Raw genomic sequence first — 144,179 nt, 5'->3', positions numbered from 1 at the left:
ATCTGGTTTTGGTATCTAATAAACTGGCTCCATAAACTGAGTTTTTTATGCCGTTCCCTTTCTATTTAATCCAATAATGTGAGGAGCACTGATATTATTTCTTTAAAGATCTGTTAGATTTCAAGAGGGAATTACTGCGGGCCCTGGATTTTTAGTTGGGAGAATTTTTTCCCCCTGCTTTGTAAACCCGGCTGGCCTGATACTCACTATTGTAGACCCAGGCTGCCTTCGAACTCACCAAAATCTTCTGCCTCTGCTTCCAGAGGTCTGAGTTTAAAGGTATGCACCACCATAACTGGTTAGTTATAGATCTGTTTAAGTTATTTATGACCTCTTTTTAAAACCTTTTTCTTTTTTCATTAGCTTCATTTACATCCCCTTAATTTAATTTTGCTAATTCACATGGGTCTGGAAATGTATCCATTTCTTTGATGATTTACAATTTTTTGAAATAATAGATTTTCAAAGTACACTTTCTAATTTCATTAGTTTCTGCTGTAATATTTCTAATTTTATTAATTTGGGTCTTCACTTTCTCTTTTCATTAGTTTGACCAATGTCATATCAGTTTTTTAAAACTTTTCAAAACCAACTGTTTGTTCCAATGATTTATTTTGTATTCCTTCTCATGTTCTATTGCATTGATTTCTTTCCATCTTCTAATTTGGGTTTATCTTATTATATTTAAGACCCCTTCAGGGGATTTATTAGTTATTTATTTAATTTCCATTACTTTAAGATTTTTATAGCTATACAGCTGCTTTTTAGGACTGCTTTCCTTGTACAGGTTTCCTTGTCCAGGTTCTAATAGGCTGCATTTTCATTATCATTCATTTCTAAGAATTTTTGAATTTTTCTCCCTATTTTTTTCAGGAGCCTATTCATTATTCAATTGTGTATTACTCTGCCTCCATGGGTTTTTACATCTTCTGTCATATTTCTTGCTGATGATTTCTAGTTTTACTCCATTGGGATCAGACTGAATATAAAAAATTCAATTTTCTAGTGTCTTTCAAGACGTGCTTTGTGACCTAAAATATTGTCTAATTTATAAAGCATTACTTGAGCTTCTGAGAACAATCAGTATTCTAGAGTCTTCGGGTAGAATATTCTGTAGATCTAATATACTATAATCTCATTTAAGCATGATGTTCTTTGATGTTTGATAGATGTCAGCCTTCTACTGATGAAACTGGAGTACTGTCATCATCCACTGTGATCTGTGATTTGACTTTCTGGCAGTGTGTGCCCTATGAAACTGAGCATGCTGATGTTTAGCACAAATAAATTTAGAATTGTAGTATTTCCTTCATGTGTTGTTTCTTTCATCGGCATAAAGCGGCCTTCTCTACTACTTTTTATATTTAGAAGAATCACTGATATGTCCTAGTGACCTGCAAATTTTCTTTTCTGCATTTCTGTTTGTAGATTTAACTTGGAGGCTTGGATGTGGTTGGAGTTTTTTTGCCCAAAGATTGTGTATTAGAGGTTTGATGACAAGAGTGGTGGGGATCCATTAAGCATGGCACAGCCCTCAACCGACTAAGTTTGTCACAGTCTACTTGTCAAATGTTAGTATAGCTTTCAGATGTTAGTATAGGTAGTTATATAATTTTACCTGCTACTTGTGTGGTTTTGTTTTTTGTTTGTTTGTTTTTTTTGTTTTGTTTTTTTTTTGTAAATTTCTAGGCACTTTATGAACTTCAGATAGGGTGCAGCTTAATTTTTTTTTTACATTGCTAATTAACTAGTTACTGCCTCTCAGCCTTGTGTGAATTGCAACTGTGTAGTCGGTCAGGAATGGTTTTGCTTGTCAGGAGCCACTAACAGTATCTAAAGACACTTAGAGTGGCTTATAACTGGAGGATATTACCATGTGGAATTTGAGGATTCCACTCAAACTTTTGACATAATAATGCACAGACCCCCACACACACAAAAAAAAATGACATGAAAACTTAAAAATACCTCAGTTAACAAAGTTGTTGCAACTTCCCCTGTAAAATAGGTAATAACTAAGTACCGCCTTCACACTCACATTGCTGTACATACATATTATCATGACCCTATCTATCGATTGCTTATGAGAGGTGTAAAATGATACAAACTTTATTCTAGGGTTACCCAATTTCACTGAGTTGTCATTTTGTCTTTGCATATTATATGTTATAAAAATGCTTTCACTTCTGGTTAAGATAATGTAATTATTTCTCTTTTTTAAGTACAAAAATATAAAACCAACCCTGTGATTAAGAAAACTATTGTCTTATGTACTTCTGGACTATTGTTCACCATAACTGTCATTGTTGGAGCCATGCTTTTTATCCCAGGTAAGACACGCAGGTACCGGGCTGTGGTGTGTGGCTGATGTGAGGGGCATCCCAAAGGATGGCTACTAGAGCTGTTGGGACAGGAAAATGATGGTAGCCTCAAGGAACAGAAAATTCCTCAAGGATCTGGACCGCCTACACCTGAAATAGTGGTGTACTCAGCTTGGGTGAGGAAGGTATTCCATTTCCTGCCCCTCCTTCCTTCCAGTGTTTGCAGGCAGTGCCTGGCTTCCTTGGCTTGTGGTGGAGTAGCTCCCATCTCTGCTGTTGCATCATCTGACTCGTCCCATTCTCCATGTTCTGTTTGTGTATTGGTGTGGGGTCTCCCTCTTCCTCCTTCACAAGGGCAATGCCATTGAAATTAAAGGCACCATTTAACTCAGTTTAAGATCTTCACTCTAAATCCTTAACTTAATTGTATCTTTTGTCATAGGTTTGGGTGACAGAAAGGTGGAAAGATAACCAGAGCCTCCATTCATTCAACCTGTTATGGAGGCCAAGGTCACTAGCTAAAAGGTGGAAATGGGCATGAACACAGAAGCCACTTCTGTCTGAGTTGGTCACTGCAGCTTAGAGGTGGAAGTATGGATGGGGAAAACAGCAGGGAGAAGATAGGAAAAAAGCAAAGACAGGACTCAATGGCAGACCATAGAATGCCACCTCTGTGGCACAGGCCAATCATTAGCACACAGATTTAGTAGCCGTGTTTGCATCAAAGGCTGATGATGGCCTGAAGAGATGTTGAAATCAGGAGACAACGGAGAAACAGCAGAGGGTTTGGCCCAAGGACAGGCTGAACGCTAAGAACAAATGGATGGTGAGAAATGAGGGCAAGTTTATCATCTGGAATTATTTAAGGGAGTTAAGAAGTTAACACCAAATAAAGGTTTCCATGTGAGGAAACTCTGACAAAAAGATTTAGGCTATTCAGTTTCATGTGAAGCAATTGAAAAGTACTGAGTCACTGTAAATTTGGAAGAAAATATTTTCAACATTTCCTACTTTATGAGTGCAGGGCAATGCATTTAATAAATTCAGTACATTAGCTTTCCAAACAGTAGAAACCCAGAAAAAATAAATTTCTGTTTGTTAACAGGTAATTATTCAGTAAAGAAAAGCTATGGGCTTGTTTTTCTCGTTAGTCCTTTAGTGATTCCTGTATTTCTTCACTACTATAAATTCAAGCCAGGTAAGCATTTGATGTTCTAACATGATTTTAAATACTTTTCATTTAAAAGACAGTATTTTGTGAAATGTCCTCTATTTTTTAATAAGTTTTTTTTCTTTAGTCTTGAGAACTTCATCAACAAAGGCAATGAAGTATGATCACAATCTCTCCACCAGTTCCTCCTTTTCCTGCCTCCATATACCCCAAGCTTGTCCCTTTCTCAACATCATGTCTTCTTAGTATTGAATTTTGATAGTCTACTAAGTCCAATTAGTGCTAGCCATGTGTGAAGCCAGCCACTGTAGCATGGGAAACGCACCGGTAGGTACATTTTTGCCAGGCAAGGCTGGTGTTGTACATGCAGAGCCTATACTGTGTAAAATCATTGATGACTTGTGTACCCCGGAAAGCTCCATAGCACCTTCTGTCACTATGAAAATTAGCCAGCAGAAGAGAAGCTTATGACTTATCTTAATACTGATTTTCATAAAAGTCAGTGTATTGAAAATATTTTCCATGCTCTTCTTAATAATATTTTCCCATAAAGATTCATTCCAATGTCATCTTAGATCTTCAATGTATTTTTACTTTGTAAAAATCAGTTCTATGCAGCTTAAGTACCTCTCCTCTCATATACTTGAGACCAGAAGTATTTTCAATTTCAGTTTTTCAGACTTTGAGATATTTGCATAAACTGTACTGTTCAAACAGCCCTACTTAGAAGATCCAACATGCTCCAAAATGGAGATTTTTCAGATTTCAAGTTTTTGTATTAAGAATGTATGACCTGCAATACATCAAGATTATCTTTACATTCTGAATTTCAGATTTTCAAGTATGCCATTTTTCCTACCATGCCTCTGCATTAAGAAGACTGTTTTTATAAGATGAGATTACAGATCAAGAACCCTGAACCGTCCTTTATTTGGTCACTTGCATGTGTTTGCTCTTGCTGTTGTTGCTTTTGTTGTTATTGGCAAACCTTACCCCAAGTCTTAAGAGGGAAGTATGCATATCCAAAATATAATCGGATTTTTTTTTTTTACACTTTAAGAGTAAACCACTACCATATTTTTCTTGTTGTTACTAAAAAGTCACATTTGGGCCAATGAGATGGCTCAGCAGGTAAAAGTGTGTGCCACCATGTCTGACAACCTGAATTCAATTCCAGAACTTACATAGTAGAAAGAGAGCAACAATGACCACAAATTACCTCTCACCTCCACACACATGCTGGCTTCCCCCAAGACAAAATACGTATGTAATTGTTCTAAAAGTCACTTTTGTGGGTCTTAGGATCTCTCTTAGAACCATTGGGATGGTTCTACTTTATTTTTTCTCATTTCTTTATTGTTTTTTATTTAATCACTTTACAGCCTGTTTTCAGCCCCTTCCCCCCTCCACACAGTCTCGCCCTCATGTCCCCTTCTTCTGATTTCTCCCTCAACTTCTTCTCAGAGAAGTGGAGGTGGGGGCTAAGGAGTACAAACCCACCCTAGCACCTCAAGTCACAGCAAGATTAAGCACATCCTCTCCCACTGAGCCCAGACAAGAAGAAAGGGAATAGAGGGAACAGAGTAGAGACAGCCCCTACTCCATTATTGAGAGACCCACATGATGACAGTGCTGCACATTTGCTACATATGTGTGGGGGGGGAGGTCTAGGTCCAGCCCATCAAGCTCTTTGGTTGGTGGTTCAGTCTCTCTGAGCCCCCAAGGGCCCAGGTTAGTTGACTCTACAGGCCCTCTTGTGGTCTCCTTGACGCCCCCAAATCCCTCAATCTCTCCATTCACTCTTACACAAGTCTCCCCGAGCTCGGCCTATTGTTTGGCTGTGGGACTTTGCATCAGCTGCTGTAGGAAGCCTCTCAGAAGACACTTATGCTAGGCTCTTTTCTGCAAGCATAGCAGAGTTAAGGTTGGCTCTCTCCTTTGGGGTGGGTCTCAAGTTGGACCAGTCATTGATTTGCCATTCTCTAAGGTTCCACTTTAAAAGCACAGGTCCTTGAAATGCACAGTAGAGGCAAACAAGTCTGTAAGCACCAAAGCAATTCTGTATGCTGGAAAAAAGGTCATGCATACTAACCATTCATGATATAAGATACACACATACAGTCAAAGAAACACTGTTTTCAGATTTGGAGTTAAAAGTTTCAGTCCTGTTCAGAAGACAATGGCAGTAAATGTCTGCTGGGTGGGTAATCTGGAGCCAAACTTGCTGAGAGGGGTGAGATCACTGGAAAGGTATTTATCATTTGAAAACTTACTGCGGCCAGTCTTTGGTCATAGCACCTTGTTCTTGACTATATCAAATGCAAGCAGAAGTTACTGCTTCGTTCTCATTCTCAGCATGCTTCTGCTTTGTCCTTTTATTTCTCTTAGCTATTGGAAGGACCCACCAAACCATGATCACATTAACAATCACTCAGGCACTGAGCTTTGTACTCACTATGACAGGACTATATCTTACTGTAACTGGTGAGAGACTTTTGTTTCTGGAATCTTGATTTATATTTCTCTTAGAGCTCTTAATTTTCTCTTTCTTTATACATAAATATTATCTTTATAAAAATGTTTTGGATTCACAACAAAATGCAACGGGCATTACAGAGTTTCTATGAATTGCATCCCTTTCATGATACTCTTTGTGGCCACATCTTCCTCACTAGCCCCAACCAGACAACACATTTTTTTTTAAGTTGATGAACCATTATTAAAATTCCACGATCCACAGATTGTGTTTTTTTTTTTTTTTTATCTGTGGTGAATGCATATGAGATGAAAGAAAGGCATTCAAGAAGACAGGGATCCAAAGCCAGGGAACATAGTAGAGATAGCCACTACTCCCATAATTAAGAGACCCTCAAATGATGACCATGCTGCAATCTGTTACATATGTGTAGAGGATCCAGTAGATATCTGTATACTATACATCACACTTATCATGTAGACTTTTACCCTCACTGGTAAAAATTCCCTGGTTTACTACTTGTTTATTTCTCTATCCACACACATCTCTGGCAACACTGATATTTTTAGTATCCCTATAGATTTCCATTTTAAGAGTGTTTTTATTTGGAAATATATGTAACCTTTTTATATAGACTTCTTTCACTTAGAAATGGAGATCTATGTTTTCCCCTCTTTAAGGTTTCATACTCACTACTTTTGGGTGCAGAATATGTGTGAGGACACACATTTTTTTTTTTATGCATTCACCTAGTGAAGGATATCCTGGTTGCTTTGAGATTTATTGTAACTATAAGTAGAATTTCTATAAGCATACATGTGTTTTTTTATGGATGTACATTATCAGTTTGTTTGAGAAAACACTGGGTTGTGCACTAAAGGTATATTTAGTTTTGTAATTGTCTGTATGAAAATAGCTGAAGCAGTTTACATCACCAGCGACAGTGAATGACATTTCTTCACATGCGTAGCACTTGCTAGTTTAAGATTTCTTTCTTTGATGTCAGATTTCCTCAAGTGGGGATTAGGCTTTCAATGCCAGTACAGGAATATGGTTTGTATATTCCTCATGGGTATCTTCCATCTATCCAAATTATTATGGCTAGATTCAGAGAAGAACTTTAAAAGTAACCAGACTCAAATTGCTTGGAGACATCATCTTCCATTAGTCCCAATATGTATTGTATGCAAATGTGAGTTTTATTAAAAAAAAACAATTTAAAATCAGTTTATTGACTGACTTAATGATAATCAGCATATATAATTAATTTTATCTCTTAAACAATAATTACTCTGCTTAAAACTTGAAATTATTTTTTTATTTAAGTAGTTTGCCTGCATTTATAACATATAATTTCTTTGTTTTTACAGTGTGTGAACCAAAATATGGTTCCCTTCTAATTTTAGGTTTGGTCATAATAACTCTAGTAGAATTAACTGGACTAATTTACATGAAATGGTTAGGTAAGTCAGACTTGTTTTTGTATCCTGCCAAGAATTTTAGATATGTGACTTGTAACATGCTTAGCCATTTCTCCCAAATTTAGAGACATCGAAATGTATTATATGTAAAGTGAATAAATTATAAAAAATAAATTTAAATAAAAAAGAAATATAAACACCATGATGATGTTGCAATGAATATGTGACTACAGATGTGTTAACAGCATGGCTGTCACAACTTCAGATTCTTCAGTAGTCAGATTGCTGGGTCAAAGGTTATGCCAGATTTCTTTATTAACTTGTTGAGGCACCTATGTCTACTATCAAGCAGACAGAAGTTATATGGTGTTATGACATATTTTGGCATGAGTCATTCTGTGGTTCAGTGTGGATTTTGGTGACATACTTTTCTATATCTATGAAGATACTATGGAATTTTATGAGAAAGTATTAAATATATATCATTTTTATAATATAGACATTTGATTATTTAATTTAATGATCATGGAATATTTTCCCATTTGTGTGGGGGGCCTTCATTGTTTTTAGTTAGTGCATTATAATTTTCATTGAAGAGGTCTTTCCCTTTCTAATTTACATTTATTTCTAGACATTTTAGTCTAGAGATACTTTCACTGGCATAACTTAATGTTTTTGTTTGGTTTTTGTTTGTTTTGTTTTCCGAGCAATGCTATTTCTGCATAAAATGGTTAATGGGTTTCATATGTATATTTTACATCCTGTAACATTACTGAATTTGTTTATTTTAACAAATTTTAGTGGTATTTGGGTGTATATATACGTAAGTGTGCTGTTCCTGCTTTTGGAAATGATTTGGTAGTGAGAGAGTGAACATGATAAGGCTATAAAAAAAGGAATATGGCTGTGAAGACATAGTCCTTGAATTAGAAAGGTGTGTGGATGCATGCAGAAAGCTTTGAATAGGAGCAGTAGAAGAAAGAGTACACACATCTATTAGTGAGTTGGAGGAATTGGGGCTCAAAGAATTATGAATTATTAACCATTAATCATAACCACAAGTGAAATAACCTCAGCTCAACTGTATATTAGGAAGAGGGATACTGGAACTTTAAACAGAGGGTATCAAATGTTGGAATTAATATGAGAGTGGAAAGTTGGTAATGATGTGCCCCAGGATAGCACAATCAAAATAGGATGTCATGATATTACAGTTAAACCTCCTGAATCTTTTAACTTTTTCCTCATGATGCTAAAATTTTAAGAATTGTTTAATGGCCTATGAAAAAAGGTGTTTTATATATTGACCTACTATTAGAGTAAAAACAGATTTGGAATTCATCTGTAGTCTTCAGAAATAACCAATGTGGCATCTCTACTTACATTTTACCAATAATACATGCATAAATACATATAAAGAGCTTATTTTGAAAGTGAATACTGTTTTATAAATTTTTTTCCATTTATCAAAAATGTTAGTGATTTATCTTGGAAAAAGGAAAGTTATTAGGACAATAACTTTGTCAAACAGCACACATTTTATCTATTATATTTTAATATTTGGGGCTTCATTTTTTTATTATTTAACTATATGTATAATAGAAAATGCCTCATCATGATGAAAAGATTCTCTTCTGAGGTTGTATATTCAATCATTTCAATCATTTTTCCTAATATTTAAGCTGTAAAAATTAAACAATAAAAGATTAACCCACTAAGTTTTATTTTTAAAAAACAAAATAAAAATCTGATATTGCTTTTGAGGATAGTGTTAATCAATCTAAACTCTCCTATCCCACCATAAACTTAGAGTATATTTTAGTAACAGCAGGTCTCCTAACTGTTTCCCCTTAAGTTTTCTTTTAGAGGATTTAAACCAATGATAAGTATTCCTTTAAAGGAGCTATTTCCTAAAGAGTAAAAATTATAATCTCAGAATAATGAAAAAATGGGTATAGCTTATGTATGTTAACTATATTGTGTGTGCACAAATTTTGCCAACGATGTTTATTACTTTCCTGAGTATTGAAAAGATCTTTGAAAACTGTGAGCTTGCATCTGGTTTGTACTATATTGGACACTTTTATTTTATGAGTAGTGACTATAATTAAAGCCGTAATTAATATCATCTGCCCATGAATTAACTTTAGTGTATTTTACTACAAAAGCAATATGTGTCATGTGTTGCAAGCTTTATAAGTGAGAAAACTATTATCTGGAGGAGCATTATGAAATCAATGCCAAATATGAATCCATTAGCAGCATTTCTAGCAGCAGTCATACAGTGTGCAATGATCCAAATGTGGGAGCCACCCACAAAGTTGACGTTCCAGTGTGTAACATAGTGATCAACCTGTCAAGGGCTTCATGTGCAAAAGTGTGTGTGCTTTAAAAGAGAGACTATATTTTAAAGATTGGAATAATCTAATTCATATTTTAAAGATTGGAATAATCTAATTTTTCTTCCATGACATATTAAGACCTTCCATGCTGCTGGGCTTTGATAATATCAGGTTTAATGTTTATAAGAGAAATGATTTGTACAAAAGTATGATAATTTAACCTCCTGGGGTCAGAGGCTGTAATAACTTTTAATTTCTTCGTGCATTTAAAGTTCACAGCATGCCTCCTCTGCTTCTCTTTGACAGACCCACTGATCGGGTTTCTCTAACTCGTGAAGCACAGGCAGGTGCTGTCTCCCCTTCCTCATTTTCACACTTTGTCTCCGTGACTCTTGAGGTAATTCCAGGGCTTGCTACTTTCCAAATGAAACAGAAAAGATTCTCTTGTGCGTGTGTGTATGCTTATGTGTCTGCATATGAAAAGCTGTGTGCGCGCGTCCATGTGTCCCTAAGAGTGTGTCAGCACCCCTTGGAGCTGGAGTTACAGGTGGCCCGTCTGATGTGGGTGCTGCATTCTGAACTCTTGGATCTTCACAAGAACACATTTCTGAGCTATCTTCCTAACCCTGACATCCTGTTTTAAACACAAAAATCAGGATGGGGCTGGAGAGGTGGCTCAGCAGTCAAGAGTACCTGCCTTCTGCACTTCCAAAGGACCCGGGTTCAATCCCCAGCATCCACATGGTGGCTCACAGCCATCTGTAACTCTAGTCCCAGGGGTGGGGGTAAGGCTGTCTGACATCCTCTTCTGTCCTCCATGGGCACTGCACAAATGTGGTACATATGCACACTTATTCAGGAAAACACTCGTATACATGAAAATAAGTAAAGTGTCAAAAATAATCAGGGGAAAGCATGGAGGCAGCTTCCACTCCCATGAACTATAGCATAGAGGAATATGCCCAGGGTTTACCGGAGAAGGCAGAAGAGGATGATATTAAAAGCGAATGCTAACATGAAGGTGTATGTAAGGGAGGGGTTGCAGGAAAGAAACTGCTGGTAGGACCACTCTGTGATACAGTTAAGGGAAAAGTTTTACTGTAAATACCAGAGAGAGAGAGAGAGAGAGAGAGAGAGAGAGAGAAAATGAGCACTGCCAGAGGCTTCTGGAAGAGTCCAGAACAAAGAAAGAGAAATAAACAGAACATAGCCAGAAGAATGGACAATCAACCTAGCCAAGGCTATCTGTGAGAGAAAGGGGATAGCAAAGGATAGAGAATGAGAAAAGCAGAGTCAGAGTGGCAATGGCAGGGGGAAACTCTAGCTTTTATGCAATGAACAAAGGGGTACCTGGGAGGAGGGAAGCCTGGCGAAGTGAGATGCCATCAAGGTAGGGTGGAGACGTAGAAGTATTTGTGACACTCGGGAAGTCTGGAGGGGGGCATGGGCTTTGATATTCAACCACAGGTATATGTCAATGGAGAGCCATATGTCTGTCCCCTTTTGCCAGAGGCAAGGGAAATGGCTCCTGTGGGCAGATTGGAGCCAGCCTCACAAATTCCTGAGGCAGCTGGCTTTTATCGAACTACCAGAAGTCCCCCTACAGTCCAGGTTGAGCTCATTTTTGGGTCTTTGGACAGCCTTTTGCAGCTGGTGGAGATAGGCCTGAAAGGAGGAAGCTAATATCAGAAAGGATCCCACATCTTCCTAAACCAGCTAAGCCAAGATAAATGACCTGAGGCCGACCACAGAGTTTAGTCCACAGAACTCAAAGGGCAGAAGAAGCTGTAGAGCTGAATGAAATAATAATTAAAAAAAAAAAAAAAGCTTATTGTAGATATGAGGCAGGGCACAGCAAGAAAAGACTATTTGTCTAAGTAGATGGACAAGTAGAATCCACACAAGAAAGAGATCCCTTGGGAGTAGGCAGAATAACAAGAAGAGGATCCCTGAGGAACACCCCCTTTTGAGGTCAGCTAAAGACTGCTGGGCCAAGCACAGTGTGCGTTCCTTTAGTTACAGCGCTTGGAAGGCAGTGGGAAGTGAATCTCTGTGAGTTTGAGACCAGCCAGACCTAGGGATGAGTTCCAGAACAGCCATAGCTACAGTGAGACCCTGTGTCAAGCAGACACACGCACAAACGCACAAACGCTTCTGAGACAGAATAAGGAAAAGCCATTGCTACCAAACCTGAGGACCCGAGTTCAATTCTCAAGCTCCACATGGTGGCAGAAGAGACCAACTTCCACGAACTGTACTCTGCTGTCCACACCCATTCTAGGGTATCTCTATACATGCAAGAGTTGTCATGCACATATAAGAGATAAGTGTAAATTTTAAAACTAAGAAGAGTTTGTAACAGGGGCAACGTCTTGAATGGAATCAAAACATGTAATCAGGCGTGTAATAGCCACTGCTCTAAGGTGGAAAGTAGCCTAGGGGAGACGCTGGATCAGATCCAGCGGTTTTCTTGTGTGAAATCACAGGACCAATCCCCCATCACTTGGCAGAAAGCTGCTCTCAAAGGCATCAATTCTAGCAATCCGCATTTCGTTCTACATGCAACTTAGAAAAATCATCTAGCACATTTGCCCTTGTCCACGTTTCCTCTCCTACTCTGTTATCGGGTGGACTGCTAGAAAACACAAAGTGAAAACATTTTGCTCTCATATCAAGTTATCAGCGGCTTTCCTATGCTCAGTCGAGACTTCAAAGTTACTGGGGCCGGAATGAAAACTGGCTGTCCCTTGTGCGTGACAAAGCTCCTCACAATCATTAATAGACATCAAGGAGAGGGACTTCGCTGTGACTGTGACAAATCACAACTCCTCAGACCTTGGGGTTCTTTGTTGGATTTCTTCACAGCATGTGTCTGTGGGTGAGCCACAAGGAGTGGGGATTTGGGTTAGAGCTCCACAGATTTGATAAAAGGAAGTTAGGTTAGCTCTCGGAAAAAAAATACTTTATTACTTACTGCGACTCCCCAGAAAGTAGTGTCAACCCAAATGCGTTTAGCCTCCATGGCCAACAACCCTTTCTTCTTTTGAGCACTCAAGCTTTGTGTCCAAAAAACAAACAAAAAAATTTCCTTCCACTGAATTACCTTTTTAGAATTTAAAAAACAAAAAGAAGCATATGTTTCAGTGAGTGTGTGAGCCAAACGCCTTCACCAGCTGTGTGTTCTGTGGGTAATTGGTGCTGCGGAGCCCAGGGTGGGAGTTGAAGCTTCACATAGTAAGTAGGAAGTTGTGGAGCTCTGAGAAATGCTGGGAAACATGGCACTGGCTAGTAACTTGGCGGAAACAATCACCACGTTTTATCTGAAGTTCTGGTTCCTTTCATTTTTCGGCTGCCAATAGTAAATTAACAACATTCATTATTTAAAATATAAATCCTAATTAGATAGTCATGAAAAGTATTTCATGGAGTTTTGTTTTGTGTTGTTTATGTGAGTGGTTCGACGCCTATTCTCCGTGTATCACTGTGACACCACAGGAACGCCTTGACAGACCTTCTGTTCAATAAAAATACTGGAGTTTGATGGACCTCAGTGTGTTTTAGGTTTTTCTTTTTTAATCATTCCAATTGCGAGAGGTTTGAGAGAGAAAAAGGAGAGAAAATTATGTAATTATGTTTTAATTTAAAATATTGTTAAATATGTTAAATAAACATAAGTAGGAGAATAACTTTGGAGATGAGAGCCCTGAGCTCAGTACCATGGCCTTCAACGGGAGATTCCCAAAGGGGCAGCCCAAGCTTGGCAGAGCCGATGACACTAAGAGGATATCAAGCTCATGTCTCTCTCTGAAAGTGTCAGTTTAGGTAAAATGTGGCAAATGCCACTATTCTACTTTTAAAACTGTCTCCGTGTATTAGATTTTGGAACCGGAGGAAAAGTATCATGAAGAAGCTAGCTGAAAGCCATTCCATCTCCTGACCAGAAACCTAAGCCTCAGTTCTTACGGGTAAAGAAAAGGGTTTTTCCACAACCTCTCATTCTCAAATAAAGCTGGTCCAGTGCAGACCAGCAGGGTCTCCCCACACCCTCCAAGAAGAAGCCCACATGTAGCAGGGGAACCTGATGAACCAGCTTGCCCCCATCTTGGGCTTGAAAGTCATTTTGTAATAAAGACAAAGTAGTTTTCATTCCTGTTTATGATTAAACCTCTTTTTTTCAAGGATTGGGCTATGCCTCACCTGTAACCTTAACTACAAATGGTTCTGTGCTGCCTGTTCCAGGAAACAGCAACCATGCCTTTGTTTTAAAAGGTTATCATGACCGCCTGTTCTTATGACTACCTTTCAATCATGTCTTTGTTTCAGAAGATTGTTATGACCAACTTATTACACTTATGCTCTGCTTCTGGAACCCTATTTGACTGCTAAGTCCCTCCCCCCATTTGAAAACCCTGTACCCCCAAGCTATAAAAGATTTATCTTTCCCATGTCCAATGCTGACCTCTTAAACCCCACCTTAGGTAGAGGCAGCTCATGTGTACAAATAGAAAAGCTTGCTTTAATTAATTGCTTGCTTTAATTAATTTGGCCATGATCATTTTGGGTCAGTGGTCTTTCTCCTTGTATCTTTGGGATTAACACACCCTGTGGGACAGAGACCAGGATGAACAGCCACAAAGCTACACAAGAACCTAGAGATGTGCTCAAACAAAGTGGTGGCACATTAGATGGAATTGAATAATCTTATTTCTTGGGGTATATTTTTCAGTATGAAGAATAACTGAGAAGCAGCTAAACCTTGCAAGCTTCCCCCACCCCCCAAGGAGACAGGTATGCAAACATTAGAAAGTCAGTGTAACATCTTAGTCACTCTTTTACAAGAGTATAGACATTTAGAATGACTCATAAAGGTAGACAGATCAACATTTCATTGAATGTGAAATGTTACTTTTTAAGTAATAAGGATATATTCATAAAGCTGATAACTTTATGCAAATGGAGATATTCATTTTAAAGAATAGTCCAGAAACAGCTTTTCATTCAGAATTATCTCTCTGCTCTACAATTCTTACTGATTGGTAGAACATAGATTACAAGATTGGCTAAGCTGGTCTTTAGTAACTCAGGATCTCCAGATTTCTGTCTTCAGGAATCCTAAATCCCAACAATTCTGGTCCAAGCCAGGATATCACATGTTTACAGCATTCCAAGTGCCATTGGCTTGCCTGTTGCTTTTCTCATCACCTTGACCATCTTATTGTTCCCCAAGGATATTGTTTTCTCCAAGCCAGTGTGGACTTTGGCATTTAAGTTCTAACTAGAATGCTGGGTAAAGGCTAGTTTTCAGTCATAATTATTACTTTGCAAAAGGTGCTAATTCCTTGATTGTAACAGAAAACAATGGAAACATCAAAATCCACAGTAGCCTCATTGCACCTCTTTTCCTTCCTGACCTTCACCTTAACCAAGACTCCAGTTGGTGATTTGCAGTGTTTATAGGTTTCCCATAGCAGAGACATTGAGAATGGGAGACATTTATGTCCACAGCAAACATTCCTGTCTAGCCTGGACTCTTGGCTTTACCTTAGGAGGGCCTTTCCATTATGGAAAGTGCTTTGTTTTGTTTTGTTTTGCTTTGTTTTGTTTTGTTGAATTCTGCCCTCCATCTGGAACACACACAGACAAAACTGTTTTAAAATGTGGTATCCCAACCCTCCACCCACACCCAGTCTTTCTTATGTTTTCTTCCAATTCGCTGCCTCTTTTCTACACAGAACCACGGCAAGGCAGCACTCCCCGAAAATTTTCCCCTAGCTTTGGTGGCCTTATTGATTTGGATTTTCTGATTTTAAGGATAAGCTTTCTCTTTAAATTGAGAATATGCACCAAGGTCCTCATGATTATTACGGAGCTTGGACTTTATCCAGAGGTATACCATTTCTTATGTATTAAAGATAACACATGACAACACACATGAAGCTTCTGGATACACAGATAAGACTTAATCTCCTAGAAAGTTATCTGCAAACTTTTATCACATCTTTTCAAATGTCCTACATTTCCACCAAGCCTACTTCCAAAAACTGATCATGAGTGAGTGATGAGACTCTACGAGCTACGTACAAGCACTGTCTTTGAAGCACAAGCTACTATTTACAGTTTTCCTACAATAGCCACTGAATAACAGTAAGTGTTTCATGTTTTAAAAAATCACATATGCTTTTACCACAAAAAATTCATTAGGCATCATAACAGGTAACAGGAGCATCCAATCACATGACATTGAAAAAGAGCTGAAAAGAAGTGAAATTTGAAACAACTGCTTTTAAACTTGCACGGGCTCACCTCTACCCTCCCCCCACCCACACACCTACTGGCCCAGATCCTTCTCCAAGCTCAGTCTGTTTAATGTTGCTTACAGCTGCAGTGTCTTTGTGGGCTATTTTATTCCAATCATAACTTTAAATATATATATTGAATGTTAGAAATTTTTACTAATTTACTTGAACATTTTAGTGTTCAAGAACTGGGAATCCCATTACTGTTCTGTTGCTCTCCTTGTGGAGTTCCTGTCCTCTCCAGATCTTACTGTTTCCCACTTCTTTCATAAGATTCCCTGCACTCTGCCCAAAGGTTAGCCATAAGTCTCAGCATCTAATAGGAACATGGACTGTCTCTGACAAGAACTGATTGGCCTGCTCTTTGATCACCTCCCCCTGAGGGGGGAGCAGCCTTACCAGGCCACAGAAGAAGACAATGCAGCCACTCCTGATGAGACCTAATAGACTAGAATCAGAAGGAAGGAAAAGAAGACCTCCCCTATCAGTGGAATTGGGGAGGAGCATGCATGCAGAAAGGGGATGAAGGGAAGGATTGAGAGGGGAAGAGAGAGGGAATCACAGGAGGGATACAAAGTGAATAAAGTGTAATTAATAAAGAATTTTAAAAAAGAATTGGGAATCCAAGTGCCAGGTAGCTCAAATGCTGAGAAGGGGCATGAGGATTTATTTGAACTTTGCAGTACGTCCAGACTGACTAGGGTCAGCAGCTCTGCTCCTAGAAGCTTGTCCACTTTGAAACTTTTCCCTGAGAAAAGTATCCTTGGACTAACCAACATTCCATGTCCCCTCCATGGGTTTCATGGTTGATATTCATCTGTCACCAACACCTGACTTCCACCTCCCCCAACAGAATGGGATTATTGTTACAGAGAAAATATTATTGAGAAAGTTTCAGTGGCTTCACACTCAAGTTCTGACCCCATGATCATCTGTACAATAGAAATCTGGTTCCCTTGCTTGTTACTTCCTTCCCTAACCGGGCAAAGCAGAAGAGGCAGTTGGTGCCTTGTAGTCTAACTTGTCTTCAAATGAAACCCCTTGCCTAAGGTACTGATACGTAGTGTCATATGAAACTTAAGAAGGATAGTTTGTTATATTAGAAGTCTGTGTGTCAGGGTCCAACAGTAAGTACATGAATCATTCAAAACTACAAGGTAAGACCAGAAGACAAAGCATTCATCTCCCTCAAATGACTAGACTGCTTGAATCAGGGGTAAACTAAACCTTAAAGTCAGAGGGACAATGGGAGTAATTCCTAAAATATGCATTGAGGGAATCAAGTAAGAGTCACTGCCTGGTAGGCCAGTGATCTTCCATGAAAGGAATCAGCCAGACCAGGATGACCTTAAAGGGAAGAATGAACACCCAGACTGTGGAATGAAGGCAACAGATGCCTTGATGGAGCTCAATGCAGTGAGCCTCTCAGTAAGTGAGCACAATGGGTTCTGGATGTTGGGGAGCAAATTGAAAACATAGGTAAAAGCTATTGATAGGTCCCTATCTGCTACAGGGAATGGCTGGCATACCCTGTACTTTTCCTAGGGGCGGGACTTTCCCTCGTCTAGAGGCCCTTCACTGTGCAATCCAAACATTTTGTTTCCTCCCCCTTCCCTCTCTCTTCCATCTCCTTCCCCTCTTTTTTCATCATTCCCTTTCTCTCTGCTCTGCTCTCCTCTTTTTTTCTGTGTCTCCCTTTTCTCCCCTCTCTTTTCAAGCATCTCTGTATGTATTTTTCTCCTCCCTCCTCCTTCACCTACCACACCCATTAAACCTGCATTTATATAATATCATCATTTCACTACTAGCTCATTCTATTTTATTTCTACCATCTGGTCCCATGACTCGGGGGAAGCTGAGCCCCACCCAGCCCAGCTTAGCTCGTGGGGCTATTCCCTTCATAATTCTCTGCCTGCTCTGAGTCTATCATCATTTAAACCTGGGGGAAGTTGACTACCCAGCCCAGTAATCCGGGCCCACATTGGCACTGCTTCTCCCCTCCTACCTCCCTTTTTGCCTGATGCAACTTTGCACTTGGTATGTGGCCTATCTGCCAGCTGATGTCAAGAGGTACCAGGTGCATCTTCCTTGGACTAGCTCTGTGAAGCCATGATTACTGGAGAGCTAGTCCATCTTAAACAAAAGTCACAGTTTTGTTCAGGGGAGGAGGGTTCCAGTTTGGAGACATATGGCCACAGGTTAACCCTCACCCAGGTTATTGAATTGGGAAGGCACTTCCATATTCTTGGAATTCTGACAAAGGCTGGGAAGATGGGTGCTACTGAGTGTGGGAATTTTTCCAAACTGTATCGGTACAGGTTTTTTGAATGTTCATACTCACTCCTCGCCACCTGTAGGCTTAGATTTTTCAAACACCTACTTTAATGTTCTTAAACACCTTTACCTCCTGACCTTTGGTAGGAGATTAGGAAGGAAAAGGGGCTGTAGACCTCTTTTATCTACTTCCTGTTAATTGAGATCAGTAGGTCCTTTAGGGATTACCAAACTCAGTTGTTAGGGCAAAGCAGCAGTTGCAACAAGCATCAGCAACGTTAGAACGATTCAGTAGAAACAGCTAGGCTCTGCCCAATGGGCACAAGCCCACTGAAGGAGCACAAGCAGTTCTCTGAAACATTTCTCTCCGTGAAGACCAGCAAAGGATGGAACCCGTTGCAAAGTATTGTAATACAAAAGTGTAGAGATGCAGGAAGTGTTGTCTCACTATCTTTGTGCTTCTATTTAAACCTTCTCAAAGTTCACACAAGGATGTTTTGCAGATCAAAAGAACCACTCAAACGAGGTAGCTTTCAACTGACCAACATCATGTGCCTTTTCATGGGGCTGTTTTCTGTGGGGGCTATTTTCCTCAGGGGAAAAACAATCCTACATCCCACACTTAGGACCAAAGGGGGAAAAAACATTCACATGACACAACTGAGTTTCCAAAGAAACGAGAAACTCCTCCTCCTCCACTTTCTTTGGCTGCTCTCTGCACAGGCAGGTCCCGTTTCCACCTACTCCCACCTCACTCTATTCCACCTCATATGAATACTCTCGGAGGTGATGGTGGCTGCTGCACCAGCAGCACTGGTGGCACTTTTAAATTGACTGCTGCCAGCTGCTTACAACACCTGGCTGATTGGCATGTGGATTTCGGGATAAAAGGGGTGGAGCCATGGCTTGTCACCCTCTTAACTAAGGGCAGTCACATGACTGGCAGCCATCTTGGTTGTGGAAGGGCCGTGGCTTTTCTGCCATCTTTATTGAGGGCTGCCAACTGTGTTTCGTACCTTGCTGACTACCAACTACAGTTTCTGTCATTTAAGATTTGACTGTCTGGTCTATAATGATGCAGTCTAGCAGGAGCAACAGGATTGCCAGTTTCTCTATGAACTCTACCAGTGATTGAAAGTTTTGCCTTGATACTAATTCAGAAATATATTGGTAGTCATGTTAAGAACTGATGCAGTTAATTACAAGATTAACTAAGTCTCTTGTTTTCCTTTTTCAAGGTTAAGCGTGGGATTCATAACTAAACACAAAGTTTGTTTAGCTCAGCTGCACTTAATAGATCATGATCCTGAAACTTGTCGGAGAAGCTATAGAATATGTACATTTAAATACTTAATAAAAAAGCTTACTATGACAGAGACCCCAGCTTCTGGCAGTGACCCCAAGGCCTCCAAGAAGATCTGGGCACAATGGCAGATGACTCCACCTGGACTGTGGTACTGGGCAAGATGTCCCTGTCTTACCTGCTGCTAAGGTCCTTCCTCAACTGTGGACAAACAGGACATCCAGAAAGTTGACTGCTCCATTTTGCCTAGACACAATAATGTCAGTCAGTCACCCAAGTTCCTCCTCCACAGAAAGGCCGCTTAGATTTGCTGGACGGTAATGATGCCTCAGGACCTGTGCCCACAAAAGACCACAGGAGCCTAATGGGGAATCTGTCTGGATAATGGGTAAGCTTCTATCATATTAATCAATACATAGGCCACTTGGATGATGCTTCCTGTGGTAATTTATCCTTCTCAGGTCTTTGATAGGTTTAAAGATCACTTTAACAGCAGAAACCAGACTTCAGCAGACTTCAGCTGCCTTCTCAGAAAAATGTAAAGCTTATGTAAATCTAAAGAAGTGTTTGAGGGTCTGGAGAAGGTGTTTTAAGGTTGGTAATAAGAAAGTGATTTAAGGTAAAACTCTTCCTCACATTAAGGTTGGTAATAAGAAAGTAATTAAAGTATATAAAGACTCTTTCCCCCACTATGTTACTGTTGTATTAAGATTGTTCAGAGCTTTAACATTAATCAGATTTTAAATTGTCTCCCAAGCCAATTTGTCCCTTTCTGTAAACTTACAAAATTCTTGTAAGCTTCAGAAGATCCACCAGAATCCACAGGGTATGCTCTAGATATGTACTGTCAATCAACAGCCTGTTTCCCTTACCTATCTGTTCCTGGGGATGGGATTCCTTCTCTGTTTTAGGGACTCTGCCCATCCCAACTGCCAAGAGCATGGGCCTAGGAGTTTCAAGATTCCTTCCATGGTTTGGGGACTCTTCCACCCCAACTCCCAAGACCTTGGACCTAGAAGTTTCAAATACATGTTCAAGGAAAAAAATTTTATTTTCTTAATTTCTTAACTTTATCTTCTGCCCCTAATATGTATATGTTCTAGCATCCTGCCAGGTGATTCCTCCGGAGCTGCATCCAGAACTCAGGTGCTCCGGCCTAAACCTCACAGACTGCTCCAACTGGGCCTGCAGTTTCCTAGCCACAGATGGTCTCACAGATACTAGACAGCAAATAGAATAGCCTGCTCTTCTCAGACTTGGCCAGCATTCCAGCCTTTTGCCCCTTCCCCAAACTCAATGCCCCTAATGTAAGCAAGAAGTAGCCAAGGACGATTTCTTCACCCATTATCCATTTATTATCAACAAAAGGCTGGGATGTTAGGTCCTTACTGCTATAGGGCGTGCTGGCATACCCTGCCCTCTTTCTAGGGGTGGGACTTCCCCTCTCCCAGAGGCCCTTCACTATATAATTCAGACATTTTGGTTTCTCCTCCCTTCCCTCTCTCTCCCTTTCCCTTCACCCCTTTCTCCCCACCTTCACCCCCTCTCTCTCTGCTCTTCCCTCTTTCTCTTTCTGTGTCTGTCTTACTCTTCTCCTTCCCCCCCGTGCTTTTCCTTTCTCTCTTTTCCTCTTCTCCCTCCTTTCCCTGCTGCTTCCAATAAACCTGCATTTATATAATATGATTTTGCCACACCATTAGTTCATTCCATTTTATATCTATCAACTATGAAAGGGCATTTCCCAGTTAATACCACCACCATCACCACCAACAACAACACTAATAAAAATACACCAATATTCTACTCTTTTGCTGTTAGATGGACTGAACCTATATTTGGTGATATTTTCCTCAACCCAATTAGGTATAGCCTACTGGGGGCTCTGATTGTAGTTTACTGTGCAATCCTTAATGTGTTTTGTTTTTTGTTGCTTGTTGGTTGGTTTTTATTCCTTCTTCTATCACCCTGCTCTTAAAATCCCTTGATGTAGGGTATGAACAAAGAGATACATCTTAGCAAGGATAAGAAGCAAAGCTTTCTTGAGAAATGATGTTGAGGCTTCAACCAAGAACCCAGAAGAAATGCATTGCTAGGAGCTGATTCAAAATCCAACAATTGGTGAGAATGACTGGAAATCACACTGGGGATAAGTTGAGGGGCCATAGCCCAAGACTGAAAAGACTGATTTAATAGTGTGGTCACTCTTCTGGTATAAATGAGGTTATTTCGGCATAGAGAACTAGATGTAGGATTGTCAGTACTGTGGTTCCAGATAGAATCAATGTCAGTATCTCTAGGACTGCTCTGGATATGCTTTGTCACCTCAAAGACTAACATGTCTAGAGTTGTGTTCCAACTGGAAACACCAGGCTGGCAAAACTTGTGACCCTGGCCATGATAAATGCCTATTATGGGCATTTGGTAACTAGCCCTCTTTTTTCTTCTTTTTTTAATTTTATTTTTAATTTTTATTAATTACAATTTATTCACTTTGTATCCCCCCTGTAGCTCCCTCCTTCCTCTTCTCCTAATCCCACCCTCCCTCCCCCTTCTTTACCCATGTCCTTCCCCAAGTTCACTGATGGAGGAGGTCTCCTTCCCCTTCCTTCTGATCCTAGTCTATCAGGTCTCATTAGGAGTGGCTGCATTGTCTTCCTCTGTGGCCTGGTAAGGCTGTTCCCCTCTCAGCATGAGGTGATCAAAGAGCAGGGCAATCAGTTCATGTCAGAGACAGTCCCTGTCCCCATTACTATGGAACCCACTTGGACACTGAACTGCCATGGGCTACATCTGTGCAGGGGTTCTAGGTTATCTCCATGAGTGGTCCTTGGTTGGAGTATCAGCCTCAGAAAAGATCGCTGTGCCCAAATTTTTTGGTTCTGTTGCTCTCCTTGTGGAGCTCCTGTTCTCTCCAGGTCTTACTATCTTCCTTTTCTTTCATAAGATTCCCTGAACTCTGCCCAAAGTTTGGCTATAAGTCTCAGCATCTGCACTGATACCCTGCAGGGTAGAGCCTTTCAAGAGGCCCTCTGTAGTAGGCTTCTGTCCTGTTCCCTGTTTTCTCCCTCTTCTGATGTCCATCCTCCTTGCCTTTCTGAATGGGGATTGAGTATCTTAGCCAGAGTAACTAGCCCTCTTAAAGGCTTAGGTTTGCATATATATTTTATGTAGAGAGAGAAGATAGGCCAGCTGCTGGTGATGCTCTATTCCCCTAAATTTAATGTTTTCCCTTTATTTTTTAGATTATAATATAATGAGACAATTTCTCCATTACCTTTCTACCCTCAAAACACTCTTATATTCCTGTCCTTTCTCTTTTTCAAACTCATGGCCTCTTTTTGTTAATTGATGTTACATGTATATATATATATGTATGTACGTATGTGTGTATGTATATATAGATATATGTCTGTGTCTGTGTGTGTGTGTGTAAGCAAGTATCTAATGTGAATGATTATTAACTCATCATTGAAACGAGGCTATCTGTGACCTAGTCAAGATTTTAACTTTATAATTCATGAGGGGGAAAAAAAAAAAAACAGAAATGTGATGTAATTGCCAACTCATCCAATTTTTTTTTCTACCAACTGACTTGAGTTTCACAATATCATAATTTGTACATGGTTTGTCATTTTTATGTGCTAATACTACAATGTGTGACAAGTGTTCATAAACAGTGAACTATTAAAGCCTTTGTGTGCATAAAACTCCAATGAGGTAATGGTTAAGTTTCTTAGTAATCTTGACTTCTTTTATTTAAATTTTTCCCAAATGAGAGAAATTTTAATAAGTGAACAGGTAATGGTAATTTAAAATTGGATGTCTTTGAAACTGGAGAGATGTATCAGTAGTTAAGAGCACTTGCTGCTCTGCAAGAGGACTGGATTCTGCTCCCCAGAATTCATGTTAGGCCCAACAACTTCTGGACTCTAGGCCCCACACTCATGTGGCATACACTTTCATAGAAATACACATAAATACATATAAGAATAAATCGTCTTTAAAAATAGATGTATTGTCTTCTCTGGTTTTCCTGAGTGGCATGTAAAGTATGGAGAAACAATTAGTAGTCAGATTTTAGGACTGGCAGGGAGAGAACAGGAAGTCTCTACCATCAGCTCCAAGACACCAAGATGATTCCTAAATGGCAGCATTCGCTTACTAAAATATAATTCCAAATTTATTTTTACAGAAGCTTTTAAAAATTTTGCCAGAATGTTCCTGTCACACGTTAAATGTTTAGCATTTTCTGACAAGAGTTGTGATCGATGGTGAGGAGACCACTGCTTTAGATTCAGCACAAAGGGCTTCCTAGTAGCTTACTCAATGACTCCTCAGACCTCTAGTTCTCACACCTCAATGCTCTAACTTAGCGTACTATGCTTCAGTGATGTGATGCTCAGAAGGATGAGCCTGGGGTTGTCTAAGCCAACCAGGGCCATGGACATCCTGCTACCTCAGATACAGGGTGAGTCTCACAAAGAATGAGAAGTCTAAGCGATAGGATAGGAAGGAGCTTGTTTGGAGACTCAGGGAGATTGCTGATTGTTAAAAAGACACAGGATAGACATGAAGAGAGATTTCTGGAAACTGCTGAGATTTTCCTCTCAACAATGAAAGAGAAATATAAACACCAAAGCTTACATTCGGGGGATGCCAAAGAACAGGCCATGGTCTTTTGATAGCGCTGGACCCCTGAACTGATCTTAAAGCATCCCGTGTGAGCGTGGTTGGATAGAAAGGCAGAACCACTGAAGTCAGAGATGAGGATTTACTGTCCGGAGTCAGCTTTACACAGTCGTGTGTGCTGGGCCTGAAATGGCTATAGCGGCCTGCACAGGGATGGGGGAGAGCTTTGCACCCCGTGAGGATGAAGCCACCCTGTAAGAGACAAACTGCAAACTGTCCTCATCCCTAGCCTCTACGGCAAGGTCACTGTTCCCCCAGTGGAGTGGTGCCGGTCACCTTAGAACCGCACTCATGCCTGCAAAGATAAAGGAGGCTGGCTGGCAGGAGGCAGGAGGAAAAGGTCCAGGTGAGCTGATTGCTGAGAGCTCACCTTGGCCCTGGGGTCACAATGCGTGGAATATATACTAACCTTATGAACATAAAGTAGAAACTCCTCCATTTTTACCTACTAACTCTGCTACAGAATTTTGTTTGTGCCCAACCTCACAGCCATTCTGGGAAAGAAATTATGGAATGTGTCCATCCTGCTTAGCTCCACTGTCACAACCCAGAGCCTGCACTGAGAGGATCAGACTAACTTTGTAACTTATATTTTTGAGTTTCAGGCCCGTGTTAATTAAAGTGTTAATTAAAGCCTCACAGTACTTTTCCAGAGAACGAAGGAATGTAACCGCCCTGGACCCTGGTCATCTGCACAGGCAGAGATAAGGAAGTGAGCAAGCAAAGACCTCCATTCAGCAAAGAATGACCAGATCTACTCTTGAGAGATAACATCGCCTAGCAATTAACCCAGATGGCCTCAATTCTTCTCCTGAACAGCCCCCCAATCTTTGACCAAAAACCTGCAGGCTTGCTCCTCAGAAAAGACACAGGATGAAGCTAATCGCCTTCCCACCTTTGACTGCAGCCACATCCACACTAGCACTAGCAGGAAATTCCAAACATGACTTAAAGATCAGATATTCCCCAGGTGTCTGGCCAGGACTGACCAGACCTGGAAGTCAACTACCCTAGCCCCTCATCCAATTATGAGCAACCAGGACTTCTATCCCTGAACTTCCCCGCGCCCCCTCCCTTAAAAATCCAAGGCTTTTGTCTCTGGTCACTGCTCTTTGCTGACTTGCAGAGTGACTCGAACGCCCGTTGGCCTAAATAAACCTCTTGCTTTTGCATTCATAACACCTCTGAGAGTTTCCTTTGGTCACCTCTCTGGCAGTTAAGCTCGGGCTGGGCTTAACAGCACAACACCATCTCACCAGTATGAAGCATGTAGCCTGCATGTGTCTTGATTAAAAAAAAAAAATTAAAAATTAAAAAAGCTTTATGTACAAGTTTAAAGTGCCTAGCTGTGGCAACGCCTGCTCCATGGTGCTAAGAGATGTTTTTGTCCATTGTCACCAAGGTATAGGGATGAGACAAGCAAAGTTAGATAACTTCAAAAATCATTCTCCATCATGTATCAGACTCCATGGACAAAGTCTAAGGGTTCTTCTCTGAGTCCTATGCATGCAGAGGAAAGAATAAATATGCCTTCTTCTAACATCAAAATTGAGTCTTACATCTGTTTAGCTTTTTGTGTGAAATTTTAGAAGAAATTTGTATAGTGTCATTGCAAATCAAAAAGTCATCCATTTATCCAAGGAGTAATGATATTCTCTTGGACCACTACATTTTTCTCATTATCTTCTCAGACTGCTTTCATACAGAATATTATTCTTTTTTATATAGAATTTTTTTATTCTTTATTAATTACACTTTATTCACTTTGTATCCTCCCTGTGGTTCCCTCCCTCCTCCAGTCCCAATCCCTCCCTTCCTCCACCCTCTGCATGCATGCCCCTCCCCTGGTCCACTGATAGGGAAGGTCTTCTTTTCCTTCTGCTCTTTAATTACCTCCCCCTGAGGGGGAAGCAGCATTACCAGGCCACAGAAGAAGACAATGCAGCCACTCCTTATAAGACCTAATTGACTAGGATCAGAATATTTATTCTTAAGGACACTTGCTTCCAGCGGTTGTCTTTTTATAAAAAGAAACTCCTTATTCTTCTCGAACCTGGAAAATAAAATGTATGTCAGTGTGGTCTATGAAATTCCAGTGGCTGTGAGCAGTGGAGCACACCCTGACCCATGTGAGCCCTTTCCAGAGGGAAGCCAGCCTCAGCAGCTCTCCATGAGCTTCAGGGGAGTCAGGGAACTGAAGCAATTATCTGCCTGCAGAGAGCAGACCCTAGTGACTCACCCCAAAGACATGCTCTGTCACTCTCCATTTCTGTCTCCCCTCCCTCACAGGAAAAGTTTCGGCAACCACATCACCAGTTTCCTCCTCACACACAATTGCATCAGGAAACCCTTTCCCTGTGTTTATGACAGCTGAAGGATTTTAGAGTTTTCTTCCGTGAATGGGGAGCAATTAGTCATCACGCTGCCCAGCGAGGTTTTCCTGTTCATCTCCCGCCAGAAGCAATTTCCACTTCACTTGTTTTGTTCATTCTTGGGCGCGACGGGGACAAGGTGAAATGCACTGGTGTGTTTTGGAGGCCCTGTGTCCTCCAGCAGCTGTGGACAGTTGGGGCACATGGAAGTCACCGAAACCTTTATATGGTGTTGCTGGGCAAGCTCTCCACAGGAGACTCTGAACTGTCCCCTGGTGACACTGAGGCCAGCACTCAAGCCACTGCCCTAGAGCCCTCCAATCGGGCCTTAACTTGGAGACAGTTGTTCAGGCAGCAATGAGAACTGCTAATGACTCAAGCTTCTCATGCTTAGATCTCAATACCTTCCAGGTAGGCAACTGTTAGCCTCCTTCAGCAAGGTCGATACTCTTTATTGGCAAACCGATCAGCTTACCTTGAGGGGCTATCAGTAATTCATTTACAAGAAATGAGAAGGCTAGACATGTGCCAGTTTTTGAAAATGAATGGAGGGTGCTATCTGTGCTGGGACCCACGCTAACTGCTTTTCAGACATTGTAGAAAAGGTAGCTATTTTTATTCAATTGCTTTTCATTCTCTTCTCCTAGAGGCATATGTCACTTTTGAGAACCTTTGTTTCAAGGAAACTCTCAGCAAGGAAGAGACTCCGTGTCTCTGCTCAACATCTATTTCTGAGTTCACTGTCACTCCTTCCAGTTTCTCTTCACAGTGAAGCATTGGCCTCCACTACTGTGTTCCAGTGGCATTTCAACAAACTACAGAGACATGGATAGATGTTTCTGTGCTTTGGGGAAGAACCAGTAGTTAAGTGTTGAGACTAAAAAAGCAGGACTCCACAATTTGTTGTTATTCCCTGGCTCACTTTTTGACCACCTTCGCACCTCCCCATTTTCAGTTTTGACCCAATACATACAAACTCATATGCTTGCCTACAGTGAAAAGAATTCACTCAGGATTTCAAGATCCATTTGTACTTTTAACATCCCCTTTGCTCCATGAATTCGTGAGCATTCTGCACAAATGAATTAAAGGTCTAAGGCTCCAAGCTTATAAGTTAACCTGGGATAAAGTATTTGCAGAATAAAACTAGAATGTTTTTCCAATTCAAAGGCTTAGCAAGTCCATACTCCCTGGGCAAGTAGAGCGTAATAACTAGGGACAGAACTTTATTTGAGCTTGTTTGGTTGTTTAAAAAAAATGAAGAGAAAAATAAGACATTGTTGTTATACTAATCCATGCAATACTGTGAGCCCTAGCACACAATAGCCTGTTAGGCCTTCCAGAGTGGACTGTACCTTTTTTTCAAGCTCCTTTGCTTTCGCTCTGAGTTTATTGACTTGAGATTCTGCAGCCTCTGCTCTCTCCTTGGCTTCATTCAGCTCATATTGCTGCTTCTTGCATTTGGAAAGGTATTGATTAGCTTGTGCCTCCTATAAAAATGGAAAACACAGAAAGTGAAGATTCTGCCACTCCTACATAGGCTTTTAAACAAGAAACTTGAAAACAGAAGGGAACATAAAGTCAGCACTGAATCAAACATGTAATTTTGCTATAAGACACACAGATAAGGACTTAAGAGCAGGAATGGAGACTGGAGAAATGATTCAGCCTTTAAGAGCCTTCCCTGCTCTTCTAGAAGGACCACGTTTCCTTCTGAATATACACACAAGGTAGCTCACAACCACCTGTAACTCCAGTTTCAGAGGATCTGATGCTCTCTTCTGGACTATGCAGGCACCAGAAAATCAGGCAAAGATTGATATAAAATATTTATGTAGTGATACATGTAAGCAAAATGCTAATACATATAAAGAAAAATGAAATCAGGAGCTTCTTCTAAGAGTAGGAACAGAGACCCATTTTATAGCTGTTGCCCACCGGAAATTCAGAATGGGTGTTCCTTTCCACCAGTTGCAGGTGGTATAACTTCCACGTGCTTGCAGACTGGAGCAATCACAATTATTGATTCAAAACCAGATTCACATCCTAACCTCCCCTTTGGGCAGAGGTAGTTATCCTTTCAAATTATAAGCCAAAAAGTAATTCTTAGATATAGCACCAAACCGTGCAGTTTAAAATCCCTCAAAATTTTATAATTTATAAGGTGCCACTTATCTTTTGATAGATTACTTTAAGGACTCTGTGGTATTTGGTTCTCTATGGAAAAGATAAAGTACAGTAAAAACAATTAGCGAAGGATTAGAGAAGGGCATTTCAATGATTGTGGTTTTGTTCACATTACGTCTAGAGTCATCAGAAAAAATGCATTGCAAATTGTGATTGTGTTTGCTCAAAGTCTAAAAGTGAAGGAGGCCCAGAGTGAAACCCGGCAACAATTTGCCAACTCTGCACAGCACCTGATCTTACGTGGCTCATTTCTGGTCATGCATGTGTTTGAGTTTAGCCACAGGGTCAAGGGAGAGTCTCATTTTCCTCCAGGGAAAAACACATTTTCCATTCTTTTTTCCCCTCCTACAAGCCATAGTGCTAACTTACATTTAAAACAGAGAATGGACAGATGTGGTGTCCAGATGGTTGTCTCTGCTGAGCTGTTTCCCCACCATGGAGCATTAACCAAAAGCAGTGGCTGGGAAAATCCAGGATGCAACTTGCACTTACCGCTGCTTCCACCTGCTGTTTGTAACTCTGCACTTTCAGCTGGAGTTTATCAGACAGAGCCTGCATCCTGCTTAGATTTTTCTTATCTTCTTCTGCCTGAAATGCGTAGGTGTACATGGAAAGTCATTTGAAGGTTTCAATAGTGCGCACTGAATATTCTCTCACGTGACAAAGTAAAAGTTGGGATATTATTATTATTATTATTATTATTATTATCATTTATTACAATTTATTCAATCTGTATTTACTGGTCTTAGTTTATCTCTTTTATCAACTATATCACTCAAAAGACAAGTCGAGTGTTAAAGGCTCAGCCACAGGTCTGGAGGAAAGCACCCTCCATACCAAAGTTTTGTCAGGCATTATACAATTTGATACTAATCTTAAGACTAGTCAGTCCTGTAGGAACACATAGGGCTCAACCTAGCTGGAGAGCTGAGGCTAGTCGTGTTTTAAATAAAATCTCTCCCCTGTTTTTATCCATTTGTCTTAGGCTTAAGAAATTTAAAATTTTATTCACAAGATTTAAGAAGTTAAAATTTTTATAACACTATCTGTTTACAGTGAGTTCTAAAACCAATACAGAACTAATTTCTAATAATTTATTGAGATGGATATTAAGGTAATTTTTATTCACTTTAAGTAATTGTCATTTGGAGGCTTACTGCCTCTGTCTACTGGCCTAGACCTAGTACTGGAAGCTTCTAGTCTCCATACAATCTTATCTAGGCCTAGAATGTTTTCAGCCTCTGAGACTTACTGCTGAATAAGCTCACCCTTTCTAGTTCTTTTTGAACACTGGCTGGCTGGTTCAACTCAGCTGTTCCAGCTCAAGCTCCCCTCCAAGCTGGCTGATCCAACTTGACTTCTCTCAGCTTCTTCTGAATTGCTGTCTGTCCATTTCTGCTTGACAGTATTCTCCTAATTAGGCAATTTCTGTGCCGAAGATTTTCTCAGTATTTACCCAGAGCCTCCCTGAGCTACCTGTGGCTCTCTTTATCTAACCCCTCCTTTCACACATTGTGGGTGTCAGCCTGTGGGTGTCACTACCTACTCGGAGTCCATCTTGCTTTTCAGAGCTGTAACTGTCAGCAAACCCTTTGTACTTGCAACACCATTCTGATGTCTGGGTCCTGAACAAAAGACCGAACCCTTGGTGGCTTTATTTTTGCTTTCTTGTTCCTAAAGCTGAAGGTGCTAAGTTTCCACCCAAGTGCATAAAGGATAGATAATGTCCACACACAGATGCCTAAATGTGGGAGGTCATCAAAGGCAAAATGAAGTAACTGAGTGAAGGCTGGAGGGCACAGGAATGGTCTTTACCTCCTAGACCATGAAAAGCTACTGGCTTTATGTCTTGTATTTCTGGAACATTTTTGCAGGCTCTTAAGTTTCTATATTCCACAGACATAAAGAAGGCAGATGGACAGTGAGGACAATCCATAAAATCATTTTACAGTGAGCTCACACTTCACTTCTTTTTTCCAGTGCATAGCTACAAAGTCTTCCCAGAGGAGTTTACTAGGAAAAGAGAACCATAGTGGTGTTCTTCTAAAAATGACTTTTTCAAGTGACATCTGTGGATAGCCTATCACAAAAATATGGAAGGACGTGGGAGAGAAGAAGGAGGGAGAGATTGGGAGCGGACGAGAAAGGAGACTACAGCTGGGATAAATTTATTCACAAAGTGAATAAATTATAATAAATAAAAACATAAATTTAAAAAAGACCTCAACATAAAACCAGACGCATTAAATCGGCTAGAAAAAAAAAGTGGGGAATACCCTAGAACTCATTGGTACAGGAGAAAACTTCCTGAACAGAACACCAACAGCACAGGCTCTAAGAGCAACAATCAATAAATGGGACCTCATGAAACTGAAAAGCTTCTGTAAAGCAAAGGACACCGTCATCAAAACAAAGCGACTGCCTACAGATTGGGAAAGAATCTTCACCAACCCTTTATCTGACAGGGGACTCATATCCAGTATATATAAAGAACTAAACAAGCTGAAAAGCAGCAAACCAAGTAATCCACTTAAAAAATGGGGAACAGAGCTAAACAGAGAATTCTCAATAGAGAAGCACTTAAAGAAATGCTCAACCTCATTAGCCATTAGGGAAATGCAAATCAAAACAACCCTGAGATTTCACCTTATACCCATCAGAATGGCCAAGATGAAAAACTCAAGGGACAACACATGCTGGAGAGGTTGTGGAGAAAGGGGAACCCTTCTCCACTGCTGGTGGGAATGTAAACTTGTACAACCACTCTGGAAATCAATCTGGCGCTTTCTCAGACAACTAGGAATAGCGCTTCCTCAAGATCCAGCCATACCACTCCTAGGCATATATCCAAAAGAGGCGCAAGTACACAAAAAGGACATTTGCTCAACCATGTTTGTAGCAGCTTTATTTGTAATAGCCAGAAGCTGGAAACAGCCCAGATGTCCCTCAACTGAATAATGGATGCAGAAACTGTGGTACATCTATACAATGGAGTATTACTCAGCAATGAAAAATAAGGAAATCATGAAATTTGCAGGTAAATGGTGGGACCTGGAAAGGATCATCCTGAGTGAGTTGTCCCAGAAGCAAAAGACACGCATGGTATATACTCACTCATATAAACATACAACATAGAATAAACCCACTAAAATCTGTACATCTAAACCAACTAAGCAAAAGAGAGGACCCTAACTAAAATGTTCAATCCCTATTCTGAAAGGCAAAGAGGATGGACATCAGAAGAAAAAGAAAATAGGAAACAACCTCAGAACCTGCTACAGAGGGCCTCTGAAAGCCAGAAGAAAACAGGAAACAACCTTGGAACCTGCCACAGAGGGCCTCTGAAAGCCTCTGAAGTATAGACTGTCAAAGCAGATGCTGAGCCTGATGGACAACAGATGGACAGAGTGAATGGAATTTTATGTAAGAAGTGGGAAATAGCAAGAGCTGGAGAGGACAGGAACTCCACAAGGAGAGCAACAGAACAAGAAAATTTGAACACAGGGAACTTCCCAGAGACTCATACTCCAACCAAGGACTATTCATGGAGATAACCTAGAACCCCTGCACAGATATAGCCCACGGCAGTTCAGTGTCCAAGTGGGTTACATAGTAATGGGAAGAGGGACTGCCTCTGACATAAACTGATTAGCTTGCTCTTTGATCACCTCCCCCTGAGGGGTGAGCAGCCCTACCAGGCCACAGTAGAGGACAATGCAGCCACTTTTGATGAGAACTGATAGACTAAGATCAGAAAGAAGAGGAGAACCTCCCCTATCAGTGGACTTGGGGAGTGGCATGCATGCAGAAAGAGGAGGGAGGGTGGGATCGGGAGGGGAGGACAGAGGGGCCTATGGGGGGATACAAAATGAATAAAGTGTAATTAATAAAAAATTTTAAAAAATATTGAAAAAAAAAATAAAAATAAAATAAAAAACTTTGAGAATAAAAACAAAAATACTGCGATATAGTCCAAAGTGTATCTTGATGTTAAGGAGAATGGACTAAATTGACTCAGAATCAAAGGTGACTATTACTAAACCAGGTACTAATATCAGTCCATCTGGGGAACTTTCTAGACTATCCTCAACTCACAGGGTTCTAGCCTCACACAGAGGGTACTGCTCAGTGAGTATTGTCTGACCTGACTGTGGGAAGTCAACCGTAATTGACTGGGTACATTCCATATACTACAGAGGCAATGGGGGAAAAATGAGAAATGGACCCCATAGAATCCCTAGGACTCTGCTCTTAGCCAAAGGGCATGTGTGAACAGTATATTGTAAAAGCTGCTTCATGAGGACGTGAGTTAAAAAAAGAAGAAAAAATAAATAAAACAAAGCACAACCCTAAATTAGGACATGGATGAACAAGAAAAAAATACATTATTAACAAATGATGTCCTACTCCATCATAATGGGTGGTTTCCCAAATGTAACAGAGGGTCACAAAATGTCATGTCTCTAAGGTGGCCACGTTTTTAGCCACACCAACTCTGGCTTCCAGAGGTCATTGTTTAGAACAGTGTCAAGCTAATCATAGAAAAAAGAACCATGTATTCAGTTATAAAACAACTGTCCATATGGCTGGAGCAATGTCTCAGGGGTCATGAGCAACCTTTGTTCTTGCAGAGAACCCAGTCTTGGCACCCCACACAATGGCTCACAACCATCCAGATCCAATCTGGATCACAATGGTTCACACCCATCCAGATCCCACTTCCAGGGGATCCAATACCTTATTCAGAAATCCTCAGGCACCAGGCATGCACATGGGGTATATAGTACCTGTATGCAGGTACAACACTCAAGACACACAAAGTAAAACATAAATAAAAAGTTTTAAACACGTGTCCAAGTAGTTCATTTCAGCTTAGACGCCTTGGTATATCCAGAATGCCTGGCCTTCTTATCAACACTGTTTCCTGCTTTAGGGAAAAAGATGACATTTCTACTGACTTCTAGAATTAGAATCAGGACCCTATACCCTGCATTAGCAATCTTATAGGAGCTGTAACAATGGGCCTAAAATGAGTTTGCCCTTTTAGCAGAATAAGTTATATTGTGTAATGCGAGAAGGCTAGAAGGAGACTTGGGAAATGTGTGTTCAACACTGAAACAGTCAAACACTGAAGAACTGTTTGGTCACTGATACCCCATGGGTATGGCGGTAGTCAATGTATTATAACAGAGCTGAAAATTTACTTCCTACTGGATGTGTGGCTGAAGAAAAGGCAAGACAAGTGGTCACAACAGAAGAACCAGAAGGCTATTGTGAATTTAACAAAAGCTACTGAGTCCTCAACAAGCTCCTTAGAAAGCCTGAAACACTAAAAGATTTACATGACTGCAAAAGAACGTTCCTGATCATTACATGCATATGGGCAAATATACACTGAGAAACAAAAAGCCAAGAAAATCAGCATGGGCAGGTTTCTGAAGAGAGCGGTACCTCCTCAAGAGGAAAATCCGAAAGATCCTTCAGCAAAGTATTTCAAGAGTTACTGTCCTAGGAGATGACCCTCCACATTCGCAGCCTCTGAAGGCATTAGAGTGCGGCAACATGTGAAGATGGAAGGCTGGGATATTTAACTAACCTGACCCTGGATAGGCCTAGGCTACTGTGTGAGTTCTCCTTTCTCTCTGCCCTCTCTTTTTATAGAACTTATTTCTATTTTATGTTCATGGGTGTTTTACCTACATGTATGTCTGTGTGCGGGTGTCAGAAGCCCTAGAACTGGAATTACAGAGAGGTGTGAGCTGCCATGTGGGCACTTGGAATTGAACCCGGGTCCTCTGGAAGAGCAGCCAGTGGTCTTAACTGCTGAGCCACCTTTCCAGGTCCTAATGCGTGTGTCTTAACCACAAAATAATTACAAAGAAAAAAAAACCCTCTATGTACATGTATGAAAATGTCCCAATGAGACATATCACTGTGTATAATTAATATATGCTCATAAAGAACATTTTAAAACCTTATCAAACAAGAAGAAAAACAATAGATAATTAAAATGTAGTACATTTTCTTAGTAGCACTGTATTCAGCTATGAAGAAAATTAAAATTTGCAGGAAAATGAATGGAACTGGCAGTGTTACACGAGTGAGGAAACCCAGGCTCAGAAAGACAAACACCGTATGTTCCTTCTTACACAGATGCTAGCTTCTAACTGAGACACATATATTCTAGTCTATCTATAAATCTGTATGGATTATATGAAAGTTAAATGTAGGTAGTGACCAGGAAAATAGTAATGGGAACAAAGAGGCATTAAGAGAGCAGGTGGGGAGGGTAATAAAACATACCTGATATGAAACTGAAAAAGGGAATGTTTGGAATAGAAGGGTTGAGTGGGGCTGGGGGATGGGAAATGGAGCAGGAGAAGAAAGGGGTAGAAAAGACCAACCAAAACTATGTATGAAAAATGCCATAAGGAAACTGGTTGTTTTGTATGCTAATAAAAAATAAACCAAAAAGAATATAAAAGGGAAAATATACAGCTATACAATTGCTTAAAATTGGGAATTATTATGAGTCAAAAATTAAAATACACTTAAAATTTATAAACTACAGCATTACACTGATCTAAAGTTAAGCTATGGAAAATTAAAAATATTGCTTCATAAATCTGTGGTAGCCAGTATACAGTGCTGATAAAGTCTGCAGTACTGAGTTATGTTATGTCCTGAGCCTATATATTCTCTCATGTAAGTAACTTCCAATTCTTTACAGTCCATTAATAATAATGCCTTACATATAAGACATACCATTTTTTAGGGTGCAGGATTTTGAAAACATTTTATACCGTGTTTTCTTTCTCTTTTCTAAGTTCAGCTGTGTCTATAAACAAATATCTAACACTGTGACACGCTGTCTACAGAATTAAGAACAGTGATGTGCTGCACAGGCTTTGGTCTGAGAGCAGCTTCACTATAAATTAGGCTGCAGTAGCTGGGTTTGCTGTACTCTGTTGACATTCACATTTCACTAAATTGGCGTGTTCCCTATGGCACTTCTAAGAATAGATGCTTGGCCTCAAGCAACGCATGAATGTATACGTCTTCCCTGTATACTGGGAGGAGGCTGTGCCCTGGGGTGAAGAACAGTTAGTGACCCCTGTTACCAGGGACTCTGTTCCATTAGAAAGGAAAGACAAGAAAAGCTGAACAGGGTGGCACAGTCCCCTAGTCCTAGCCCTTGGGAGTCTGGGGCAGGATGATTGCTGGAGGGCACAAGTTAAAGGTCAGTCTGGTTAGCACAGTGAGATTCCAACTCAACAACAGAGGTGGCAGGAGCAAGGAAAGTGAGGGTGTAGACAACGAAGAATATCGTGTACTTAGAAGTACATTGCTCATGCATAGAAAACTTGTCTACCCGCTTCAATCTATTTGCTTCAAGCTGATGTTAATGCTAGTTTACAGGTTAGCTTCAGAAAGCCTTGGCAAAGAAGGCCACATCGTGATAACGATGCTTTCATCTGGCCTCAGGGACAAACTCCTCAAAGAGTGGACATGCCTCCTGTCCAGTCAGCATCCCATGAAATTAGCTGGCGAGGTGGCCACCCTTGGTGTCTTCCAGTCACTTCATACATGTTCTCCTCAATCAGCCTCTCACATGAAAGCATCTCTCTGACAGTGCTACTAAAAAAGATGGCATAAGTAGCTTTTCACTTCAGTTGTACCTTGCTGGCTCTCACGATGGATAGACCTAAGCCACAGAGAGCCCAGACAAGGCAAGAAAATGCTCAGAGACAACCGCAGAGACCCAGAAGGCCATTTCAGGCTGGAAGGTACTGTTATTGCTGCACAGGGAGCCTAACCATATCTCCAGGGATGTTTTCCTGGAGTACCTGATAGGTCAGCTCTTTGATGCCTCTCTCCAGTCTGCGAGCCTCCCGCTGCGCTTCTGCACTGCGCCTGAGTTCACCCTCCAGTTCACCTTCCAGGTCCCGCACCTGTAAGCAACAGAGACCTCAGCTCAGGTGCTGGTAACATGGCTGCCATACAGCTTACCGTACAGTTTGCTGTACTGTAAATTCAAAGAGTGAAATAGTCAAGGGAAGGTATGTCCATTTTCTTCCTGGTAGTGACTAAATAGGACAATCTTTCTGGGGAAGAAAGAAAGAAAACATGACCCAAACTGAGGCTGTTAACCTCTGTGAACTCATAAAAGCACAGTTAAGACTCTTGACTCTTGACATTGTGAGAGACTAATTCGAGGAGTGGGGCTAAGCCTCTCTTCTTACATTGCAACATTGCAAAATCATACACTGTGTGTGCGTGTGTGTGCTTGCTCTGTGTGTGTTTCTGCCTGCCTGCCTGTCTGTCTGTGTATGCTTTGTTTGTGTGTTTGCCTGCCTGCCTGCCTGCCTGCCTATCTGTCTGTCTGTATGCTGTGTTTGTGTGTCTGTGTATGCTCTGTGTGTGTGTATCTGTCGTCTGTACATGCTGTGTGTGTGTGTGTGTGTGTGTGTGTGTGTGTACGTGAGAGAGAGAGTTGTCTGTCAACACAGACAGCAAGCTGCATGCTGCAATGCTAAAGATTCTGTCCCATACATCCTGATCTTAGGCTCCTGTCTCCATGTTCCTCTCAGATTCCAGATTGTGCTCTGAGTCTGTGTCACATGCAGGCCTATAGCTCTGCTTTGCAGAAGTGCAGCAGGAAACCTCCCATGTTTAGAGTCATACAAGTAAAATTTTAACATTCACTGAGCATGGTGCCTACTATTCACTATACCCAACAATGAAGAAAACAGACACAAATCTCTCCCATGAAGAAACATACTTTCTCATGAGGGGAAGCAAACTAAATAAAGTGAAACAGAGTATGTTGATGATGTCAACTGCTATGGAAAGAAATAGGCAGGAAAGGGGCCAAAGCATTGGTTTGGGAGGCTGTAAGCTGCTGCTTCTGCTGATGGAACATTCTCCCAGACATCCATGCATCCTGGTTTCTCCTTGACTGAAATACCACCTCTCCCAAAGGTCTGCTCACCGTTTTAGAACTGAGGCCTGGCAGCCTGAGGCATGAGTGAGTTTCTTCAGGCTGATCCCACTCCCTGTACTACCTCTTGCAGCTACTTAAGCTAAACTACACTTTTTGCTCCTCCCAGAAAGGAGGAGCTGTCAGGGCTGGCAGGTTAGAAGGTGTACAACTTTCCTGTGGATAAACCATCAGTACATCCTCTCTGGACGTTCCAGACACCAGTCCACTAGGGACTTGCGTAGTTCCAATTGTAAAGATACAGGCCAACAGATTTCTTTTTAAAAGGATGTGTTTAAGGTATTTTGTTTGAAAGTGTGAATAGAGCAAAAGGTGCTTTACTGAAGGGTATCCTAGTTGCCATATATTTTCACTTGTAATGAAGTTGCAATGTGATTCTAAAATGTGTTCATGACTACTGTGTGTGTCCCTCCAAAAGTCTATGTGTCTGAAACTTAAACTCCCAGTTTTCATCTGTATTTGGCCTTTAAGATTAGATATGGTCAAAAAGGTCAGAACACACACACACATACACACACTCACACAAACACATACACATACATGATTAGAGACTTTAATAAGACAGGCCTTGTTTGCTTTGCTTTGCCATGTGTTACCCCTGACTACATTATGCCAGCACCATGCTACTGAACCCTAAGAGCATGAGCCACATAAAATTCTACTGCTTATAAATCATCTTATCTCAGATTCTTTGCTGCAGGACAGACCATTGATAAAAGCAGTGACGTTCTGATTAGACTTTTAAGTCTATAATTTCTCAGTGTCATCTGACACTAGCTCACTTCGATGTCATTGGTTCTAGATTACAAAAGTAAACAAATGGTAACTATGAGCTGGCAGTCTGAATGAAAATGGCTCCCATAGGCTCCCAGAGAGTGGCATTCCTAGGAGGTGCGGCCATGTTGGAGGAGGTGGTCCTTGTCAGAGGAAGTGTGTCACTGCAGGTGAGCTTTGAGTTTCAAATGCCCAGGACAGGCCCAGTGTCACTCCCTCTTTCTGCTGCCTGCTGATCTGGATATAGAACCATCAGTTTCTTCTCCAGAACCATGTCTGCCTCCTTGCTTCCCACCATGAAATAATAGGTAAACCTCTGCACCGTAAATAAGCCCCAATTAAATTTTTTTCTTTGTAAAAGTTACCCTGGTTATGGCATCTCTTCACAGCAACAAAGCTAAGACACCAAGATAAAATAAAATTCTGCAATATTAAATGGGTGGCGTCAGTATAATTCATGTGTTTTGTTTTGTATTTTTTTAAGGAAACAACAAAATTAAGTGTTTTTTTTTTCTCTTAGACTAAAATCTTGGTTTCACATACGCTATGGAATAAGTATCACATTCATCTTATTACTATTTGAAGTTGTTATTTTGTTTCTTTAGGGATGCAAACCCTGAGAGGCTACCCATGCTCAGAAGGATGGCCCATACCCATGTATATACAGAGAGCACTAAATGGATTCAGTGTGCATGAGAGAGACAGACAGACAGACAGACAGACAGAGGGGAGAGAAAGAGTGCATATGAAGTTGGAAAGGGAAAGTGGTGGGCAGGCAGATAGGGGAGGGATTGGAGGGAAAGAGATGGGGTGGATTTGATTCATATATGTACATATATGAATATTAAGTAAAATATTTTAAAATTTGTTATTTTGGAACCAAAAATACAGTTTGCTTTTTTTTTTAATTTTATTTTTTTTGCCTTGTTTTGCTTTTGTGAGTTTTGCCTGTTTGTTTTTAAGACATAGTCCATAAAGGTTGTACGAAAACTCATTATGTAAAGGTCACTGGGAATAATTCTTTGCATGTTTCATGCTTGATATAGATCCAGCTTTGTTTTTATGATTAATATTAAATTTTTTAAGGATGGATGAAATTTTTTCTATTTGAACTAATATAAAAAGTTACATGATTTTTCCATCAAACCATCTAAAAGGGTACATTTCAAAGGTCTAACTTCCATCTCTTTTGTTCTCTTCTTAGGGCTAGTTATTTTTATTAGTTTTTTCTTGTTACTACTTTACTGACAAAATAATTTTTCTTGAGCAAAAGATTGTAAACACTTTATAACATGTTTACTGTTATTATCCTTATGCTATTACCCACGATATCTAGAACATATTCCTGAGACCTTCCTTATTTCCTTTTAATCAACATGACTTTTTGGATAGATCATGAGTCTGTATTGGTATTTCATTGAATGGAGGTAGCAGAAATATGCAGAAGTATGTACACTGGTTTTCAGAGGCCCTTTCAAGCCATTAAATCCCAGAAGAATAGTCTCTTAATTTTTGTGAAGTTTGCAATATGCATGCACATAATCATTGAAAAAGTCCAATTTTTAAGGTAGTTTTAAATGCTGTTAAATTCACTTGAGGTATATTCCACCTTATTTGTGTGAGGCTTTGTTGTATCTGCGCTGAGTCTTTCTGGATTATGGGTGTGTGTTTTTTTTTTCTCTCCTTTCTTTAGCTCTTAGGAAACAGGCATTCCCTTTAGAGAAAAATGATGACAGGAATGCTGGCACAAAAGTGAGACTACAAGGGTGTGTTTTGATAGATTGGGCTGCCCTCTCTGCGAAGAGCCTAGAAGTGGTATGGTGACTGTAGGAAGATGTTATCCCATTCTTCATCAAGAGGGAAGTCAACTTTCATTCAGACCCAGAAAAGTCCTATCTGCTGGCCCAAGGTCAGAGAATAATGCATGTATGTATTCAGATCAGATGCTGCCAGAATCTGGAAGTGCCATTAAACAAAGTGATGAGGTGTGATGTTCCAGGACATTAAGGCCTTGAAAGGAGGTTGTTAGGCCCCCACGATTACCCAAGCAAACTCCTACCCTGGATTCCAGCTTCTGGATTTGCTTTCTGCTCCCCAGCACAGCTGTCTGTTCGGCTTCAGCCAGCCTGTTTTGCAAGTCTTTAATTGTCTGCTCCATATTCTTTCTCATCTTTTCCAAGTGAGCATTTGTGTCTTGTTCTTTCTTCAGCTCTTCTGACATGTTGGCCGCCTAAGAAGTGAGGAAAGAGGGACTGAGGAGATGGGTCAGTGGTTTAGCATACTTTCTGCTCTTGATCTGACCCATGCTTGGTTCCTAGAACCCTTACTGGGGCTTTAGCTTCAGTGGATTCAACGCCCTCTTTCTGGCCTCTGTGGGTACCAGACACACATTTGTTTCATACACAATAAACATATATGAATCTTTTAAACAGGAGAAGAAAAACGGAAGGAAGGAGACTGAGCTAATCCTGTAGGGTTCTGATCATATTCCAATGAGCTTTTGTTCCTAATCTTATGGGGGAGGGGATCGGTGAATGTTTGGCTTCCATATATTTAATTTTTTCCACCCTGCTCTCTCTAATCCCTGATTCCCTTGACTTTTTAAAAAAAAATCAAATCATCCAGTAGACATGAAGCAGCAACATGATAAAATGGGGTGAAAATTGATGGGCGAAAGTTGAAGCTGAGGTGTCATGTATATAAGATGGAATACATGTGTTGAAAGCAAGATAACTAGGTGAAGCCATGACTTTAACTGAATAAAGTACCATAAAGCATTTGTAACGGAATAAAATAGCTGCTGTCATATAAGGTACTGGGAAAGATGTAGCAAAATACCTACAGAAATATATATTCTGATTTACTACCACAAACATATTCAGCATCCAAAAAATTGACAGCATCAAATATTCTCTGTACAAATAATCTTACAAATAAACTTACAAAGAAGGTAAGTGGTGAATCCTGCTTTGAGGTTTAGTTTTATGCACAATGGCTTGTTGCCATGGCAGAATATTTGACAGAAACAATTGTTAAGGGATGAAGGATTTATCATGGCTCATGGCTCAGGGGAAACAGGACCCACATGGTGGGGAGACATGCTGGCAAGAACAACTTGCAGCTGTGACAGTGTTAAACTTCTGGTCAAGAGGAAAGGTTTTCTGACTGGGCTGGAGGTTTAACATTCCATCTGGGTGGGGTCACTTGGCTAAGGGAAGAACCGCTGAGATGGAGGGTTTATCTTGAACTGTGATGAGGAAGAAAAGGGTGGGATAATTTTCCCTTTCGTGTGATGCCATAATTTTTCTTCTCAGACTGCCTCTCCCTGGGCAGTAGCATACCACACCATAGCCATGGAACTTCATACATGTGCTCATTTTTTTTAATTACTCAGAAAAGTGTCATTTCCTGTTTTCTTCTTTAAGTTTTTTCTAAGCATGCTTAGAAACACTTTGGGATTCCCCCAAATGTTGGTCTTTCTTACTCTTTGTCTAATGCCTCCCTCCCTCTCTAATGCCTCTCTTCCTTGTCTGTCATGTGTTTGCTCTCCATGCCAGCTTAAATGGCATGACTTTTTCCATCCATCCTCCATTCTCCTCCCCTGGGTGGGAGTTGAAGCTTACAGCTAGCCTGCCTTGGTGTTCTTCTTTCAAACCCTAACAAATTGTTCTTGAGCTTCCATTTGAGTCTATTTAAAAATTATTTTAATTAATGAGACTATGAACCCATAAGGAGGCTGGTCATCACCTTGTTCAGAAGCAACAAGATTTTCCAGGATGCTCCTTTCCCAGTGACCCACTAACTCCAGCTAGACCTCACTTCCTAACGGTTCCCCACATCCCACAACAGCACCATTGTTCAAACACGTAAGCCTATGGGAGATATTCCCTATTCAAATGTTAACTTTCCTGAAAAGCAGTATTATTAATATAATTGCTGATGTATAATCTAGCTGGAAGTCCTGTCTCTCCAGTTCTCACAACTTCTAAACAAGAGGATTACCTTCCCTGCATTAAGCAAGGATAAAACTCTGCATATAGCTGCACATTTGAGAGACTCTGGAAAAACCTTCACAGGGTAAGCAGAGGCTGAAATCATGCTCAGACCATTTATCAAACCCAGAAACATCCAGTCCTGGGCCCTGAATACACAAACTTCACTTTCTCTCCATTAATAGCCTTTTCTCAATTGCACTGTTCACCTGCTATGCCTTTTGATAGAAGTACCACACCTGCCCATAGAGGGTGCACTGGAAGGTGGTGTATTTTTCAAGTTGAGCTTAACAACTAACCCTGCACTTAGTGACATCCAGAAAAAGTATCACCATCAGCAAGTTTTAGTTTACAAATAAAGTAAGGTTCACCAAATATTGCCATACTATTGGGGTCCATACCCCAAGAGTAATACGGATTACAAACCATAAGTAGTTTAACCACTCTTTTCAGATCACCATCATAAAGCCGTAACATACCCAAGAAAATGAAAAATTATAAGGAAGCACAGGAAGATTATTTCTAAATACCAGGTATATTGATTCACAACTGAAAAATAGCTAAGCTGAAAAATGAGACTCCTGTTTTCACAGGATTTTGCTTTTAGCCATTCAATCACTCCTTCTCATTGTCAGGGTGAATAGAAGACAATAGCCAATTGGCCTAAGTGTTCTGGCCAATGGAAAAGTTACAGGGTCAGCTAATATTCTCCTGACTATATGGGAGAATCAACGGAATCCATCTGGGCTGCAGCAGGTCCCGCCTTTGAGCTACAGCTGCAGTGAACTCCAGAAGACAGAAATGAGCACACAGCCAACAGGCCCACCTCAGCAGCAGCCCTTTTGGCCTTTTCTTCTGCCTTTTGGCACTCCTGTAGCATCTCTCCAGCTTCCTTCTGTATCTGAGCAACATCAGCCTCCAGTTTCTTCTTCTGGCTGAGGAGGCTTGTTTTCTAAGGAAGGACAGACAGTATTCCGGTTAGACAGCCTGAGACCAGCGATGCACAGGATAGCAGCTCTGGGTAAGAGCAATTGATCACAGTTGGCCATATGTGTTTAAGCAAGATCTCCAGCCCTGGGTGGTACCTTGAACACAAGGGCAGATTAAAAGAAGGGGATTGTTTAGAAGCTCGGGAGAAAAAAAAAAGATGGAAGCCTGAATCGGAAAGGATTCTAAATAAAACAAAAGCAAAAATGGTTTTAGTGTTTAACCTATTGAGGAATGTTTTCCTGCTTTTTCAGTGTGATAGAAACAAGTGTCCTAGATCAGAACTCAGAGTCACCTGCAGCCACCTGGAGGATTCCGGCATGATGCTGCAGGAAGAAAACTGATTCTTCATCTTTGCCCACCTGCCTTCCATGTTACTCTGCAGTGAGGAGGAGGAAGAGGAGGAGGAGGAGGAGGAGGGGGGGGGGGAAAGGAGATGACATAAAGCCCAGCTCCAGTCCCTAGGACCCCATTAAAGGAAGTCCTTTGTGTTCTGAAGCCATGCTGCCCTAGTTCCATCCTGATTGTCCCACTGGAGGCCTAAGCCCCCTTTGCTGCATCTGCCCTGTGTTTGAAGTACAGCTTTTGTGAGCTGTGAAACCTCAGCACAAAGAACGTGAGTAAAAAGCATGGGCTTCCCACTTTTCATTTCTCCTTTCATTTCATCCATTCACATCATCCTTTCCCTTTCCTTTACTTAGAGCCTTTCTCAGAGCAGAGTAAGCCTTGAGCAGAGAAAGAAGGCATACCAGCCACACAGGTTCTGCGTGCCTCCCACCAGCACCATAAAGAATGCCTCTCTCCATCCTGCAGAGGGGCAGGCCCTGTGCCCTGCAGGATTTCCATTGCCTTCAGTGTGGTCTTATGGGTGCTCACTGCACATGACTCCATAGGAACTCTCTCAATGAAGGACAGCACATGTCCAAGCGCTGACTTGATTATGATTTGATGCATAGCACTCACTTAAGCTTTCCTAAGGAGATGAGGCTTTTAACTTCTGCAAATTCAGTGCCTCCCCATTTCCCTGCTTCCAGTTTCAGAGGGAAGATGCTCCAGGTACAATGTGCAGAGGACCATTTGTGAGTTGTCCTCAGTTGTGTGTCCTAAGCAAGTGGTGTTTAAGAGGAGTGGCATGCCTCCTGAATTAATGCTGGACACAGCATCTTAAGACCAGGGGCAGCATCTGAGTTTTCGTTGAGCCTCCATCTACTGCAGAGTTGTGGATCTCATAGGTGAGTGAGATCCAAGCATTAGAATGCTCATGTCAATAACGCCTTTAAGTTTCAGAAACTGCCCTATAGACTAAGGCACCATTACGTAAGTATCTTAGTTTGCTTCTCTGTTGCTGTGATAAAACACTGACCAAAGCCAACTCAGGGGGAAAGATTTCATTTCAGCTTATACTGTCAATCATGAAGGAAAGTCCAGGAAACCTAGAGGCAAGCCATGGGTGAATGCTGCTTCCTGACTAAGGCTTTGTTTAGCCTGTAGTCATATACAACCCGGGACCATCTGTAAGGATCCACAGTGGGATAGGACCTATTACAACAATCATAAGTTAAAAAAAAAAAAAAAGAATACTCCTCTCGCTACCTTTTCCCTTCCCTCTTTCCTTCGGTTCTTTTCACATTAGGACACAGGACATTATCAGTTATGACATGCATATCAAGTGACCTGTCACCAGTGGTTACCATGCATTGCAGACAATGTACAATTACTTTCAAGACATAATCCAATATGCCACATTTTATAGAGATAAAACTTCTAAAGGAGAAAAAAAAAGTGTTATGATTTTTGGGTTTTGGTTTTGTTTTCTTTTGCAGCTGGGTTGAATTCAAGGCGTCATATACTCAAGTTGTGTGCTCTTCCACTGACCAATTCCCTCAAAGACAAGTGTTGAAATTAGTTTAACCTGCTAATAAATTACACATACCCTACAGCATATTTATTCTTGAGCCATGGCTCCCAGAGAGTGATATCATTGCATGAACTTACTATAGACACAAATTAATTGTAACACCTTGTAGTGGATACAGCTCTGATCTCTTTTCCTAGAGAGAGCATTATTGACTTTTGGGGAACAGCGATTCCTACATGTGGGAGTCATTTGATGCTTTCATAATGTGGGATCATATGGGGCTTCAAAGGAGGTCTCTATACCCTGTCCACAAAAGGCTAGGGGCACTTACCAGTCACTGTAGCAATGAAAATGATCCAAGATATTTTCAACAGTACCAAGAATGGCAGTCTGTCCTCAGTTGCTTTAACTCATCCTTCTCAACAGTCACCAAACTCCCCATTTCTATCCACGTCCTTAATTTTTCTTTCTAACACCTTAACCAATTTCTCCCATGTCTTTCAGGACTAGGAATAAAACTATTGTGTGCCTTCTTGATTTAATATAGGATCATTGGGGCATTCTGCAATGTTGCGCGTCCTCTAAGGTACTCATAACAGTACGGCGTGGTTGTTTATTTTTGTCTTCACTAATGTCCTTCACAGGAAGGACATTATTTATCATACTGAGCATACTTATCCAAGTTATAACATGTGACCTAAAAATGCTTGATGCTTGCCATACTTGTTATATCCATTTGTCCCTGTTGTTGTTGTTGTTTCTTCTACCTCCAGAAAAGTGATCTAGGAATCCTGCTCATTCTCACCTACACAAGCTTACAGGAGAAGCCAGAATATTGACGGAAAATATTCAAGATGTTAGAGATACCTGGGAGTCTGAGAAGAGAGAGAACATGGGAATAAGGGAGCAAGCAAATAATTGCAAGCCAGTAAGAACTGTTTATCTCCCCTCTGCCCTCCTGCCTGAGGATTCCCTGACAGTCCGTTCTTCATGCAGAAACTTAGTGTTGCCATTGCATTGTTCCCCGCTAAGCCCACAAAAGCATATGAACTCCTAAGCCCTAGTTTTACAGAATATAACTCTATTTGGAAATAAGGCTTTAAATGAGTTAATCAAGTTAATACTAAGTCATTAAGGTGGGCCATAATTCCATATGTGTGTGTGTGTGTGTGTGTGTGTGTAAAGGAGAAATCTGGAAAAAGACTCAGTTATAGGAGAAAAAGAGGCAAGCAGAGTGCCATGTGAGGACAAGGAATTGAAACAGGGTATCTATAGAGTGTCAGGAAACCCCTCAGAAGCTTTGGGGAGCTGAGTCTCCTGTGGTCTCAGAGGGAGCATGGCTCTTAAAATACCTTGATGTTGGATGACTAGCTCCCCAAAATAAATACATTTGCTTAAAGACATCGGTTGGTAGCGCTTTGTTACAGCAACTCAGGGAACTTAATGTTTGGATTGAAACTTGTGACCAGCTCTTGTGTCACACCTAGGACTTGACATGGCCACCATGAATATCCTAGCTGACTCAGGTATGGAGACTGCTTCTCTCAAACAACTGACTCAGCTCCTGGAAAGAATTAATGGATCCTACCTGAGCATGGAAAAGATTGATCTGTTCTGTGGCTTCCAGGAGCTCTTTTTCTGCCAGCTTGCGCCCACGCTCTGCCTGCTCTTGCAAAGACCTCAGCTCTTCTACTTCAGACTGAAGAAGAGTGTTGTGTTGCTCAACCAGAGCCACCTGTTCCTTCAGATCCTTGTTCTGATACATGCTGTCATCCAGTTGCTGCTGAAGGTCCTGCAAGAGAAAATATGGGCCTGCAGCACGGATCCCTCTGAGTTCAGCTCTTAGCAGGGGGACCGCGGAGCACCATGACACAAAGACAAGTTCTAAGTTCTTGATCTTAAAGATAAAAGCCTTTCCAAGTGACCCCATGAGGAAGCTCTAGGACAGTTTACTGAAGTCAAAGTGTCTTGAGCATCAGGGCAGGAAGCTGTTGATCTCAGCAGCTGACAGGCTGACTTAGAAACAGGGAAAGCTAAACTCTCTGTGCTAGAAGTCAGACAGCAAGCAGGACCAGGACTGCCTCCAAGTAACTGTCCCCAGGGGCAGAGCTTTAGGAGTGTGCAGTGCATGGCTCACTAAGGAGTCAGTTCTTCCTCCTCAGTTTGTCCTTAGCTGCTGTCATAATTATTTCAGCCTGCTGGCTTAGGTCAGACTCTAGGTTATAAAACAATTTTCTTTAGTGCGGGAGAAAGTTTACTTTCCAGGAAGTCTCTGTTTGATAAGAAAGTGCCTGCTGTTGACTTCAAATAATAGCAGCCATCCTCCTGTTTGCACCAAGAGGAGGCTATGAACAGAGCTGCCCTTCTGACATACTGATGTAAACATACCCCAAATGGTATCTTGGGAGCAGATGGCCATACTCTGTTCATTTCATTTCTTTTTCCTATTTAATGCCGTGCTCAGAAAATGGGATGTGTCCCAGAGCATGTATGATCCTGGCAGAGCTCCACCCATTTTCAGGTATGTATGTTCCAGCTTTCTGCAAGGGTAAGATGTGTGGCTTTCTCCTTTAAAACTTCTTTAATCTGCTTTACAGATTTTGTCACTTGGCATAGGTCTATCATTGTCTATTAGTGTAGTTTGAAAGTACCTTCATTTGAGCCTGAAGCTGGCCCAAGGCTCTAGTTGTCTGTGACACCTGCCGGTTGGCAGCACAAAGCTGAATCTCCATCTCTTTGACGTTCCCTTCCATCTTCTTCCTCAGCCTGGTGGCCTCAATTCTGCTCAAAGCTTCGGAATCCAGACTAGACTGCAGAGAACCCACAGCCTGCTGATGCTTCTCCCTGGTTTCAGAACAACATTTGGGGTGAACATCACACACTCAAACTAAAAACAGTTACCTCTTATTTTCAAGTTATGGAAAACACATTAAAATAAACAAAATTCTCAGAGACTAACAAAATAAGTCTAAAGGGTTTTCATTTTATAAACAGAGAAAGACTGACATTAGTTTAATGAGTCTATTCCCATTATAAAAGACTAACTAAGGCTTCTAGGTCAGATTCAACACAGAACCATAAAAACACTAGTATCATCTCAAGGTCCCTATGTTACTTTTGTCTACAACTCATTAAAGGTCTGTAGTAAAGGGGGGTAGTTTTATGTCAACTTATACAAGCTAGAATCATTTCAGAAGAGAGAACCTCAATTCAGAAAATGTTCCCACAAGATGTGGGCAAGCTGTGAGACATTTTCTTTTATTGTTGACAACTGATATGAGAGGGTGCAGTTCACTGTTTGTGGTGCTCCCACTAGGCTAGTGGTTCTTGATGGTGTAAGAAAGCAGGCTGAGAAAACCATGAGGAGAAAGCCAGTAAGTAGCATTCCTCCATGGCTTCTACTCCAATCCCTGCCCCGTGGTTCCTGTCTTGAGTTCCTGCCCTCACTTCCCTTAGTGGTGGGCCTAGAAGTTGTAAGGTAAAATAAATCTGCTCTTCTCCAAGTTGCATTTGGTCATGAAGTTCCATCACAGAAATAGAATTCCTAACCAAGACAAGACAGGGATGATAAACTCTAGGTTTCTTAGAGTGTCTACAGATGAAGAATAGATGTTCTTTAGACAACCATAATACTTAAACTACTTACAAATGTTCAAGAAAAAATAAGTTTGAATGTAACAGGAAAGAGCTTCCAAGGTTGAGATTAAAACAAGCTCAGAGATGCAGCCATACTTTCTAATGATTCAAAGACAGTCTTAAATAATGGCATCAGTTTTTGTTTTGTTTTGATTTCTCTTCCTAGGAGTTTGAAGGACAGTGGCTAATTGAGAAAACTAAGTCCTGTAAAGTATAGAAATACTTTAATATTCTTTTATAAAAAAAAAAAAAGCTCTGTACAAAGTCAAAATTGTAAACTGCTACCAGCTCAGTTACTATCTTTGTATTCAAGAATGAAAAGAAAGGACAGTAGTGGTCCATGCCTATAATCCCAACATTCAGGAGGCAGAGGCAGAATCTCTGTGAGTTTGAGGCCAGCCTGGTCAACAGAGATAGTTCCAGGACAGTCAAGGATACACAGAAAAATCCTGTCTCAAAAACCAAAAATCAAAATAAACAACAACAAAAAGAATGCAAAGAGAAATATGAGCAAATCATGGGACTCAGTTGGCAACGCTCACAGATGGTTGGGCACTTTGGAACTAACTGCTACCTTGTTTGTTGGAACCAACCATTAAAAGCCTCTCCCATAAGATGTCGAAACCACATAGACTGTGAGTCTACAGCCTCTCTTCCTCACCTGTGGCATCACAGGTAGAAAGATTCTGGCTTGCGGAACAACTTTGATGAGTGGCTTCCTTTCCTTTATACCTTAGTTCAGACTCTGGTTTTAGAAGACAGCATTAGTTTCTCCTATTTTAACTTCTCAGTGTTTGGTGATTGTTCATCAAGACACTTTAGCTGCTATCAAAAATCCATGTCAGCATAAGCTCTACCATTGCAACAGAGCCTTAGTCCTGGACACATAAGTAGAAGAAAGACTTCTTCTAATTTTCTTATCTTTATAGAGGCTGTAACAAAAAACAGGAAACACGTGTTTGTCATGGGTCAGACTTAGATTCTACACTGAATTCCCACAGAGTGTGTCCTGAACCCTCATGCTGGTCAGAGAAGGACGACTGTTAGTAGGGTTATAGCTGGTGTTTGCAAGTGCTTCTCAGGTAGGAGATTCCGCTTCTCGTGACCACATTTCATTATGGAAAGAAGAGCCGAGGAAGTAGTTACAGAAAATATGGGAAGTAAGTTTTACAGCATAGCCTAGTGTTAAAGCCGGTCTTCTGTCTTACATGTAGTGCACATCCCTAGGTGCTGTGTGTTTGTTTCACAGATTAGATACCTAAAAGCTTGCAGGCCTATGAACATAATGTGGCCATTGTGGATTAAACTGTAGCCTTCATATTATGATGCTGAAGACTTAAGCCCCAGAAACACAGTACTGTGCTTGGAGATGGGGCTTTAAAGACCTTTGCAAGTGTCTTTAAAGAAGCAATGCAGATAAAAAGAAGCTGCTGGGGAAGGGCCCTAATCCAATAGCACAGAGTCTTCAGAAGAAAAGGGAGAACGATCATGTGGAAACAAAGAGAAAGTAGCCATCTGCCTTCAAGATGAGGACAGAGGCCTTAAGGAAAACCTGCTTGTTTAATCATGACCTCAGATCTATAGTGTCCAGACTGTGAAAACATGAATTTGTATTGTATAAGCCATCCAGTCTGTGGGTTTTTTTGTTTGTTTGGTTGGTTGGTTGATTTTGCTTTGACAGCACCATTGCAAAGTAGTGAAGGAACAGACATACTCTACATAACTTAAATCCTTAAACTGCCCTGTTTTCCTCTGGGGGAAGTCTCTGTTCTGCTTCAGGTAATTCTCCCTACCAGGAGCACTGTGGCCTTATATCAATCCTCTCTCCACAAATGCATTGTTTCAGCAAACCTAGTGTTTCAATTACTAGCTTTCCTGTAGCTATCTGCAAAACTTCATAAATGTTCATGTCAGAGACAGCCCCTGTTCCCCTTACTAGGAAACTCTCTTGGACACAGAACTGCCATGGGCTACATCTGTGCAGGGGTTCTAGGTTATCTCCATCCATGGTCCTTGGTTGGAATATCAGTCTCAAAAAAGACCCCTGTACCCAGATTTTTTAGTTCTGTTGCTCTTCTTGTGGAGCTCCTGTTCCATCCTGTCATTCATCTCCCTCTTCTTTCATAAGATTCCCTGAACTCTGCCCAAAGTTTGGCTATGAGTCTCAGCATCTGTTTTAATACCCTGCTGGGTAGAATCTTTCAGAGGCTCTCTGTGGTAGGCTCCTGTCCTGTTCCCTGTTTTCTTCCTCTTCTGATATCTATCCCATTTGAATATCTATCCTTTTCTGAATGAAAATTGATCATCTTACCCAGAGTCCTCCTTCTTGCCCAGTGGCCTGCTCTTTGATTACCTCCCCCTAAGGGGGAGCAGCCTTACCAGGCCACATAGGAAAACAATGCAGCCAGTCCTGATGAGACCTGGTAGGCTAGGGTCAGATGGAAGGGGAGGAGGACTGCTCCTATCAGTTGAATTGAGGAGGACCATGGGATGAAAAGAGGAAGGAAGGGGAGGATTGAGAGGGGAAGAAGGAGGGAGCAACAACTGGAATACAAAATAAATAAATTATAATTAATAAAAATATAAATTAAAAAATTTTAACTTCATAAATGTTAAGAAGCAGCAAAAAGTTCTATGGTATAAAAGGAATGGCCATGATAATGGCCCAAGTGATGGTAGCAATACAGTCAAAACCATTCACACAGGATCAAAAAAAAATCTAATATCAAAGCTCCCTCAAGCATATCTTCTATAGAAAAATGAAACACTGAGGACTACACAGATGGACCAGTGGTTTATAAGCATTTACTCTTCTCTTGAAGAGGACTCACATTTGGTTCCCAGCACCCAAGGCCAGCTAACAACTTCCTGTACCACTAGCTCCAGAGGATTCAATGGCCTCCTCTAGCAACAATAATAATGATAGTAATAATAATGATAATAATAATATGATGATGATGATAATGAAGGAAAAAGGAAGAAGAGGAGGAGTTTGTGGTCATGAATTTAAGAGGGAGTTTGGGATAAATTGGAAGAATTGCAGGGTGAAGAGAGGACAGAAATTATGTAAATACAGTACACATGTATGACATTCTCAAAAATTAATTTAAAAATTAAAAATATACAAAAAGCAGTATCTTTAAAGAAAATCAGTGCTTTTAATATCTTCACTGTTGTTTCTGTGTTCAGATTATCATAGATTTCTTAGTGGCTATCTAGTCTGACAATGTTACCAAGAAAATAGACCTTCTTAAAAACTGAGTTACTTCTAATGTTAAAAACTAAAGACATAAAAGATTCAAATCATCTTTGAGTTTAAAAGTCCAGCCTACAACACTATACAAAACATCCTGCCAACACCGAGCATTCAAATATTTGTTAGGAGTAAATATCTCTCATGCCAGCTGCTTGGATTTTCTCCACCAATGAGCCTCTCTCCTGAGCTCATTCAGCATTCCCCACCAGACTGACAGAACACTCAGAAGTGGAGAGAGCTCTCTGGTCTATGCTATAAAAGTCTGGCCTTCCCTTTTGCCCTCTTGGCTGCTTCAACTCTCCAGGTTCTGTCTTACTAGACACCTCCAGTTTCTGTGGTATTTTACATAGTTTATGTGAACATAGAGTTTTCAATGTCATCCTGCCCTCAGCTGGTATTTTTTGAGGTCTGTGATTTATACTTATTATTCTTTATTGCCTAGAATTATATGCTTGGGATACATTTCCCCTTCTATTCTATTCCATTTCCTCCTACCCCCAGATTCAGACTACACCTCCAGATTAGAGCAAGGCATTTGATACAATATGTGCTCACAAAGAGCAGAGAGGGCCTGGGGTGATGTGAGCAGTTTTGTGAGATGCTCACCTGTCCTTTCTAGATGTACCGAGTTTAGCCACTACAAGTCATCAGCTAAAGCTTACACTGAGTTCATGCCCAAGCTTTAGCCTCCTCTTCCTTTTCCAGCCCATCACAGCTCATGTTCCCTTTAGCATTCTCCTCTTAAGCATAGATTTTCATTGCAGCTTTTTTCATAACAGCCAGAATCTGGAAAAAAACTAGATGTCCCTCAACCAAAGAATGGATGCAGAAATTGTGGTACATCTACACAATAGAATACTATTCAGCTATTAAAATCAAGGAAATTATAAAATTTGCAGGCAAATGGATGGAACTAGAAAATATCATCCTGAGGTAACCGAGAACCAGAAACACACACGGTATATACTCACTTGTAAGCATCTATTAGCCATATAATACAAGATACCCATACTACAATCCACAGATCTAAAGAAATTAAATAACAAGGAAGACCCTAGGTAGGATACTTAATTCTTATTTAAAATGGCAAGAAAAGACACCAAAAGTGGTTGAAGAAAGAGAACAGGATGGGAGCCTACCATAAATGTCCTATGAAAGACTCCACCCAGCAAGGGATTGAAGCAGATGCTGAGACTCACAGCCAAACTTTGGGCAGAGCACAGGCTGTCCTAGTGAAGAATGGGGGAATAGATGGACTCAGAGCAGACAGGAGCTCCATAAAAGACCAATAGAGCCAACAAATCTGGGCCCAAGGGCCTGCAGAGACTTATATACCAACTAAGGACCATGCATAAAGAGGACCTAGCCACCTGCTTAGAGATAGACTAAAGGCAGCTCAGTCTCCATGTGGGTCCCTAGTAAAGAGAGCAGGGACAGTCTGACATGGACTCTGTTGCCTGCTATTTGATCACTTCTCCCTGGTGGGATAGCCTTCCCAGACCACAGAGGAAGAGGATGCAGGCAGTCTTGATGAGGCTTGATAGGTTAGGGTCAGATGGTAGGGGAGGAAGACTCCTCCTTTCTTATGAGTAGGGGATGAGAATGGGGGGGAAGAGAGGAAGGATGGGAGAGGGCTGGAGGAGATGAGAGAGGAAACTATATTTGGGATGTAAAGAGAATCAATTATAAAAAATAAATTTAAATTAAAGAAACTTAGCTGTTTGGATCTCTGACTTCCTCTGCACTGATGATTATAATTGGGGAGCTGTTCTTCAACATTCAGATGTACCTGACATGACACAGACTCTCTGAGGATTCATTTTCCTCACTGGGTTTATTTATAGCTGAGGTTTGACGTTAACTAAAGTCAAGCTATTTTTTTAAACTATAAAAGGGTTTGCTCATTTTTATTCCTTTTGTACAAAAATAGCACAAATACTAGGGTTTTATATGTTTGCCCCTTTTCTAAGAATTACTTCAGATATTCATAAGTACACCAGATTTCTTCACTACAGCCAGTTCCACAAAAATGCTTATGAATGAGTGTTGAGTTAAATCAGAGCACACAGAAGGATAAACTTGGCTCCAAATCCCCACTAAATATTGACCATCTGGAAGTTTGTGTAGAAAACAAGCTATGGGAAAAAGCCTAGTTCAACAGAACCTGTTAACATGGCATTGGCTTGTTTTGTCTGTTTAACGAAGACATTGACCACAAGTTGCCAGTTGAACTTCAGACTACTATATGATCTTCTTTGCAGACTAATGGCATTGGTTAAGGGAAAGGTTCTCAACCTGTGGGTCATGACCCCAACCTACACTTTCATAAGGGTCACTTAAAACCATTGAAAAACATAGATATTTATACTACGGTTCATAACAGTAGCAAAATTACAGTTGTGAAGTAGCAGATAAAATGATTTTATGGTTAATCATATGGGTTAATCATAAGGGTCACCACAACATGAGAAACTGTATTAAATGATTGCATCATTAGGAGGGTTGAGAACCATTGGGTTAAGGGGACAGAACAGCCGGAGAGATAACTTAGTCACCTCTAACTGTAAGCTGTAGATCTGTAGAATGCAAAGCATTCTTGAAGCGTCAGCTTCCTGATCACCCTCATCATCTTCTGTGGCATGAGGGGCCACTTTGTCCCCTCCTTGAGAATCTGAGCAGTAGAGTGTCTAAAGTCATCAGCAAGGAAGTAAAGAAATTGTTCAACAAGGGTCCAACAACTGGAAAATCTGTCTCATTCAGAGACCTGGCAGGTAAGACTCCACTGTTTCAACAGTCTTTCTCTTGGCTCTGCCTTCTCCCAAGGGACAGACTTTCTCTCCGCTCCAACATTAGCTTGAAAGCACAGCACCAAACATTTTTGTCCTTTCTTCCATGGTTCAGCATCTCAGTTTCCTATCTTTCACTGAACGAGACCCGATAGAAGCAGACTCACACACTACAGGTTGTCTTTACCCAATACAGTCCTCCCCACACTAGAGAGCAGAGAACCACAGAGCGGGCAACGGCTGTATATAAGTATTCCTCCTTAAACAGTGAGGGAAACCCTAGTGTCAAGTTAGACCAAGTGTCCCTGGCCACGTTCTGGCAGGGGTCATGAAAGCAACCCTACAGTGACTTCTGTTCACTCTGGGACTTCGAAGTGCATGGCTGCTGTTCAGGAGCATCATCCTAAATACCTCAGCCTCTCTGCTTCTTCCTCTTTCTCCGACAGCTTCCTTTCCAGCTCTGCCTTAGCTTCTGAGAGTTCAAGCTGGATACGAAGGATCTTGCTCTCATTCCGTTCCAGAGCTCCCTGTAACAAAATTCACCCGAGGAAGTCTCTTTTTGAACAAAAATTAAATTATCTTCCCTTAAAACCTATATCACGAATGTAGTTCTCTTTAGAGTCACTGGATGAGAGCTAGGTTCAAGTCAGGTCCCTGAAGAGTGAGACTAGGACAAGCGGCAGCTTTCATTCATCATTCATATCTAGCTCTGACATCATTTGCTCCTTGAATAATAGGAAAAAGCATATATATGTATGCATATATATATGCATATATAGGCTGTTTCCTTTTATAAATAGAAAATCTCAATCAGCTGTCACTGTATTTGATATTTAATTGCTGACAGTCATTTTAATTCATTCTATCTTGGAGTGAATGACTAAAAGCATCAAGACTAGAATAGAGAAGGTGCTAACACCTGCTCAGAGTCATTGTTTATTTTGGACATCTAGGAACTCAGTAGATAACGCTCTCAAAGTGAGCCATTTAATTATTACTGTTTTATTATTCTTACAAAGGGGAGCTTTAATGGGTAAGAAGATCTTCTGGAACTGAGTAGTCAAATAATAAAGGCCAGGGACTTTCTTTCCAGGGATGCTCTTAAAGGGTCATTCAATTTTAAAAGTAGAAATTTGGTTTAAAAAAAAAAATCTTCAAAGCCTTTTTCTAGGTAAATACGTGTTTAAAAAAATGCAAACAAGCAAACGATAACATACTGGAGGAGTAGCGACAATAGAGCAGCACACACGTGAAATGAGTGCTGTTGGCCAGCTAAGGCGGACGGTCCCGAGAGCAGGGAAAACTGCATCTTCTCTACGGAGTGTGTTTTAGCTACCGCGAAGAGTAAAACTGTGTAGTAATGGTGACGCGGTGACAACAAAACTAAGCCGCTGGGGATGTTAAGAAAGCCCCCTTCGTTCTTCTCTCAACCCTGATAGACATGAATCAAAAGCAGCTGAAACTCACCCTCTAGAATGTACTAAGGAAGTGAATCTTTAAAGGTGACCTCAAATCATTTGAGTCTTATGGCTTCAGAGATCTGAATGTTTATAAAGCCGCACCCCCAAAAAGAAATAGTCCAAAGTTACATACACATGCAGAAAGCATTTTTGAGGCTGAAGTGACAACGCCACAAGAGGATAATGATATATGCTGCCATCTTGTGGTATTGAGTGGTACCGGTCGTAGTGTTAGATCCTTAATACACCTTAGATACGATTGCTGGTTCATTTAATATACAACTAACCCAGTATACTATACAAAACTAAAACTGCCCCTAAAATCATATTTTATTGCTATAATGTTTAAGTATATGATAAAATTTATTTCTTTTATTTAATATGGTGCTTTTAGAAAGCCCCAAGCTAAAACAGTCAGAGACCCAAAGTAAATTAAAAAAAAGTTCATCAACTTTGCACAAAGCAGCCTTTTGAAGGAGTTTTCAATTAAATAAAGAGATCCTAGAAAAATTTTTATGAAAGGGGAGCGATAAGTGAGTTAAGAACCCTTTACTTCAAAACCACACACAGAGGCTGCACATCTGCCTCGCCAGTTTCCTATACAGCTGGAGTGGTGAGGTCCTTCTAACAATGAGTGTTTGGACAGAGAAGTTCTGGCATCTTAATTTTCTATTACCATACTTCCCAAGAGGCTCCATCTACAATGCTCTACCACATCTTTCAGAACTCATTTCCTCCACTGGTAGGGTATGCGTATTTTAATGTGTCCAGAGAGCTGTTCAAGGGGCTGCTTCAAGATGAAACTCCGTCAAGAGCAGAGAGCCTCTGTAGAGCTAATACCAATCAAGCACCTAGATACTCTGGAAGGGTGACATCCTTTTCCGGACCCATCATCTTCTTTGGCATCAGATCTTCTCAGAGGTCCTGTCAATCACCTAGTCCACTTCCAGGAATAAAGCACAGGATGTTTCCAGAAAACACCCCTGTCAAAGACTGGGAACACAAATGGCCTCTCAATGACAGGATATCTAAGAGTCTCACTTGGAATGTCATCTCACCAACAGATGGGGGGAGGCATTTAACAGACTGTTTTGAGAGGGCATTGATATAAATTTATTTAAATTCCCAACTTTGGGTAAGTGCTCACTGAGTACCCTACGGGCCAACAGTCTTCTAGCAAATGCTCCCCCACGTTAATATCTCAGGAAACCCCACGGGACCTAGTTTAAAAGCAAATTCTGATTCGATAAAGTTGGGGACAGGGCAGATATCCTGAAAGTCCAACAAGTTCCTGGATGATCATTTATATGGTCTGTGAGGGGTGCAGGCTAGGGAATAAAGTAAACACATCATGGTGGTTTTCGCTCTGGTTGGGGAATTTGCATTTGCTGATAATTATCTTGCTCTCTGTTTCCTCTGTAAAATGGAGACAAAAGTCCGCTGGGGTGATAAAAGCTTTTGGTATTGTGTATAGCATATAGCAAACGCCTGAGGAAATGCCACAGCGTGGTGGCTATTTCTAATGTTGGCAGTTCTGCTTTCCCCTCAGAGAACTTCTCCCTCCCTGGCAATCTACCTCTGCTTCTTCCAGCTTCACTTGGGCTTCCATCTTCTCTTGTTCAATCAATTTCTTGGCCTTTTCCAGTTCGGCTACATTCTTGATCCCTTCTCTCACCTGGTTTGTGAGATTACAAATCTGCTCTGAAAGAGAGAAGATCGGGCATGTTAGAGGACGCTCACTCTACACAAAACTTCTTACTGGGACCATGTAACCCTTGGCAACTTCATGGGAATGCAAACCCTCACCCACAGAGAAGCATATTTGGAACTGGGGCTGGAGGAACAATCCCTTCCTCACTGTATTCCTTTGTCATCTGCCAGACGATGACCTCAACAATTAGTGCTTCTCAGGGTCTCGTGCAGAGGACCGCCTGTGTACCTTCACCAGGCAGCTCTGCTTGCTGGGACCACGCAGACTTCACCTGGACATCCTCTCTCTCACACACACAACAGAATCCCTGCACTTCGGTGGACAAGGCTTGATGTCGGCACCGCTGCTGCTGAACCAGCCACTACTCAACACTGGAACAGAACCCTTAATCACAAGCAAGGTTCTCATCTACAGCAGTCCCAGAAAGGCAGAGGGGCCCCTGGAAAGACAATGGCTGTCACTTCGGCACCTGGCAGTGCTGGCTAGCCTGGCATGAACTCAAAGCCTGTGAGGCCAGCAATGAGAAATCTCTACTACCTGATGCCATCTTGCTGGGGTTGGGTCTGACACTTCAAGAAAGGAGGCTCTAGTTCCTAGAAACTTGGGGATTTGCCCAGCCCCGGAGAGGAGAGAACTTCAGCTCACCTGTGCCTCCGGTTCTCAGTCCTGGCCAAAGACAAAATAGGTCACACTTAGTGCCAGATGTGGGATATATCTCTATGAGTTGTTGGGTTGTTTGTTTATTTCTTGAGAACCAAGAGCCCCTCTCAGAACACAGGCTATTGACATTTGTCTTGGTCGACTACCACAACTGAATGTTAAGACCCTATTTCCAGACACACTATTTACTTTGGTTGCAGGAAATAGATTAGCAAGCAGGACCTGAGCAGAAGCCTCCAGAAAGGGCTATATACACTGCTTGTGGGGGAGGACTGGATCATCAGTGCTCTCACCGTGAACTCTGCATGATACAACACTGACCCTGAAGGCAAGATACACTCACTGGCACAACAGAAGCATGACTGCTGTGGGGTAGCCCAACATGTGCTGGGTGTGATTTCCGGTTCTCTCCACACTATGAAATTCATATCGGGTAACTATAAACCTGGTCAAGAGCCTGGTGCTGGGGAAACCACAGGCCTCAGTGAGGAGCCTATTACTGCTGCTTTGCTAAAGAACATGCTGTCACACTGCCGTGGTGGTGTTGATGTTTACACTCACGAAGTAGTGCTGCTTGCTGCCTTGGTCAGATAGGCTTCTCTTTGCAGGGGGCAGCAGTTAATATACAGATCCGCAGCTGACCTAAATGCTGAGTGGCTGCTGAGAGGTCCAGCCTGCACTACATACCTATAGTGTTCCCTTCCAAGCTTAGGGAAAATGGCAGAAGAGGACGCAGAAAGAATGTTAAGAGCCCGGGCTGGAGAGATGGCTCAGCCGTTAAAGGCTAGGCTCACAACCAAAAATGTAAGAATGTAAGAGCCCGAGGATGGTCAAAGGGTTGTAAATACTATCTCTTGAACATACATAGATGTCATAACATGAAATCATGTCACTCATGAGATCACGGCAGCTGTGATTACCCCAAGACATGCACAAGACAGGGAGCTACTCATCATGAATGGGGGAGGGGCTGATGAGGCTCCAACCTGCTCCAGCCATCTGTAGGCAGTCCAGTCATTGGCTACTCCAGCACAAGGAGTCATTTTCCTCGGTGCTATACCCATTGGTTTTTGTGCCCATGTTCCGGTAAAGCTGCAATCCATTCTCGTGCAAGCTACACTACTTAAACTCAGCATGTTAACAACAACAACAGCAAAGACGGGAATGTAAGAGGCAAACTTGTAGCAGAAAAAAGAGGTTCAACAGAAGGAGGGAGATAAGAGAGGGGATAATGGTGGTTTCACATTATTAAAATATATTACATATATGCTTGAAATTGTGAAAGAATAATAATCCCAAAATTCTTGCAAAAATTAGATAAAAGGGCATATGAACTAGAATCCTTTTCTGCTAAGAAAAAAAAAAAAAAACCTCAAAGCAGCTTTTTCTCAACTCTGACTATACCATTTGATCATCTTAAGAGCTTTAAAATAAAAGCTCAAAACCACGCCCCATCCAAGGCCACCAATGGGACCCAGACCTATGGCCTCAACTGGGAGGTTATTAAAAATGAAAATTCATATGCTTCACCTCAGATCCACAGCATCAGAAGCTCTGTGTTGGGAGTGGCTGTCTCTTCCCAGGTGGTACATGGCTAAGCTCTCTGGCCACTGGTCTAGGACATTCCACAGCCCAGTAAATGAGTTCATTGTGGACTGGTACAGGGCAGCAGAGAGGACTCACTCACCCCTCCAATAGCAATGAACTTGCTTCCAGGGCACTTCAGGGATGTCATGCATATCGCTGTAGGCGTTAGAATAACTTGGCAGTCTCTTTGAGTTACTCTTTGGCAATATACCAAAAAGTTTAAGTCTATTTCCTTAACTCATCAGTTTCTTTTCTAGGAACCTACTCTACTGAAATATTTTACATATGCATAATATATACATCTGTATGAATGCATAGGATATAATTATTCAGATTGTGTATAATCAGGTTTGAAATTAGTGAGATCTAGTTAAATAGGTGTTAGGTATACTTAATATGCAGTTTGGATTTTTTTTTAAGAATGTAGCCTATCTCCAAGGCTTGGCATGCTAAGAAATACAACATCCGTACATAGGACAGTAGCACAGTTCAGTAAAGCATGCACAGACAGGAGTCCAGATGGTTGGGCTCAAATCCCAGCTCTATAACTTATGAACTGCAAATTCAGACAAGTAACCTAACCTTGAATTTTGCAGGTTGAGGACAGTCACATGAAGGCCAATCTCAGGGTTAAACCATGAATAAATGAATGTAGAAGAACCCAACATATAGCATGGGTTACTGAAAATCTTAATGTATTCAAAATATACTGATGACTGAAAAGTAAATGGTACAGAAAATGTATAATTTGGGTAATATAGTCCTATAAATATGTATGTGGGAAATCTCAATAAGGCTGTGGAAATGAAAAAAAAATTCTTGGGAGAGTGCCTTCCTTATAATAAGTGGATCAAAGGTGTGGCCCTATTTTTACTTTTAGAATTAATTCAATACAATAACATCTACAGTACTTTTTTTTTTTCCAGAGTATTAAAACTTTGAAAGTCAAACATGGATGAGAACATGAAAAATGTCAAGGCTCTCCACCCAGGGAAGATAGCTTTGCCCTGAAGCCAGGCTCTACCCCAAGCCCTTGCTTTGGTTGCATGCCCAGCTGACAGTACCCTGAAGGTCCTGGTTCTGCCTCCTCAGAGTCTCCTGGGCTTCGGTGCTCTCCTCACAGGTTTGCCTGAGTGTGAGCACCTCAGAGCTGAGGGCCCGGGCCTCCGTCTGAGAGGCCTGCAGCAGCACCTGGGCCTCCTCCTGCTTCTGCTTGGAGGCAGCCAGAGCCTCCTCAGAGTGCTGCTGCTTCCGCTCCAAGGCAGCTGCCACAGAGCGCGCCTTTGCCAGGTCAGAAAGGGCGTCCCCCAGCTCCAGCTGCAGCCTGTGCCTGGCCCTCTCCAGGGAGGCATTCCTGGCATTGGACACCTCCATGGCTTCTGCAGCCTCCTGCAGTCTAATCGCCAGCTTCTTCCTGAGGAGAGAGCCAAAGGGTACAGTGAGTGAAACCAACACTGGGCAGCCTGTGCCTCTGGCTTAAGCATCAAAGCAGTCAGTGTCTTGTTGGCAGAGCGGGCTTCCTGCTGACCCCAGCCTCTGGCTCCTGTGTCCACATGGATGCTACTCCTCCCTCTTTACCAGCCTGGATCTGGAACTCGGACTCTCTTTAAATTCCTATAAAGAAAGATTTGCTTACCCTAACACTTTTATAAAGATATTATGAAACAGATCCTTATATTTAGATGTAAAGATATCACTGACATTTCAAAAGAAACAGGAAAAAGAAGTTTGCTTTGAACATTTTGATACAGTCCCTAAACGGTTCCTTGAATGTGTCTTCCGGAGAACTCTCTTGTTCTCTCCAGCTCAGCCTCTTTCTGAGTGCTTCCCAGATCTTACAATTCCCTCTTCTCTTCCTTAGCGGCTTGAATGGCCATATTTGCGTTCAGCCCAGATCCACCTACCGCAGGGCTCCTTTCACAGACTTTGCTGTCTCAGCCTCCCCGACACCTTCCGTATTAGAGGGATGTGGTCAGTGGTGTGGACTTCCTCTGTCCATGTAGTGTAAGGGTCTTGGGAAGTCCGGTGCATGGACTGTGTTTTCCTGCCTACATGTCCTACAGAAATTCAGCTGCACCATTTGTACCACTCAACTAGCCCCTAACCCCAAAGCGGTGTGATAGGGCTCCCCGTGTGTGGGATGCTAAAACAATCTATCTGTGCATGTTATCTAGAAGGCCCTGAGCTCCGCTCCTTCCTTGTTCTCTGGCTTTATAACATCACACTTCAGTGTACTTTTTTATTTTATTTTATTGTATATAATTTACTCACTTTATATCCTAATTGTAGCCCCCTCCCTCATCTCTTCTGGATCCCATCCTCCTTCCCTCTTCCTTCCCATCACTGTCCCCTAGTTCACTGAAAGAGGGAGGCCTCCTCTCCTACTATCTGACCCTATCCCATCAAGCCTCATCAAGACTGTCTGGAGCCTCTACCTCTGTGGCCTGTCAAGGCCAAATCACCAGGGGGAGGTGATCAAAGAGCAGGCAACTGAGTTCATGCCGGTGACTGCCACTGCTCCCCTTACTAGGGTTCCCATATGGAGACTGAGCTGCCTAAGGGCTACATTTGAGCAGGTGGTCTAGGTCTCTCCAGCCATGGTCTTTGGTCTTTGACACAGGCCTCACCCCCACCCCCTGGGCCCAGAATTTTTGGCTTTCTTGGTGTCCTCGTCGAGTTCCTGTCCTCTCAGAGTCCTTTCCTTCCTTTTCTTCTTCCTTAAGACTCCCTGTGCTCTGCCCCAAGTTTGGCTGTGAGTCTCTGTAGCTGCTTTGATCCCCTGCTGGGTAGAGTCTTTCAGAGGACATCTATGGTAAGTTCCCACCCTGTTCCCTTTCTTCCGGTATCTATCCTGTTTTCCCTTCTGAATGAGGATTAAGCATCCTCCCTAGGGTCCTCCTTGTTTAGCTTAAGTCTGTAAATTTTAGTATGTTTATCCTATATTATATGCTTAATAAGTGCTTATAAGTGAGTGTATATCATAAGTGTCTTTCTGCTTCTAGGTTACCTCACTCAGGATGATCTTTTCTAATCAAGAAATTTGCAGGCAAATTGACACACTTTCTCATAAGAAATTCTGGTGCTTACACCAGCCTAAAAGAGTAGGATGCTAAAATCATATGTATTTTAACTACACCTATAGTGACTGGCACCATAAAAGTGATCTGGTTTGGGTGACTAACTATGCTGGTTGTCCCAAGACTGAGGGTTTTCACTGGAGACATTTAACATATATTTGTCTGGGAAATTTTATCATAAACTGGACACACTAATTGCTAGCATTTCATTGATAATTTGCTCTTTGTTTGAAAGCAACTACTACTGTTTTGTGCCATAACTTTCCAACAACATGTACTTACTCAACTGCCTAGCTTTTATAAAGAAATATGAGAGATTAAGAAACTAAAAACATTGTTGTCAGAGCACAACCACGCAATAGGCTCAGGAGAGGATCTTTCACTCTCCAGCTGAAAATCACAGGACTTCTCACTTCTCTATAGCTGTTTGCCTCCCTGGGGTGATTAGGAGGAAAAGTGTGATACAGTAAAAGCATATTTATATAATATTCAAATAATATAAAAACAAAACTATTCAAATATTACCATGCTACCTAGTATTTTTTCTTTGTCACCTACCACCAAACCAATGACAACAAATGTGTGATTAAAATGCATTATTTACATTATCTATCTGCATTCTTAATTCTTTCCTTTCTTTCTACCTAACAAAAAAACACAACTGTCAACTAGAATGATAAGTAGAAACTTTCCATTGAAATTTTCAGTCACTAAAAAGAAAAATAAAAAAAGCTTATTTAGAACTGAGTGGCAGATTGGATATAAAGGGGTGTTTCTGGTCAATGCTCCATTTTTCTGGGGTCCAGGATTTTGTAAACCCCTAGTGTTGGTATTTTTAGCATCTGTCATTCCTATGCCCTTCTTGAGCTTCTGTGGATGGAGGTGGCTCATTTGGTTTCCTGCTGGGACACAGCATACCAGCTGTTCTGTAAGTACACAACATCCCCATTCACAGTTCAGGTAAGGAACTGAACATTATTTCAGGTTGAAGCCTAAAAGAATTGTATTGGTCATTCTTGGATATTTGCCAAGATATCAAATATTGTTCTATTAAGTAAACCTTTAATGGCTGTAACCTGTAGAGTCAGTTTTATATGTTCTCTCAAACACACATTCACTCAATCCATAGGCCAATAAGCATGTCAGTTCTACTCTTTGGTGCTGGATCTTGGACTATCTGGCTTCCTTGCTCTTAAAGATTCTGAGAATAGCTTTCTAAACTATTGTGTGTCATTAGCTATAAAGCTGAAAGTCTATTTTTAGGAGTGTTCCAAGGATGAATTCTTTAAAAGGAGCCTTTGTCCCATAAGACAAAGAATATATATGAGAATAAAGGTTAACATGTTTCCAGTTGTCCCTTCTCCACAGAATAATTGATAGTCTCCAAATCTTATACCAAAGACCAAGTACCTCTAATGATGGACACACATACATAAACGAAATCAGTCATTTGTTGCAGTAAATAAAGTATAGGTTTACAAGTGCTAGTGACCCAAAATTTTTAAAGCATAACTCAAAGTCCCAATCTTCTAGAAAGATTTTATTATGCTCTGAGAAAGCGCCTTTTTCTTTATCTAAGACATTTTAGTAGTCTCAATCAATTATAAAATATTATAATATTTTAGCCCCTCTAGACTACATGCTTCTCTCCAGAAGTAACTGTTTCATCTTTTGTCTTGGACTTATTAAAAAAAAACTCTGGAAGGATTTGTTAAACACACAGGATGAGGAGACACTGTCATTACTCTCATTCTCTTATGTGTGACCAATTGAAGGTTGAGAAAGCCTTGACCTACTCACTTGGCTTCCTCCAAGTCTTCAGTTCTCTGGATAGCATCATGTTCATACTTTGTTCTCCACTGCACTGTTTCCTTGTTGCCTTTGGATAGAGCCTGGTGCAGCTCAGCCTTGATCTCTTGTTCTTCTTCATACTGTTCTCGTAGAAGGTCATAGTCATGCTTGGCTGACTGCAGGGCATGGGCCAGGGCACTCTGAGACTGTAAAAGGCATACTTTTAAAAACAGGCACGTTTTACCATTAGCAATGTGATCTTTGGAAGTGACATACTCTTTTCAAGTAAAGCTAACACTACCTATAAAATTCAAGTTGAACATTTCCTTAGCATTTCCCAGCAAGGAAATGCTAAGGAAAGACTTTGGGAAAAGACAAAAAGGACAGTTATATAACCTGCCATTAAGACAGGAAATACATTTATATTTAAGGAAATGGCAGCCTGACTGCGTGAATTTCAGTAGAAGAAATGCTTAGAATATACTGGGAAACATAAAGGAGCACTCATTATTATTTAGGTACTATGATTTATATTTAACAATACATCAGTCGGATTTTGTTTAAACCAGAAGAGTAAGATTTAGTCTATCCCTTTCATTCTACTTATCAAAAAATAAAATTCTAATGTTTACATTTAGAAAATGATAGCATTATAGTACTTTCTGTATTTGTTGGAAGACAGAGTTGATTTTTTTAAGTTGTTTTTGTTGTTGTTTTGTTTTTGAGACAAGGTTTCTCTGTGTAATAGCTCTGGCTGTCCTGTATTCACTCTGTAGACCAGGCTGGCCTCGAACTCACAAAGATCTGCCTGCCTCTGCTTCCTGAGTGCTGGGATTACAGGCATGCACCACCACGCCTGGCTGATTTTAAGGAACATTTTTTATCACTTAAATGGTTGTTTGGTTAATGAAATGACATCATACTCAGGAGATCACCATAGGTCTTTTTGACAAAGTTGAAAAACAAAGAAAAACCAAAGGCCACCATCTTAGACAGGTGCCTGTCTGTGAGTATATGCCTAATGGCATCCTCAGCCACATATCCCTAGAAGGGGAACAAAGAGCAGTAAGAATGAGGATAGAAGTTTAAAAAATGCACAAGATTTATGCAATATCATTGACAATATTCAAACTGTGGAAATTTCATAAGCACAGGGTGTGGAGGATACGAGATTATCTGTGGAATCTCACCAGTCTTGGAAAAGATAAAGATAACAGACACCAGGTTCTAAGAGTTCTGATAGACCCCCAAATAGTTTTGACCAATAAAAGTCTACACCATGATATTATACTCAACTAAGTTAGAAATCCAAGTCAAAGAGAGAGCTATAAAACTAGAGAAGCAGTACTAATTCACATGTAAAGGAACTCCAAAAAAACTAACAGCAGATCTGGGCAGAAACTTTCCAAGCCAGGAGGGCATAATCAAGTTCTAAGAGAAAAGTATCATTCAACAATGAAAGAGAAATAAAGACAATCCGGGACTCACCATTGTGAGTGAGACTGGTTTCATAAGAAGCATAGAGGATGGAAGGAAAAGTGCAAATCCACACAGTTAAGGGCAGTAAGTACCATTATAAAGGAACACATACACTGTTATAAGGTTGCTTTGTCTGGATAGAACATGACTGCTGCCATCTTGGAGCAGAGGAGCTATAATCACTGCCAGGAGCCTCTCTAGAGACCAGGCATATTAACATTATGTTGGAGAAAGAGAGAGCGTAAAGGCCCACGGGCTTATGAGGCTTGGCAGAATGGCAGGGGCCATGATCCCATTTGTGAGAGCCTCACAATACTCGTCTCCTTCTCAAGGTTATAAAGAAGGTGGAAAGATGACTCGAGGTGGGGAGTTTTTGGTGTGTAGAGGTAGGATTTTTCAATGGTACAGCTTTTTGTGAGTGCTTCATGCATTGGGAGTCTTCAGTCGTGTAGTCACCCAGAAGTCTCCCAGGGGTCTTTCTGGTAGTATCTTCCAGTCACCCACGTTCCTGTGGGTAATCCCAATAAACTCATTGGTCTACCATACCGGACCTGGAAGAAATCTTTTCTTTGATATGTTGGTACCCTCTCTATCTATGGTGAAGAGATGTTTCTTTACTTATTCCCAGGGAAAAATAATGTGGCATGTACATATAATAGAAACCTGTAACGCAACTGTATAAATAATGATAAAAGAAGAATCAAACTTTATCATGACAGAAAATCACTAAACCGTAAATGTAAACCAAAAGAGAGATGGGAAGGAATAAAGAATATATAAAACAATCAGAAAAAAAATAGTAAATTCTTACACATCCATATGGTGAAACTCACTGGAAATATACCACTGCTTGGTGGACAATTAAATGCTTGACCCTTGACGACCTTCAGTTCAAGTAAGAACTGTGGTAGAAACACACACTTCTCTTGTCCTAAATCTGATGAACTACAGATATAATTTTAATGATAAAGAGAATTCTTTAGTTATCAGAGGTCTTCCTGGCACAAAGAAGGACTAACCTTTGACTTTGCCCACTACAACTAGAGTGCTTGTCCCTTTATCTTTCTCAAGAGAAAATACTGAGGCTCACCGGCCAAGCATTATTTTGTTGCTGTTTTAAACAAATACCATGTGACTGGAGAAAAAATGATTGTCACATTACCCTAGTCTCCTCCTCTAGTTGCCCTCTCAGTTCTTCAATCTGCCGAGTGAAGTTGCTCTTTTCCCTGGAAAGCTGGCTTATCAGAGCTTCCTTTTCTTCCAATTTTTTAAAGCACTCACCTAGGGAAAGATTTCACAGTATAAATTAATCATTGTCCTTCTCAGTGATTGCCATGCCTGCCTATTGACTTTCAGGACCACCACAAGGACTCCTACCCAAATACTGTTTATATTAAGGGAAGGCCTAAGAGGTCCCATACAGGTAAACCAGGACAATGAGCCATTTCTAGACACAGAAGAAAGCACTCCCTCCCGCCAAAAAAAACCACCTGATCTTTAGCAGTGAGTATGAGCCTCTTGGGTTGGAGAATGATTCCAGGGGAGGCAGTAGCATGTCCACTCACCACTCTCGCTCTGTAGCATTGCCTTCTGTGCTGTCAGGTCATTTGCCAGCTGAGTCACCTCATCCAGTTTAGCGTTTGCTTCACTCAAGCGCCTTTCGTACTGACCACAGACTTTCTCAGCATTTGCCTGTGATTTGCAAAAGAAGGGTTTGTCTTAGCAGAAAAAGTCCACACTAAATTACATAGTTACTATAATTACTAAGTTACAAAGGGACGGTGGTGATGCTCTGTTCTGGGACCTATATGATTTCTTCTGTTTCTGGAATGAAAAACACAGCCAGCATCAGGAAAATGTATCCTTTAAATTAAGCACATTGAAAAAAAAATAAATCTTCTCAGATTCAAATGCAACTCCCTAAATTTTGGGAGTCTCTCTAGAATTCTACAGTCTTCTAGAGAAGGCAGTATGTCACAAACCAGTGTAGTACCAGATAAAATCATTTCATGTTGCTATAATAAATATTTAGCTTTCTCTTTCACTAAAATATGTTTCTCGGGGGTAAATTTTCTGCTTGATCTCAGATTCATGATGTGTGGAATAAAGTTTAAATTTATTAGAAGGGGAAAAGATGGCTAGGGAGGAAACACGTGTAGAAGGAAATCTGGAGGGATGAGCAAGGTTCACAAAAGAGAACAGACAGATTTGAGCTCCAACAGCTTAGTACAAAATCTTCTTAAGAAACTGTACCCCTTATCAAGAGGGTTGAGGCTTGACAATGCTACTAACATTTCATTTTCAAAGTTTAGCTTCTCTGAATTGGCTTTTCATGCTTAGAGGAAGGGATATGTTAGTCTTTCTACTTCTCCCTGATTTAAGTAACCAGCCTAGTCACAAAGTTTGTGCAAGTTATTTTGACTCTCAAGGTCCTCAGAGAGGAGTAAATGCAAGATTGGAGTGGGGTAACTACTTGAGAATTAATTGCAGTTTGTACTCTCATTATCTATGTGAGCAGAAGTGACATAGGATGTTGATGAGCTATGTGGTATGTAGACTTTACATTGCCTGCTGCTTGCATGCCAATGTTCTTATCTTCTCCCATCCCATATGTGATTCAAACCAACAATTCAACAGGCACTCATTGCTGATAGCCACACATTGTTAACAATATAGGCACATAAAGTACAAGAAGAATGGGGATGTCATGATATACACTTTAAATTTAAAGTGTGTTTTGGAGAGCTTTGAAGTACTGAAAGAATTGCAAGGGCTTTGCTGCAGCTGTGAATTTCCATTCTGCACAATTATAAAGCTCAGTAAAGCTACCTGGGAAGGGCACCCACCATGACTTTAGAACTGTTGCAATTTCAAAGCCCTTCTGAACTACAGAGTTTGTTTAGTCAGTCCAGGGAAACTTGATGAGGCCCTGTCTCAAAATTTAGAAAATATCAAGATGGCTGAACCTATAATTCAGCATTGGAGTACTTCCTTCCTGCGTGAAAGACAAGGTTCAATGCCCCCAATATTGCAAAAGAAAAACTTGTTCCTTTCATTAGCAAACATTTCTAGTCTCATTCTAATGCTTCTCTGCTTCCCCCTCCCCTGCTACTTCCATATCGAGATGTCTGTAGGGAGGCTTAGAAAAGTCTACCTTAGCTCTGGCCATCTGATCAGCACGGGTCAGGAGGTCATCCACTTGTAGCTGGAGGTCACTCTTGTCTTGCTCTAGCACCTGCCTGATATGCTGTAAGTGTTCTACTTGGCCCTCAAGCTCAGCGAGGGTCTCTGCGTGTCTCTTTTTCAAAGAGGCAGAGGTTGCCTCAAAGTACCGTGTGGTCTCTTCCATGTCATGATGAAGCTTCTGAAATCTGGCTTCCTGTTGCTTCGTTATCTCCATCTGAGTCAGACTGGTGCCCCCTGCCTCCTCCAGCCTCTCACTCAGATCTTCTAGGTCTTGGGTGAGCTCAGCTCTCTCTCTTTCCACCTTAGCTCTAGTGGTCCTTTCATTTTCAAGTTCCTCTTTCAGGTTTAGTATATGAGTCTGGAAGAATAAATGATTTTGACATGCAATAATTACTTGTTACATATTTCTATATGCAACAAGGCTATTACATTCATTTCGGTCTCAACTTAAAAGACAAACATGAAAATTTTTCATTCCTAATTTATAACTAAAGGAAATTGAACACCAGAAATTAAGTAATTTTTTTTCTCCAAATCAATACCAAGAAGCATAATTACAATTTTCAGTTCTTCTGTATCCCCCAGCCTTACAGTATAGACAACATCATTAAATTATACACATGAAGAGAGAGTCTTACCAAAAGAGCCCCCTCTCAAAAAAAAAAAAAAAAGAAAGAAAAGGTATACATTTACGTGGGTAAGGCTATAGAAAGGATCAGGGAGAAAGGGAAACTGATCAGAATATATCGGATAAATAATCTATTTTCAATAAAAAAGAAACAGGCTTCTCATAAAAATAACACTTAAAAAAAGAACTACTTTCATGTGTCAAGAACAAATTTTAAAGGAAGCTTATAAAAACATGGCAAAGTGGCTCATATGTGCCAAAAAAAACCTTTCTATTTGCTTATCCATCTTAATAATTACAGACTTCAAAATTCTGTCCACAGAACAAACACCCAATTCAAGCAACTTGCCCTTAAGAAACAGTAGCTACTCATGTCGGGTGAAGTTGGTCAACTGGCTTCTTTGTCTTCAGATTCCAAGTAGTAGATTTGCAGTGGCGAATGGGAACTGGTGGAGGTTACCATTAGTAGTAGTCATGTTACCTTTAGTAGTCCTTACTAAGTTAACTTACTGAAGTTAACAGTGATCTGAGATACTAGCACAGGCAGGGTTATTAGCAAAAGGAAAGTTTTGATAGAAGACTCAGAACTCCAGACCCTCCAGTGCAGAGATGAAAAGTTCTGGTAATCTTCATAGAGTCATTGTCTTCATTGCAGTGAAGCCAATGATGTTCACTGATAATGTCTTAAGAAATTAGGCAAGGGTTAGGGGAGAAGGAAAGACTATGTAAAAGTGTTTCCTTTAAATTAAATAAAATGGCCTAAAGAAAGTTATGCAATGGGCGTTAAGGAGCATTAAATTGGCACTTCCTGTAGCCAGTGGAGGGATGGGGACACCAACCCACACACACACAAAAAGCTTCTACCCAAAATGTGTCTTGTCTACAAGAAGTATAGGGGCAAAGATGGAACAGAGAATGGCAAAGCAGTGACTGGCCCAGCCTGAGACCCAAGGCCAATCACTGTCACTATTAATGATACTCTGCTATGCTTGCTGACAGGAGCCTAGCATATCTGTCTTCTGACAGCCTTTGTCTGGCAGCTGATGGAGACAGATGCAGAGACCCAAGGCCAAGAAATGGGCAAAGCTCGGGGAGTGCTGTGGAAGAGTGGGAGGAAGGATAGAGGGAGATGGAGGGGTCAAAGACACCAGAAGAAGATCTACAGAATAAGTTAACCTGGGTCTGTCAGGACTGACAGAGACTGAGCCACCAACCAAAGAGCTTACATGAACAGAACCTAGGCCCCCTATACATATGAGCAAGTATGCAGCTTGGTTGTCATGTGGGTCCTCTAACAATAGGAGTAGGGGCTGTCTGAATTTGTTACCTACAACTGGGTCACCTTCCCCTAGCTGGGCTGCCTTGTCACTCCTTGGTGGGAGAAGACGTGCTTAGTTAGTCCTGCAGTGACTTCAGATTCCAGTGACCTGGTATTAACTGGGGACCTCCCCTTCTCTGGGAGGAAGGTGATGGGAGGGGGAGAATAAAGGTGTGGGGTGGAACTGAGAGGACAGGAGGGAGCGGGCTAGGATGAGGATATTAAGGATGAAAAAAGGAAAGGTATTTCTCTAGGTCTATGCCAGCTTAGTCCACCAGTTTTGTATACAAGGTATCTTGGGATATGTGCTTAAAACATTTTAATTTCTACCTACGAGTAAATGTGGTTCCTGACAACTGGTTATTGAATCTGAAATATTTATCTCAAATAATACTAAATAATACTGTGCTTGGTTCAGAAACATCGGCGAACTTCCACATAAGTAATCTTTAGAGAGTCATTAGGCACAAAACTTTTTCTTTTGGATAAATTGCAAGTGTTGTTTTATTTTGGGTAAAGTCAAGTGTCCTTTGAAGATAAGTTCAGAAAGCATGATGCTTAATGTTGTTTCTGAAAATAAAGCACATTCACAAGGAATGAGACTAATTTTCTTATTGGGCTTAAACTATTCCAGAAGATAAGCACCAACATGGGGCATCATTGAGATGTTAATGCAACAACAACAAAAACATCTATATGGATGTATGCGCAACACCATGTATGCATATGTGTATAGCCATAATAGTGCTTTTAATTGCCTTCTAACATGGTGATGCAGTGCAAAATAGCCACTTAGTCTAAAACTTCCAAATTGCCATCCACTATGAAATAATGCTTTGGGTTTATGAATAGCTATATCGTCTGCTGAATTTTAAATTAATTGCTTTCTAACCATAAATGTTAGAACACTAAACTAGTGACACAGCGGGTCATGTACTGTTCTTCCCACATAAACATATTGTTGCATTTAATAATTTGAGCTCAGTGGTGTCAAGATTAATGTGTTAAAAATTATGCACTCTAGATTTAGCACAATTCCTAGTCCACAGCAAAAGTTCAAAGAACAAGCTACTTGTTATTATTCTCAGGAGAAAGGAATTTAAGCTTAAGAAGGAATTACCCCTCCGGGGTCACACATTTGTGGGATTCCATTTACCTTCTTAACTGCTGCCCTTTACTCCCTCTTCCTACAGCTGGCTACAGGCACGGGTTGTGGGAGTGCCACCCATCACTCATGGCTCTAAATGCTGCTGTACAGAGTTGTCTGATAATTGGTTACCTGAAGCTCTTTCACCATCTTCTGAAGCTGAGACACCCGGTCCTTCTCATTCTCCACCTTTGAATTCATCTGACCCATTTCTCGTTCTTTCCTGTTTAGAAAAATGTGACGAAGACAATCTATCAGAATAATAACACATATTTAAATACTTTAGAATTATAGAGTAGCATATGCATTTTTACTGTAAAACTACAACCATTACCTCTGCCCCTGAAGTCTTCATGATTGTTACACAATCCTTGTTCTCTCTCTCAAAAACCATGATCACATGTTTGGTATGCATCCTTCTAAACTTAAGTACTCAACAAATGGTGTGTGTGCATGTGTGCGTGCTCACGAGTGTGCATGGAAATAGTAAAAATATTTTCATTTTCTCTATTGTAGAATCTGCATTATTGTATGAATTTTATGTATAGATATATAGCATAATCTGACCCAAATAATATAAGGGACATGCTTCTACACTTTTTCTGCACAGAGCTTGCTTTACAATAAGCCTATAACCCATAGTCAACATTTCCAAACTCTGGCCTACAGCCTGCTAAGGCATGGAGTCTAATCTTCAGTTTGCCAGACTGACACAATTTTCAGCACTGACTGAAAAGGGAACCCTGTCATCATCTCCTAGCATGCTATTCCATTACATTGTTAAGGTTACCCCAGATACATGTAAAGTGTAATAAAGTAGGAGCATGCTTGAGGCCAAGGCATGCAGGCAAAGAAAGTCAGAATCTCAAAGTTGCTCCCTTGCCTATTTTTTTTTAAACTATGGACCCCAACTTTGGTATGTTCTCAGTTTTAACCTTGCTTTTGGAACTCACTTTTGCTTCTTTTATTTAGTAGAATCTAAATCTTTAAGCATTATTAAAAAAAAAAACTCTAGCAAACAAAAGACAAAAGATACAAAATGTTAAACTGTATTTCACCAGCCAGCAGTTCTAAACAGGAGGCCACCTTCCCACCAGATCCACATGGGTGCAAAGAATGCGAGGAAACTGATGGAAACTTTTCGTAAATTTTGTCCCTTCATGTAAGTATGACTTTAGGTTTTAAGAATCAATGTTTATATATTTTGCAAAAAAAATATATACCCAACATAAATATTAATGAAGGTGTATCTGACAAAGAAAAAAATATTATTTAAGTGGCCATACAGTTTTCGAGGCTTCATAAAAACAGTCAGGTTTCTGCTGTGTTCATGTTGCTGTTGGTTTTATCATAAGTATAAGAAATAGGCCACTTTATATAGACTCATATTTTCATAATTCACCTCTCATATGCCTTATTCCTTCCAACATTCTCATCTTCTAAGTGGACGCTTTTATTATGTCCTCTAGATTGTGTCTTTACTCTATTTTTGCAACTGTGTAATAGAGTCTGTCTAACAAAAAAAATATCCCTTTCCCAAGCTTCTAGTCACCATCTCGGGTCTTGTGATATCTGGCCTAGAAACCTGACGCTGACATGAGAGCACTGCTTCTCCCCATACAGAGATTTTTCCCAGAATCCCTTGACAGTTGAACGATGCTCACTTCCTCAGCTGCTCTGCCAGCTGCTGCCGGCTGCTCTCCAGGTTCTCCATGCCCTCCTGGTTCATCTTTAATTCGCCCTCCAGCTTGCGCTGCTCCCTCTCACCCTTCATTCTGGCTTTCCTCTCCCGTTCAAGGTCAACTTCCAGCTGGCAAAAAAAAAAAAAAAAGAAGAAGAAGAAGAAGACTGCTTATCCAAATAAAAGAGTTTATATCTTAGCTAATAGGACGTGTTTACATTAACTACTTTCTTTCAGAAAAAAGAAAAATATGAGAAAAAAATTCTATAAATTATGCATAGAAGTATGAGTCTGAAGACCTGAGTTTGATCCTCAGGATCCATGAGCTAGAAGGAAAAAAATCAACTCTCATAAGTTACAGTCTGACCTGTACATGTGCACCATGCTTGACTGTACACCGCCACACACTACCACCAAATCAATCAATCAGTAAACATATGTTTGTTTGTTTGTTTGTTTGTTTGTTTGTTTGTTTGTTTGTTTGTGACAGGGATTCTCTGGGTAGCCTTGGCTGTGCTCGACCTCCTTTGTAGACCAGGCTGGCCTCGAACTGACATTGATCCACCTGCCTCTGCCTCCCCAAGTGCTGGGATTGCAGGTGTGTGCCACTGTGCCTGGCTATTAAACATAATTTTTAAGTTTAAAGAGTTAAATAAAAATTACACACATCAGTAAATTACAAAAACAAACAAAGAGAAATCAAAGATGGATGAACGTTCTACAGATTATAAATGATAAGATCTTTCCTAACATGGTAACCAATAGTGAGTGGCCAATTTGCCCATTTGATTGCTTCCTGGGAAAGTTGGCTCACTTCTTCACCTGGAAGCTCATGTCCTGGGTTGATATGTCTTATTTAATCATAGGTACTTCTTCAAAAGACTTCAGCATCAATCAGTCTCTGGGTAAGCGTCCATGAATATTCACAACCTACCTGGGACTCATAGAGCATGATGTTTTGCCCCCTACCCCTTTATGTTTCCCCTTTATACTTCTAGCCCATAATGATTGTTATATTCTAATGTTCTACAGAACTACTTAGAACATTCTAGCTCTCTTTGGGTTCATGTTGATAACAGTGATAGAGAATTTGGTTTAGTGGGAAGCTAAGAAACAATTAAAATATTACATTTGTTTGTTGGTCAGTTTTAACGATTTTTCATAACTACTAAAAATATATGAAATTTAAATTCTGTACAGAGGGTTGTTTCTTGAAGGTAGGTGTTTTTTTAAAAAGCTGTACTATAGAGCAACAGTAATAAAAGATGCATGACACTGGCATAGAAACAGAATGGTGGGGCAATGGAATCAAATTGAAGACTCAGAAATAAACCCACACACCTATGGATAGGTCATTTTTGACAAAGAAGCCAAAACCACACAATGAAAAAAAGATAGTATCTTCAACAAATGTGCTGGTCTAACTGGATGTCTACAGGTAGAAAAATGCAAATAGATCCATATTTATCACCCTGCACTAAACTAAAGTCCAAGTGGATCAAAGACCTCAACATAAAACCAGACATACTAAATCTGTTAGAAGAAAAAGTGGGAAGAGCCTAGAACTCATTGGCACAGGAGACAACTTTCTGAACAAAACACCAACAGCTCAGGCTCTAGGATCAATGATTAATTAATAAATGGGACCTCATGAAACTGAAAAGCTTCTGTAAAGCAAAGAACACTGTCAACAGACCAAACGACAGCCTACAGACTGGGAAAAGGTCTTTACCAACCCTATATCCAGCAGAGGGCTAACATACAGAATATATAAAGGACTCAAGAAATTAAACACCAACAAATAAATTATCCAATTAAAATGATATACAGAGCTAAACAGAATTCTTAAAAGAGGAATATCGAATGGTGGAGAAACACTTAAAGAAATGCTCAACATCCTTAGTCATCAGAGAAATGCAAATTAAAATGACTCTGAGATTCCATCTTACACCATCAGAATGGCTAAGATCAAAAACTCAAGTGACAACACATGCTGGAGAGGTTGTGGAGAAAAGGGACCCCTTCTCCATTGCTGGTGGGAATGTAAACTTGTACAACCACTTTGGAAATCAGTTTGGCACTTTCTCAGACAATTAGGAATAGTGCCACCTCAAGATCCAGCTATAGAACTCCTAGGTATATATCCAAAAGATGCTCAAGTATACTAGAAGGACATTTGCTCAACCATGTTCGTAGCAGCTTTATTTGTAGTAGCCAGAAGCTGGAAACAACCCAGATGTCCCTCAGCTGAGGAATGGATACAGAAATTGTGATACATTTACACAATGGAATTCTACTCAGCAATTAAAAACAAGGAAATCATGAAATTTGCAGGCAAATGGATGAAACTAGAAAAGATCCTTAGTGAGATAACCCAGAAACAGAAAGACATGCACGGTATATATTCATTTATACACAGATATTAGCCATATAATATAGAATAACCATACTACAAAACAGACCTGAAGAAGCTAAATAACAAGGGAGACCTTAGGGAGGATGCTTAATTCTCATTCAGAAGGGCAAACAGGATAGATACCAGAAGTGGTAGAAGAGAGGGAACAGGATTGAAACCTACCATAAATGTCCTTTAAAAGACTCTACCCAGCAGGGGATCAAAACAGATGCTGAGACTCATGGCCAGACTTTGGGCAGAGCACAGGGAGTCTTATGGAAGAAGAGGGGGAAAGAAGGACCCGAAGTGGACAGGAGCTCCACAAGCCAAAAAAATTCTGGACCCAGGGGTAGCCTGCAGAGATTGATGCACCAACCAAGAACCATGCATGGAAAGGATCTAGACCCCCTGCTCAGCTCAGTCTCCATGTGGATTCCCCAGTAAGAGAGAAGAGCAGTCTCTAACATGAACTCAGTTGCCTGTTCTTTGGTCACTTCCCCCTGGTGGGATGGCCTTGCCAGGCTACAGAGGAAGAGGATGCAGGCAGTTCTGATGAGACTTGATAGGTTAGGGTCAGATGGTAGGTAAGAAGGACTCACCCTTCCAGTGGACTAGAGGAGGAGGCTGGGGGAAAGAGGGAGGGAGGAGGTTATAATCAGAATATGAAGTAAATGAATTATGAAAAATAAAAAGTAAAAAAGTTCACTGTGTTACTGGGTTTTCATGGAACTCTTAGGATAAATTAACTAAGCAAAAATTAGAGATATATGTATGAAGACAGACTGCCAGCCAGCCAGCCAGCCAGCCCACTGCTGCTCACCGCATCAATTTGCTGGCCCAGCTTCAGATTGGCTTTGCTCATGTTGCTGAGTTTCTCTTCCTCTCTGTGCAGATGCTCCTGAGTCTGCTGCTGGGCCTCCTGAGCATCCTTCAGTGCTCTGGTAAGTTTGCTGACTTCCTCATTGAGAGAGTGCACCTCCTCAGTCAGGTTCCTGACCTGTAGGAAGACCGTATTAACTCCGTCACTAGAAAGTTGGTATAATACCAAGGACATCTCTCTTTCATAGTTCAAAATATTCAGGAGATATCTAATGTCATCAAGAGCCAAATCTCTAAATTTAATTTTTCCCTTACACACACACACACAAAAATGGGTCCTTCATTCACCATGGTCAGGACATAGACTATCTGATCACTAAGCCCCGATGTGTAAACTATTTTCAGAGCTTATTACAGTACAATAACAAATCATTAGTGTTAATTTAAACTTCTGTTGAGGATCTAAGGGAACCTGTGATATCACATCATGCCTCAGTGTCCACACAGTGTAGCAGCCTGAGAAGGGTTCCAGCACACAGCACAGATGAAGGTAGAAGTTTCCTATCTGTCCCACTGGGAGGCAACACAAAACTGCCAAGCACAGCTTCATCTTGGAGATTAGCTGCTTGTCAAAAGTTTCATTCAGACTCCCCACTAGTCAATCCACACATAAGCACACAAATTAAAGCCCACAGCTAAAGCAAAAAGCCAAAGTCTTTAACTGGAATTAAGGAGACGGCTTCAAGGCCACACTCAGAATCATTGCTAAAGCTGGGGATTTAGAAATATCCCAAATTATCTTTTAGCAAAGGGTATCATTTTCATTCTCATTCCAAAAGAACTGCTCAGAGGCCCGATGAAATCATTTTGCTCTATTAGATTCTAGGTGCAATAATAATTCATTTGGTACACTAAAGGGGTCTCACGTAGTCAAACAGGAAATCTGAGTACAAACAATACAGTTCATCAGGGCCTTTACTTTTTGCTGGTTCTGGTTCCCATCACTATAAATTTGCAGACAGTTGTGTTAATAAATAGAGCACTTCTGGTACCCAAGAATGAAGTCTTCCTAATAGTTGATTGTTATGCACTACTCTGTTGGAAGTACCTTGTGTTCTGCGGCACACTTCCCCTTCTCTGACTTCGCCAACATTGTTTCCAAGTCATAGATTTCCTTCTTCAACTCTGAACATTCATCTTCCAGTTTCCTCCCCCTGGCAGTCAGCTCAGAATTTATCTCCTCTTCTTCCTCCACATGCCCAGAGAGTTCCTTGACTCTGGCCTCTAGCTGCATCTTGGATTTAATCAACGACTCGCACTGCTCTTCAGAATTTTCCAGGGTCTCTTGTTTCTGCCATAAGGACAAGGAGAAAATTGTTGCCAAAAACTGGAAGTAATTTATTAGCTGGGCGACAATGCTGCTTAACTCATAGTGAAGAGATAATTTCCTGCCCAGGACTTTTACCTACCTTTCATAGGCAGCTGAAATAACATTTCCACATTTCTAACCCTGTTGTTGAAAAGTGAAGATGTGGCTCGTGCTTGGAAAAGCCTTCCATAGTTCAAGCCCATTTAGTAGATTAAACGACCTCTTCTAAGGCACTTAATAGAGAATTAGCATGCTTCCAAAAGCAAATAATGCGCTATATAAATCAAAGCACCTAGAAGAACTGTTGTGGGCACATAGACTGACAACTGCCTAGAGTATTATCTAAGAATATATCAGAATATTATCTTAGTATATATATATAATGTTAATTTTTATTTTTTAATATTAATCACAGGTTATTTACTTTGTATCCCAGCCATAGGTCCCTCCCCTCATTCCCTCCCAATCCCACCCTCCCACCCTCATCTCTTCCCTGCCCCTTTCCAAGTCCACTGCTACTGCTAAAGGAGGTCCTCCTCCCCTTCTATTTGACCCTAGCTTATCAGGTATCTTCAGGACTGGCTGCAATGTCCTCCTCTGTGGCCTAGCAAGGCTGTTCCTCCCTCGGGGGCGGGGGGAGAAAATATATATATCTAACGGAGAATATTATTCTGTTCTCATACAATATAATATTTATAACATCATTACAAATGCCCTGATGTATTTGTTTAGTGTATATTTCTATAAACTCAGCTAAGCAATACATTTTTATGCATAGGCTGGATTTAGAACTCATAAATTTATTTACAAGACATTAACCTTCACTATTAATTCCAACTTAAATTTTGTTTCAATAATTCTGTCAGCAGCAAATTCCACAAGTTATACACATAGAACATAAGTCCTGGTTATTTTTTACTCTCTTAAATGTACTGTCTCCAACTATCACTGTTTCCCATTATCCTTACGTTGTATATCAAGTAAAGATGAAAAGGCTGCTGGAAAGTTCTATGGATACTCTTAGGGGGAGAAAAGTCACTAACAGTATTGCCCAGCTCTGACCACAAACAGCTGTAATAGTGACTGGTCTGGAAAGCTAGACCCAAAATGGTACAATCGTGGCACAAATGTTATGAGAATAACCAACCAGTTTCTGGTTTGATTTCAAGCCACCAGATGGAACCCACACCTGTACCATTAACTAGACCAAAAACCTGTTGCTGGCCAGATCATGGACTCTGTAGGAAAGCCTAGTAATATTATTATTTTGCTAAATGGATGTAGTAATAAACTCCCTCCTTAAGTTCTTATCTATTACCCATAAATTAGTGTATCCCTCAACCTTCATCAGAGAAACTTCTTTCGGTAGATTTTGGTTAACACAGAAACCTACAACTGGTCAACATTCAGAGAATAAGAGACTGGAGTGCTCAGCTATAAATGAGACATCTATATCACATCCCTCCAAGGCCCAGGGATCATCATGGAAGAGAGGGAGGAAAGATGGTAAGACTTAGGGGGTATAGACATCTGGGAAATAACAGTATTGCTAGATGTGACAACACAGTCGCACACATGAACTCACACCAACTGGGACTACACAAGATCAAGTTTGCCAAACTCTCAGCAAGCACCATGGAGGGGCTCATAAAGTCACAACCACAACTGAAGGATTATTGGCAACTGAGTTACAGATAATCAGTTTTCTTCAGGGATGCAGACCCGAAAGGCTACCGTGAACCAGGATATGGTCACCCACCCATGCACATACAGAGAGGGAGAGCCTGCAAGGAAGACTGAAGCAGGGAGGGGAAAGCGATGTTAGTATAGGGAAGGAATTGGATGGGAAGAATGGGACAATGGATTTGATTCAAACACATTATAAGTATGCATAAATTTAAAATATGTTTTTAAATGAAGAAGCTCTTTCCTGTAGGTCACCTTTTATGAATTCAAAACCCTCTAATTTATCTTCTTTTCATCTAAAATTAAAGACTCTGCTTGTTGAGAAAGTTCTCACATGGTGTGGCTCTTATTACACCATAACTTCACATAAATATTACTGTAGTTTGGATCTTGTTTGCCTCACAAAGGCTTAAGCCATGGATGAAATTATTGGGAGGTATCACAGCTAGCATTATCTGTCAACAAAAGCCTAAAATCATGTGGGGGAAGAAAAACGCTCAGTTGAAGAATTGCCTTCATCAGATTGGCCTGTGGCAATAACTGTTTTTATTGATTGTTGCTCATGTGAGATGGCTCAGACCACTCTGAGCAGTGCCACTTTGGGAAGGTGGGCCTGAAAAGTAGCCTAGGGGAATAAGAGTTGAGTCAGTGGTTAGGAGCACCTGTTGCTCGTGCAGAGGACCCACGTTCAATTCCCAGAACCCACATGACAGCTCAAAACTGGCTATAACTCCAGTACCAGGAGATCCAATGCCTTCATCTGTCTTTCATGTGCACCAGGCATGCATATAGGGCACATATATATGTGTAGGTAAAACACTCATAAAATCTAAAATAATTTTAGATGGGGTCCTGCTGTAGTGGACCTCATCATGTTTTTTGAAGAAAGGATTATGGAAGAATTTTGGAGAACTCAAAAGCCAAAAAGGTTTTTGAGTACTCAGAACAAGAAAAAAACCTTCACTCCCCCAAGTTGCTTTTGGTTTGCATCTCATAGCAATAGAGATGCAAACTAGGTAGGAGATAGTAGATAGAACTTCAGGTAGAGTCTAATGAAAGACTCTTAAGTCACTGAAGCCATTCCCCTTAAGGTAGATGATAAGCCCCATTTCTTCCTCTGTCTTTTGCTTCACAGCTTTACTTGAGTTCCTTGACACTTTCATCCAAACCCTCACCAGAAACTCAAAAGCCATGGGTCTCCTGAGCATTGACTAGAACCCCTAAAACTGTGAGCTAAAATAAACTTTTTCTATTTATAAATATTATCTCAGTTATTTCATTATAGCGAAAGTAAACCACTGTTATTATTTTTCATTTTTCATCTTCAGACCTCACTATGCATCCTAACTGAAATAACAGTTTGGCAAGTTTATTATCTCTCTATTTAAAGCACTAAAGTTGTGTCAGTTAAGATAAAAACCAGCATAAAGATAAAAATCTAGGTTTCTGAATTCTGTGTTACTCCTGTCTGAACAACTACAGCTAAACAAATAGGGCTCAAAAGGCACAAATAGAGAAAGAAAATAGTAACTCTAAAAGTTTGTTGAAGAATCAAAACATTAGGCCAATTTAGAAAAAAAAAAAAAAAAAAGGACACTTGGAAAAAGCCAAATTGGATCAGAGAATCTTCCAGTGTTTGGGAAATACTGAGAACACCTATCTGCTCTTCCCACCTCAGGCTGGCATGCCGGACAGCTGTTTTCTACCACTCGTTCAGCATGTGAACAAGCCCTAGACTTTTCAACTAACACTGAAGAAGGAGGGTGGTCAGCTGACCATTACTGGTCCCTTCCCTAAACATGTCAATGTTTATAGCAGTATAAAAATACAGAGAGTTTTTCTTCTGTGCATATTCTTTCACGTGGAACCATTGTAAATTGGTAAAAGGTTCACTTAATTCTGTTGTAATGTGAGTAAGTAACAGATTAAAAAAAATCCTTGTCCTTTTTACCACTTTGTCGATCTGTACTTTTTAAAAATTAATGATGATACAATATTGCATAGACTTCTCAACACATATTTATAGTTACAATATGACCTCATATCAGACTTTATGCTATTTCTCTGGAATTTGCTTCCGTATGTCTTCAATGCCACCCACAATGGCCTTTAAAAGGTTTCTCAACTTTTCGCTTACTATTCCCTTGCACAAGTTGAGCTCTTTTATCTCTCAAATTTCCCCAGGTTTCACAGACCATTTTCTACCTCTAAGACAGGAACTGCAAGTCCTAGCTACCTGAGTGCTAGGACTGCCCCATTCTCCTACTGTCTTTCCCTGAGGCAAAGAACTTTATCCCCTCTGGAACTATAAGCCAAAATGAACCTTTTCTCCCCAAAATTGCTCTTGGTCAGAGGTATTCTATTAAAGCAACAACGACAACAACAAAAAAGTAACTAATACAACAGGTCTCTTCTAAAGCTGTTACAAAAGGTGGTTTTCTTTTTCTTGATAGTATGGATCCTCAAGCGGATTTGGAATGGAAACCAGGGATTCCTAGTTTTAACAAGTGCGGCTGGCATACACTAAACTTCTAGAATAACGGTTCTGCTAAATACATTTCAGAAATGTCAGGTTTGGTATAAAGTGTTATTTGTGATACACTCCATTGAGTACATCTGCAAATAACATCCTAAAACAAAATAATAAATTGTCTCTTTCTGAAAGTAATAATTTTTATTTGTTTTCAGTGAGGTTTTTTTTTTTTTTTTTGTTTTGTTTTTGTTTTTAGTAGATTTAAGTAGCAAGGATGACAAAACAAACTTAAATAATTGTATTTGGACCCAGCATTATCTGGCCTAGCACTGTGCTTTGCAAAGAGTTTAATAAAAACAAAATTGCATGCCTGCCCTTGAGGGTATTTGAAGCCACAGCAATTCAGGGGACTATAGAGAAGGAATGTGAGAGGGAATTGGAAATGGTATATGGCCATCAGATTGAAATGAAGACTGATGAGCTGGAGTGGGAATTTAGAATCTAAAACGTACATGTTACAGGAGCTGAAGGAACCTCAGAATGAAAATAGCATGGCTTCTTTAAAATAGTGGCTCTTAGCTCTGGCAAAATCAAGATCATAAATTCAGGTTGTTTATTTTTTAGATTCACATATTCTCTACTTAATCAAAATATCTAGGAGTAAGACTGTAAGCATCTGTTCTTCATTTACTATTTACAGATGTGTTTGTTATAATACCAAGGTTGAGAAAAGATCATTAAAGAACGCAACTAATTAATGGCTTGGACTATAGAAGAGGAATCAGGAAGACAAAATTCAAGAAATACGTGTTGTATCATACAGAAAAAAAAACAAAAACTGTGGATATCTGTCAAGCTTCTATGGGACCCACTAAAATCCTATCTACTAATCAGTCAAGGTCAGTTAAGACCAGAGCTTTAGTCCAGGTGTGGTGACTCAGTTCTGTAATCCCTGGACCCAAGAGGTTAACATAGAAGGACTGCCATGAGTTCAAGGCCAGGTTGTGCTACAGAGTAAGTTTCAAGCCAACTTGGGCTACAAAACAAGATGGTCTCAAAACCAAAGACCTAGATCTTCCTGGCCCTATGATAGCTTATGATGATATTACACACTAAACACCCACTGATAATTTGTCTTTTTTTCATCTCCTTTTCCTTCTTATTGTCTTTCATGTATATGTGTGTGTAGTAGGCACCTATGTATATATGCATATGTGTGTGGAACTCAGAAATTGATATAGGGGTCTTCCTGGATGCTTCTCTACTTTATCAATTACGGCAATGTCTCTCAGTTTAACGCAGAGATTATGAAGAAGCTAAACTAACTAGCCGGTTTGCCCCAGGGATCTCCAGTCTCACTGCCCAGAATGCTGCCATTGCTGGTGGCCACTCCACTTGGGCTTCTTTTCATAGGGAGTGGGTATGTAATCCCATGTCCTCACACGTGCAGTAACAAGTGATTGATCTACTGAGCATCTCCCTAGCCCAGGTTTACGTCTTTTTCTAAGACATCCTGACATTAGGGTTACTCCATTTTGATACAAATTTCCATTTTACATGTTTCCAGGGTCTTTGTTTAATGAACATTTACAGTATTAGAAAGAGCTAGTGCATGTTCCTTTTCTTTTTCTCAGGTCAGCGATGTCCATGGAACTGGATATCACAATAGCAACAAAGAGCAATAACCATACCTTAGACTTAAAAATTAGTTAGATTTCAAGCTAGCTATCAAGAAAGGGTGGTGAGAGCACTCACGGCCTGCAGCTGAAGAAGGAGCTGATTCCTTTCTTGGACAAGAGAGCCTTGCTTGGTCTTCAGTTCCTCCCTCTGAGATTCTGAATTCTCCAAAGCTTTTTGTAGTTGTGCACACTCTTTCTTCAGCCCAGCTACCACCTCTCCAACCCCTAGAGACTTAGCAAGGGGCTTGATCTTGAAGAAGAGCCCCATCCAAGGCCAGTTCTTCACAGCCATGAATGCTCTTATGTTCCCTTGGATCAAAACAAGCGCTTCCCTAAAATATGAGTGAAAAAATAAAAAGAAGTCAAGACAGACTATGAAAAAATAATAAAAGGAAAGAATGGCAATGCAGTTATAAAAAACATAGAAAAAGTCACAAATGGCCCCAAAGAATCATAAAGGCTTATAAAAGACTGCTATGAAAATTATAAACCAAAAATGATTAGTCTAGAATAACTGTATTTATTTCTAGACACATATTCAACAAAGCTAGGTTGTAGGACTTCTACTGAATGAGGATACAGAGATTCCTGCATCTTCCTCTCTCTTTCCATCGTGTGAACAGCACCTTTATGATAAGCCACATATCATGATTTACAACCTAGCTTCATGACCTGAGACAACAAAGCTAATTGCGGACTGAAGCACCTGAAACTGTGTGCTAGAATAAATCTTTCCTCTTTATAATTTAATTAACTCAAGTATTTTGTCACAGCTAATGAAAAATTCATGGCACTGCCAGAAACGCAGCCCAACATAAAGGGAATCTGTTAAATTCCTGAAAAGGGATTCAAAATAATTATTCTAGGGAATGTCAGTGAGATACAGGAGAATTTAGAAAAATTAAGAAAATAATTTGTGAACTGAATGAGAATTTTCATAGAGAGAAAGAAGTCACCAAAAAGATGTATTGGAACTGAAGAATTTATTCAGTCAAACAAAAATTAAAACTGGTTAGCTTCATCAACAGACTAAGCCCAAGAGAAGGAAAGTGTTATAAAACCGAGGACAGGTCTTTTGAAACAAGACCATCCTTTATTTCTTTAAAACAATGAAAAAGAAAAGAAAGCTTAAGAAATCTATGACATGTCACTAAGTAAAGAACAGTTAGATTCAGAAATCTTTAAGGACCAAGGAAACTCAATGAGATAAGGTGCACTCACAGCAGCTCAGAAGGCACAGGGTGAGGTGGAGAGACCCTTCAGTGCCATGGATACCATAAATCTGTAATACATGATTTTACAACCAGAAGATTGTAAACTTTTGCAGCTTAGAAGTTTGCAAATGTTTTCAAAACTTAAGCTTGCAAAACATCCTAGAAACAAATAATTTCTACCCTGCATAACTAGGGTTTCCATGGCAAAATTGGATTTTTTTTTAATCTAGTCTCAAGGGTTTTGACATCACAATAGGGACAAAGGGCATAACTATACACTGTACCCAATAGAACGAGCAGAAGGATTTAAGACTATAATTCTACTTTCACCACAAGTGAATGTAGCCTCTGACAAAGTAGTTTACCTTCAAAAGTGTAGATGGGTTGAAAATTGGTCCTTGTAATACAGAACATAATTAAGACTGAATTTGAGGTTACTCTACCAGATATATAAAAATAATTGAATTTTAACAAATACAATCAGCACATTTACATGGTTATATTAATGAAGCAAGGAAAAGAGAAATTAAAGCAATCCCATTTATAACTATCATAAAATAAATTACCTAGCAATAAACAAAACATGGAGGTAAAAGTTTCTGTACATAGAAAATTAAAGTATTGATGAAATGAACTGTGGAAGATCCAAAAATATGGAGAAAATTCCATGCTTATAAATTGAAAAAATATTATAATATAATTTTGGGGGGATTTACAGTCCATTATAATGGAAACTATGGAAGAAGGAGCGTGAGGTGGGTAGGTGGTCAAATTTCCTTTGTAAGCAAGAAGTGGAGGGTGTAGGGCTTCAGCCCCTATGGTGTTGTTACCAGCATTCAGGTGGATCTTCCCTTCTCTATTAAACTGATATAAACATATATATGTGTGTGTATATATTATATATGTTATATATTATATGTAATGTGATATATACATATATGGAATCCAGACTGTTTCTGAATTCCTGATCCTCCTATCTCTGTTTCCCAAGTACTGGAATTATAGGCATGCAACACCATGCCTCGTTAAATACAGTTGATCTTAAATGTTCTCAACATACACAAAATATATCTATATAAGGTGATATAGTAATTAGCCTGATTGCAGCAATCATTGCACAAAGTGCATATCTATGAAAACATCGGATTGTATACCATAAACATGTAATTTTGTCAATTAAACTTCAAGAACATTGGAAAAAAGAAAAAATACATTGAAAACAAATTGAAGGAAAGCACAAAAATGAGATTAATGAAGTTGAGGGGGGAAATGGAGTAAAAGTTATCATATTGATTCACTAAAAAAAGTAAATATAGATGTAGCATAAAGGAAAGAAGTGAAGGCAAAATAAATAATACTAGGAATACTGGTTAGGAATTAATGAGGATTATTTTGGGGGGATACAATAACACACATAGTAAATACTTAACAATTATAATTGACTAATACATAATACAAACCAAAAATCCATAACATTACATAATTATTTATTTAGTAAATAATTTGTAAACTGATTCAAGAAGAAAAATGTAATATGTCAACACATTAAAAATTATGAAATCCATAAAAATCCATCAAATTCACATTATTTTATAGGCAAATATACCAAAGAGTCAATGACTAGATAATTTCAATAAAATGTTTCATATGGAAAAGGAAAACATTCTCTAATTCTTTTACAAAGTTAGAGTAATATTTGTCTACAACTAGATAGCACAATAAAATTTAAATAAAATTATAGGTCAGCCAATTTATTTTTTTAAATCTTATTGTAACATTATTACAAAATGCATTAGTGACAATCACAGTAAGTTAAGTGTTTTAAAAATCTATTTAACACATTTGTAGATGAATTTAGAAAGACCATATACTAAAAGATACAGGTAGAAAATTTAGTCAACTTCATATGGAATAACAAGAAACCCAGAATTGCTAAAACAATCCCCTATAATAAAAGATCTTCTGGAGGTATCTCCATTCCTGATCTTAAGTTGTACTATAGAGCAACAGTTTTAAAAACTGCATGGTACTGGCATAGAAACAGAATGGTGGATCAATGGAACCGAACAGAGGACCCAGAAATAAACCCACACACTTAATGAATACCTGATCTTTGACAAAGATGCCAAAACCATAGAATGGAAAAAAGATAGCATCTTCAACAAATGGTGCTGGTCCAACTGGATGTCTACATGTAGAAAAATGAAAATAGATCCATACTTATCACCCTGCACAAAACTGAAGTCCAAGTGGATCAAAGACCTCAACATAAAACAAGACACATTAAATCGGCTAAAAAAAAAAAAGTAGGGAATACCCTAGAACTCATTGGTACAGGAGAAAACTTCCTGAACAGAACACCAACAACACAGGCTCTAAGAGCAACAATCAATAAATGGGACCTCATGAAAATGAAAATCTTCTGTAAAACAAAGGACACTGTCATCAAAACAAAGCGACTGCCTACAGATTGGGAAAGAATCTTCACCAACCCTTTATCTGACAGAGGACTCATATCCAGTATATATAAAGAACTAAAGAAGCTGAAAAGCAGCAAACCAAGTAATCCACTTAAAAAAGGGGAACAGAGCTAAACAGAGAATTCTCAATAGAGCAATATTGAATGGCAGAGAAGCACTTAAAGAAATGCTCAACCTCATTAGGGAAATGCAAATCAAAACAACCCTGAGATTTCACCTTACACCCATGAGAATGGCCAAGATCAAAAACTCAAGGGACAACACATGCTGGAGAGGTTGTGGAGAAAGGGGAACCCTCCTCCACTGCTGGTGGGAATGTAAACTTGTACAACCACAAGTTTATGCACAAGTACATAAATACAGCATGCTGAGTCCATTTGTATACATACGATTTTAGAGCTTTGTATTGAACACCCAATTAAGGGGCCTATCCATAGGAGAGACTGATTTTCACTCTCTCAGCAATCATTAGTTGCCTGTTGTTCTTTAAGAGGGTGGGACCCCAGGAGACTGCACCCCATCCATGTCAATATGTTTAGTCTTTGTTTAGGTGTATGCCAGTCTTTTCAGGTGTGCTACTGGCCTAGCTGTGAAACACATCTTGTTCCCAGGTCCATAATTCTAAACTCTAAGCTCTAAACTCCTCCCACAGGGAAGAGGAGAAGAAACAGAAAAAAAATATCTGGATTATGATCATACTTCATTGGGAAGACAGCCAGCCCCTTTATACTGTCATTTAGTGTTCAGAGAGTAAAACATTTTCAAGACTGAAAGTAAGCAGGCTAGGCTTTGTGCCAGTCTATTACAAGGCACTGAAATAAAGTCATATTGATTGAGGTATGCATTGCTCTGGTAGTGGGAGAGCAGCACAGAAGAGTTAATACCTTTCTTCTAGAATCTTCTGGAATGTAACTCTCATCAGCTTTCCTCGTGCTCTGGCTTGGAACAAAGTGAAGACTTTAGACAGTTTCTCATCTCTTCTTTCTTCTAACTGGTCCAGAATTCTAGCCTTAAAAAACACCTAAAGGGAGTAAGTCGGATACACTTTCACTCATCAGATGAATTCAGCAATCTTTTAAATGACGCCGCGAACAACTGAAGTAGTCTATGGGACAACTTTATCAATCCTCTGTCTTTGTACATGTTTTATTCATTGTATAAAATTTGCATCCCACAGAATCTAATTTTCTAACTTCAGAGGTTATAAAAGACATTTTATATTGGACATATCGCCAACCTAATCATTTCTTCTGACTTCCCCTTGATTAATAATAACGTTTAAAGAACATGATCTAAGTTTTAAAGTGGGCTCAGGTACACAGCAAACCAAAAGACTTTCAGGGCCCACAATTATCTTAGTGAAGGACAAAGCAAGAAACATTTCTGGGTATGGTGAGTCATAAACATTTCTGGGTATGGGCATGTGTTTGATCTTCTAAATATAAAATGATTTTAGTTTTTTGGTTATAGTTTTTGTTATTTTCAATTTTTTTAATTGAAATAAAATTACATGCTTTCTCTCTTCCCTTTTCTTCCAGCCAACCCCCTTGAATCTTTTCCATGTTCTCCTCCAAACTGATAGCATGTTTTCTTTTGTAATCTCTTTCTTTCTGTATGTGTGTGTGTGTGTATCACATATATAAACACAACCATTGAGTCCATATTTCTTGTTTGTGTGTATATTGCTTCAAAGACCTGAATCTACATTGGAATCAACAATGGGGCTTGTACCTAGGACAGCTGAATTTTCCTTCTGGCAGTCATTAGTTTCCTGTGGTTCTTTGGCTAGGAGTAGGACCCCATGAAATTATCCCTTCTATGTTAACATGTCCACTGATGTTACTATTTCCAGAGAATGAAACCCTAATGTTCTTCAACAGATGAGTGAATAATGAAAGTGTGGTACATATTTCCAATGGAATATTATTTTGCTATAAAGAAAAATAAAATCTTGATATCAGTAGTAAATGGGTGGCGCTAGAGAAGTTTATACTGAGTGAGGTAACGCACACCCAGAAAGACAAAAGCTGCATGTTTTCTCTCACCTGAGGTTCTTAACTTCCATATTCTCAGATGTGAGTTTACAACATGGAATAATCACAGAACCCAGGAACAAATAAAGGGATCCTGGGAATAGGTTGGAGAGGAATAGCTGGATACTGGCAGTGATTTTTAAATAGCCTATATGGTTGCTGCACCATAGTGTACTGACCCCAGTTCTAAAGGATACTTTGTTCTATGCATGAGAGACTTGGCATTTCTCAGTCACTAAGAAGCAAGGTGAGGTGGGTAGCTACCTACAATGCAAATTTCTTAGATGACCTCATGTGGTCCTTGTTAAAGTCACCTCGAACAATTGTGAAAGGTAAATCTCTGCTTAAAATATGTCCAGTTGTCAATGAGTCCTGCACACTTTCTTTCACCAATCTATGATGAAACCCTCCTTAATGTAGGTGACTTAGGATTCGCATGTGAGCTTTAACCATGATGATTGGAATAAAGCAAAAATAATGAGTTAATAGGGAGAAACCACAAGTGATAAACACTGATTCCTAGGTACCCAAAATATAAGTAACATTCATAAAACTATACTACAGTGGTAGGTTTGGCTACATAGAGGCCGAGGCAGAAAGTTGATGAGGCAAATTCAGGAAGAATAGAGAGACAGAAAGTAGTCAGACAAATCTTCACCCATTTCCCACTTGCCTTTAAAATTTTATTCTTACACGGATGTCATTAAGAACAACATGATATTGACTACTGTATAAGATCAAGCCTATTAGCTGGAAATTTCCAAAAATATGTGGGTTTCTTGAGTAAAGTAGAATTTGCATAATCATATTTAAGTAATGTGGTTTTGGCTTAGAATTGATTTTTAATTACTAAATTATTCAAATAATAATTATTTCCCAGTGCAGCACACTACATAAAACACTTCACATAGGCAAGCAGTTATCTCTGGAAACCTGGCTCACATTCTCTTACTCGGTTTTCTAGCGCAGAAAGGTCAATTCAGTATTTTATATTACTGACACAAATTTGGCTAGATAATTAGTTATACAAATTTATTTGCAAGATGGAGTGTAGCCAGTGAGAGAGCACTTGCCTAGAATGTGCAAGGCTCTATATTTACCCCTCAATGCTGAAATAAATAATGTAAACTAAATCTAAACTTTTTAAAGTACCAATGGATTTTCTTTCTCAAGCGAAATTGAAGTTTCCTCTGCAAAATTGCCTTTGTTTTTACTATTTCTGATCACAAATTTACCAGTATTTTTAAATGCACCCCCCACACACACACTTCCCTCCAAATGCATTCTTTGACATTTCTGAGTTACCTTGGTGATTCCACACTGGTATTGGGAATGGTCTATCTCCAAGAAGACAAGTAGTTCTTCAATTACTTTTTTGCTGCTCATAAACTTACTCTTTGAAATGATCCTTGGGTTTAAAATGCAGTACCTAGTTTAAAATGGAACCAGGGGATCGTGTGACTCAATGAGCACCCAAAAAGATACACTTTGAAAAATCTCTCTCTCTTTTCAATCCACTCAGCCATAACAAAACTCTTGGTAGCAATTAGTGAAGATACTATCAGTAATCTGTCCAATAGGTCAGTTTATATTTTCTACAGTGTTATGGTATAAACTTAATTTGACTGGAGGAAGAGGGACCTTAGAAGACAGTGGAAAGGGTGTGTAAGTATCTCTATTATGTGGACAGGGGAACTAAACATTAAATTAACTTTTGCAAAAGCTTTTCATCCTGGTGATGAATTGCAGGCATGTGCCTTTCACCTCCTAGAAAGGTGTTCTACCACATTTTATTCAAATTGTCTTGGTAAATTTGATAATTTTCACTTTTCAAATTTAGGGCATAGAAAGCAAAGATGTCTCCACCGCTTCCGAAGACCTACACACTGCTGGCATCCTTCTTTTCTCTGTTGCTAAAAAAGCAACAGCGTGGTTGTGTGGCAACTACTGCTAAGCACGTACACTTCAGAGATGCCCTTCAGGCTCTCCATCCAATTTTCATATATACGTCTTCTCTATGTGGGTCTAATATCCACTAACAGAGATTTAGGGGGACCACAGCTACGTAGATATTGAAATTAAGAACAAATAACAAGGAACTTTGTCAGCATCTACCTCAGCACCACAAAGACACACCAATTTATAGAGTGGAGTGCACCAAGCAAATAGACAACGCAGGCATAAATACTCAACACAGAGGAAACAAATCAGACTGCTTCAGACTTTCGGAATGAAATATGTATATCTACCTTTGCTTAAAGTCATCATATAGCATCCGACTTGGAAACCCTTCACAGCAAACCCTAATCCCTTCCAAGACACCATTACAACGCAGCTGCTGGAGAACCAAGAAAGGGTCCAATAAACCTGAAAGAGAAGGACACACTGACTCCACATCTCAGACATCTGTCGTACCAGATATTATCTTCATTGCTGAACCTTGGATTTAAAAGAACATTCGACTACAGTGCACTGCACAGGAGTGTTCACAGGAGTTCACCAACTCCCATCCTGACCACTTCAAGTACTTGTTCTACTAGCAAAGATTCTACAGATCTGACTTACTTAGGACAGGTTTATGTGGAACAGGTCTATATATAAGACTTTATTTATTTATTTTTTTAAAGCACACGCAGTCACGCTCATAAAACAAGAGCAAGAAAGAAACAGATGGGAAGAGACAATGGCATTAAAGATGCTGAAAGATACTCAGAGTCACTCGGAATCAAGCAGGTTTACAGTGGCAGGTTTACACATCGGTAGCATTGACAGGCAGCCACGTTTATAAAGTCTGCAATGTCTTATAATTTTGCTGACAAGGCTATAGTGAAGAACTCTCTTGCTTGCTGGTGATCATGCCAGTGGGAACAAATTGTTACTATGTGCAGCTGAGCTTATTTGTGCACGCTGTTGTATGGCACATCAGATTTTCAGTATTTTCTCATAAGGATGCTTGTAAATACAATATACACTGAAGACCACCATGAGACTGCGTGTCTATGTATCGTAGGTAGCATGAAAGTCCAGAAGCAAGCTCTAAGTCTCCAAATAATAAATTGGGTTCAAATGATTTCAACCACTTGTTAGCTGAATAAATTGTTGTGAAAGGAAAAAAAAAAAGACTTTATAGGCAAATTCTCTAGGAAAATTAAAAAAGATTGCAAATGCTGCTATTTGTAAATGGCTGACTATATATATATATATATATATATATATATGCCAACTAAAAGCAGTCAGGGAGGGTGATCAGAGTACAAATTTGAGGTGCCATTTCCAGTAGGAGAAGGGAGAAAGTACAAGAGGGGTGAGTAAAAAGAAAGGGGAAAGTGGGCCAACCATACAATGGTTTGCATTTATGCCTAGAATGGATTTGGCCACAACCAGGCCTCCTCCTCCCCACCCCCTATTAGGTTGCCAGTGTCTACATTTAGTATGAACATTCTTCTATCACCACTTTGTTCAACAAAAGCAGCCTTTCTACAGCTGTCAGCTCGAATCTCTGGTAGAAGCTTTTGAAATGACATCCAAGGAGCCAGTGTATCTGACCTTCATCAAGTACTCTGGACAAAGCCAAGGGCCATTCCTTTCACAAAGGTCTGCTACATCTCTATGTCTCAGATCACAGATGTAAGCTAAACTGTATGTCTGTGCTCCAGTCCTCTTATGGACAGGACCAGAACTTTTATATCGGGGGGTGGGGGTTTAGAAGCTTCTGATGCTTCAAGATCAAACCCACCTATCCCCTTTATTACATATGAAGGAGTGTTATAAAGCATGAAGCTTTTGTTGAAAACTTGCTGAAATTCTCATTGATTTAATAGAAATCATCTAATTTTCTAATAGATAGCAGCATTGCTCCAAAATTGAGAGGCAGCTGACTGCATTCTTCACTAGACTGAAGCAGGACACTTAGATGCACTCAGAAGCCCAGCAGACTGTTAGGAATGTAACTCAAATATGGCATCTTTGCCTAACATGTGTGGAAGCTCTGTGTTATTCTAATCCTAGTACCACATATGAGCGCGCACACACACACAAATAAAAGAAAAAACTTGTAAGGAATAATGAACACAAATGAACTTGTAGTGTTGAAATGTCTCCATTATAAAAATTCCACTAACAACATTACTTGACATCACAGTCTCCCTAATTAGATGCTAGTCTGTCAAGATTAGGTTCTTAATTGCAGTAGATTAATATAAAATACAAGAAATGCAGATACACACAGATCATAGCTAGCACTACTAGCATATAAATTCTAAGAGTGTTTGATGCTCCAAAGACACAGTGTTTGTCCTATAGGTTCCTTTAAGCTCCTCAAACTTAAGCTCTAAGAATATTATTATTTCAAAGCTTCAGCTGGAAAGCATTGAATTGTCATCTAAGGAATGTGACCCAGATAGTTAAGTTTGACAAGCCTGTTTCAAGAATTACAAGTGAGAAAAGCGCCACCGTTCACTCATTACCATCCTACCACCATCAATTCACTGAAAAAGCATCTACTAGACATACATAATTAAGTAAATTGATATATTCAGGAAGATAGTATTGGAAAGACTGATCACTAGAGAAAATGCTTAACATTTTCTGAAATGATCTTCATGATCAGTTTAGATTACGAAGACCAAATACTATTCTTGTGCTAGAATATCATCTTGGTTGATTATTCACTACCTTTTAAAACAGTTTCTCTTTCTTACGAATCGAATAGGAGCACATCTCCATTTTAATCTAAAATTCAAAGACCAATTTAATTTGGAGCATACTTTGGGAAATCTTTTGCTATGACCACCTGCAACTGAATTCCAAGCAGCCTGGAAGAGGGTCCACAGATCTTGCATTTCAGTCCCTTTCATTCTCTATGTGAAAAATCTACCCATATATAAATGAAATAGTAGACAATTCTTTCAAATGCATTCAACAGGCTGAACTAAAATATACTCTCTACTGTGAATTGTAAAGATGTCTAGTTTTTACCTGGTATTTTGTTCTTATTGGGATTTATACATCTCACAAAATGAGGTGCTGTTGACTTCAAATCTGTCATCAATTTATTTATGTTCTCCTAAAATAAAAGCCATAATAAACACAAAATCATTTTGCAAGCTGCAAAAGAACTCCAGAAAGTCTAAATCTGTCAGTTGAATCAGATATCCAACATGAACAACCAACAGAGAGGCAATGAATTCAACATTATTATATGCTTACCAAACACATTATTTCTTTCCAATGGCAAGTCAATACTTACCTGACATAGTTCCATTGTGAATCATTTCCACCTGCTTTGAATCTGAATGCAGTACCTTTTGAAGCTAAGCAACAAGATTTCTTTTTTTTAACTTTATTTACTTATTTATTTTTATTCTTATTAGTTACATTTTATTAACTCTGTATCCCAGCTATGTCTGCTCCCTCATTCCCTCCCAAGCCCTCCCTCCCTTCCTCATCTCCTCCCTTCCCCTTTCCAAGTCCACTGATTGGGGAGGATATCCCCCCGTTCATCTGATCCTGTTTTATCAGGTATCTTCAGAACTGGCTACAAAGTCCTTCTCTGTGGCCTAGCAGGACTGTTCCTCCCTTGGGGGGTGGTGAGGTCAAAGAACCTGCCATTGAGTTCCTGTCAGAAATAGTCCCTGTTCCCCTTCCTATGGGAAACCAGTTGGTTACTGAGCTACCACGGGCTTCATCCGAGCAGGGGTTCTAGGTTATATCCATACATGGTCCTTGGTGGAGTGTCAATCTCAGAAAAGACCCCTATGCCCAGTTATATTTGGTCCTTGTGGAGCTCCTATCCTTTCCACATCATACAAACTCCCCCTTCTTTCATGTTTCCCTGCACTCTGCTGAAGGTTTGGTTATGAGTCTTAGTATCTTCTTTGATACACTGCTAGGTAGAGTCTCTCAGGGGCCCTCTGCGGTAGGCTCCTGTCCTGTTACTTGTTTTCTCCTATGTCCAATGCACCTCCCATTTGTCCTTCTAAGTGAGGATTGATCATCTTACCCCGGGTCCTCTTTCTTGCTTATCTTCTTTAGGTGTATAGATTACATTATGTTTATCATATCTTATAGGACTATATGAGTGGGTATATACCATGTGTGTCTTTCTCCTTCTGGGATAGCTCACTCAGAATGATCTTTTCTAGATCCCACCATTTTCTGACAGAGGGCTGATATCCAGCATATACAAAGAACTAAAGAAGTTAAAAAGCAATAAATCAAGTAATCCAATTAAAAAATGGGGTACAGAGTTAAACAGAGAATTCTCTGTAGAGGAATATAGAATGGCAAAGAAACACTTAAAGAAATGCTCAACATCATTAGCCATCAGGGAGATGCAAATCAAAACGACCCTGAGATTTCACCTTACACCCATCAGAATGGCTAAGATGAATAACTCTAGTGACAACACCTGCTGGAGAGGTTGTGGAGAAAGGGGAACCCTCCTCCATTGCTGGTGGGAATGTAAACTGGTACAACCACTTTGGAAGTCAATCTGGAGCTTTCTCAGACAATTAGGAATAGTGCCCTCAAGACCCAGCTATACCACTCCTAGGCATATACCCAAAATTTGCTCAAGTACACAACAAGGACATTTGCTCAACCATGTTTGTAGCAGCTTTATTTGTAATAGCCAGAACCTGGAAACAACACAGATGCCCCTCAAAGGAGGAATGGATACAGAAATTGTAGTATTTTTACACAATGGAATACTACTCAGCAATCAAAAACAAGGAAATCATGAAATTTGTAGGCAAATGGTGGGATCTAGAAAAGATCATTCTGAATGAGCTATCCCAGAAGGAGAAAGATTTCTTTAAAAAAAAATTATTTCTCCTGTTTTCTATTCTGAAAGCCTTTATTTAAGGTCAGATTCTTCAGAATCACTGTCTACAATTGTTTGAAACATTTAAGAGAGGAGAAACCAGGAGAGAGAAAGGGAAGAAAACCCAATGATGCTGATACAGCCCCAGGCTTGATTCTGCTCACTGAGTAAGAACAGAGTTGGTCCTCTCTTGAGGCAGAATTTGATCCCCAGAACCCACATAGTTGTATGAGAGAACCGAGTTCATAAAGCTGTTCCCTGACCTCCTCATGTGTGCTATGAAAGGAATGCTCACATACATTACGTATACACACAAAATAATAATAATTAATTAATTTAAAAGATGTAAGTTACTTTATGCAGAGTTGTAATCAGCTGGAATGATGTTCCTTTCTTGCGTGTCTTCTCACCAAACTCTGTAGTTTAAAAAGCAAAGGAAGAAAACAATTTAAAAACTCCTTTTCCCAAAATATGTAATGTTATCATAGTGTTGAGAAAAACAAATTCATCCATGTTTTTAAAACATGATAGTAGGTACCAAAAAAGCTATGAGAATATCTACATCCTTCACAAAATGCCTTTGTTGCTTCTCCCTAAAGAAATAATCGGAAAGCTATATAAAGATACTCACTCAAGCATTATCTAGTCATTATGGAAAATTTTGAGCAAAAGAGAAAGTAAGAAATGTCCACTAAGACACATTAAAATATGAATAAATATGCATAAAGCAGAATGCTCCAAGCTTTAAAATGATTGTGTAGATCTTATAACAAATACAGAAACACTTTCAGTTTTATTTCAAGAGAAGTTACAAAATGTCTATTTTGAATATTATTATTCTTATGGTTTTAATCATAGTTAGGTTATAAATGACTGCAAATAAAATATCTTGGGAGACCTGCAAACCAACATGCTATAAGTATTTTCCTACTGTGTGATAAGATAGGCCCTTTTATGTTGATCTTTTTAGTTCCCCGACATTGGTTGATTATGGCAACACTAATGTGCTTTCAAGGTTTATTAAAAAGGCAAATCTATCCCCTGTTCCTTATTACTGACACGAAAAAATCTACACTATGTTAAAATATATTGTAAACAGCTCTGTATAACTAACTCACTCAGATGTAAAACTGCAGAAAGGACAAAAGCCACAGGCAATCTGGAAACTGCAGGAAACCAGTTAATACATAAAATTAAAACACATATTTTCTGAACCCTACTGGTAGCTGTGTAGAGACACAAGTCATGAAATTTAATCATGAATGTCCTTTGGGAGGCTCGGGCCCTCTAAGTGAGCCACATGATTTCTGTGTACTTCATTTTTTTTTTTTCAATTTTGAATGGGAATACTATTACCTGACATTACATTTTGAAACTATAACTTTGGTCTAAAATGCAACAATTTGTCAGGAGAAAGTATGGCTATTGTGGACAATTTAATATGATGATGTTAGAATTTTAGAAGAATTCTCTTTTCCCTTCCGTACTTCCCTTCTTGAAGCAAAGAAGATAAAGACTTCAAATTTCTCCCAATAATCTTGCCATCCTCTATCTCTGATTGTCTCATGTACGGTCATGTACCCAACTAAGAGCTGTATGCTATACTGTCACTACCTCACCAACTCAGAGGCACCACAGAAGATCCAGACAAAAGGTACAAACAGTACTGTGTGCCAGTCATCCTGGCTTCTTAGGAGACTGAGGCAGAAGCCGCTTGCGGCCAGCCATCGTCAAGACACAATCTTTCAAAATAGCAGAGTAGAATCAGGCAACTGTTCTTCCCCCCCCCCCATTATCAAAATTAAAAACAACCACTTTCATTTCTCTATCTCCCCTTGATAAGTCCAGGTTATGCCGGACATGCTCCTTAATTACATTATCACACACTGAAGAATCTAGTAAATGCAAAATTCTTCATCTTCTTCTTGACCATGATAATCAGGAGGCCTAAATCACGCTAAGAAAGACCAGGAGGTAATGGTAAGCTGGGTATAAAATGATAGAAAGGTGAGAATGTTAGGAGGTGAGAGCTCATGCTCTCCTGAAAGAACAGCTGGTGCATTCCTTCCCATGTGTGCTGAGGGAACCTGACCTTGCCAGACTTAATATCTACCAAAAGTTCCCATTTTGCAAAGAAAAGGAACATCCATAGACATGGGGGGAAATAATTTGATTTTTCAACCTGTGTGAACAAAAGAGAGATGATAGGTAGATAGATAAAAAGATAGATAGATAGATAGATAGATAGATAGATAGATAGATAGATAGATACATACATACATACATACATACATACATACATACATACATACACAGACAGATATATAATACATACATACATACACACATACATGCATGCATACATAAACTTTGGCCCAAAGCTGCATTAAGACATCTTCAATTTATCTCAAATGTTTCTCTGTATGGTGTAGTCTATCAGTTAATAAGAAAGCAAACTATGAGCAACCATGAGCAAGTTGCCAGGTCCTAGCCAAACAGTCTGCCAACTATTCAAACCATGTTCACATAAGATAAATGCAAGCCATGATCAACAAGTCTGTCTCAATTATTTCTAGTTTTATGCATCATTTTCTTGCCTCTTATATTTTCTTGTTGCAGGTTGTTGAAATATGAGCCAGGTTGTTCTGTTTGGTTTTTAGACTGCCAATTAAGATTTGGAAAACTAGATTGGTCTTTTGATATATTTTTGATGATTATTATTCTCCCCAAAACATTCATCAAACTATATTGTCAGTTTTCTCTTTGTAGGTAAGTCTAGAAAAAAGCATGACTTGGTCATGAATATTCTAGGACAGGAAATGCAACAGAAAGCAGAAGTTTTTATCACAGAAAGCAGAAAGGACCTTTGTAGAAGCCAAGTCACTCATCAATCACAATGTGAAGGTAAAACTTCAATGGAGACCAACTCACCACTGGCAGCAATGATGTCGTTTGCAAAGAGACTTGCCAGGACTTTGTTGGAGGATTTCTGAAGTAGAGCCACAACTGTTTCATTAAGAAGGTCTTTGTTCTTCCCGAGCCAACCACTGATATTATAAGGAACCTTTGGAAAGACATGTTTCAGGTAATAAACTAAGAAATGGTATATATTAAGACGGAAAATTATGCATTGCTTGAAAAAACCCACAAATTGTATCCTTTAGTATTAATTTAATGACAATATTGAGGAGCATAATGGCCAGAAGACTATCATGAAGTCCAATTGAATTTTTAAAACATTAACATTTTCAAAGGAAAAGAAAATAAAAAGATTTGACAGAGAAGAAAGCAATGGGTTAGAAAAGCATAAGGGAGAGAGAAAGGGACAGAGACGGGATGGATTGGGCCTAACCATCCACCATTAAAAACTATTCATATCAGCACTTTTCATAGGCAGCACCAGAAAAAAACAATCTGTTCTCTCTGACACATAGTGAGTACTCAGAATAAACTTAGCAATCACGATGGTATTTTACATGTCATTGTAACTATATTCCATGATATAAAGAAGAGAGCTATATTTTTTATTAATTACAGTTTATTCACTTTGTATTCCAGCTGTAGCCCCCTCCCTCGGCCCTTCCCAAACCCACCTACCTTCCCTCTTTTCCTTCCATGCCCCTCCCCCAGTACACTAATAGGGGAGGACCTCCTCCTCTTCCATTTGACCCTAGCCTATCAGGTCTCATCAAGATTGGCTACAGTGTCTTCCTCTGTGGCCTGGTAAGGCTATTCACCCCTTGGGGTGGGGGAAGGGGGGTGGTGTTCAAAAAAACCAGCCACTGAGTTCATGTCAGAAATAGCCTATGTTCTCCTTACTAGGAGGCTCACTTGGAAAACTGAGTTACCATGGGCTACATCTAAAAAAAAAAAAAAAAAATGTAATAAGCATTAATGTAAGATATCCAAAGGCACAAGAAAATTGAGTAAGTGTTGTCCAGGAATTCTATGCCATTGTTATGACTTTTTGTAAACCTAAATATGCTTTCCAGAGTGAAATGCCTACTAATTAATAAAAAATCAGTCAATAAAAAATGAGAGCTATATCTGGGGACGCTTGAGAGGTAATTTTAGGTTGAAGTATATTGCTATGATTCACTAGTGATATACCTGCTCTCTTACAATCACTGGCTACAGAAAAGAAAAATGACACATGTCAATGGAGAGGCAATGGGAATCATTAGAATTGTTTTGGCTAAAATTCAGTGATCATTACATCACACCACTTCTTTTTAAAAGGTGATTTGAAATTATTTACACAATGTCATTTGAAAGAAAGACAAACAAGGGATGTGTGCCAAACTTTGGTCTCCAGGCCCCACAGCAGCAGCCTTGTTTTGAGGTTGGGCATCAGAGTTCATTTTGAGATTTCTGACCACTGTGCATAAGCTATCGTTGTATGGTCATTTCATTTCCTGACCACTAAAAGGTGACAGCATCCCCTCCCTTTCTGTCACTGAGATGTACTTGTTCATCTCATTGTTTGATCTAAATGGTACTAAAGTTTTGGTTGAGGATTTTGGACAAGTTCATTTGCTGCAGAGATCAGAAAATGTGGGCCTGGGCGTACAGGGCTTGCTTACCACTGCTGCATAATGGGTGAGTTCAAAGTGAGCTTCGTCGTTCTCCTTCTCAGCAGATGTGGGGTTCTGGAAGTAAGCCGACCTTCCAAAATGCTTATCAAAGAGTTTGGTCTCAAAAGTCTTGTCAGTAGCTTTAGGAAACATACATTCCTCTTCGAGGATGGAAATAATGCCCATGGGCTGTGGGAGAGAGATAAGAGTGAGTTAAAAAAAGAAAAGAAAAGAAAAAAAAAAACAACAGAACGAAAGTATTTCCAGTGGTAGGTTAATATAATTCTTTGTTATTGTTGTTGTTTTTATTTTTAAGATACATTATATAAACAAAAAAAGCACAAAGTTAAATGCAGCTGGCTCCCAAAGAATGTGCACGCTGTTGTAATGAATGAAATGAGAAGCCTTTTAGGGGAGACTTAACATGAAGTGATGTGAGTTGATTTGTGTTTGAAGGAAAAGATGGTTTAAGGCAGGAGTCAGTCAAACAGATTGGAAAGTTATGAGCTAACAGCAGTGTTTACATTTTAAAGGGCTTTAGGAATATACAAGGAGAAGAAAAATGTTATGACTTCCTTAAGAAATTTTCTCTAAATGGTCATAGTCTTTCTAAGTTGTTTGCTACCTGCTTATTACTGTGACACATACAAATGAAAGAAGTGGTAACATTTCAGTAATACCAGCCTGCTGGCTCGATTTAATCCATAGTATCATAGTTTGCTACCGACTAGTTTACCTAGAAACGGTAGCATAGCTTCTGAGAAGTCATTATAAATGTGATATAGTGGAAAGTACAGAGATGTCACAACTTGCTAATGAAGAGAATAAGCAATGTAAGACAAGTTTTTGAATTGAGAAATTCTAATGGATCCTTCCACTAAACAATACGCACAGAGAAACACATACAGGGAAAAACACTTGCCATACAAGGAAAATTTAGAGGTGTACATATTTATATATTTCTTTTATATGAACATGGTTTACCAATTCATTATAAAAATAGCTTTGAAGTGCCTTCCAAGATCAACTCAGATAATTAGAGATATGACAGTGCAACTTAGAAAGAGGCTCCAGGGTGTCGCCAAAAGGACATGTAATAATACATGGTCCTCAAAATGGCCCAGAGAAACAGGTGAAATATGAGTCTAAGGTATAAAAACTAAGATAATAAATGATTGCTTGTTGCAAAAACACAAGCCTCACTCTTGAGTCTGGAGGGGACAATGAAGATCTGGCCTAACTTGACTTGAATTCTCATCAGAACTGCTTTCTAAGGGCAGTCACTTATGCTTAAATGTTCTCATGCAGAGAGATCATCCCAGAGTCAAGGCTCTGCATATAGAATATAATAAAACAAAATTTGTTTATACTTAAAATTCCTTCTTCTAAATATCTTGCAGTAGCCATAAGAACTAGTTTCATTCCTATACCACTTAATAATTCGTCAGATAGTTGAAGATAAAACTTCAAGTATTTGCCACTCATATATATTACATAAATAATGGCTTTCCATATCTTAATTTTAAGTTATTATTATTGTGCATGTGTGTGGCAGAGAGGTGGACACAAACATGTCATGGTGCGTGTGTGAAGGTCATAGGACAACTTTGTAGAATGGGTTTTCTCCTTGCACATTTATGTACGTTTTGTAGATCAAACTCAAGTTGTCAGACTTCTGTGACAAAGACTTTTTTGTTGATTTTTTTTGACATAGGGTTTCTCTGTGTAGCCTTGATTATCCTGGACTCCCTTTGTAGACCAGGCTGGCCTCTAACTCACAGTGATCTACCTGCCTCTGTCTTCCCGAGTGCTGGGATTAAAGATGTGCACTACCATACCTGGCTTATGACAAGGAGTTTTACTCATCAAGGCATCTTACAGATCCAAGTTTTATATACTTCAATTTTTTTCTTATGGACCTAGAGCCTCCTTTTGATAAAAAGTGTATTAAATAACATTCCACATGTAACTTATGGCCTGCATCCCAGGTGTCAAAATGCAGTGAATACGGAGATGTTGTCAGCATAAAGCATTCCATGTAAATTAGATGCTCATCTTGTACATAAAACACCGGCTTTGTGAGTTCTTGGCAAAGGGAAAAATAAGGATGATCAAGAAAGGTGGCGGAGGATGAGAAGAGAAAAGTGGAATGCCATAACTTAAATAGCTGATGGACTCATGCAAACATGCAAATTCTTGGAAGTTAGAAAGAGTAAACTCTATTTTATACCATGTAGTTTTCTATAAACCAACAGTCAAAATTTTCTGAAAGATAAAATGAATCACTTACAAACATAAGCATCCATTATGAGGAAGCCTGTTAACCACGAGGCCATGTAAAAGCCTCATAAGGAGAGGCCATGCACACCATACCCACACTGAAGAGCCTCTGGTCCCTGGTCCCCAGTGAAGTCAATATTGGCTCTGGGATGAATGGAAGTTTTATGTAAACCAAGTAGACTTTAAACCTTTAAATGTAATGGTTTTGCAGCACTGAAAAGGAAAAATTACTATCTTCAAAGTCTCCTTTATTTCTCAATTGTGCTGGAGTTAAACTTCTAATGAATATGTAGCTCTCCAACAAACTAACTTCCAAAGAGGTTGGAAAGGGGTAATTGTTTGCTGTTTCATAACATCTTGCACTACTATCTTAGTTTCTTTTCCTGTGGCTGTAATTAAGCATCCTGGTTAAATTTGGCTATGAATCTCAGCAAATGTTTTGATACCCTGCTGGGTAGAGTCTTTCAGAGGCTCTCTGTGAAACTTTGGGCAGAGTGCAGGGAATCTTATGAAAGAAGGGGGAGATAGAAAGACCTGGAGGGAACAGGAGCTCCACAAGCAGAGCAACAGAACCAAAAAATCTGGACATGGGGGTCTTGTCTGAGACTGATATTCCAAACAAGGACCATGCATGGAGATAACTTAGAACCCTTGCACAGAAGCAGCCCTTGGCAGCTCAGTGTCCAAGAGGGTTCCCCAATAATAGGAACAGGGACCATCTCTGACATGGACTCATGGGCTGGCTCTTTGCTCACCTCCACCTGAGGGGGGAGCAGCCTTACCAGGCCACAGAGAAAGATGAAGAAGACAGTCCTGATATGACCTGATAGACCTGATGGAAGGGGAAGAGGACCTCCCCTATCATTGGACTTGGGGAGGGGCATAGGAGAAGAAGAGGGATAGTGGGATTGGGAGGGGCTGGGGGAAGAGACTAAGGCTGGGATTCAAAGTGAATAAACTGTAATTAATAAAAATAAAATTAAAATTAAAAAGTATCCTGGTAAAAACAACTTAGAGAAGAAGGGATTCCAGGTTCCAATCCATCATTGTTGAGAAGTTACAGAAGCTCAAGACAGCTTTTAATGTCACTCACAAAATCAGGAAGTAGAGAGCACTGAGTGCATGCTGGGTAGTGCTAGGCTTGCCCTCTCTGTTTCATATAACCAGGATTCCCTGCTCAGGGAATAGTCCCACCCACAACTAAGTTGGCTTTTCCCATATGAACTACCCTAATCAAGAGAATCCCTCACAGACATTCTCAGAGGTTAACATTATCTAGGTAACTCCTTGCAGATCTGACTTGAGCATCAAGTTGACCATAAGTTCTATTACACCCGTATTTCACAGTAAATGGTCTGAGTCAGTTTTTCTGACTCACAACACTTGTACTATGACCTCTCTCTCTTTTAAAAATCATGAACCCTCCTTTTGTTCCTTTTACAATCACTTTCTTATTACCAGTATGTTTGCTGCCCTGGTTCAGGACCTGTTGATTTCTCAGTTGCCTTCCCACCAGCCTTATTTTACAGCAGATTAAATATCAGCTGCTCTTATTTCCCCATTGCCCAGCCCAGAACCCAACTTACTTCCATTGCTTAAAATAAGAAATAAATTCATTAAAAGCCCCTTACTTTAAAGGAAGTCAGTTCCTCCTTTACACCTAAGTATTTCTTTTCGAACATTGGAGGATCCAAGGATACATATTCAACCCCCTTGTGTTTGTGCTTACCATCCTCCCATCATCTTACTACCTATATATCTTAACTTGCACAAATAACATACATTCCTGAAAATCTAACATTATCCCTTTCTTGGAGGATTTTATAGATCCTTAAATAAACACAGGCAACCTATGATTTCCTGATCACTCTGGACCTTTCTTTGCCTGTGTCTTTTATTATAGGTATTTTACACTTAGCAATTTTAAAGGTATTTATACTTATTAGACTTACAATTACTTTTCTTTTGCCCAATGCTTGAGATTTCTACATTTTAGGTTGATCATATACACACTACTGTGTGATATTTTAGACCCATATTCCTGTGTGCTGACATCTGGGGATAACCAAGAGAGGCTTAGATACCCTTAAACCGTAAGTTTCTCTCCCACTGTGTACCCTGGATTAGATTTCCTAGTCAGCGTCCTCTCATATGAGATGGACCAGGTCCAGTGCCTGGATTTCTATTCTCTTGTAGCAGTAGAATTAGACATGTCCATTCCATCTTCCTGCAGAAACTGAAAGTCACTTTCTTGCACTTACTCATTGTGTTATGGGTCCAGCTCTCATCTGGCCACAAGTGGTATGGAATGTTAAATTCCTAAAAATATGGCCAAAGTAGGACCACCGTGACAATTAGTTTGCTCATATCCTCTGCTCAGTGTTAGAAGGCACAGGTTCATCCATCCACATCACCTAGGGGAGATCCCTATCTCAGCAATGGGTTGAAGAGAAAAGTAATTGAGTAGTAGATTTGTTTGTTTAATGGAAGAAAGTCTTGGTTTCCACACATCTTTCCAGTTACAGCAAAAGTTCCTTGAATGGAAAGATGATGTCTTCCAGAAATGTATTCCCTTCTACTCTTAGCATAAGTTTTCGGGAATTTTCTAGTAAGCAATTATTTGCTACTTGAACATCGATATATGCTCCAATAAGGAAAAGTTTGAATTCTAAGTTACTTGGTTAGAAGCTATACATTTTTAAAAACTCTGCAGACATACAAGATATAATGAGATACTAATGTTAATTATTTCATATTATAATAACAAAATTAGCATAACCAAAACTCTTGTGGGACTGTATATATATATATATATATATATATATATATATATATATATATATATATATATATATAAAATTGGGACTGTATATATATAATATATATATATATATAATTGCTGCTACCAATTATATATATAATTGCTGCTACCAGCGTTTAAGATATTCTAGAAAATTCTTGGAATATTTGCTAACTATGTGCTGATCTAAAACGCTGTTTTCTGACAGCAAGTCACTATAGAGAAACAATCAAAATTTATTCCAAAAAAGGAGTTAATCCATCCTTAACCACAGGGCTGTTGCATTGTTAGTTGCTGGAAGAGGGAAAGACAGTTTCCCCTAAGAGTGCAGCCCCTGGTAGGCCAACTATGCACAGTGGAAGATCACACAGTCAAGAATAGTTAGGGAATACATATTGTTCTTGAAGTATTACAAAACAAAAGACAAAAAAATTAAATGTTGGGTACACAGAGGAGGATAGATCTGGCAAGAGGTGGGTGAGGGATGCATGTGATCAAAATACATCTTACAAAACTTCCAAAGAACTAATGAAAAGATAAATTGGCAAAAGTAAGAGAAAATGTTAATTTGGACTAAGTCAGACATGTAAGACCAATAGTGTAATTCACTAAGTAGTACAGTTTAAACTCAGCATCTATTGTGATGGTAAAAATTGAAGTAAATTTTCTCTTGAGGCCAATGTAATTCTAAAACTTTATCTTAACCCCATGGGAGAATGCTAGAGCCTTTAAAGATATACTGGAAGAGTAACAAGCTCTTACACACAAAATTTTAGGTATTTGTCAAGGAATAACAGTCCTAATCTCTTTAATGCAGTCTACTGCATAGCCGTAAATATGTAATTGTACAATAATACCTTAGTAAGTAAATTAAGTTTTGAACTACAATATTTCAATAATAAAACAAGTATGAGTTAATCCTATAATGAATTTGTTCACAACATTTACATGGAAGGAGGCCACTGTAAGCTTGAAGAAAGAAATTACTGTTTATGCTTGGTGCGAAAAATACAAATTCAGTATGAGATAAACATTTTTGTAAACTTAAAAACATGAAACTTTCATGTTTGAAAATCACTTTTTCAAGAACAGCTAATTAGGTGACCAGTAATGCAAAATATAGGCAACTCGTATTTTAAAAGTCAAAAACTCATATTTTAAATATTGAAGCAACACCTTCTGGACAGCATGGTTGTTTTGTGTTGTGGTTGCAAACACAGTGCCTGGCAACCTTCTAGGAAGGGGAGGCCAGAAAACTATCACAAAGAAATAAGGAAATATCTGTGCTGTGCAGGGAATTGACATAGGGCCTCATGATGGTTCTGAGGAATTCAAGTTCTTGGGTGGGCATATCCCGCTGAGGTTGAAGCTAAACCCAATGGCAAGGACAAAGAAGATTCTGGCCATCTCCAACTTGTGTCACTTGACCCTCATGGACAGAATTAATTCATTATCTCAGCTTCACAAATAAGAGAGAGAGAGAGAGAGAGAGAGAGAGAGAGAGAGAGAGAGAAAGAAAGAAAGAAATCAAATAAGTAGAGATAGAGGACCATGGTTTACCTGTGTCTGAAAACATAAGGGAATGAAATGAAATGGAGAAGAAAAACAGAAAATTCTTCTCCACCTCTATAAATACACAGAGTATATATGATACAACGTATTTTGTATATATTGAAGTATTGCAGTTACTTTGAATTCTGTATAGGAAACTAAGTTTTATTGTTAATATAAACAATTTTCTCCCCTAATCATATACTGGATTTTTTTCAAAACTTTACATTTTTTTAATTTCATTTTTTTTATCAGTTACATTTTATTAACTCTGTATCCCAGCTGTATCCCACTCCCTCATTCCCTCCCAATCCCACCCTCCCTTCCTCATCTCCACCCTGCCCCTTTCCAAGTCCACTGATGGGGGGGGGCTCCTCCCCATTCATCTGATCCTGGTTTATCAGGTATCTTCAGGACTGGCTGTAAAGTCCTCCTCTGTGGCCTAACAAGACTGCTCCTCCCTTGGGGGGTCGGGAGGTCAAAGAGCCAGCCATTGAGTTCCTGTTAGAAATAGTCCTTGTTCCCCTTACTATGGGAAACCAATTGGTTACTGAGCTACCACGGGCTACATCCGAGCAGAGGTTCTAGGTTATATCCATACATGGTCCTTGGTTGAATGTCAGTCTCAGAAAAGACCCTGTGCCCAGATATATTTGGTCCTTGTGGAGCTCCTATCCTTTCCCCATCACACTAACTCCCCTTCTTTCATATGATTCCCTGTACTCTGCCAAAGGTTTGGTTATGAGTCTTTGTATCTGCTTTGAAAACACTGCTAGTTAGAGTCTTTCAGATGCCTTCAGTAGACTCCTGTCATACGTTCAATGCACATCCCATCTGTCTTTCTAAACGAGGATTGATCATCTTACCCCATGTCCGCTCTCTTGATTATCTTTTTTAGGTGTATAGATTTCATTATGTTTATCATATCTTATAGGTCTATATAAGTGAGTATATACCGTGTTTATCTTTCTCCTTCTGAGATATTTCACTCAGAATGATCTTTTCTAGATCCTACCATTTGCCTGCAAATTTCATGATTTCTTCCTTTTTGATTGCTGAGAAGCATTCCATTGTGTAAAAATACCACAATTTCTGTATTCATTCCTCCGTTGATGGACATCTGGGTTGTTTCCAGGTTCTGGCTATTACAAATAAAGCTGCTATAAACATGGTTGAGCAAATATCCCTTTTGTGTACTTGAGCAAAAAACTGCATTTTTTAAAGGGAGTTCTTGCTGTTAATCTGACCTGAGTTCTTTGAAGTAGGTGAAGACTTTTCTTTGCTTTCTATCACCTGGTCAGTATTTTTTTTTTCACATTTTATCAAACAAGTAGAAAACACGACAGGAAATTACAGCCACGTTGCTAGTATATAACTTGGAGAACTTGATGCTGGAATAAATGAGGCAATAACCTCAGGTCAAATAAGAGTCAATAACATTGATCTGCCGTGGTCTGAACAAGCTCCAGATCCCTCCTTTCTATCTGAAAAATGGTGTCTTCGTATAAGCAGTGTAAGCAGGTGTTAGAAATGACAGTTGCTAAAAGGTAAGTCTTTCCCTTTGCTGATCTGAAGCTCTTGTTTTATTTCTTTTTAACTAATTAATTAATTAATTAATATGTATATGAGTGATCTGTCTTCATTCACACCAGAAGAAGGAATCATTCTCCATTACAAATGGCTGTGAGCCACCACGTGATTCCTGGGAATTGAACTCAGAACTTGCAGAAGAACAGCCAGTGCTCCTAACCACTGAACCATATGTCCAGACCTCTGTGTTATTTCTAATCAGAAAACCAGCACAAGGATACACACACACACATAATTTGCCACTATTTATTACTATTATTTTAGCAAGTTTGTAGTGATATAGAGAATCCTTTTTTTTTTTTTTTAATTCAACCTGCTCTTCCCATTGGGGAGTTCACTGACCAATTTAATTTAAAATCAATTTAATCCTTGTTCCTTTTTAAATGAATAGAATTTATTTTTACCTAAATTCTTTTAAAAAATTCTGCATTGAACAGTGAAAGGTCGGTTATCCTACATCCTTCCCGACAGGATTGCTGACAATCAAATGTCAGAGCATCTAAAGAACTTTCAGGAAGGCAAAGGATTTGGCCTGCTTAGGCTTGTCTCCAAAATGTACTGCAATTCCTGATAAAACTAAGAAAAAGTAGGAAGTTATTACTATGTGACAATGCTTGTTCTTGTAGACAAAGCACCAGAAAAGAGAACATGAACCCTTGTACCAAACCCCATTAATCCTTCCTAGAGCGCAGAGCAGATGAGGCCTCACACAATTCAGAAACCATAAACTACAGCTACTTGGTTAACCAGCCACGAAACAAACATAACTTACTTAAACTAACTGGTACCATCAAATGAACAAACGATATTCTGCTAGGTACCAGCCTTAAGGATTAAGATCAGTTGTTTATCTGCATGCTAATTTGCAAAAAAATCCCTTAAGCCACCCCAGGTATGGCTAACCTTAGGTACTGCAGAGTTCATATTTTCAGCTCTGTTTTTCCCTTGAGAAAAAAAATAAAGCTTGGCCATTTGATTTTCAACAAACCCCCTTGCATTTTAACAGTGGAGACCATGCACAAGCTGAAAATGTGCAGGCGGGCTGTGTCACACAGGAAAGTTAAATTAGGATGTCATGGATCCTGCACACAAAGATCATCAGGAAAAAAGTGGATGGAGCCTTCCAGACCATTTTCGTTCTGCTGACAGAGGCTGCTTTCTGAGCTGGATCAGCATGGTAAGTGGGGATAGTTTGTAAATAAAAATGGACAAGGAGGACATATATATTATTTGTACATATGATATAGATATGTATATATACCTCATACCTTCTCAATGAGATCTAAGCAGGCTTGCAAATCCAGACCATAGTCAATGGATACCCACTCAAGGCCTTCTTTCCTGTATTCTTCTTGCTCCAGAATAAACATTTGCTGATTGAAAAATTGTTGTAACTTTTCATTGGCAAAATTGATGCAGAGTTGCTCAAGACTGTTGCACTATGAATAGGTAGAAAGAAGAGTTAAAAGTAAGAATTCCACTTGCAAGAATACATCTTAATGAGAAAAATCACAGTCACTATCAAACAATGGCAAGAGTGCCCAGCCATTAGGAGCACTCAGCTAAGCTCCTATCTCCTTCAGCTGTATCTACAAACTAATGATTATTGGAGTAAAGTAATGCTCAATGGAATTATGATTCAAAAATTCACAAAAGACCCCTATTTAATTTGACTTAAATATGGATTAGGAAATTAAATAGTTAACGCTAATTGTAGTAATAATAAATATTACTAATTGTAGTTCTTTTCTAATCAAAATAGCCCTTAAGTTTTAAGTATAATGATTTTTTGTTTGTTTTTTTTTGTTTGTTTGTTTGTTTGGGTTTTCATGTTTAAATACATTTTAATAGAAATCACTTTCTCCCTTGCCTGCCCTCCCTAAAGCCCTTCCCCACACACCCTTACTCCTCAATTGATAGCCTCTTTTTCTTTGATTATTATTGTAAAATACATATATGTGTATGTGTGTGCACAAATATATAATTACAACCTGCAGAGTCTGTTTTTGTTGTTTCTGTGTATGTGGTTTCAGAGCTGGCCTCTCTGTACTGAAAAACCTAAAATGGGCTCATCTCTGGGAGAAACTAATTTTCTCTCTTTGAGCAGTCATTAGTTGCCGGTAGTTATTGTCTAAGAATGAGACTCTTTGCGACATTCCCTCCTTCTGCATGAGCATGGGCATATGGGCATGGACATTAAGTATAAGGAATTTTAGCATGCTTTGGTCATGTTTTCCCATGGTTACATTTTACAACTCAAATTTTCTAGTCTCCTTGAAATATGCATTGGTTTTATTCTTACCACGTATACTTACATCAAGTGTTTCAAAACCAGTGATGTCAAGAATAGCAATGAAGAAGTGGCTTGACAGTTTGACATCCAGGACCTGGTTCATGCGTGCCACTAGCCACTTAAACATCCTTTCATATATTGTCTTAGACAGTGCACCAACAGCACAGGTTACCTAGAAACCATATGTAAATTTTTTCTTCATAAATTATAAAAATAAATCTTTAAAAAGGGGGTGTGGAGAGATTGCTTGCTACTCTTCCAGCACCCAGGCCAGGTAGCTCACAACTGCTTATAACTCCAGTTCTAGGGGATCCAATTCCCTCTTCTAGTCTCATACATGCTCATACCCACACACAGACTCATGAATATAAACAGTAAAAGTAAATCTTTAAAATGTTCCTTCAACAATATTTGTCTTAATACTGGAGATTTTCTATCTGCAAACATAGTCTAGTCAAACCAGTATATGTTTATTAATCTTCTTAATGAGAAGAAAAGAATGAAAGGGTTGGGGAAAGAAGGAGAGGAGAGTGGAAGAAAGTTAGCGCTGAGCTTCCTTCTCAAAAGTATAGATGAGAGAAATGTCACTGTTAATAATAGACTCAATATCCCAGGATATGTTTTGATGTTATGCTCCAGAGCCTTGTTCTGAACATTGCAGCATTAAGCTCCAGCATCATCTGGAGCTTTTAAAAGTATCAGGACTCAGGCCCAGCCCCTGATGTGCTAAATCTGTAGGGAAATTTCGTTCCCATTCACTGAGGCCAGTTGCTAGAAAAATGCTTTTATGTCCTTTGATGAAGACTTTCCTACCCTCAATACTTGATGATAAATCTCACTCCCCATATCATGCATAAATTCCTAACCTTAGCAAGAAGCCTGCTAATTTAGTTCAACGATGGTCCCCCTTTTTTTGATGTCTTCTCTTAGAAATGTGCCATCACTCACCCTCTCCCTCTGTTCTTGGCCTATAAATTCTTACTTGCCCTGGAGGCATGTGGCATTAATTTCAAAGTCTCCTTTCTGTTACAATATCCCTATTACAATAAGCCTGAATAAAGACTCCCTCATTATTTATTAAATATTAAGATATTTATTTATTTATTTTTTGTTTGTTTTGTTTCAAGATAGGGTTTCTCTGTGTAGCCTTGGCTGTCCTGGACTCACTTTTGTAGACCAGGCTGGAACTCACAGAGATCACCGCCTGCCTCTGCCTCCCAAAATGATGGAACTACAGGTGTGTGCCACTAGGCCCACCTGATATTTCTTTCTTTTAATGCACTGTGTCCAATAAAGTTTTAAAAATCTGTAGTCCCTAGAGCATGACTGGCTAGTGCTGCTGCTGCTGATTGATAAATTGAATGATCATTAGCAACTGACCTAGCTTCCCTGGGACACAGCAGTTCTTGAAGGCTGTCTAGTCTTGACTTCCAACTCTTTGTTATTTTCATTCTCAGTGTTGCCCTCACCTTCCTGGATTGAGAATGGCCTCAAGAAAAACATATTCTCCTGTCACAGTGAGGCTGAAAAAATTCTTTTACTGTCCCCAAGAGGATAATGTAGTTTGTTTTCGAATTTTGAAAAATAACATATTAACTCTCTTAACTAGTTCTGTTAGCCTAAAATCTGGAGTTGCAAATTAATCCTCTGTAGTACATTATTTTAAGAAGTGCCTGTTTAATTATAGTCTTCATATAGGCTCATTGGTTTTATAAGAAGAAAGACCTTATTCTGTAGCCACAGCGTATTACACATCCATGTTCTGGTGGATTTCTAAGAAACAATGACACTGATAAATATGTCTAATCCTAACGCTAGGAAGTAGCTCAAATACTTCAGGTTATGTGACTCAAGTTCTACCCAAGTTAATTTTTTTTTAACACTCATAGAGCACCTGATGGCTGCAGAGGACAATGCTAGATGCTGGTGCATTAGAATGAGTCAGACATAATCCGTGACCTTAAAGGTCATCAAAGTTACCGTAAATGTTTCCTCAAATAAAACATCATGAATATCCCTGGTCCACTTACTTCTGAATATTGTGAAACTCAAAAGACATACACATTTCGTGTGTGTGCATGTGAGTGTGTGTGTTGGAATTGATGAATACGTGCTAAGCAAGTGTTCCACTACTACCGCTGCACAAGTTAAACACACATTTACAAAATCATCATTTTTACTCCTAGACTTAAAAAGCATTGGTAGCTTAAAGTAGGTAAGACATTTGCTTTGCTCCTTATAAGCTGTACCATTTTCTCAATGAGGTAAAGGGTAATTCCATGATAATCAAACCTCTTTTTTATTTTTATTTTTTATATTAATTACAGTTTAGTTACTTTGTATCCCAGCTGTATCCCCCTCTCTCATTCTCTCTCAATCTCACCTTCCCTCCCTCTTCTCCTCCCTGCCCCTCTCTAAGTCCACTGATAGGCGAGGTCCTCCTCCCCTTCCATCTGACCCTAGCTTAACAGGTCTCATAAGGAATGGCTGCACTGTCTTCCTCTGTGGCCTAGCAAGGCTGCTCCTCCCTCCAGAGGGAGAGGAGGGAAGGTCAAAGAGCCAGACACTGAGTTCTTGTCAGAGACAGTCCCTGTTCCCCCTACTAGGAAACTCATGCACGACGTACAAGTAGGGGTTCTAGGTTATCTCCATGCATGGTCCTTGGTTGGAGAATCAGTCTCAGAAAAGACCCCTGTGCCCAGATATATTTGGTCCTTGTGGAGCTCCTTTCCTCTCCAGGTCTTACTAACATATAATCAAACCTCTTATGGCCTTGACTTATTCTGTCTATCAACTATATGTGGTAGATTTTTGTTATTGCTTTTGGTTTTTGCTTTTGGGGGAGGTTAGGTTAGTCTCGTGTAGCCCAGGCTAACCTCAAAATCAGTCATCTATACATGACATTGAATCCTGATTCTCAAGCCCTGCCACCTGAGTGCCTTCTAAGTGTCACCAATGCCTATTTCTAGGATGTGTGTGCATGTGTGAATGTGTGTGTGCATGTGCAAATGTGTAAATGTATGTGTTTGTATGTGGGTGAGTGTGTGTTTGTATGTGTGTGTGTGATTGTGTGTATATGTGTGTTATGGGTGAAAGAGACAAGGTTATGAATTCACTGTACTATTTCCTCTTTCTAGTAAAACCATATTCATTACCTCTCCCATTGTGAGGAGACAATCTGACAAAATCTCATCATTGGTCATGAATGAAAGCACTAGCACCACTGTCCCAAGTTGAGGTAAGAGAACATCCCTTTACAAGTGATTTTTCTCCCCCGTCCACAACTTCACAGGCTGTGGGACTCAGGGAGCATATGCACATAATGCAAAAATCGCATATAATATGAACTGGACTTGGTTTGAGTAGGAGAACAAAAATTTGTTATCACTGATATATATTGGTATATATGCCTGGATCACACTGACTAATATAAAGAGCAAATGTAAAATATTATGAAATGTACTGGTTTACTTAAACTGTCTTAGTACCCAGCAGCCCTGAACGTATTTACTGCATATGGAAAGTCTAAAGGCAGCCATCCTCAATATATTTTCCATTTATTCCAACCAAATCAGCAAAGCCTTCTGTTTTTCATGTATGTTCTCAGTTTCTTGTTTTTCAAGTGCTATCTTCAACAGACATACTGAAACATGTTCGCCACTAATGAAACCACATGATTACACTAAGAAAACAGTATGTAAAGGAACACCAGTATTCCAAAATAATTCACCTCAATACTCTGCAGTTCTGAAAATTTCTTAGCTGGACAACAAAGAGGTAGAGAACAAGCGAAGTGCTACTTAAGGGAGAATTATCAAAATAGTCAGTGTATTCCCTTACACTGTAATGTCTTGCATACGAATTACGATGGTAGCTCTCTTCACTGCTTTCACAGAAACTCTTATTGCTGACATTGTCAGTTGTCGAAAATAAGTCTATATGACATATATGAAATAATCACATGATCACACAATCATGATGCCCTCAAATGTTGCCTTACCTGTTGCACATTTTGACCTCTGGTAACATATTCATTACCAACTTTAATTCTAGGGTATATCAAGCCCTTTACCAACTCAGAAGACTTAATGCCCATGAGAAAAGCAGCTTTGTCAGCATCTGGTCAAACAAGAAAGGAAGAATGTCAAGATGGGAGAAAGGGAAAGCGGAGAGGGAAGACAAAGATTAAGAGACAGTAGAAAACACTGTTGAAATCATTCCATCATAGCCAAATACACTGCCCAGGGGACAGAAGAGCATTTAGATCAATGTAAAAACATAGATTGACGCTTTGAAAAAAATAGTTGAATGCTAAATGAAAGCATCTACTTCTTGCAGATACAAATCAAACCACACTGAATGGTCCCTTCTAGAATGGCTCTTGTGAAAGGCAGTAACAGGCACTGGTAAAGGTACACATGTGGCATGGCCATTGTAGAAAACAGTATGACAATCTCTTAGAGGTTAGACACAGAGTCACTGTAGGGCCAAGCAATTTCGCTCTTGCATATGTATCCAGAAAAAATGAAAGATTTATTTTTAAAAAGTACACAGTGCTTTTAGTAATATGATTCTAGTAGTCAAAACGTAGAAAAATGCATATCAACTGATGTAAAAAAAAAAAAAACAAGATACGATGTGTTCATACACTGGAAATGACATGAAAAAGAAATGAAGAGTGGCACAGTCTCGCACAGGGCTTCATTCACAAGGACTTGAGGAAAATGATTGAGAGTTATAGGAAACTCATGAACTGACTATGGAAAATGGTGAAATTGTGCTTACAAATATTACAATGTCTATAGAATTTTACAAAAATCACATGGATATTTATTTATAAACCTGCAGTTCTCATTTTTGTTAAAGAGTTTTTAAAACTTAATACAGGTGAAATAATTCATATTCAGGTGTGTGCTACTGTTGTGTACTTTCATTTTTGGCTCTCTACTCTTCTCCCCCCAACATCCAAAAATCAGAGCGCATATGTGATGTGTAATGGAAACCTTTGAGATGAACCCAAGGTGCGTCTTTGAATACTTGGTGCTCTCTGGAGTGGTTAAGAAGTAACCCTAGAATAATGGATGTTATTTTGTTTTTAATTTTTAAGGAAAAGTGCCATAATGGAAACTTGAATTAACCTTGTTTGTGGACAAAACTAGTTCATGCAGAAAGTCTGTTGATACAGAAAGTGCATTATTAGACCTTAATCAGGTACAGGAAGGGAAGATGAAGATACTTGGCAAGCAGTTAAAAATGTGGCACCAAAAAGAATGGGTGAGATAATTTATTTCAAATATCATTATTTCCTGATTTATTATTAAATACCTTTGGGTTCTGTAACAACTAGTCAAAAATATGAAAATGTCATCTGTCATGTTTAGACTCTTATACAATTAATATATACATAAATAAAGATGTTTAAAAGAAAAGAAGAGACAATGTAGCCTTTCTCTGTGTAGCTCAGTGCTACAAGCTGTAGTTCCAGTTACTCAGAAGGCGCAAACAGGAGGACACTTAGGCCATGCAGTTCAATCAGAGTTACATGGTCAGAGCTCAGTCTCAGAAACTAATAACAGAACAACAAAAGCAACCCCTTTGTCTTAAAGCATGGAAAGAGCAAGAGAGCAAAAGAAGTTGACATAAAAGCATATGTGCAACAGCATAACGACATATGAAGATTATAGATCTTCCCACCATTTTCTCTGCTTCGTTCACATCTGTGTTCAAAAGCTGTCATTTCTGAAGCTGTCATACTGATACCAGATCACTATGTCTGCAACAAACCCATCCATATACTCACATACCTTATTCTTTTACTCTGTTGAATTTAAACTGTGAGATGAAGATAGTATAAAATAACGACTGAGAAAATACTTCCTAGCAACAATAATCAAGATCTGGGTATAGAGGGCGTGCCTGGCAGGAATGAAGCCTTAAATTCAATCCCAAGCAACACAGCATGAAAAACTCAAATAAATAACAGTAATTAAGGAAAATGGTACTGATTATTTTCAATAGTCTCTAAAGCAAACAAATAAATAAAACAAAACAAAAATAAACAAAAAATCCCAAGAGATCAAATGAATGCAAATATATATATTTATATAAGGCAGGTCTGGAAGCTGAGATTTGAGCAGAATTATAAGCTGTGTCTTTCTAAAGTGAGTCTTACTTTCTGTGCCGTCAGCCTCCAGTTGCTCTTCTCTAGGATTCTGTCTAAATTTCAGGTTTCCAAAGTGCATGATGGCTCCAACAAGCTTATAGCACCCAAACCGTTCATCAGGAAGAAATCCCAAGGTGTCTATGGCTTTCTGTGAAAAGAGAAAAAAAGATGGCTAGCTGAACCTTCCTTTGATGGCTCCAGTAGGCACCTCACCCTGCCATGTGTCACATAGGCCTGCATTGGAATATGGACTGCAGGAATGAGAGAGAGAGAGCATCAGAGGTCCAGACACAGCTGGGCTCAAAGCAAGACAAATCGGACCTATTGGCACTTGGCCACCAGCAGTCTGCTCAGTCCTTTAAAGGGGAATTAAGAAGGCTGAGGACTTGGCTTGTTCCGTGTCAGGCAGCTTCTGAAGTTTCATTCAACACCTCACTCCTCTCTTCTCCCTCCTAGCAACAGCCCACTAACTGGCTTCAGGAGGTTCATTGTTTTGTCTTTCATGGTTATGGCAGCTATCACTGAATCTTCTGGGTGGTTTGTCTCCCATGTTCAACTGGTTTTATTCCAGGGCCTGCTCATTTTAGAAATTGGTATAAGGAGGTGTTAAAGAAAGAACATCATGTTGTGATGGCTCAGGAAAATTCCATTTTGTGCTCAGCATCCATTTCAGTAATTGTTTCTGACCTAATTTCCTAAAATGATTAACTTGGCCACCCTGACTCTTCACATCCTCCCAAGAACTGTGTGACTGTTGGGAAATGCTTAACCACTTGTTCTGGCTCACGTAAGCTTGCTAATCTCTGTGTACAGGGGGAGTGAGACAGTTCCTCACAGAGCTCTGTAAATTCTGCAGAAATAAAGTAATCATGACCTTTGCCTTTAAAAGCCCTCCTCACCTTTAAGCTGGGCCTCAACCCCAAATCGAACCACAGGAACAGAGACCAGTTTCAGATTAAATCAAATTCAGCTAATTACAAATGGACAGAGTTCAGGTGGTCTTTGGGTGTTTTCTAACTCCACAAGGATGTCATTATATCACTGTATCCTAAGAAGACACTGCATGTGGTCCCAGAAGAATATAGTCATTATAGTAACTAATTCAGAATTCATGTAAAGATCAGGGTGGAGGAGTCTATATTCTTTTCCAATAACTCTGTTTATAGGAATGGAAGATTGAGTGAATATAATACACAAAGAGAATATTAACTTTCTAAGACATTCACAAGGTCAAAAGAGACAAAAATCTTGGGATTTAACAACAAGAACAATAAAAAATAGAACAAATGTCTGACTGAAAAAATGAGTTTTTATCTAAAATGCTCAGAAAATAAAATTGAAAAATCAAACTCTATGGACCGCATGGTCTTGCAGTATAAGTATAAATAAATAACAATACCAAAGCAACTTCATATAGATAGAACACAGAGTAAAGACTTTACAGGTATACACTAAATAAAATAAAGTTTGCTATTAAGTTGAAATTTCTGTTTACTTTTTAGAGTTATAATGCCTTTTTATTGAAAATATGCATTTCTACACTTAGTAAGCTTTGGAAAGAAGCAGCCTCCACCTTCAAGGGAAGCAATGCCAGGTCTCCAGAACTCAAAGTGAGGAGTCATGATTTTAGTTTTTATTGCTCATTGCCTTCACCAGGCTTAACTTATACAACTACCAAGCCTTACTTCTGTGGCCAGAAATTCTTTAGCATCATCCAGACTCTCCACAGCAACCACTCCACAGGAGAAAATGTGAAAGTCGGAGGGATTTGTGGACACCAGGAGCATGTCTACAATGGAAAACATTTTGGTTAAACAGCTTAGAGAAACATCCAAGGCCTGAGGAAGCAGTTGACCAAAATTCAGGTTACTCTTACAGTTTATGGGATATTTGTAAACAAGCCAAAATCAATTCTATATTTTAGACCCAAACCTCTGTAATCAATATTTTGTTTTCTGTTAATTTGTCAATCACGTGTCAAGGCCTCCCAAGAGATTAACAGGTTGGCCAGGTACAAAATCAGATTCGATTGCAGGAGCACAAAATGATGGTGGTTGGCAAGGGGCAGTAGCTAATGTACGTTGACAAAACCTTGATTACAGGCAGTTTGCCTAAATTCATGACAGACGGCAGGGAACAAAAATGTTCTACAGAATTATAAGTACAACAGACCCATGTTTCATGGGTAGGAGACTGCCAGCTCCAGAGTTAGCACCCAGGGATCACTAGCTATATATTCTTTCTACTTCACATCCTCACTCAAAGGAGGCTGAGTTCTTCATTCCAGGGATCCATAAATCAGATGGAGAGTTACCACTGTGCAGCGGGTGAGTTTATGACTCCTGACATGAGTCATTTCATCAGGAAACATAATACAGGACAGTGCTAAGACAGCTGTCAACAGATCAACTGACTTGGCAGAATGCTGCCTATTTGATCTCGGTGAAGGTTTGTTGTTGTTTGTTTGTTTGTTTTTAATTTGGTTTTATCTCTCTGTTTATTACCCATTGAAGTGAATATTTGCTTTGTGGAAATATAAATCTCAGAGACAAAGAAATTGGCTTACGGGAATGGTAATAGCAGTCTGTTCGGAAGCATGCCAAATGTTGATTATGTTAATAAAAATGTTGTTTATTCATAGAATAAATTATTATTACTCAAAAAAATAAATTGAAACATTAAAGAAACTTAAAATATTCAACCAAACCAAAAGTGCATGTACAGGATGATGATTATATATTATAAAATTATAGAATATGCAACCTCATTATTATGTTTACATATTGATGTGGGCAGAAGGGTTCCAACAATGAAGAAGGGAAGGAAAGAGAAACTGTAATAGACCCTACGGAAATTTTTCAATGGATGTATGTGGTGTTTGTGGTAATAGCTTCTTATATATACATACATATGTAACGATATATCAATATCAATTGTGTTTTTCAAATACGCAGTTAATTGTAGGTCCATAATTCTCTTTTAAAGCTACTTTTGTTATAAGCCTAGCCTTTTACAGCTGATCCATCTCTCCAGCCCTCATTAAACTTTCTTTTAGTTCTAATTTTTTTTTATAAAATAGCTCAAATCAAATCAGCTTCCTTCTTAAGCCACTAAACTCTCAACTCCCCACGAGGCTTTCCTAAGACTTTATGCCTCTGGGGAGGCTCTTTTCCTTACTCCTTATTAAGCCACCCAGCCTACCTTTCACTGAGTCTCTTCAGGCTACAGTGTCAGATAGAACCGTTGCATTCATGCTTCCTAGGCTGCCCAACTCTTTCCACACTTTCTCAGGACCCAGCTCTGCTGCTGCTGCTGGACCATTCACAGCTTTGCCTGCTTTCCCCTAAACTAGCGTAGACTGCAACACCACGCAGAGCACTCGCCTTTTCCCTCCTATGGGTGCCAAAAATCCAACCTTTCTTTACTTGGACTTAATAGACTCTTCAGGTGGTATGACTATAACCCAGGTTCACCTTCTCCTATGTGAGACATTAGGCCATACTCAGGAAGAGAACTACTACCTCGGCCTTCGCCCACCCACCATGCTCTCAAGATTGCCCAGACTGCTCTTCCTCTTCAGAACACTTTCCAGTGGCTCTCACCACCCTGCAAGAGACCTACTACCACTGGCTCTACCTCTCATGGTTTGCCTGAAGTTGCCACTCCAGGCAACTTCATGAATGAAGAACTCACTAAAAGACACAACTAATGATAGCCTCACCCAGATGGCTCAATTTGCATTGCAAAAACAGCAAAAATTTAAAACAAATCAAAGTGTGTCTCCCCCAAACTATCAATATAGTAATAATTGTCCTTAATGAGAACAACTTAGACAAAACTTAAGACACAAAATTCAAGAGAACAATTACAAACATTTTCAAGGAGTTCAAGGAATTCAAAAAGGACAGCAATTAACACCTGAAAGAACTTAGAACTCCCAACTGAAGTTCAAGAAAATACAAGAAATAGAAATACTAAAGACACCAAAGAAAATCCAAAGTGAAATGAAGCTGCAAATAAAAATACCGATCAGTCTAAAAACAAAACAAAACAAAACAAAAAATCTCAATGGAAGTATCAACAGAATAGATGACATAAAGAAAAAATGTCAACACTTGAAAACAAAGTAGAGAAATTGAATCATACTATCAAGTGAAACATAAATGCACCACTCAGAATCTCCAAAACACCATTAGAAAAAAACAACCCCAATGGCATGAATTTATAAGACTAGAAGAAAATTAATTATATTCCAAAAGCATAGAATATATCTTCAATAAAATCATAGAGGAAGCTTCCCAAATCTAAGGAAAGAAATGCCAATTCAGGAACAAGAGATAGACAGACTATCAGATAGACAGAACCACAAAAAAAAAAATCCTTCATATCATATTAAAACATTAAGAATAAAGAAAGGGTTTTGAAAGCTTCAAGAGAGAAAGCCCAAGTCACCTATAAAGCCATGTCCATCTGAAGAACAGTTGATTTCTCAATGGAAACTTTGAAAGCCAGAAGAAATTGGAACAACATATTCAAGTTTGGAAAAAACATAGATAGCAACCAAGACTACCACTATAACTACCACCAAAACAATCCATCATAATTAAGGGAGAAAAAAAAATCCCATGATGAAAACAGGCTAAAGTTTTTGTTTTTTTGTTTTTGTTTTTGTTTTTTTGTTTTTAACCACAGAATCAGCATAAAATAGTGGAAGAATATTTCAGACTGGAAAAAAAAAAAAGGATAAGCATACTCAAGATGCTACAATGCCAGAATAGCGTTTTTGCAAAGTATGACTTAGTATGAGTAAGGTAACAAATATTACAAAATCAACAAAATGACAACAATTAAAGCACATATTTCAGTATTAAGTCTGACTATTGCTGGCCTCAATTCCATAATCAAAAGACAGAAGATAGCTTCTCTGTCTATTTTTCTTTCTCTCTCTCACACACACACATATACACACTTAACCTTGCCATTCACTGCAAATGTCTTGCTTTTGATACCAAATTAAAAACAACATTGCCATCTATTCTACCCTCATTGGTTATATAAGTGTTCAAATTCTCTGTTGTAAGATAAATAAATCATGGTCTAAAACTACTAAGAGACTTACTAAAACAGTAATCTTCTTCCCTTTGGATCTGTTTGTCTTTTTGTAGAATAAGTATGGGCTTCAGTCTAATACTTACCCTGAAGTTCTTGTTTTCCAGACAGAATTTGGTAAAAGATATGGTAGTTCCTCTCTCCAGGCTGCTGATAAACCACCCGAGATTTTTCAAGAAAATCTAGGAGGATCGAAATGGATAAAAATTCATATTTTGACATTCTTAGAAAACTTAGAAGAGAAGCAACCAGATAGTGCAATGCTTACTTACAGATCTGGATATCTGCGGAGGACAGTGTGCCTCTTTCACCAAAATGCATCCTAATGAGTTTTCCCTAGAGAGAAATAGAACTCAGGGTCCCATCCAAACTTGCAGATAGCCTCATTAAGTGCACAATCCTCAAATGACTACAGGCTCCAAAGGTTAGAAAATTGAATGCAAGGTGGTTTTAAAATGAGACAGGTCAGATAATGTCTAGAGAAATGGTTGGTTCTCAGCCTGTCGATAGTGACCTCTTTGGAGATTGAATGACCCTTTTCACAGATGTCCCATACCAGATATCCTGGGTATCAGATATTTACATTACAATTCATAACAGTAGCAAAATTATAGTTATAAAGTAGCAACAAAAATAATTCTATGGATGAGGTCACCACAACATGAAGAACTGTATTAAAAGAGTTGCAGCATTGGTTAAGTTGGGAACTACTGGTCTAGTGGGGGCTATACTGATTTGCAAGACTGCAGCAGTCCTGACCGCTTAGGACCACATCTGTCAGTTTCTGCCTGGATGCTTTTATGTGCACTGTGGAACCTCTGAGAACCTCAGTGCTCTTATTTGAAAAGGAGGACTATAGTATCTTCTTGGGATGCTCATTCACTCCTTCAGTCTCCATTGACTGTCTGCAATGATCTAGGAAACTCCTGAAGAAATAAAAACAACTTATAAAAAAAAATGATGGTCCTGGCCCTTATGAAATGTTCTAGAAGGTACATGAATACTCAAGAGCTCAAACAAAAGAACATTTGAAGTACTTTGGTATCAAAAGAAAAGCCACTTTTGCTATACTTTAGGATGTAAGAGAAAAGGGAACATATATAAAGATTGAGAGATAGACTAACAACCAGGGGTTCATTTCACATGTGCTCAGTTGACTGAAGGGCCTATGTCTGGCTTATGTCTCCAAATACACCTTAATGGAAGCAACAGGGTTTTCCACTTTCTTCTTTCTAAATTAAAACCTAAAGAAGAATCTAACAAGGCATAAAGGCTTCCCAGTGTTGAGAGTATCTGTGACAGAAAGCCAGATACATTGGCAGCCACATTTTATGACATAAGAACATAGGGATAAAACAACAGAAGGGTGGCTGAGGTCTCCGCACCCATGCCATAAAGATACTACACAGGGAGACTGAACTAGCATATTACAAAGCAAAGCATAATGGCAACTACACAGACTACCATACACGTGCCTATACGCATACATATATGTGGAAGGCCAATATGGGTGGTATGAGTTCCTAGTATTACTTTTTATAATCTATCTGGATTTCTTCATTTTTATTGAATGCCCTTTTATATTTTTCCTTCCACTTATCAAAATCTTCTGCTTTTCTTTGCTTCTTCTTGTCTATCTTTCCAACTATACCCTTGTTTTCTTTATTCTTCATCTCTCTGTTTCTGTTCTCTCCTTATTTTTCTTTCCCTGTCCTTCCTATTTCTTTACTTTATTTGACTTTATTCTTCCTTTCTCTGTGTGTCTCTGTGTCTCTGTTTCTCTCTGCATGTCTCTCTCCCTCTCTGTCTCTATCTATCTCTGTCTCTCTCCCCACACACCCTGAAGATCCATACTTGGATTTTTACCTATGCCAGGCTATTGCCTACCATTTAGCTAGATCCCCAGCCCTGACTTTTTTCTTTAATTTTTTTCTTTTTTCTTCTCTATCCTATATTTCTGATTTTCATATTTTATGAAACATGCACCAATATTTTAATAAATCTTTACAATAGCAATTGTTTAATGCACAGATGCATGCAAATAAATAGCAATAAAAATGTTGTATCACCAGGCAATTAACATGAGTCTACTATTTAAGTATTTTCAGATATTCAAACATGAAGCTTCCTTCAGTTTTCCTTAACTTATGAGTGGTTCTCTGTCACTCATTATTGGCACAAAATGGATTTATAGGACTTTATTTTTAAATCCAAATGTTTTTCTCCATTGTGTGAAGTGACACATGCTGGAGAGGATGTGGAGAAAGGGGAACACTCCTTATTGCCGGTGGGAATGTAACCTTGCACAACCGCTTTGGAAATCAATCTGGTGCTTTCTCAGAAAATTAGGAATAGTGCTACCTGAAGATCCAGCTATACCATTCCTGGGTATATCTACAAGATGCTCAACCATACCACAAGGATATTTATTCAACTGTATTTATAGAAGCTTTGTTAATAAAAGACAGAATCTGGAAACCTAGATGTCCCTCAGTGGAGGAATGGATGCAGAAATTATGCCACATTTACACAATGGAATACCACTCAGCAATTAAAAGCAAGGAAATCGTGAACTCTGTAGGCAAATGGATGGAACTAGAAAAGATCATCCTTAGTGAGGTAACCCAGAAGCAGAAAGATACATATGGTATATACTCACTTATAAGTGGATGTTAGCCATGTAATATAGGATAAACATACTAAAATCTATACTTCTTAAAGAAGATAAATAACAAGGAAGACCCTAGGGAAGAGGCTGAAACCTCATTAAGAAGGGAAAACAGGATAGAAATCAGAAGTAGAAGATGACAGGGAAAAGGACAGGAGCCTTCCACGGGGTGCCTCTGAAAGACTCTACCCATCAGGGTCTGGAAAGAAATGCTGAAACTCATAGCCAAATTTTGGGCAGAGTGCAGGGAACCTTATGAAGAAGGGGGAGACAGAAAGACCTAGAGGGGACAGGAGCTCCACAAGGAGACCAACAGAGCCAAAAAACCTGGGGCTAAGAGGGCCTGCAGAGACCAATACTTCAACCAAGGGCCATGTATGGAGAGGACCTAGACCCCCTCCTCAGATGAAGACAATAGGCTGCTCATTTTCCAAGTGGGTTCCCTAATAAGGGGAGCAGGCAGGGTTTGTCTCTGACATGAACCCAGTGGCTAGCTCTTTGATCACCTCTTCTTAGGGGGAGGGGGGAAGGGTGCAGCCTTGACAGGCCACAAAAGAAGATGATTCAGCCAGCCCTGATGAGACCTGATAGGCTAGGGTCAGATGGAAAGGGAAGAGCTCCTCCCCTATCAGTGGACTAGGGGAGGGGCATAGCAAGAGAAGAGGGAGGATGGGTGGGACTGGGAAGAAATGGGGGGGGGGAACGACAGCTGAAATACAAAGTGAATAAATTGTAATAAATAGTAATAAATAAATAATAAAAAGGAAACACTACAAATAAAAATAATGTGATGGGTAAAAAAAAAAAATAAATAAAACCACATTGGTATACCTTGTTCGATTTTCTAAACAGAAATTGTTTTTTAAACCCTGTAAAATATGCAGGAAGAAGGAGTCCATAAACAAGAGCTGAAAGAATAATTAAGAGAAACAGGAAACTGCTACTAAATTGACTTCATATAGAAAGTTAAGTAAAAACAATTTCAAATCTGTGCAATGTATGAATATATGAATTATTATCATAATTCGCTAGATGAGCTTCTGTACTGTAAGGGTAAGGAAATGTGAGTTAAGATAATTAAATTCCTCCTAAATGTATTCATCCAAATAGAAGATACATAGATATAGACGGCTTTAATTGTTTCAGCTATAGCTGGTAAAACTTTTCTTTTTGAGTAATGTAACAATATGATAGAATTTAATAAAAAAAAACCTTCTCCTATAATTCTGCTACCAGTGTGTTCTGGCATGAATTTCATGTTAGCCTAAAAGTTATAGGTTCTGCGATGCTACCATGTTACTTACGAAACGAGAAGAGTTGTCGTTTCTCAGAGTTTTGGCATTTCCAAATGCTTCCAAGATAGGATTCATTTGTACAATTTGATCTTCTAAAATCCCCTAAGAGGCATGGAAATGAAGTATAGCTGATTAAAGTTTATCAGGAATGTATACTAAAGAAAACTCAAAGCTCGTATCTATTACTGCTGTAATAACTAGTGACCTAAAGTTTCCAAACGAGATTATAAAACACTATTTTAAGAACAGAGATTCAGAAAAAAATACAGTCTAAAAGATAGCAATTTCATATATTTTCTTCTAAGAAAATATTTAGATAGTCATTACTTTGTAACGCTTTGTTTGAGTCCATGTGAATAAAAAAAATGTTTATTAACAAAAATTGAAATATTTATCATAGGATAATATATTAGGTTTTGGCTTTAGTAATTTATATTTTCCTTACAATATCATTTCTAGGTAATCCAGAGGTTCCATGAAGCAGTGGCTAGGAATGATACTTATCTTTAATTGGAATTTTGCATATTCAAAAATATGGGCTATCTATACAGGTTGACCCTGAAAGATCCACACTAAAGCCACACTAATTCAGAGCTGCATTGTTTTATAAATTCATCCTCAAAGTCCTGTTTCATGGGATTAATTATATAATCTATGGTGTTCAAGAATATAAAAGGTATAAATACTATTTCGTTCTGAATAATGTGTCTAGTGTCTTCCAAAGAACTATAAAAGGCTATATAGGCAAGGATTTCCATAGACCTGTTGTACAAGTTATGTTAATTTTTACGTTATACATTATATAACATTATATATAACTATTAATTAATTACCATGACTTAATATGAAGATTAAATCAATTAATTCACACCAAACAACAACAAAACTAAGAAGGCCACTGAAGTAAAGTTTTATGTAAGGAAAAGCAGAATTCAAGGATACTTAAAGATATCAACCAAATTCAGGAATGCGGTGATGGGAAAGGAAACCTTTTGAATTTTAAAATTTGAGCAAAGTTAGTCTATACTTTGGCATATTTCTTACTCATGACAGCAAAAGTAGCAGGTGAAAATGCAAAGTGACGATGTCAGACATGGACTGATAAGAGGTGGCTTAGCCCAGTAACAAATAGTTCTGAGAACCACCCAACACTACCTAACTTTACTTGATGTAATTGTTTCCAGATTACTATGAAAGCCCACTTTTCAGCTAAAGCAGAGTTAAAAACTGCTAAGTGTGATTGCTGATTTTAATTGTTAACCTGATACAGCCCAGGATTACCTGGAAAGTCTCGGTGAGTGATTGCCTAGAATTGGTTTGATTTTTTCTTTTTTCTTTTTTCTTTTTTTTTTTTTTTTCTCAAGCTGGTTTATTGAGGTAGGAACGGTGCATGTAGGCAGCACCATTTTGTAGGCTGGTCCTGGACTGCTTGAAAAGGTGGGAGCGGGCAGTGCAATAGCATGCATATGTTAATTCACTGTTTTCTTGGCTGTGGATGTCACTTAACTAGTTATTTCAGGTCCCTGCTTACCTTGACTTCCTTGAAAGGACTGTAACCTGGAATTACAAGCCAAATAAATCCTTTCCCCCTTACGTTACTTTAATCAGGGTGTTTTATCCCTGATGAAATTAAGAGACAAGGATTAAAAAATTAATACAGAAGGTAAAGCTTATAGAAAATGTTGCATGATTAAAGTTGAGGGTATTTCAAATGGGCGTTTGGGGTCTGATAAAGGCGTTCATGGTAAAGAAAGCCATTGGTGCATTTGTGTGGGAATCTAACACAGCACTGTAGCTAAAGAGATTTAGAAATATCAGAAGAGGACATTGAAGGTTGTGATTCTTTGCTGTAAGAAGGTTTGGATCCTGAAGGCATATTGACCAAAGGGGCAAGCCAAATGAAACTCAGTCAGCTCTTTGAAGATAATCTAAAAGTGTGTGATGTATGCTTTTGGTTTTGATTTAGAATGCTATGAAAATGTCCCCAAAGGCTCTTGTGTTTAAAAACTTGATCCCAAGCTGGTGATAGTCATGGTGGCTATAAATCCATCAGGACATGGAGCTTTCCTGATAGACCTAAGCCTTAGATTGGTTCCACTTCCTTTTGGTTTCCTGCTTTCTGAGTGTGGCTACAATAATGCAATGTGACTAGCCAGCCTCCGGCTCCTGCCTCCATCACTTATGCACCATGCTGGAATGAATATCCTCTCAAAGAGAATGCCAGAATAAACTCTCCCTTTCATAATTGTGGAATCAGATATTTTGTCATAGAATGAGAAAAGTAACTGCTACGCTTTTGCCAATTGTCCTCTGGTTATTTCCTCCTCCTTATTCCTCGTTCTTGTCAGGGAAGAGGCTGCATGTCTCAGTGGATGAGGATCCCTCACCTTTCATACTGTATGGACACTTACCAGCTTTTTCTTGGGTTCATTTATGGCTGCCATGGTGGCAAAGTACTGAATAGTCAGTTTGGTGTTCACCGTCTTTCCAGCGCCAGATTCTCCTCTGTGATTTAAAATCGAGAAAACTGTTAACTGGTTCTGATGATCAATGGAATGAAAGTGAGCTAATTCTGATCATATCTATCCTCTTTCTTAGAAAATGGCTTGCCAATCATTTCACCAGGAAACTGTGCTTTAGTTTTCTTCTTTCCTTTGATAATCAACTACATTTGCTCCAGCCTGCCTTTACATATATAAAATTAAGAAGCCCAGCCACTCTATTGGAAAAAGGCATAGATTTGAATTTGAACTAGTCACTCAGTACTAAGTTCCTAAAAAGCCATGGTCCCTTTTAAGGTAACAGGAACCAACAGAGTCGATGACACAGCATGTCACTATCACGGCAAAAGAAGTCCACAGACTTGGGCATGTCATAACCCCTTGGGTATCACCCACCTATTCACACTAATATGCCCACTTGATGCTCTTTCCATCAAAATAACCCTCCAATAAGGTATCCCAAGGTCCTCTTCACCCTCTCTTGTTATCCTCCAAAGACACACTATGTATTACTACATGTAGTATACATGGCTGCTTAAAGCATGGAGTTTATCTGTTTCATGAGCATAGTGTATGGATGGTCAGCGTCTCTGCTTAATTAGCATGGAGACCTTTAAAGTGGCTGATTTCCATGCCTGAAGGCCTCTTCCCTGAGAAGGAACTAAACTAGCTTATACTGTGTAGCATCTACGGAGTTTCTAAATGATGGTGGCAGATTGCCGTAAGCCATATCTACAGAATTCACTAAAGCAGCGTCACTACTTACATAGTATCTTTTCCTACCTGGAATGCATTTTGTACCTAAAGACTAAACAAGTTAAATTTGACAAACTTAAGTTTTGCTCTCAGTGAAATAAGAATATCTATTTCTAATAAAACTTCACATAGGGAAAAAGGAAAATGAGACAAATACTTACGTCAAGATTAGGGACTGATTCTCTCCATCTACAAAAAAAAAAAAAAAAAAAACATGCTGAGATATTCTTATGCTTGAATCTTATGTACTGGCATAATTCAGGAATTTATAAATATTTCTCTTAATAATAGTTTCAAAAGAATCATGGAAAAGGATTTGTTTAATGCATACTTGCAAACCCCTCATTTAAACGATGCAGTACAAAACATATACCCCTATTTTTACTACTCACATGTACATATAAATTCTAGACCTTTTTCTTCACTCTAAACATAACGAGTTACTAACTAATGGTTGACATTTTCAGTCTTTTAAGGATCACTGCATGGACAGGAGAGATGGCGCAGATGTTAGGAGCACTGGCTGGCTGCTCTTCCAAAAGTCCTGAGTTCAATTCCCAGCAACCACATGGTGGCTCATAACCATCTATAGATGCGATATGGTGTCCCCTTCTGGTCTGCAGGCATACATGCAGGCAGAAAACTGTATATATAATAAATAAATAAATCTTAAAAAAAAAAAAAAAGAATCACTGCATAACACCAGCTATAGAATAGCTTCTGTGTCAGACACATCTGCAGGGGGCATTATCTGGGCCAGCCTCCAGCCCCAGCACTACAAATGCATTCTTTCACTCTGAAGTGCAAGCTAATTGTCCCTGTAACCATAGGAGGCCCATACTATGTCACCCGCATTTTATCTAGAAGGAAACAGAGGCTTCAAGAGATGAGGCAGCTGTGAGGCCATGCTCTGTCACAATGCCTAAGTGTCCTTTGGTGACACGGAGAAAACGTTAATCAGAGATCCTCACTTTTCATTTTGTAGGGCATCTACTTACTGCGAAGCATATCCTGAAAGGCACGATTGGCAACAGCAAAGATGTGAGGGGGAGCCTCAGATCGCCTCTTATTTTTATAGGCAGCCATGACCTCTTTCTGATACACGGGGAGCCACTTGTAAGGGTTTATAGCCACACAAAAGAGACCTGAATATGTCTGAGGAGAGACCAGAGTGGATTTCAGAAAATGACTAGCAACACCCCCAGGTTTGTCAGGGCTTCCTCTGTCATAGAATGCTGGCCTGAATATTTACTTACAAGGGAACATGGAACAGGGGAGATCTGAATTCCAGTGAGGAAGGGACTTCTAACTGACGAAGACAGATCTGGGTTAAGCCAACATCAAGACCTGGGGTTATCTCTCAATCTTTGTGAGATATGTCTTAGCTTGGGTTTCTGTTGCTGTGATGAAGAAATCATAACCAAAAAGCAAGTTGGGGAGAAAAGGGTCTGGGCGTACCCTTCCCGATCATAGGTAACTTATACTTCCAGACCATGATGGAACTTCCGGATCATAGTCCATCATTGGAGGAATTCAGGACAGAAACTCAGGCAGGGCTGGAACCTGGAGGCAAGGGCTGATGCAGAGGCCATGAAAGGGTGCTGCTTTCTGGCTTGCTTCTCCTGGCTTGCTTAGCCTGCCTTCTCCTACAACCCAGGACCACCAGCCCAGGGATGGCACCAGCCAACATGGGCTCTGCCCTCCCAAATGATCACTAATTGAGAAAATGCCTTACAGATAGATCTCCTGGAGGCATTTCCTCAGCTGAGGCTCCTTTCTCTGTGATGACTCTAGCTTGCGTCAAGTTACACACAAATCCAGCCAGTACACGTACTAATGCTAAAACATCTGAAGCATGTAAGTCGTTTTATAAACATAGATATTTTATCTGTATGAACATTTGCCTGCATGCACGTATGCATGTGCACACATAATCTGCCTGGTGCCAACAAAAACCATGAAAAGACACTGGATTCCCAGGAGCTGGAGTTGCAAATGGAGTGAACCTCTATATTGTTAAACCCAGTTCCTCTGAAAACTCCACAAGTGTCATTAAGCATTGAGCCATTTCTCTAGTCCCCACATGTAACTCTTGAAGAGAGATTGGGGTAAAACCAACACAAGGAATACCGGTAGCACTAAAAAGTCAGCAAACACAAGGAAGTCTTTTCCTCTTAGAGCTCCAGAAGTAAAAACCCCACTATTTTTTTTTATTTGAGATGAATGTCCTTCAACACTGTACATTAGTCAGATATTATTAGTTAGATTATTAGTTAGATATTGTTTTCATCTACCCATTCAGTGGCAATTTTATTGAGAGACAAGTCTTCAGAGAAACTAAAACGGTCACTTGGTTAAGTCAGATTGTTAAAGGCTAGGATGGTTGCATGTCACAGCCTTGGTGAAATGAATCCCTACTGCCACCATCTTCACCTAATCTCACCTACTGCTTCTAGTGTATAGGTGTAGAAGAAAGAGGAGGCGCCAACCAGCAGGAACTTATTGACTGTGGACAAATCAATTGGTTTCCCAAGTTCTGGATGGGTGACAGAGACAGGCACTGAATCGCTTGCTCTAACTGATTTTAATCCTCTAACTTGTATGTAGAGTCGGACACTGATGCCCCATTTTATATAAAGATAGAATTAGGGAGTTTTACAAGACAGGGGAAATATGGAGAAAGGAGGAAGCCATCTTCACCTGGGACTGCATTGACAGTTTTCTCAGCAATATTGGACTAGGTATCATAAAAGCAGGTAGCCCATCTTCTCCCAGGGGCTTGCTGTGTTGTCCTCCAAACACAATTATCTCTCATAGTGTCAGAAAAAGCCTTACTGCTGCTCATGGACCTCCATTCATAAAGCAGAAGGTCTATATACACAGGCCAGGTGTGGAAAACGAGTTCTGCAGTTACTGCCCACAGCCTGCAATTCATTTGAAATGAGCAGATATAAATTACATAGACTCTATTGAATTATGTCACAGCTCCACTGGAAAGGCAAGAATACACCTCAAAATGTAATATTTTTAATTAATACATTAAGTAACTCTGATTCCTGATTAAAATTATGGTGTGGCTTTGCAGAGTGAAGAATAGAAAAACTGGCAAGTACAACTTCACACACACACACACACACACACACACACACACACACGAGTGAACTAATAATTAAAATGCTAACATCAGTGATTCATGTTTAGCAATTTTCTGTCTATATCCGAGCTTAGCAGTGCTCCTTGCCCATAAATGGAGTATTTTTATCTTTTGTTTGTTTGTTTGTTTGTTTGTTTGTTTGTTTGTTTGTTTGTTTGTTTGTTTGTTTGAGACAGAGCCTCTATATAGATCCCTGACTGTCTGGGAATTCACCATGTATACCAGGGTGATCTCAAATTCACAAAGATCCACCTGCCTTTAACTCTCAAGTGCTGGTATTAAAGATGTGAACCACCACACCCAGCCTTTTTATCTTTTTCATTGACTGATTCATTACTTAAGTGTTCATTGAGCACTTAATAGGAAAATCCAGCATCCCTTCAAGGGGCACACAGTCTGATGCTAGGAAAGATACATAAACTATGTGACAAGCATGGCAAAAATTGTGACCATAAACACATGGACACAAAAGCCTCAGCACCTCTTTCCTGAAAACATTAATACAGAATCCCATGGAATATGCCCAATGACTACATAGGTCTCTCTAGACAGATATGAATGTGTAGTCATAAATATATGTTTATCCATTCCATTTTTTGCTTTTGGAGACAATGTTTCTCTATGTAGCCTTGGCTGTCATGGTACTCACTCTGTTGACCAGGCCAGCCTCGAACTCACAGAGATCCATGTGCCTCTTTGAGGGCTGGGATTAAAGGCATGAGCCACCATCACCCAGATTATTTATCCATTCCTAATGCCAGCATATTTGTGCATATGAATATAAGCAAGTCCTGGTTTTTTTCTTTACACAAAGTTAGTTGGAAGAGCAGCATCTCAAATACATTTTCCTCTGAAAATATTTTTAGTGGAATAGATAAACTTAACTAATATGTAATTGAGTTGACATGTGGAGTCTATCCTTTCAGGTTCAAAATTTTATACTTTTCATTTACTATGACATTCTGTAGGAAATGACATACATGTTGACGAGATCGAACTAGAGAACTGTTGAGACAGTTACCTCCTAGTGGATGTTCATATGAGGATATTTGAACTAAATGTAAAATATCACTGAAAGAAGTTGAGACATAGCTAATGCAAGTTTTAACGCAAGATTTTCCTAGAAAAGCCTATCTACATACATAGATCATCCAATGGTCATAACGTCTCCTCAGGGTGTGCAGCACAGAGGCTTCATTGAGGTAAAGTAACATTGACAGATCTTCAATCATTTCAAACTCTGGAGGGTTCATCTCTTGGATTTTGTCCTCCTTAATTCTCAGACTCTGCAAAGAACAGAAAAATAAAAGATGTTCATGGTGGAGTATGGTGGCACACAGTTTTAATCCCAGCTCTGGAGAGGCAGAGACAAGAGGAGTCCGTGAGTTCAAGGCCAGCATGGTCTACATAGTGAGTTCCAGGACAACCAGACCATAAGGACATAAGGAGACCTTGTCACATACACACAAACAAAGGTCTATTTTCTATTTTCCCTATAAAGATTTGTTTTCCTATGCATTTGTTTACTATTCAGAGTAAACAACCATACACCTTATGGGATCCAAGGCAGTTATACTTTGAATCCCTAGTATCCCTCAAAGACTCATAATGTTAAATGTCTGCCTCTACAGAGAGGTTGTAGAACCTCTAAAAACTGTGGTCTACAGAGAGGCCCTTAGGTAATTGGGGCATGCCATTATGGGATTGTAGGTATTGAAAGTATTGGGGGTCTCCATCATCCACTTAACACTTCTTTATCTACAGACCATGAATTTAAAGGTTTTTGTGTGCTTGTGCTCCCACCATAATGCACAGCCTTGTTTCTGGGCCCCCACAAGTGACTGCTAATATAGAATTAATACATTTTGAACTGTATGGCATATCAGAACATTGGGAATAGGTAAAGAATACTACAGTGTGAGAATCTCCTTCAATAGTATATATGTTGGAAGCTTAATTTTCAATATGGCAAAATAGAGAGGTGGTGTGAAACACTGAAGAGATCAGCCCTAAAGAAGTTTGTTCAGGACACTGAGATGGCTGTACTCAGATATTTTTTACCTGGATCTCGGGGGTCATGAGAAGTTGTTCTAAAAAATACATTTGGCCAGGCACCAGCCACTTTGCTGGATGTCCTGCTATGTGATATCCCTCTTAAACATATATTCCCATCACTTTGATGACATCCCCCATTAAGATTCTCAGCACATATTAAAATCTGCACACCTAAAGAAGCTAAGCAAGAAGGAGGACCCAAGGTAAGATGATCAATCCTCATTCAGAAACGCAGACAGGTTGGACATCGGAAAAGAGAAAAAACAAGAAACAGGACAAGAGCCTACCACAGAGAGCCTCTGAAATACTCTACCCAATAGGATATCAAAGCAGATGCTGACACTCACAGCCAAATTTTGGGCAGGGTGCAAGGAATCTTATGAAAGAAGGGGGAGATAGAAAAATCTGGAGGGGACAGGAGTTCCACAAGGAGAACAACAGAACCAAGAAATCTGGGCAGAGAGGTCTTTTCTGAGACTGATACTCAAACCAAGAACCATGCATGGAGATAACCTAGAACCCCTGCACAGATGTAGCTCATGGCAGCTCAGTCTCCCACTGGGTTCCCTAGTAAGTGGAACAGGGACTGTCTCTGACATGAACTCAGTGGCCAGCTCTTTGATCACCTTCCCCTGATGGGGGAGAAGCCTTACCAGGCCACATTGGAAGACAATGCAGCCAGTCCTGATGAGACCTATTAAGCTATGGTCAGATGGAGGGCTAGGAGAACCGTAGGAGAACCTCCCCTCTCAGTGGACTTAGAGAGGGTCATGGGAAGAGATGAGGGAGAGAGGAGAGAATTGGAAGGGAATGAGGGAGGGGGCTACAGCTGGGATACAAAGTATCCAGGTGTAAACTGTAATTAATATAAAACAGAATAAACTGTAATTAATATAAAAAAATTTAAAAAGATTCTCAGCACAGTTGAACTGACACCAGTATCATTTTCTTGAGGCTCTAGAACTGTGAATAAATTAAACTCATATTATGGTTTGCAAAAAGGTTATTTTGAAGACTCAGTCTCTCGGTAGTAGCTTTATTGAGAGGTGATTTGGTCAAGAGGTTTTCAACTTCATCAATACAGTCTAGTTGATTGGATTATAGCTAGTAGAGCCTAGCTTGGGAACATATGAATATGAATATATGACATTAAAGCGTATACCTTCTCTCTGTGTTATTTGTCTTTATTTATTTATTTATTTATTCATTTTGCTTCTTACCTAGGTGCTGCTTCACTATGCTATCTAAGCCTTTATTCTCTTTCTCTAGATTTTAGCATAACTGGATATTACCCATCTTTTGGTTATTATGGCCTGATATTATTTTATTAAAATCACACATCCTTTTTTTTTTCTAATGAAAAAGCATTTTTTGAAAGTACTGGAAATTAAACTTAAGTCTTCATGCATCCTGTGCAAGAGCTTTATCCCCAGTCTGTCTTTTTCTTGATCCTATGCACAGCACTGGGGGGATCAAGACAGAAGGATTGTGAGCTTGAGGTCATCCTGGAAGACAGATTGAGACTGTGTATCAAGAAAAAAATAAGCAGCAGAAATTACTAGACGGGAGAAAAAGGAGATGGAAGAAGGAGATGGCAAGGGGCTAGGAAGAAGAACTTGAAATATTGACCAAAAAAAAGTGGAAACAATTGTGAAGCCCAGAGTTTATATTTTTCCACTGAAACCATTTATTCGGATTTATTCAATGTCATTCGATAGATTTTTGATGGGAAGTGTAGGAACGCCTTAAACATAAATGAAGTCTCCAAAGCATATTACTGGCATCCCTTACCCCAGGTACTCAGTGTTAGAGAAAGAATATATTTGGTGACTGGACTAGGCAGAGAACACAGACAAGCACAGAAGGAAAAGGCCGTCTTTACCTCACCATCTCTAGTCTCTACAATTACTTTTCCATCATCATCACTTTCTTTAACCTCAGCTTCGATATAAGCATTTTTCCCATGAGGAACCCAGCATTTCTTCTTCCCTAGAGAGAAAATATGGGTTATAACTACAGCAACTCAAGGGTATCTCTAATGGTCATTTTCATACTGAAGCAGACTTGTTTCTACTAAGTCTTAGAGTCATCAATATAAGTCACAATTTTATATAAAAACATGAACGCTAACCATGACTGCTTGCCTGCCCATGCATGATTATAAAGAAACAAGAAAAGTCTCAGCAAGCAGATGTCTTCCAGCATCATGGGCCCTTAAGTTATAAGAAAATTGTACACCTAACTCACCTTCTCCATCCGACCACACCACTAAACCCTGGACATTCTCCTGGTTATTCTACTCTTTCTCAGAACCCTTCAAAAGACTCACTCAGAAATGATCTAGTTGCATCTGTGTAAAACTGTATGTTAGTAGACTTGTCCTTCAGAGTCCTTATGCATCATATTTTAACCTTTGAATGAAAGTCTGGTAAGAGAAGGGCATGCTAAATTGAAGAGACTGAAGAAGGAGAATATCGGTTATTTGTTTTATAATAAAATGGACTCATATTTCCCATCATATATTATTTTTCCTTCTTCTGAACGCTCAGAAAGTAGTTTTTCATAAAAGTAACCCATAAAATACTTTAAATGATATAAATTAGAAGTTCTGGGAATACACGAGACAGCTTCTCTAGGTTCATTTAAATACTCATCAAATTTTCTTCCACCTGAGGAAAGTAACCTTTTTTTTTTTTTAATTTATTCAGTTCACATCCCTATCACAGCTCCCTCCCTTATATCCTTCTGGTCTCTCCCTCCTTCTTCTCCCCTAAGCCTCTCCCCTAGTCCTCAGAAAGATGAATCAGAAATATGGTCTTCAAAGAAAATGAATCCTGGCATGCTACAAGAGTTCCTCAACCAAATAGGAAAAAGGGTGAGGGAGGGAGGACGTTGGTTAAAACTGATTCAACTATGATGCTATTGAAAATGACAACTAGGTTACCACCACCATCTCTAATTTCTGAGTTACAAAACTTTCAGATATTTCATTGCTGCAGGACAGGTGGTCCCCACCAGATGCTTTCTCTAAAGCTGGGCTGTGTGGGTCGGGGGAGTATGAGTGTGTAAAAAAAAAAAAAAAAAAGAGGCAATGAATTGGGTACCATTCTCTTCTCCCACAATTCTTGTCTCTGCATAGAATTTCATTGTTCACCATTTTTTCTTACTCTGACAATTTACAATCCACTGCTTCCTCCCTTTCCCTAATTACAAACAATTCCCTCTGAAAACTGCTTTGTAAGCAGATGGGATAAATCCCTTGTAATTCAGTTTTCATTGCCTTTCTACTTTTTTATGCTTTTGAATACTGGTTTTGTTTTATACTTATTATTGTGGTCCCATTTATGCAAACACTGATGTTTTTATGTTCATATATGAAAATATATTTGATTTTTAAAATTACCTGTTTAGCATATTAAAGGCTATGCATTTCAAAATATATTATAACTGGAAAGAAATTTGATGATTCTCTGCCTCTCTGTCTCTCTCTGAACTTGAAAAGAAGGATAAGACTTTCTCACAGTGCCAACGGTGCCATAGTTAATTATTAGCAATGATTAAAATAATTACTCTAGAAATAAAATTACCTGCCTCCTAAATTAGTTTTCTTCCATTATCTCCTGCTTCCTCTAGCCAGTGCTTAGCTGCTTTTCTCTCTTCAGAGTTTCTCTCAAGGAGGGCTCACCTCCCACCCCATGGTTAGCTCTTTGTTTCATCATCCCTGGATACAGGGGGAGTGAAGAATTTTCCAGAAGCCTTTTCCTGAGACCTAGTCCATGGCAGCAATTATTTTTAAAAGATAAAGTAGATAAAATAAGTTACTCTTTAATTCCTTTTGGCCATCAATAATGCAGAGCTGTGGATGCTGATAGTACTGTTTTTGAACTGGGTCTCTAGACTTAAGTACTGGCCTTGCTACTAAGGAGTTGTCTAACAGTGGTTTCATCTCATGGTCATCGATAAATGAAGGATATTTCCCCCATGTTATCTCCTTTGGGCTAACCATTTCTAATTAAATGCCTCATATAACGGGAAGATGGTCAACATTTACTAGAGAAAATTTGAGATGTATAAAATGTTTAAAACATTAAGACCCACTACAAAAAAAGCTCAGAAGTGACCAGTGCTGTTTCTCTGTTATCATTTCTTACAGGGCTCTGTTATATGCCATGAGCTAAAATCGAAGTTAAATTATTGTCAAACTTACAGTCATATTAAATAGATACTTAATCTTTTTTAGTACAAAATAATTTATTTGGTTTTGGAGTGTCATTCTTTTTATATTTACTTCTAAAACTATTGACCTTCTTCCCTGACACCCAGCAGTTCTAGTTTTCTTTTCTGAGCATCATTATACCACATTAAACTCATTATCAAGCTTATAGCATTATTTGTTCCTAACGGCAATGAAGGAAGGTAGGTAGAACAAGCATTTTTGTTTATCTAATTTTGGCAAATAAACTAAAGAATGCTCAGTAGGGTGAGATGCTTTATTATGATTATAAAGTAATAGATGAACAAGAACAGAGACTTGAAATCTAAGCTGGCCAAATACTCATCATCAAATTGTTTCCATTTAGCCTGAGTTCTAAATACAAACTCTACTGTCTTGTAGCCCAGACATATAAAGAACTTTTGGTGTTTTCCATCTTTTTTATGCCAGTGAATATCTATAAAGGATTATGTGATAAAAATTAATCAAGATATGTTGATTACTCTATTTTAAGTAATCATTTATAGTGTTAACTCCATTAATGAATGATCCAATTATATCTCCTGTACTGTGCCAATTTTGATTTTTCTCCATGGTACCACTATTACCATCTTGTCTTCATTATCTAACTGCCTCTGATACACCTCTGCATGGCCACTTCTGACTTCAGGTACTGTTCTGTTACTGTATTTGAGCTGAAGGATTATAATTAGCTACTTGGAATACAATCACACTAATGAAATACAAGGACAGGAAACTGGGAGCTGATCCAGGACTGGTGGGTTTGTGACAGAAATACAATTTCCTTCATAACTAGCTTGAATTATAATTGGTCACATTAAAGTCTAATGGTGAGTAATTCTGGATACCAGAACAATGTTCAGTTTTTATTGTGCACTGTTAAATAATTTTAAAAGTAAGACACGTAGGTGACCTGATGCCAAACCACACTGTGAATCTGACTTCCAAATCTCCAATTAGCTGAAATGTAGAGAATGACCGTGCAACCCAGACATATAAAAAAAAAAAAAAGAATGGGGGTGAAGGTCACATTTATTTGGAAATTTTAATGTAGAACTTGGCCTTTTTATTTGAAGCTAAATCCTCATTAACCTTTGGCCTTGCATGAAGCACAAAGAAATTTTGAATTCCAGTGTCAGTCCCCTAAGTGATCTTTCTTTTAGTTCGGCTGAGAAACCCTGATGACCTATGCCAGAGGGCCAGATTCCAAGAGCAGGAATGTCTGAAGACAGATACAAACTCTCATCTCCAGGTTCCCAGCCTCCTAGAATCATTTTTTTCCCTTCTTTACAGTGTGCAAAGCCAACTTCAGCCAAGTCACAGTCCTCTCCCTGCTCAATTATGTGCTCACTGATAATACGTTTCTAAGAAAGGCTTGTCCTATGGCATCCCCTAGAAGAGAATACTAGTCTGAGGGCTGCATAAATAGGGTATGGACCTGGGATTCCTTTCAGCCATTTTGCTCTTTCTGGAAAATTTCTATTCCTGGCCTGGAGACTCTGATGTCTTCAGTTGTTCAAAGATTCATGGGAGCTGTTTGCACACCAATCAAAATAAGTTAGTCCCCAGAACTGATGATTCATTGCAACAAGCAAATAGTAATACACCTTGAAGTAATAATATGAATTCAAGGCAGCAGACTCCTCTAACTCTTACCATCAAAGGCTGGGGACTGTAACAGTGGGTCAGCCTTATTTCTTCTGAGGAAGGCTGCGGCATCTCCAAACTCAGACAGCTCCATCATTCCTAAATAGCCACTGGGGGACAAAAGAAATGTAAGACTACAGGTAATGTGAAAGGATTCATTCTGCAGAAGATGTGAGGAGAAAAAGTAGAATTGGTTTAAAATTATAAATAACTCATAACAGGTACACTAAAGAATGTTTCTTCTGTGTCTGTGACATGGTACAACCATATTCAAGAGCATCTAAGTCCAATAAAGCCAGGTCATCCATTAAGCACTGGAGGCTCAGTGTCTAGGGTCAAAGGTGCTTTCAGGAACCTATGTATTAATTTCTTTAAATATCAGAAGAAATATATAAATAAAATATTGAAGACATATAATAATAATAATAATAATCTTACCCCAGCTTTTATTTAGTTTATACCAACCAAATTTCAAAACAAAATTTTAATAATTTTATAGAGATAATGCCTCTAAAATGACAAAAGTTCCTGAGCCTGGTAGAAGCTCAACCACAACCTTGAGCCACAGAGTTCTGACCATGGCAAGTGACACAATAAATAAAGTTGACAACTGTTAAGCTGCAGACACTAGGACTCTTGCTATAAATGGAGGATAGACTCTAGCCCCCTCTAGGTATATCAAATATTATACACAGAAATGGTTACAGACACATTTTCGGTAAGCGTATAAGATAATTAAAATATGAGTGTCTTTTCAGAGATGACTATCTGGTTCAGTCAGGTGGACACTGGGGATATAAAAGGAACAGTACAAGAAATCAAAGGCTGGGAGTGGAAGGCAGTTTGGAGTGAGGGAGTAAAGCAGGTATGAGTGAAAATGTTTATTGAGTCAAGAAATTCTTGGCAAGACTAAATTGCCAGGCAGAACTAACCGAAAGTTAATGGAGTCCTTCATCTTGAATTACTGTTATAATATAGGCAATTTTTATAGAGAAATCTTCACACAGCATAGAATGAGGTACTGGTACAGCAAGGTCAGAATGAGGAAGCTGGAGGGAGACTAAGAAGTAAAAGGTAGACTCAAAAAGCCAGAACCCCAACTCATGCCTTGAGCAGATGTTTTTGAAGGGATTGCTTTACACTGGAAAATATTTTTGCTCTTTACTTTCTATCACAAACTGCTTCCTTCCATCATTTCCTGACACCTGAATAAAGGAGTCTCTCCCTCGAACTTGATTTTCTGATTTTTCAAATATAGAACCCACGGCATCATCTCTGGGTCTTCCTTCCTCACGTCGTGTCTACATTCAATAAATCACCATGTTCTACTGTTTCTGTAGTTATCAAATCCAAGTTATTATCCAATGCCAAGTTATTTGGCACAGCTTAGATTAGCACAGACTTTCTCTGAGAAGTTCTTGGCCTCCTTCCTAGTTATGAGCCAGACATAGCTATGCCTGCAATGCAGCCTGAGTGTCTAGGCCAAGATATAGTTGGACCACACTTGAGTACATGTTCCAAATGGACAATGAGAACATGTTGAGAGTGTGGATTCAGAACTTAGGTGACACTGTCACGATTGGTACTGCTTGAATGGGGTGATGTAACCTTGAGGGTTGGGGCTGCCGCTCTGGTGTTACCAGTGTCACCTGTGTCCTAATCTAAAGGTAT

At 39.5% G+C, this 144,179-nt stretch overlaps 1 protein-coding gene across 1 annotated transcript; it reads right to left on the bottom strand.

Annotated features, from left to right (window-relative positions):
* Positions 1 to 26,331: 26,331 nt before the first annotated feature.
* Myh15 (myosin heavy chain 15) lies at positions 26,332 to 142,602 on the bottom strand. The gene is made up of 41 exons (XM_055593174.1): positions 142,518 to 142,602; positions 138,510 to 138,616; positions 135,715 to 135,858; positions 132,417 to 132,573; positions 131,580 to 131,607; positions 130,573 to 130,666; positions 128,171 to 128,263; positions 124,471 to 124,534; positions 124,285 to 124,380; positions 120,775 to 120,878; positions 119,099 to 119,237; positions 116,927 to 117,045; positions 112,949 to 113,098; positions 111,902 to 112,072; positions 102,422 to 102,601; positions 100,762 to 100,902; positions 98,193 to 98,252; positions 95,993 to 96,080; positions 93,265 to 93,382; positions 92,321 to 92,444; positions 89,867 to 90,003; positions 85,365 to 85,620; positions 79,190 to 79,432; positions 78,083 to 78,259; positions 74,851 to 74,996; positions 73,319 to 73,409; positions 70,062 to 70,451; positions 68,473 to 68,599; positions 68,070 to 68,188; positions 65,438 to 65,634; positions 61,625 to 61,974; positions 58,179 to 58,303; positions 55,554 to 55,669; positions 48,116 to 48,308; positions 47,053 to 47,256; positions 43,446 to 43,571; positions 40,687 to 40,857; positions 36,700 to 36,804; positions 29,345 to 29,440; positions 28,021 to 28,155; positions 26,332 to 26,346 (listed from the first exon to the last, which is right to left on the bottom strand). The coding sequence occupies exons 1-41, from the start codon at positions 142,600 to 142,602 to the stop codon at positions 26,332 to 26,334; spliced, it is 5,781 nt and encodes a 1,926-aa protein (XP_055449149.1).
* Positions 142,603 to 144,179: the final 1,577 nt, after the last annotated feature.

Source organism: Psammomys obesus, unplaced genomic scaffold (genome assembly GCF_907164565.1).
Source record: "Psammomys obesus unplaced genomic scaffold, mPsaObe1.curated_primary_1811, whole genome shotgun sequence".
Classification (NCBI taxonomy): domain Eukaryota; kingdom Metazoa; phylum Chordata; class Mammalia; order Rodentia; family Muridae; genus Psammomys; species Psammomys obesus.
This window is presented reverse-complemented; position numbering and strand designations above follow the sequence as displayed.

What these genes read in the sequence shown, in the direction of transcription:
- Myh15 (XM_055593174.1), bottom strand. Translation starts at nt 142,602, where the DNA reads ATGGAGCTGTCTGAGTTTGGAGATGCCGCAGCCTTCCTCAGAAGAAAT. An exon ending in ATGAACCCAAGAAAAAGCTG is followed by an intron (nt 128,264 to 130,572) that starts GTAAGTGTCCAT and finishes CATGCCTCTTAG; the next exon opens with GGGATTTTAGAAGATCAAAT. An exon ending in AACAGCAGGTGGAAGCAGCG is followed by an intron (nt 28,156 to 29,344) that starts GTAAGTGCAAGT and finishes CCATTTTTATAG; the next exon opens with GAGGCACAAGCTAATCAATA.